The following is a 104,040-nucleotide window of genomic DNA, read 5'->3' as shown; positions in this document are numbered from 1 at the left end:
CAAACACATGTTGTTCTTAGTCGGCCTGGGTTGCTGTAACAAAATACCATAGACTGGATGGCTTCTAAGCAACAGGAATTTATTTTCTCCCAGTCCCGGACACTGGGAAGTCTGAGACCAAGGCACCAGCAGATTCAGTGTCTGCTGAGGACCCGCTTCCTAGTTCAGAGACAAGCATTTATTTTTTATTTTTTATTTTTTTTGCTATATCCTCACATGGACGAAGGGGTGAGGAATCTCTCTGGGGCCTCTTCTTAGACGGGCACGCATCCCATCAGGAGGGCTCTGCCCTTGAGATCTGATCACCTCTAAAATGCCCCATCTCCACACACCATCACACTGGAGGTTGGGATTTCAACGCATAAATTTGGTGGGGGTGGAGGGGAGACATAAATATTTAGTCCATTGCAATGTCCATTGTAAAAAATCAAAACAATATATATTTTAAAGTGGGCAGGGTGCCTGGGTGTTTCAGTTGGTTAAGCATCTGCCTTTGGCTCAGCTCATGATCCCAGGGTCCTGAGATCGAGTCCTGCATCAGGCTCCCTGCTCAGAGGGGAGCCTGCCTCTCCCTCTCCCTCTACTGATCCCCACCACTCGCGCTCTCTCTCACTATCTCTCCCTCTCTCAAATAAATGAATAAAATCTTTAAAAAAATAAAGTAGGCAAATGATAATCTCCAATTTTTTGCTCTGATAAATAATGCTGGAATAAATGTCCTTATATATCCATCCATCTATACATACATACATAATAGAAAAGAGGGTGGATGATTCTTTAAGTTTTTTGCTTTTTTTTTAGAGAGAGAGATGGTGCACAGTTGCATGGGGAAGGGCAGAGGGAGAGGGAGAGAGAGAAACCTAAGCAGGCTCCATGCTCAGCAGGGCCCAATGAAGGGGTGGATCCTATGACCCTGAGATCATGACCCGAGCTGAAACCTAGAGTCAGATGCTTAACAGACTGAGCCACCCAACAGACTGAGGCATCCCAAGATTTGATTTGATTTATTTTTTTTTAAGATTTTATTTATTTATTTGACAGAGAGAGACACAGCGAGAGGGGGAACACAAGCAGGGGGAGTGGGAGAGGGAGAAGCAGGCTTCCCGCGGAGCAGGGAGCCCGATGTGGGGCTCGATCCCAGGACCCTGGGATCATGACCTGAGCCGAAGGCAGGCGCCTAACGACTGAGCCACTCACGCACCCCTGATTTGATTTATTTTTAAAAGATTTTTTATTTATTCATTTGATAGAGGAGAGAGAGAGAACACAAGCAGGGGGAGAGGCAGAGGGAGAGGGAGAAGCCGACTCCCTGCTGAGCCAGGAGCCCAACGTGGGGCTTGATCTCAAGACCCTGGGGTCATGACCCTAGCCAAAGGCAGATGATTAACTGCTGAGCCACCCAGGTGCCCCCAGATTTTTTTTTAAGCAATCTCTACACCCAACATGGGCCTCAAACCCACAGCTCCAAGATCAAGAGTTGTATGCTCCAACGACTAAGCCAGCCAGGTGCCCCCTGGATGATTATTCTTTTAAAAAACACTTACTTTTGGGTGCCTGGGTGGCTCAGTTGGTTGAGCGACTGCCTTAGGCTCAGGTCGTGATCCTGGAGTCCCGGGATTGAGTCCCGCATCGGGCTCCCTGCTCAGTGGGGAGTCTGCTTCTCCCTCTGACCCTCTTCCCTCTCGTGCTCTCTATCTCTCATTCTCTCTCTCGCAAATAAAGAAAGAAAGAAAGAAAAGGAAAAAAAACACTTTTTTTTATTATTACTAAAGAAATTCATGCTCATATAAAAGAAAAAAGAATGAAACAATGGAAAATGAAAATCAGCCACACCTAAGCCCCAGTCCCAAACCCTGAGATAATTAATATGTGGCCTTACAGATTTTTCTCTAATTGCATTCGAACATCTTCTAAATGAAAATGGAGTTGTTCCACGCCTACCATTCTGCAATTTGCTTTTTTACTTGCTATCTCAAAATGTTTCAGTTCATTCACACAACCAATATTTACTGAGCTCCTACCGTGTGCCCAGAAGTTAGGGACCCAGCAACGTCCTTGCCCTCAACGAATTTACATTCTAGTGGAGGAACAGACATAGAGAAGAAACAAATACATGACAAGGAGGAATGAAACCCAAGAAAGAAACGGCAGGTGAGAAAAGCTAACAGGACGGTAGTTTGTATGGTTTTATGTCACCTTTTAGCAACTCTACAGTGTGCAGTGGCAAGTTTCCTACCTTTCTATTATAAACAATGCTGCAAAGGACATCTTTGTGACATACATTTGCATGTCTAGAGGAGCAGATCTTTTTCTCTCTCGGGCTGGCCACTGTCACTTAGCCATGGCTGAAAAGGGGGCTCCGATTTGAGACAGAGGGAAGAGGGGAGCTACGGTGCAGGGGAACCAGCACTGGGTTTGGAGTCAGACTGGAGAACAAAGCACAACTTGGCCATCTGCCTGCCCTCTCTCTACCTCCCCATGTGCAAAATGGGGACAGGCTTCTAATCTCACAGGTTTATCACAAGGATTACATGACATCGGTTTTCCCCACATTCTTCCTGGAATAGGCATAAGCATTTTGTTCTTACATCCATTGACTCATCAAACAGCTATCAGAGATCCATCAAAACACATTCAATGGCGGGGCGGGTGCCTGGGTGGCTCAGTCGGTTAAACTTCTGACTTGGGCTCAGGTTATGATCTCAGGGTCCTGGGATCAATTGCCCCTGGTGCTCAGCGGGGAGTCTGCTTGTCCCTCTCCCTCTCCCTCTGCCCCACCCCCTGCTTCTGCTCTCTCTCTCAAATTAAAAAAAAAAAAAAAAATACATTCAATAGGGACTGAGTTCCCTAATGAGCAAATGGTAAAATTTATGAAGTTCCATTTCCTTCTCATGCATAGGAGGGGTAGAGCCTTGGTGTTTAAATTGTGATTCTGGGACCAGCTGCGCTGACTTCACCCGGGAGATTATTAGGACAGACTTGAGGTCGCACTTTGGACCCACTGGTTCAACATTTGCATCTTAACAAGATCCCCCGGATTTTGTAGGCACATTTTAGTTTGAGAAGCACTGGTTTAAAGTGGAAGATTAAGGGGCGCCTGGGTGGCTCAGTCGTTAAGCGTCTGCCTTCGGCTCAGGTCATGATCCCGGGGTCCTGGGATCGAGCCCCGCATCAGGCTCCCTGCTCATAGGGGAGCCTGCTTCTCCCTCTCCTCCTCACTCGATCGTGATCTCTGTCGCTATCTCTGTCTCTCTCTCTCTCTCTCTCTCTCAAATAAATAAAATCTTTAAAAAAAAATAAAAATAAAGTGGAAGATTAAGTGGCAGATGGAGTTAACTATCTGTTCACCTCTCAATTAGAGATTGGAGAGGGAGTGACCTAAAACATTCCTCTGGGTTGAATCTGGTCTTGTCTAGAGTACCAATTTTAGGGTACTCATCCTTTCACGGAGAGAACTCGCAAGACCAGATCATTTCCTTGATGTGTTTCTCAAACCAGGTGTGGGAACCTAGGTTGCCTTAAGATCTTGAGCTGTTCGGGCTGGGAAGGGCTGGAGAGGTCTTCATTCCAGTTCAGCTGCTGCCCTGCCCACCCCTGCCCCACCCCCACGTCCCCAGGGAGGCCCCGAGAAGGGTGATAATTTGCTCAGTTACGTGCCCACCTACTGGTGGCCCCAGAGCCAGTCCTTCTCTGTCTCAAGGTTTGGTCTACCATTTTTTCTCTAGGGATTCAGCTCTTCTTTTTAGAAAAAATGATTTTTTAAATATTGGTTTATTATAAAAGAAGTATGTGCTTATTGGAAAGAATTCAAATGACATAAAAATTGCCCCAACAACATTGCTCTTAGGTAACCACCCAAGAGAAAGGAAAACATAGGTCCCACCTGTACATGAATGTCCACGGCAGCACTATTTGGAATAGCCAAAAATGGAAATAACCCAAGTGTCTGCCGCTGATGAATGGAGAAACAAAATGGTGTATTCATACAATGGAATATTTGACGATACAAAAAAGGACAAAGTACTGATACACGCTACAGCATGGGTATGCCTTGGAAACATGCTGAGGGCGAGAAGCCAGCCGTAAAAGACCATGTATGATTCCATTTATAGAAATGTCCAGATTAGGCAAATCCAACGAAACAGAAAGTAGATTAGTGGTTGCCAGGGGCTGTAGGTGGGGGAAATGGGAAGTGACTGCTCCGGAGTGTAGGGTTTCCTTTTGGGGGGGTGTTGGGTTTCCTTTTGGGATGATTAAGATGTTCTGAAAGTAGTGGTCATGGCTGTACAATTCTGTGAATTCACCAAAAACTACTTGTGAAAAAAACCCTTTAAAAGGGTGAATGTTATGGTATGTGAATTATATCTCAATAAAGCTGTTCTTAAAAAAAAAAGCGGGGAGAAGGAAGAAAGTAAACCTTTAAGTCACTCTGCCCCAAGTGGCTAACTCATTCGCACCATCAATACTCGCTGACGACCTATTCTGAGCAGCCTGTGGGCTGAGGACTCGACATGAAGCCAACCTCATCCTAAGAGCAATGGCCACCCCAATATCCAGAGCCCCAAGACCAGTCCCTACAAGGCTGCATAGTTTCCACCACTGACCTCAGACCTTCACCTCCTCCCTTGTCCTCTGGGACCCCAGCTCCCGCCATCCAGGGAGCCCAGCCCTGCTCCCTGCCCCCACCCCCTGCGCCCTCCTCCTCCCTGCCCTCCCTCCCCCATCGCCAGCCACCTCCACAAACCTCCCCATCCTCACGCCAGCTTCACCTGACAAAACCCCAGCACGGGTCAAACCAACTCTCTGCCTACTCTGGACCTCCACCCGGCAGCTGCATGTGGCCTGAGAAAGCGGTCTGGCTTTAGATTCATGACATGAGTCCCCAGTGGGCCCTTCGTGCCGCCAGACACCAGGTCATTCACTCCCCATGACTGTTGCACAGCCTCTCTGTAAAATGGGGACGGTGATGGGTCTGCCTCCCAGGGCCGTTGGCTGCATGAACACCTGGCAGGTGGCAAGGCACTCAGTCGGGGACGGCCCCTGGGCTTACTGTCTCTGGCCTGCAGTCCAGGGGTCCCTGGTGACCCGGTCTCTGAGGTAGGCAGCCATGGGTCCTTTGCCATGTCCCATCATCCTTCTGGAGAGAGGAGGGGGGCAGGGAAAAGCATGGCCAAGCTCAGGAGGAGAGAGAAGGTCACAACTTCCTGCCAGCAGCAACGTCCCACGTGATGTGTCAAGTCTGAGTCACACCACGGGGCCGAGATGGAAACTTACCAGGGCCTCGGAAAGGGTGTGTGGAGGAGTTGGGGGTGCAGACAGCCGGCACCCCGGTCTGGAGAAAGGAGGATGGCTGCCCCAGGAATCCGGGCTGCGCCTCCCTCCAGGGAGCTGGATCGAAGCCCAGAGGGAGGAGGAAGTGTGAACATGGCTCCCCAGTGACTCACTTCACCCATCTGGGGCAAGTCGAGTCTCACCCTTGCCGGAAGCCTGCTTGCCTCCCACCCAGGGGAGCTTTACCCTGGGCCTGGGTCAGCCCATTCGAAATGCTAACCCCGGTCTGCCTGCACTCTTCGTCCTCTACCTAGGTGGAGGAGGTGTTGAGATGTCTGCAGGTGCCTGCCCGGGGCTGAAAGGAGGTCTTTGCAGATAACAGAGGCAGGGGGAGCCGTGGTGGGAAAAGCCTGCTCTAGAAGTCGGGACACCTGGGGTTCTGCCGCTAACCAGCTGTGTGGGCCTGGCAGGTCTCACAGCCTCTGGGGCTCCAGTCTCCACTTCTTTGAGAATGGGAAGCTCGACTCCATGTCTTACCCGTCCCTTGGCTCTGGAATTCTCTGGAATTCTGCCAAGACTCGGGCTTCCTCCGTCCTCAGGGAAAAATCCCACCATTTCCACCAGCCCAACAGGCCCTTGCTGATTAGGTCCCGCCACTGGGGACCTCCTCCTCCCTCTTCCCATACCCCCAGCAACATTCAGCTGCGCCTAGCGAAGAGAGCAAGCCCTAGAAGGCTCTCAGCCCTGCACCTGGGCTGGCTGACGCCTACTCAGCCTTTGGGATTTTGTGAATGAATGAATGAACTAATGAATGAAGTGGAGGCTCCAGACGGGTGGAGCCATGGTTTGCCTCCTCTGCCTGGGGCCTGTGTGAGGCCGCCCCGGGGCGCGGCCCTGCCGAGAAGGGGGTGCCGGTCAGAGGGGGTGCAGATTTTCAAGGGAGGTTCCAGCTGGGTTCTGGCCTTGGTACAGCCCCAGGCGGTCTGGCCCATGACTCACAGGCCCCAGTGTTTTCTCAACCCTCCCCGGCCTTCTTTCTGATCAGGCCTTTCGGGCTAGTACCCCTCGGCTTCTCTCCCGCATGGACCCGTGACACCCACTTGCTTTAAAGGACCAGCTCAAGAGTCCTTGGTTGTTTTGTGTTTTCCTGAGGAACCATTGCTTTGTTCACAGAAAGGACAACATTTGCACCCACGCTGGCTAAAGGTCACCCTGATTTTCTGGGACCCCCTCACGCCCCACCCTCTCTTTGACATCTGTCTCCTAGTTGTTGGGGCGGAGGGGAGCCCCAGCACTTTCCCCACCCTACCCTTAGCACTCAGGCTCCGGAGGGCACCCGGCTTAGAGAATGCCAGCTCCAACACACTTGTTTACACTGCCTGCCCGGCCCTAGCCAACTGGGGCCACCTGTGGCGGAGGGCAGGGTATGCTCCAGTCTTGAGAACAACTGGGAATCCACATAAACTGGGTTGCGCCCCCCACCTCCCCTTCTCTGCCCTGTCCTCCATCAGTGAACGCCCTCCCCCAGCTTAGCACAAGCCCGACCGCAGACTATCTGATGGCCTTTCCTGTCCATTTTATTCATGACAGGCAGTGTCCCCCTGCCTCCCCTGGAACTCACAGGCTTTCCCGCCCTTTGTTTGCTTACTTTTTCTCAGAAGAAACTTTTAATCTGGGAACACTGTCAGATATACAGAAATGCTGCTAAGATCATACAGAATTTCCTTATACCCTTCACCAGGTTCCCTTTTGTTAACATCTTACAAACACCACGGCACGTTTGCTAAAGGCACTGGGAAGATGCTATTCACCGAACTCCAGACTCCATTCCATTTCACCAGTGTTTCCACTGATGGCCTGTTTCCGTCCCGGCATCCCATCCCAGGAACCCCACTGTATGTAGTCACGTGCTATTTAATTCCCTTAAATGTGATGATGAAGGTAGAGTTATCTCCATCCAACAGAGGAAGGATGAGATGGAGGCACCCCTGGGTGGCTCAGTCGGTTAATCGTCCAGCTCTTGATTTGGCTCAGGTCATGATCTCAGCGTGGTGGGATCAAGCCCAGCATGGGGCTCTGTGCTCAGCATGGAGTCTGCTTGTCTTCCTCCCTCTGCTCCTCCCCACCTCCCATGCTCTTTCTCTCAAATAAATAAATAAAATCTTAAAACAAAACAAGCAAAAAAACCAAATCTACAGCACAGTATTATTTAAAAAAAAAAAATAGAAGAGAGAAGAGACTGGGGGAGGTGAGTGGCAGGCAGGGATTTAGAGCCAGAAGCCGCCCGCCGTGTGGCCAACCGTGGGCCCCTTGTCTGGAGGATGGGTAGTTACTTGGAGGCAGGAGTGAAGAAGGAATGAGATCACGTCTGCAGGCGTCTTCCTGCCCACAAGATGGGAGCTGTTGTTATTATGACTGTCAGCACCATCATTATGAAGGGGCCCAGATCTCCCCAAGACTCCAGGTTCTTTGTTAAGGATTATGTTTAGCCGAGCTCCTGCCACTCACCCTCTGGATGCCTTTACTGCAGAAAAAGTCAGGCCTTCCAGACCTTGCTTTGACTCCGCCCTCAAGATGGACAGAAATCCTAGGACGCAGTCCCCCTGTGGCCACTGGCTGTGTGTCCTTGGCAAGGTCATGGTACTCCCCTGGGTCTCCGTTTCCTCGCCTGTAAGATGGGGACTGCAGAGGTGTTGGGAGGACGCCATGGGACCGTGCCCAGGCAGCTGGTCGTTCTCGAAGACCTCTGGCCCCGGAGGATGAGGGGCAGGCAGGTCACAGCCTGGGGCTCCCAGCCAGGCAAGCCTGGTTCTGGTTCAAGTCCACCTCTGTCTAGGTGTGGCCCCCAAGGCAGGCTACATGACCCTGCAGAACCCCAGCTTCCTGTCAGGGATAATCAATTATCCCAACCTCCCCAGCCTCAGCCCAAGCAAGCACTCAGGAAATAAGTCAGCTTCGACACTGTCCTTCCTTAACCTCTGGTCTAAAGAGGTTGGGTCTCAAGGTCAAGTCGCTGGTTAGAGGCTTAGCCAGAGAGAGAGAGTGCAGGTCTTGCTAAGACCTTGTCTCATCCACCAGAGCAGAGGCCCCCTCCCGGACTCACTGGGACACCAGAGACCGCTCCTGGGTGGAGGGCCAACTGCCTGCTGCGTCTGAAGACGCTGAATAGAGGTGCCCCGCCAGCGACTCCCCCAGCCAAACATGCCATCTGGAAACACCCGACAAAGGAAGTGTTACAGATAATTTTCTAAAAACGGTAAAATCGTGACTCCTATGCCGATACAAAATGAAGAGGGGTCAGATGTAGTAACTGGCTCAAAGAGGCAACAGAACAGTCACATTTATAGGCCAGGAATATAGAAATAAATGTGCCCATGGAGGCGAAACCGGTTTTCCACAAGGGGGTGAAGGGGCCTCTCTACCAGACAAGACAGAATTGGTCAGTTGCCTACAATTTACAGTTGTAAAAGAATAATGAAAGGCTAGGGGCGCCTGGCTGGCTCCACTGGGAAAGCATGCCACTCTCGGGGTTGCGAGTTCCAGCCCCACATTAAACGTGGGGCCTCCTTCAAATTAAAAAAAAAAAAGAAAGAAAGGCTAGAATCTGATACCCCAGAAGGGTGTGCTGGGTGCAGACATAGTTTTCCACTGAAGTGCATGTTTTTTTTCTGCAGGAGGAAGGCTGTGAACAGAGTACACTCCGTGGTCTCTAATCTGATGATCATTCATGAGATGAGTATGATTCACACACTATGAATGCAAGGTCCTTTCTGAATGAGTTGGGGACATTACTTCTCACTGGCGAGCGAGAGGCGTGCAGCCTAAGAGATGAGGGGCCCAAGACGTTTATGGGGTTTTTTTTTTCAGCTTTTTTTTTTTTTTAAGTATAGTTGACATACAATTTTTCAGCTGGATTTTGGCATCTGTATTACATAATGGATTCTGGAACATTCTAGACAGTGGGTGTTTGTGAGGTGGGTCTGTAGCATTGGCCTGTAGTTTACGCTGGACCTGGTTTGGTACTGACCCTGCTGTGCAGCCCTGGGCAATCACACCATCTCTCTGATATGCCACTTCCTTGTCTTTGAACTGAGATATTCTTAATAGTGCCTACTTCATAGATTTTTTTTTTCAATGAGTAGCCATTCACCTTATGAGAACTATCTTTTAAATTATTATTATTATTATTAATATTTTAAGTAGGCTCCACACCCAAAATGGGGCTTGAACTCAAGACCTTGAGATCAAGAGTTGCATGCTCAGGGGCCTCTGGGTGGCTCAGTCGGTAAAGCATGTGCCTCCGGCTCAGGTCATGATCCCAGGGTCCTGGGATGGAGTCCTGCATCGGGCTCCTTGCTCACCGGGGAGTCTGCTTCTCCCTCTCCCTCTGCCTGCTGCCCCCCACCCCCGGCTTGCGCTCTCTCTCTGGCAAATACATAAAATCTTAAAAAAAAAAAAAAAAAAAAAGAGTTGCATATTCTACTGACTGAGCCAGCCAGGTACCCCTGAGAACTGTATTTTATTCTATTTTTTATTTTTTATTTTTTAAAAAGATTTTATTTATTTATTTGAGAGAGAGAGAATGAGAGATAGAGAGAACGAGAGGGAAGAGGGTCAGAGGGAGAAGCAGACTCCCCGTCGAGCAGGGAGCCCGATGCGGGACTCGATCCCGGGACTCCAGGATCATGACCTGAGCCAAAGGCAGTTGCCCAACCAACTGAGCCACCCAGGTGCCCTTTATTCTATTTTTTAAAAGATGTATTTATCTATTTGAGGGAGAGAGAGAGAGCAAATGCCCGCACACACTTGAGTGCTGGGAGGCGCAGAGGGAGAGAATCTTCAAGCAGACTCCTAGCTGAGCACAGAGCCCAGTGAGGGGCTTGAGTCTAAGACCTACGAGATCACGACCTGAGCTGAAACCGAGCGGGACAGGCAGGGATTATTCCCATCATGTGTCTGGAGAGGCTGAGGACCCCGTTAGGGGCCTGAGAACCTTGGTGACCCAGTTCGCTAGCCCATGCTGCCCTCTAGTGTCTGGGCACAGCACCTGCTTTCAGGAAGTCCCCGCGGCTGAGTTGCATCCTGCTGGGTTTGCAGAAAGCTATGGCCAGCCTTCCTGGGCGCCCCCATCGGGAGGATCTCTCAGGATTCCTATATCCTTTTGTCACTTTATCAGCCCCTCCCCCTCTCTCTGAGCATTAAATATACTTACATATATATTTAATGGTAAAATATATGTAACATTAAACAAATCCTAAACATTTGAACGTGTGTCCAGTTCAGTGGCTTCTTTTTAAAGCACCATCACACTGTTGTTCAACCACCTCCTCCAATCATTTCCAGGACATATTGCCTTGCAAACTGACAGTCTGTACTCATCAAACAACTCCCCATCGCCCCTCCCTCCAGCCCCTAACCAACCACCCTTCTACTTTCTGCCTCTGTGAATTGGGCTATGCCAAGTACCTCACAGAAGTGCAATCCTACAGTATTTGTCTTTTTGTGACTGGCTCATTTCACGTTGCAGAAGGCTCCCCAGAAGTGTCCCCTTATGGAGTGATTTCGAAACATGCAGCCTGGAAGACAAAAGCATCTCCAGAATTTCATCCAGATACCATCCCTCCAAACACAACCAACCAGAAATAGGCTGGAACATGAGGAATCCCAGCGCAAGGTTATGTATCCATGATAGGAAAAACCAAACCAAACCGAATGTGGTGACTAAGAGAGCAAAGTGGCCCCTGGCAGCCGGGAGCCGGCCGGGCTGAGTGGCTCTTGGGCCAATGGCAAAAATGGCCAGCATCCTCTGCCGTGAGCCACTGTCGCCTGACTACCAATCCCTGCTGTCACGCCACCTCCTGGATAGAAATGCATCGTGCCCCTCGGTCTGTCATCCCTGCTTCCTGACAGCACACAGGGGGCAAACCCTCACCTCCCTAAATACTTCCCCAAATCCCTCAATACCAGCTGGAATCCTAGAGTCCTGGGAGTCTCTCCTAACGCCTGTGTACTGAGATGCCCCATGGTTCCCTGCACCGTGCGGCCTCTTGTGCGGCAGCAGGCATGGGAAACCCAGCTGTCACCGCGGGCATGTCCCCAGCGGTCTCCGACGGGCATCACAGGACCAGTGAGGAACACTAAGAGCTGCCAGCCAGCCCTGGGAGAGAACCCTCACCAGCCAGGTATTTCTTTCTTTCGGCCACAGCAACCCTCTGTGATAGAGGTCAGCATTGTTCCCATTTTACAAATTAGGAAAATCAAGGCTCAGGAGTGATCACTTGTCCACACTGCTAAGAGTGGACAAGAGCCAGGTCTGGAGCACCCCCAAGGCCAGTGCTCCTTCCTCCACGCACGCTTCTCTCCTGGCTGTCTGCGTGAGCATGGAGGGTGACTTTCTGTTCATGTGCAGACAGCACACCCCGAGGGCCTCCCACAGCAGAGGCTCCGCTCTGGGCACCCTGCAGCCACCCTTGCGGCTGGTGGCCTATGTCCAGGAACGGTGCGCCGGCAAGCCTGGGGGTCGGCTGCTGCAGGCAAGTCTTTGTCACTGGACACGAGTTCCTGCATCTGCTGAGCTGAGCCCCAGTTTGGGGGAAGGAGGTATAGGCGCCGCCTGGACACTTGTACCACAGTGAACAGACACTCAACCAACATTTTTCCAGCTGCTGCCAAAGGCCAATGTTTCCCTAGGTGAGATCTTAGTTGGAATACAGACGGACTCCTAATAGGTATGCATTTATTTTCATGTGTAATAGGAAAAAACATAACTAGCACATAAGATGTGACTGTAGGATATATTGTTTAGCATAAGACTAAAGTTCGAAAGAAGTAAAATAAAAAAGTATGTTGAGTCAAAGAAAATATTCAGGAAGAAGAGAACAGGAGGTCCTCGTTTACGACAAGAATTGTGGAGGTGGTACGTGAATGCCCGGAGTTTGGGACTCACTCTCCAAGCTTTGAGCCGGAAGCTGGGCTCTGCTCTGAGGCCCCTAAGGGGCTCTACAGGGAGACCCTCCCGGTACTCGGAGCCCAGGGCATCCCCACAGGAGTGCGTGGTGCATCCAGACCACCCCAGGGAGGAAAGTACATTTTGTTTAATTTGTTTATGCCCTACAAGATGTCTTAGGAGTTACAAAGCAACAAAAGTGATTTTCCTTAAAAGGGAAGAATCCTCTAGGTACGGCCTTGAGGAAGCAGTGGTCACAGGGTAGCCTGGGTTGGAGGGTTTGAGTGGGACACGGGGGGGATAAACAGGGAGGCTGAAGGGTCACCCCAGCACTGTCCTGGAAGTGTGGGGTTTGTGGGCACAGCCCCAGTCAAGGCTGTAGGAGAAACACTCAGAGCTCCTGGGCCCTGTTCCCCAACATTCAATGGCACTTAGTCAATGCTGAATCACTGTCGCACCGGAAGGCAGGGCAGACGGGTGGCTGAGTGCCTGGTGTATCGGCATATACCACCCTCTCCTCCTGCCCCTGCCGTTCAGGTTCATACCTGGGTCTGGTCCCCATGTCAACACAACATATCCTCCAGGTGAGAAGTCCAAGGTTGCCACCACTAGGCCACAGTCTTGTACGGTTATGAGACATTTCCTATCAAGATCCCCACCTCGCCCCAAATCCAAAGAATGTTTCTCACCATTTAAATCTCAAATTTTTAGAAAAGGGCTTTTTAAGGGACCCTGGAGGTTTCCCCAAACACCTCAGTCCTGCAAGCCAGGGCTGGTCTTAGTAATCCCCTATGGGACAGCTAAAGGGTCATTGCCAGGGACATGGGGTGTCATCTAGAGAACCCACTCCAACTCACCCATGGAAATGGGGGTCAAGGCCAGCACTCGAGAGGGGCTAGAGCCTTGGAGGTGGGAACCTTTGGCACGAGGCTCCTGGTCTGCAAGGCTTCCAGAGCCCACAGGCTAGAAGGAGGCGTGGAAAGTCTGAGGAGCACGGTCTGCCAGCTGCCCACCTCTGAGCCGGGAGGGGACTGGGGTGGCTCAGCCCCTGTGTCCCGGACATGGTGGGCAGAGCTGCTGCAGGCTGGTCCCTGTCCCGGCTCAGAAGGAAAGTGTGCAAGAGTGGGTCAGAAAGGCAAACTGAGTCAGGAAAGGTCCCCCCCCAACCCCAGTGGGCGCCCTCAGCAGCACCCTGCGGCACTCCGCTTCACGTGGCACGGCTTACAGAAGAGGCGGTTGTTCAGTGGGTAGCAGCCTTGGTCCGTGGGCTCCACAGACAGGAGGATCCTGCAGTCCTGCGGGAAACAAGGCACGAGTGGATGGACCCCAGGCCCGAGCACGCCAGCACAGAGCCCACACGGGGTGGGGACGCCCCCAGCATTTGCTGATGAAATTAACGGAAAGAATGCGCTCCCGAAGGGTCAGGAGCGTGGCCTCTCATTTCCATTCTCCCAACACACCTGGGCCAGGTCTTGGTCAGGGAAGAGGAGGCACATGGGGGCTTTCATCCACTCGAAGGTGTGAGTGATGAGGGAGGAGTCAGCTGAGGGGAGAACTGAAGACACTCGGAGAGTCATGGACACTGAGGGATCATGGAAAGAGCTAGAAGGGCCTTAGCAACCACCCAGCAGCAGCCCTTTGAGAACGTAAGCTCTGCGAGGCAGTAACCCCATTTCCTGCTAGGTCCCACCTAGACCAGAGACTGGTACACCACAAGCCTGCGATAACCATCTGCTGGGTGAATAACAGAATCTAGTCCAGTCCCCTCATTTCACAGCTGGGGAAACTGAGGTTTGGAGAAAGACAGGCTTGCCCCAGGCTGTACAGCTGGTCCTGGACTGGGACAGGACAGGTCTCCAGCCTGAATTCAGGCGTCTTTTTCTTGCTCCTCTGTACAGCTTCAACACTGGCACAAACCTCCAATTTTTCAAATCACCAAAGGATGTCGGACTAAGGAGGACGGGGATTGGGGGCGAACTTTGGCCACTTTACCATTCCGCCACAGCCCACACCTCATCGGGGCCTCACCTGGGCACACGCTGGAGCGTGACAATGGGAACAATTAATGTCCAGAAACCTGGCTCAGGGTTCAGCTGGCACCCTCTGGAAGTTGCATGGCTCAGACCAGAGGGGCTGGTCCCCACAGAGACAACTTTGGGGTCCCGGCTGCCATCCTGACCCAGCACAGCCAGGGGAGAAGGGCGCCCTCGTGTGTCTATTCCCTGCAACTGCACCTCAAGTCGCGCAAGGTGACGGGATGAGCACTATTCCTAAAGGCCACTTGTTTGGCATTCTGAGAATAACAAGTGCCAAACCTCAGGTCCCAAAGGGGCCCATGTGACCTCTCCTAAATTAGGATCAAGGGAGAAAACACCTCAACTACGACCGAGTCACAGTCTGTGAGGGAGCGGGGGGGTGGCCCTAAGCTGGCTAGACCGGGTCAGACGGATCAGGGTTGGAGTCACTTTTCTCAGGCTCAGTTTTTTCATTGTTCCTCATCTGAGATGGCACTTTGGAGCCCACTTCCCTGCTTGGGGGAAAGAGCACCCCGAATCAGTTCTGGGCCACGGTGGTTCAAGCCTTCCCCTCTGAAATGTAACTGCTAGAGCCCAAGCCCTGACTTACAGCAGCAACCTGGGTGACTCTCACGGTCGCCTTCGCCAAGCCGACCAGGGGCAGGCAGGGAGGGTTTGTTTGCTCACCAGCCAGGCTCAGGGAAAAGCTAATCGCCACTGGGCTTAATGAGGGCTAGGGTGGTGATAACAGCACTTGAATGACATCATTGTTCTTGTAAGATGTGTTATCAGCTGGACCCTGAACCATAGCCAACGCACAACATAATATGGAGCAATATATCAACTTCTCTACCAAGCCCCCTTGGCACTTGAGTGCAAACAGTCTCTTGGCTCCATACATCTGTTTAAATAAGTGCAAAGTAAAATAAATGTTTGGAATTACTCACTGGCTGGCTAAGAGATTTCCTCTGGGACACCCCACTTAGGTGGCACCCATAAAAGTTGCTACCTTTGTCACCATCGCCAGAGAAGACACATCAGCAACATGGGAGTGACGGAGGAAGAGGCAGGGGAGGACTCGGAGCCTCGGAGACGGAGGCAGGACTGACTACATAATAGCAGAGCCCAGGGCAAAGTGCAAAGTAGAGCCCGTTGCTCGAAGAGGAAGAATTTCAGGACGGTGACAGCAGAGCTTTGAAGCAAGCATGGGACGCTGCTGAGCGGGGGACCCTGTGCTGGGCATTTCCTGCAGGGGCTACTGCACCAGCTTTTCAGCAGCGTCCCCGTCAGCCTCCCTCCACCCTGCAGCATCCCTTTCTTCTTTCCTAGGCTCGTAGCAACCCCTCTTGGTCTCATAGGGTCCTGCTTCATTGGCCCCGGGGGTTGTCAATCATAGCCCCCCCCCGGCCAGTGATTGGCTCAGAATGACTGGGTCATGTGACCCAAGCTGGGCCAATCAGAGGCCCTCTTGAGACGGTATCGGTTCCCTGGATGGGGTTTCTAAATTGGAAGGATGACCATGCCTGTATCCCTCTCCTCACAGAGGATGCTAGCCCCCCAGGAAGAGAAAATGAAGCAAACACACAACATAGGCAGAACCGAGAGACGGAGAGAGAGCCCTGATGATCTCATCAATGACCTCAACGACAGCCTTCGCATGAGATTCCCTTTCTTGAGGAAAGCAGGATGGGCTTGGTTTTTATCATTAACTCGGAGCTCTGATTAATAGACTCTATTTGTAATGATCTCCATTCTTACCTGTCTCTGCTCCTGGGCCGTGAGCCCTTGGGAGCTGAGTCCCCACCCTGACTCGTCCCCGAGTCTCCGCGCCCAGCGCAGGCCTGGCACCCCCCCCTCCCCGGGCGCCCCCCCCCCTCCTGCCCCCAGCAGCGCGATCCTAACTCTTCACCAGCCCCACTCACCTCACACCTGTAGCAGTTTTCATGGAAGTTCCTTCCCATGCACTCAATTTTGAAGGCATCCTTCCCGTCTCGAGGGATGATGGGGTTCTCACAGATGCTGCACACCGGGGCGAATTTCCTAGAGGGAAGGGAACCCACGCTCGAGGCGCTCCGGCCAGGACCGCAGAAATTAGCTGTGGGAGCCGGGGCGGCGCTCGCTCGCCTCCCCGAGCTATGTCAGACGCGTTGCCGTGTGATTCCACGGCCACAAACGCCTTTCTTCCTGGCAGGAGCGGAGGGAGAGACCGGTGTGATTAGACCCGGCTTCCCAGGGTATAATTAGCTCGAGGCAAGGAAGTGACTGGGGAACATTTGAATTTGAGAAAGCCAAGAAATCTCCTGTGTGTTCCTGTGTGTTCAGTGGGGCTGACCCCATTTCGTTTATCTGGTATTGTAGGTCACTGCTGCTGCTGCTGCTTCTTCCCTGTCTTTTGAACAGACACATCTGTCTCTCCCCTTGGGCCGTGAGCAACCCCAGGGGCATGAGCCTGACGCCCAGCTTGGGACTACTGCTTCATAAGGCTCTAGTTCCAAGGGGAGCTCCTGGGGTCTGGGGGTTTGAATCGTAACTTCCCTATGTACCAGCTGGGAGGCTTGTCTGCTGCCTGCCTCAGTTTCCACATTTGGTAAAAGAGAGTGCTTAATAGTACCTGCCTGACAGGCCAGGCTTGGGGATTAAAGGGCCTAACCCACGGGGAGTGCCTGGCACAGCGCAGGCACCCGGAGTGTCTGCTAGAAGCAGGTGTGTGGTCAAATATAAGGTGTGTGGAAGAGGCAGATGGGTTTCTGTGAGCCCAGAGCCTGCAGGAATGCTCTGCTCCAGCCCCTAGAGCTCAGGCCAGGTGCCTCTGTTCTGGCCGAGCCCCACCCAGTGCGCAGATCCCTCTCGTACCTATAGAAGTCGTCCAGGCAGTACACTTCATCCTGGCTGTCCAGGGCAAAGCTCTCATCCCCGATGCACCGGGCACAGGTGACGCACGTGAAGCAGGCGGGGTGGAAGGCCCGGCCCAGGGCCCTGATGATGTGCTCCCGGACCACCTCGCCACACTTGCCACACTTCTCCAGGGTGTCCTGGGACAGAGGGACATTGCCTCAGAGCCATCCAATGGCTGTACCCACTCCCAGCCGAAAGGGGTTTCTGGCTGGTGACCCACAGGGGCCCAGAAGCACAGGGCTATAGGAGAAGGGCTCCCATTCATGCAACCAGCCTGTAACCACTGCCCCAAAACCTCTACCGTTGCTTAAAGTGAATCGAACCTAGCATTGTATCTTGGGCTTACAGCGAGGAATCCTGTCAAGAAGCTATTACTGCATTTTTTTGTTACTTGGACATGCTTAAGGCCAGTGTCCACTAGAGCCCATAGGGGAAATCTCTCTTAAACCTCAGAGTCAGGAAAAGGAATTCCTGGAAGAACTGGTGTGCTTTTGATCTTATAGACAATAAACCTCAGAACTCTTTCCCTTTTCCATTTGGCCACTGGGAAGCTCAGAGTCAAATTCCATGTCCCACTTTTAGGAATGACTGTAGGGGTCTTTTATTCATATATTTTGGGGTACTAACTTTCCCTCTGGTCTCATCTCCCTTTCTACTTTGATTTTCCTCTCTTCTGCTTTCTTTAAATAATCTCTGAAATTTCACTGTGGTAAGAACACTTAACATGAGATCTACACTCTTAGCAAATTTTTAAGTGTACAACATTGTTTCCTATAGGTATTTGTGCATTCTTATAAGCTGCCTCAAATCCCTTCTGGAATGAGGAGGATGAAGGGGGTGGGGAAGGGGAAGAGGGAGGGATGGGGGAAGGGAGGAGGAAGCGGGGGAGGGAGAGAGGGAGATTACTGAGGCAGAGCAAAGACCTTCCAGCCCGTCCACCTTCTCTTCTAGACAGGTCTCTTCCCTTCCTGGCTATGCTCCTGTTCATTTAACCTGATTTCATCCAGACAGACAGGTATGTTTGTCTCTGCTCCCATTCGGTGAGGACAACATTTTCCCCTCTCTCCCTGTCCTGGGGGCAGCCCTTCCCTCCCTGGAACACTGCCTAGAGTCTTCCTCCTGCTGCCTCCAGCTGTCAGTCCACCCTCACCCCTGCTTCCCCTCAGTGCCTCACTCCTGCCTGGCTGTAAGCTGAGGGAAGAGGCTAAGGCTATCCCCCGCTGTCATCTGACGGGGTCAGAGGGATGCGGTGGGGATGGCCTGGCCCCTCTGCTGCCCCCATGGTGCCTCATTGGATTCGGTGATGGGTTGAGACTGTCATCAGATTGTTTGGATTTTACTAGACAGTCCTCCAAATATTCTAACCCTTCCAATCAGTGGCTTTCCAACAGCAGTGTGTGTATCAGAATCACTGAGAGACTTGCTAAAAGTGCAGATTGCCAGGTGCTACCAACTCATGAGACAGCCAGGGGACGCGTCTGGGAGTGGGTTGCACACCCCACGCCATCGGAGTGCTAGCAACTCTAACATCGAGGCATCCAAACTAGCTCTCCCAGACTGCATCTGGTACTCAGGGGTGACACAGATTTCTGTGAGATCGTGCATCAGAACCTGTGGCTTTAGGTGACAGAGGCAAGACCACAGGCAGGCTCCAGAGCCAGACGGGGCTGGGGGAGAATCCCAGCTCCACCACCTTCTGGAGTGTGACGTGTGTGACAGGCCGGGCCTGATCCCTGGAACCTGTGACTACCTTTAATGGCAAATATGACTGAGTTCAGTGTCTTGACCTGGGGATACGATCCTGGGTGAGCCCTAAGTGCCGTTCCAGGTGTCCCCGTAAGAGGAAGGCAGAGGGAGACTTGACACAGAAGGAGGAAGTAGGACACAGGACGCCACCCTGCTGATTTTGAAGGTGGACGAAGGAACCAAGGGATGCAAGGGACACAGCTTCAGAAGCTGGAAAAGGTAAGGACACAGATTGTCCCCTAGAGCCTCTGGAGGGAGTGCAGACTTGCCTAGGGACTTCCGGCCTCCAGAACTGTAAGAGAATAAATGTGTGCTGTTTGAAGCCATTAAAGTTTGTGGTGATTTGTTGTTTTTTTTTTTTTTTTAAAGATTTTATTTATTTGACAGAGAGAGAGACAGCGAGAGAGGGAACACAAGCAGGGGGAGTGGGAGAGGGAGGAGCAGACTGATGCGGGGCTCGATCCTAGGACCCTGGGATCATGACCTGAGCCGAAGGCAGACGCTTAACGACTGAGCCGCCCAGGCGCCCTGTGGTGATTTGTTACAGCGGCCACAGAAAACTAATACACCTTGGCTGAGCTCCTTCCCCTCGCTGAGCCTCAACTTCCTCATCTGTGAAATGGGTCACTGGGCCTGCCTCCCAGGATAACTGTGGAGCATGAAATAACGGGACACCTTCCAAGTGCCCAGCACGGTGCCTGGTGCCTGGAGGTCAGCCGCAGGGGGTTACCTGGTAGCAGGACTCACAGAAGGGCCGCCCGTCCTTCTGGTAGTAGCTCTGCCCAGCTAGCTGGCAGCGGCAGGTGCGGCACGTGAAGCACTGGGCGTGGTACTGCCTCTTCATGGCCTCCACGGCCAGCTCTCGGGGTGACACGGTCTTGTGGCAGAAGGCACAGACGTCTGGGGTGAAGGAGACACAGGATGTCAGCCACCCGGCCTGGGAGAACCGCACCCAGGCCCCGCACGGGACAAGCCTAGAGCGCCAGGTCTCTGCCTCGAGCCCCCGGGGTTGTGAGTGTGGCCTCATTTTAGGAGGAGCAGTAAAAAGGATCGTGAGCAGCCTCTGAAAGCCTAAATCAGGGACGGACGCCTGGCTGGCTCAGTCGGTGGACTGTGTGACTCTTGATCTCAGGGTTGTGTCTGAGCCCTACATTCGGTGTAGAGATTACTTAAAAATAAAATCTTTAATAAAAAAAAAAAAAGCCTAAATCAAAGGACACAGCATCAGGACGAGTGGGTTGCCATCTGTAAAAATTTAAAGGAGGCTCCATGGTGACACCTTTATACCCAGATAATTCCAAATGTATCAAAGATCTAAGTGTGAAAAATGAAACCATAAGACTAGAAGAAGCCAGAGAATTATATTATAACCTTGGAGTAGAGAAGGCTTTTGGTGCCTGGTAAGCACTTAGTAGCTGCTAAGTCAATGGCTAACACGCGGGCCTGGGGAGGCTGGGGGAGGTCATGCCTTCAGACACTGCTGGGTGGGGGGGGAGGGGATGCAGATCGAGAGGACCCCAAAGGCCAATGTGGCAAAAAGATCAAAGTTATAGGGGCGTCTGGGGGGCTCGGTCGTTAAGTGGCTGCCTTTGGCTCGGGTCATGATCCCGGGGTCCTGGGATCGAGCCCCACATCAGGCTCTCTGCTCCGCGGGGAGCCTGCTTCTCCCTCTCCCGCTCTCCCTCTCTCGCTGTCTCTCTCTGTCAAATACATAAAATCTTAAAAAAAAAAAAAAAAAGATCAAAGTTATAAATGCACCTACCCTTTGACGGTATTTCCTCTCCTAGAAATTTCTCTCACAAATTTGCACGCAGGCAAAATGACCTACGTGCAAGATGATTCGTCTCAGCCTCATTTGTCACAGCAAGAAACCACCTAAGTGCCCGTCCACAGGCGACTGGCTAAATGCATACGGCAGGGCCCTGATAAGGAATACTATACAGCTGTGAAAAAGAAGGAGCCACTTTACGTTCAGATGTGGAGCGAGCTCTGAGATGTTTGAAGGAAAGGAAGCAAGGTGCAGAACTGCACATAATTTGCTACCGTTTGTGGGAAAATGGGCCAGGGTCGGGAGGGCAGACCCATATCTGTATTCGCTTGCATATGCATCAAATAAGTCTGGAAGGATATGTGAGACATTAACAACAGAGGCTGCCCATCTGGCAGGAAAGAGGGGCACACACGGGTGGTGCAAAGGGGAGACTTTTCACTGTATGCCTGTCCGTGCTTTTTATCTTGTCTACGCAAGAACATTATGTGTTCAAAAAATTAAATAGTGAAAAAGTTCAAGGCATTTTGCTATCATAGCACATTTTGCTGATCAATATTTAAATGGACTTCAGCTCAGCGTGCCTGGTTGGGGGGCGCGGTCAGTGGAGCATCCGACTCCTGATTTAGGCTCAGGTCACGATCTCAGGGTCATGAGATTGAGCTCTGCGTCGGGTTCCATGCTCAGGGAGGAGTCTGCTTAAGACTCTCTCTCCCTCTGCCCCTCCTGCACCCCCCCCTCAAATAAATACAATCTAAAAAAAAAAAAAAACCTAGCATAAAAAATGGATTTCAGTTATAAAGGAAAAAGATTTAGGCAATAAACATAAAATTGATGTACAGTTATAAGGCTCATCGCTGAACCGTGAGCGGGAACAGGTGCTGGTGGTCCCCCCCTCTCCTGGTTCCCACCTGGAAGCTCATGCTTGTCCAGTGAGGCCCCTGGAGACCACCTGGAAGCCTTCCGGCCCTGAGTCCATACCTGTGGATGCCGCTTTCTCGTGGAGGCCAACAGGTTCTTCTGGGGGAGGCAGAAGCTCCTCCCCTGCGGGCCCAGCAAAACCAGGCTGGGGCTGGAGTGGAGGCCCCTCCACCAGGGACTGTGGGGAGATAGGGGGAGGGCAGGAGAGGTGTCATCAGGTGGGGACCCCACACAGCCCTCTCAGCTCTGCTCCTCCTCTGATGGCACCAAGCACAATTAGCCCCGCTTTATAGAGGAGGAAACCGAGGCACAGAGAAGCAAGTGACCTAATGTCACTCAGCAGGAAGGTTGACAGCAGTGGCGGGGGCCCAAAGTTACTTCTGTCTACTTCTGAAGAATCTCCTAGAATCGTTCTTCCCTGGCCTGGAATCCTGCCCATTAATACAATGGCCTCTATTAAGGGCAGAGGATTAAAAATATCTTCTCAGAGCTGAAGCGGGGTTACCCCAGGGGGAAAAGGGCATGGCACCCCTCCTCTGGGGGCCTAGAAAAACAGGACCAACTTTTACCAGCTTGAAAGTTTCGAAGAGGGACAGCCCTCAAGCAGGAGCAACCTGCAGGCTTAAATCCCTGAAAGGCTGGGACTCCCCCCATGCACCCCCCTCCCCGGCCTTCCCAGGGCCCCTGGGGCTCCACTGGGGGTGGGGGAGACCAAGGGGTTGGCAGTACCTGGGGTGGGGGTGGGGGCGGAGGCAGGTGCTCTAAGTCTGAAATGAGTGATGCTCCCATCGAGGCAGGAGGCTCCTCATCAGGGGAGGGCGGTGGAGGTGGGAGGAGGTCCAGGTCGGGGAGTGTGTCCTCGCCATCCAAAGTAGGAGGAGGGGGAGAACATCCTGCAAACAAAAGGGGAGAGAGGGTTGGTCTGAGTCTCTGCAGGCGGGCAGAAAGGGTGTCCACTTACCCAGAAGGCCGTACAGCGTGGGGGCCAAGAGTTCAGGGCCAGGGTCCCCCAGACCTGGGTTCTAGCTCTGGCTCTGCCGCTGACTTGCTGTGTGTCGTTAGGCAAGAGACTTAACCTCTCTGGGTCTGTCTGCTCAGTTGAAACATGGGTATCAATCTTTCCAGGCTGTTGTGAGGATGGGAAGGGCTTAGCACAGGAGAGGACACGTGGCATGGGCTCAGAAAACAGAAGCTGTCAGAACCCTCCATAACAGCCCTCCCCTACCTGGACACTCAAGGGCCCCAAATCCTTGCTAGAAGGTCCTTGTTGAAATACAAGCAAACTCAACCCCTAAGGCCGTGGTTCTCAAAGCGTGGTTCCTGGCTCAGCAGCAGTGCCTAGAAGTATGTCCAGAAATGCACCTTCTGGGTCTGCCCCCGATCTGGAGAATCAGAACCTGGGGTGGGGGTGGGGGGTGTCCGGCCACAGAAAGCATAAGAAACCCTCCCAGTGACAATATGCCACCGAAGTGTGGGAACCACCACCCTGGTTAAATAACCCATCCAGGTCCACACCGAGATGTGCTGGAAGACTCGGGGCTGAAAAAAAGAATCTAAAATATCTCATTGATAATTTTCGTAATTACTGCTGAAATGACCATTTTACTGTAGCGGATGGCATAATATATATCATTAAAATTAATATTACTTGGGGGACCTGGGTGGCTCAGTCGGTTAAGCGTCTGCCTTCCGCTCAGGTCATGATCCCAGTCCCTGCTCAGTGGAGAGTCTGCTTCTCCTTTTCTCTCTCTCTCTGCAACTCCCCCTCCTCATGCTTGTGTGCTCTCTCTCTCTCAAATAAATAAATAAAATCTTTTAAAAAATTAATAAATGATAATTTTAAAAAGAACCACCTGGGGCGCCTGGGTGGCTCAGTCGGTTAAGCATCTGACTCTTGATTTTGGCTCGGGTCATGATTTCAGGCTCCTGGGATGGAGCCCCACATCAGGCTGCACACTGAGCCTGAGAGGGGAGCCTGCTTAAGATTCTCTCCCTCTGGGGGCACCTGGGGGGCTCAGTCAGTTAAGCGACTGCCTTCGGCTCAGGTCATGATCCTGGAGTCTCTGGATTGAGTCCCGCATCAGGTTCCCTCCTCGGCGGGGAGCCTGCTTCTCCCTCTGACCCTCCGCCCTCTCATGTACTCTCTCTCTCTCTCTCTCTCATTCTCGTTCTCTCAAATAAATAAATAAATCTTAAAAAAAAAAAAGATTCTCTCCCTCTGCCCCTTCCCCTCCCCCACTCGTGCACAAGCTCGCACTCTCTCTAAAAAATAAAAAATAATAAAATTTAAAAAAGAGCCACCCAACAGCAAACACATGTACATACATAAGAAAAACACCCTGGCATGACATCATTTTCATGGTTAGTGCAGGAGAGCTTAAGTCTATTTTTTTTAAGGATTCGAGAGAGAGAGAGAGAGAGAGAGAGAGAGAGAGAGAGAGAGAGAGAGCAGGAGCAGGGGGAGTGGCAGGCAGAGGAAGAGGGAGAAGCAGACTCCCCGCTGCGCAGAGAGCCCAGGACCCCGGGATCATGACCTGAGCCAAAATCAAGAGTCAGATGCTTAACCTGCCTGAGCCACCTGAGACTCAGGCGGCTCCAGGCGCCCCAGGAGAGCTTAACTCTTGCTGGGACAGCCGAGGTCTTACAGAGGTTCACAGAAGGGGAGGGGCCCAGAGGGCGGGAGGAGGGCTGAGGATCTGCGGAGCTCCTGCCTCTGTGCAGGAACAGCTCCCTACACTGTGCGGCAACTGCCACCCCTCCTGGCAGTCCCAACAAGGCGCTGCCCAGCTCCCCTGGAGGAGGTGCCTGGGGGTCAGGAGGGAAGCACGCCCCGAAAATCCTGTCGGCTGCCACGTGCAGGGAGAGTGCTATTAATAGTGCTCCAGGGAGAAAGGGCAGGGAATCTGGTCTGAGTCTGCCCTCTGCTCCCCTCCTATCTCTGGGGCACAAGGTAGGCCAGGCCTCACAAGGTCAGACTGCCTTAGACACCCATGGAAAGCAGACGGACGGTGCCCCAGGCCCTGCCCACCCGCTGCTCCCCCCCGCCCAAGACCCAGGGTCTGGTCCCATTCCCTGCTGATTCACTGGGGCACGTCTCTGGGCTTAGAGGTTTCTTATCCATTTGGCAAAGAAAATGAGCCCCCTCCCCTTTCCCCCAAGGACTGAGGGGGTACAGATGGGAGGATTATTCTAGACCTGTGAGTAAGCCACAGAATCCTTTGGGGGCTTGCTCAGATGCAGATGGTGGGCCCCACCCCCAGAGCTTCTGACTCAGCAGGCTTGGGGGAAGAGCCTGAGAATTTACATTTTTGAAAAGTTCCCAGGTGAAGCTGCAGCTGCTGGTTGAAAGCCCACACTTGGAAAACTAGGCTTCTACTCCCCAAGCTTCACTTGCTTAATGCCTTTGGGCTAGAACAATAGTTCCCCCAGACCAGAGCATGGGCATTACGTGGAAATGTGTAAGAAATGCAAATTCTCCGGCCCCACCGCAGACCTGCTGAATCAGAAACACCCAGGGTGGGGCCTGGCCGGCTGGCTGTGTTTGAACAAGCCCCCTCCTGAGCTGAGGCGGCTCCAGTGTGAGAACCTTGCTCCAGATGAGCTGAAGTGAGTCAGGAACCGGATCACGGAGAGATAGCAGGAGTGCTCAGGCCTCGCCCGGGACTCGGGACTCTGCCTTCGGTCCTGGCCAGGACAGGAATTCAAGGCAGACAGGGGCTAGAGGCCTGCAGGCAGGTGTGCAGAGGGCCCCAGTTGAACCAGGGTCACGTGGCCAGGAGCAGGAAGAGCAGACTTTTAAAAAGAAGCCCAGAGAAAAACTGACTTCTGAATGCGAGTTGGTGAGGCTGCCTCAGTGCCCGTGAGCATCTAGAGGGGAGTGGGGATGGAGTGAGGGAAAGGTGGGGACCTCTGTCAGGATGAAAGGGCCAAAAAAAAAATGTGTGTGGATTCCCCAGGGGACAAGCTCTAGCTGGGGTGTCAGATGACAGCCTGCAACTGAGATGGGTCTAAGCAACTGGCAGGGCCCCAGGGCCTGCTCTGCGCTCTGTGGTCAGACCAGACTCAGGCCCAAGCTGCTCGCCTAGAACTTGTCTCACTCAAGCGAAGCTGAACCCCAAGATTCCCTGAGCTCTGCCCACGGGCCAAATCGGAAAACAAAATGGCGGACCAGCTGACCAGCCACTGCTGGGCGCCCCCTCCCAGGGAAGGTCCGCTTGTGTTATCACACTCCCGGGATCTTCTGATATTCCAATAACCCAGGAAAATGTCCTGGAAATGTTGGCATTAGGGGCATCTACACTATACATCCTGGACTCCCTCTCCTGCCCAGAAGGGACGTCATTCTTTCCCCCTGGATCACACATCCTGCTGGGTGAATTCTGGTCCTCATGGTCCCGGTTCTATATGGAAGCACCTGGAGGAGGTTGTGTTCTTGGGATGCATGGTTAGGAAGGAAAGATCAGTTTGCAAGGTCGTGTCACGTGAAGAGGCATGTTACATGAATGTCCGTGTATTCCCACGTGTGTACACACGTGGCCCCTTCTTCTGCCCTTTTCTGGCCTCCTGGAATTGGCAGTTCCTATTGGTCTTCAGGTGGTTTCTGCGGTGATGGATGCACAGGGCTACCCTAACCTTGCTCAAGGACAGCAGGACACCCGACTCGGCACGCGGGGGATATCGGGGGCTCATCCTTGATGTCTCTGGGCTGCCTTATTCCACCTGGTGCCCTGTAAGGCAAGCCATCCCCCTGCCCCAGGGTTGTCCTCCTTCCTCGTTTCTACCCAACCAACAGCTAAGACTCCATGGAGTGGAGTCTCCAAGGCTCTCCGACACCATGGCAGCAGAGCCAAGCTCAAGGTAAAGGAAGAGCCATGTATGAAGTGTACCCGTCCTGCGATGGGTGCATCACATCCATGACCAAATTTCCACTTTCCAGAGGAGGAAACCAAGCAAAGACCCAGCTCGCCTAAGACCACACAGCAAGTGAATGGCAGAGCTTGAGAGAGAATAAACCACCTTTGAGGTCCTTCAACGCGCCCAATCCATTCCTGCCTCAGGGCCTCTGCACTTGCTTTGCCCACTGGCCAGAGAGGGTACGTGGCTTGCCAACATCACACAGCCAAGTGGAAGAGCCAGGATTCAAACCCGGGCAGGCGGGCTTGAGTCTGCCTGGCACACAGTAGGTGCTCGATGAATGAACGGACACCTGAATGAGCTCAGAGCCTGCCCCTTCCTCCCCACCTCCGTGCTGCCTCTGACCCAGCCTCCTGCCCAGTCCCCTCACCTTCTTACCTCCGTTGGAGAGCTGAGGTGGTACGGCTGGCACGGTGGCTGCCGCCCTGGCAGGGGGTGTCCAAGGGCTGGGCCTCCCTGCCGAGCCAGCCCCGGGGGCCTTCACGGCAGCAGGGGGCCCCCAGGGGCGGCCAGGCCAGGCCTCACAAGACGCCCACTTCACTTCCTCAGCCACTGCCATGTTTCGCCGCGGGGGGGCCAGCGTGATAAAGACAGACGAGGCGACCCTCTTCCCCGGCTTCGAGGCCATTGTCTCGATTCCTGCTGGGGCTGGGGACAGAGTGGGGCTCAGGCTGGGGCAGGGCTTCGGGCCCAGGACTGCACTCCTCCTAGCCAGACAGGCATCCCCGGGGCACGGAGCCTCCCTGCTCCTAACATGACAGAGACAGAGGAGGGGCTGGGGATGTCCTGCGGGGGGAGGGCAGGTGTCCACCAGGTGGCTTGGCCACAGGGAGGGGACCCAGCAGTCCTTGACCACCCCTGCCCCCAACCTGCGCACCCCGGGGGAAGCAAAGGGCAGCCCTGCCCTGCTCACCTCACAAATGATTAATCTTCCTCATCTGAGAAGCGTGAAGAAGGAGCAGCTCCTCCAGCTGCCCACCCCCAGGGCAGCCACCTGCTGGGTCCCAGCCCAGGGCCCTGCCTGCCGCGGGGCCACACACCAGTTACCTCCCTCACCTGGGACCCAATCCTCCTGGGAGGGTCAAAGTCCCGCGGGGTGTGGGGGGGGGGGGTCCAGGCCAGCTCTGCTGTGGGAGGGAATGAGCGTGACCAGTCAGAGCATCAGGGTTGGGTTCCTGGAGGCAGAGGGGACAGAAGATCAATCTGAGCCACCATGGATCCAGGCCTACTCTGCACCCACCATCCGAAGCCCTTTCTGCCCACTCACTCCTAAGTCGGCCCGGCCGCTGGGGGACAGGCGCTATGGTTATCCTGGCCGAGGGAGAAGCCAAGGCTCGGAGAGGCGTTCAGGGTCATGCAGCAGCAGAGCCAGGATCTGAATCCAGGGTCCATGCTCTTGACCACGTGGCTCCGTCACCCTCTCCCAGCCCAGCCCACTGCCGGCAACCTCTTCTCAGTATCAGCCTCCATACCCAACCAAGTCTTGATTCTACCGTCAGAACCTCTCACTCTGTCCCATCTCCAGAGCCAGGCTCTGGCTCCGGCTCTGGGGTGAGGTAGGGATGGGAGACCCAGTGGCTTCCAGTCCCGCCTCCTGCCCTGTCCCTGGAGTGATCTTTCCCAGAGCATAAATCCCTCTCTCCTGTACTCAAAAACCTTCCATAGCTCCCTACTACCTTCAGAATGAAGTCCAAATTCCTCTGGCTTCAACTTTTTTTAAAAGATTTTATTTTTAGGGGCGCTTGGGTGGCTCAGTCAGTGAAGGCTCTGACTCTTGATTTCGGCTCAGGTCAGGATCTCAGGTCGTGAGATCAAGCCATGCCTAGCCTGGAACCTGCCTACTATTCCCTCTCTCTCCCTCTCCCCCTCCCCCACCTTCTCTCCCTCACTCTCTAAAAAAGTTTTTTAAAAAAGATTTTATTTTGAAGCAATCTCTACAGCCAACATGAGGCTTGAACCCACAGCTCTGAGATCAAGAGCTGCACGCTCTTCCAACTGAGCCAGCCAGGTGCCCCTCAATTTCCTTTTTGACCACCCTGGACCGCTCACCCTTTCTCAACTTTTTCTCTTACCGGCCTCGGAGGGTTTCCACCCCTTGTTTTTCCTCCCCTGCCCCGCAAAGGGCGAATGTCAGTTTTTTCTTAGAGGCCCAGCTTTTCCAGGAAGCCTCCCCTGATTCCTGACCCCCTCCTGGGAGCAGCCGTCTGCTTCCGCAGGGTGATGACAGCCCATCACAGGACATGTGGGCTCCCTGTCACCACGTCTGCCCCTACCTCCCCAAGTGACTGCATGTGACTTCAGCTGTACCCGTAATCTTTGTGACCCAAGTCCAGCGTGGACATCAGAACACGGATCTGGGAGCAGGGAAGCATTCCTGATGTCAAGGAGCTCATTTTCCATGCCCCAGGTGGTGACTGCAAACAGTAGCCTCCAAGGCCAAGGCTGAGGTGGGGCCACTCGGGTGGGGGGAGGGCAAGTTGACCACATTCAGCCAGGGGTCCTCACTGGGCTCCCAGGACTTCTGCCCAGTTTGAGCTTTCTAACTCACTCTCCAGCTGAGCCACCTGGATATGGCTCCAAAGTCCAGCCCACAGGTGTGCAGGGAGAAGAATAAACAGGGACCTAGTGAGTGAATCTCAAGAAGTGGGGCTGGGTGGGTAGGGGCTGAGGGCCCTGAGGGACCCCAGTGGCAGACTTGGAGCCCAAGTGACCACTCGTAGGGCCCCCCTCTGTATCTCAAAGTCCACTGGCCACCTTGGACTCTCTTGGTGACTGATGGAACAATAGTAACAAACACAACAAATGTGCCTCTATTCCTCTTAAACTGGTTTATATGTTTGGTTAAAACATATAGCTCAGTCTGATTAATAAAATACCTGTTCTGAATAAGAAACCAACATATGAAGAAAGCTTTAACAGTGCTTTCAAAGGACTTTCCTTTTGCATCTTGTTCTGTAAGTGATGTCTGGAAGTATATATGCTTGCTGATATTGGCCGCCATGGTCAGAGGTCAAAACCATATAGTTTGACACTTTGGCCTTACACTCGGTTATAAGCTTAAGAGTCTATTTTTGTAAGCAGCTTTCAGAGATTCACATCCAAGAAACGACAGCAATGGCACCTACTGACCAAGCACTTGCTATGTGCCGGGCACTGCAGCTCGTGCTTTCCGAGCCTCAAAATGCACCTCATTTGCAACACAGCCCCTCATGCCCCTACCTTACGGGTAGTTCCATGTGAGGCCCCGAGAGAGAGGTTAAGTGACTTTTCCAGGTCATCTTAGCAGTCTTGGCAGACTCAGAATTCTAACTGAGCCCCCTTTGACCTGAGTCCCGGGGGTGTCCTTGGCCCTGAGACGACACACTTTTCCTTCCCTGGATGGTACGGGGCCTCCAAATCCTCAGGCCTGTTCTCACCCCAGAATGGCCCAACCCGGATAGATTTTCTTGTGGTCAGTGCCTTCTGGGCTCATCCCCAGAGACCGCTGTGAATGCTCCCTCTGCCTCCCTCCGACCCTGCTCTGACCCCCACTCCACCCCAGCCCACCCCTCCGGGAAGTCAGATCTGTGGGTTTCTCGGAAAACATCCAAGGCAAGTGTCCTCGCTCTAAGGCCAGATGTTCACAGCTGGGCAGCTCCGCCCCCACCCCATCCCTCCCTGCAGTTCCTGCAGGCACTTCAGGCCCCAGGGGAAGGGGCCCCCACTGGGGATTTTCAAAGCCTGTCAGTCCAGCCCGGGCTGTTAGGAGAGGGAGCCTCAGCCTCCCTCAGGTCCCACGGCCCCCAGGTCACCCTGGAGTGGGGTAGGAGTGAGAAAGCTCCCCGTGGAGCTCCTGGCCAGCCGCACCCACAGGACCCTCCGCCCCCATCCTTCCTCCCGCAGAGGGGGAATCTGAGATCTAGTTGGGTAAGCAGAGAAAGTGGGAACAAAGGGAAAGAAAGTCATTTCCTGTCAAGAGGAAGGAAGAAGGCTGAGATCCAGCCAGCCAGCCACCCAGCCCGGCTTTCGGCTGTAGCCCAGGGCAGGGACAGGCTGGCTGAGCTGGCCGGCGTCCTAGGGGTGGCCCCTCTCTTTCCCTTCCTTCGTACTCCTTCCTAACCCCCTCCAAAAACTTCTGGAACCACCTGTAAGCTTTGTTCTTTAATACTTGGACAAAGCAACCTACGCTTGGTTCAGAATGACACTTTGCTGGAGGTGGGAATGAGGCTGCGCCCACCCCCTGCAGAGGGCCCTGCAGCCTTGGGTAGGGTTCCCGTTCTCTCTCCCCCACCTCAGGGAAGCCAAGGAAGCACAGAGAGCTGGAGTCATGCCCGGCCCCACCTCTTTCCTGCTGGGTCACCCGGAGCAGGTTACTGACCCTCTCTGGGCCTCAGTTTTTTCCTAAAGTGAGAATAAAAAAGTCTGTCCTGAAAGGTGGTTGGCTGAGAGAATACAAGGAGAGAGCGCTCCAGATCTTGGTATTTGGTAGGTGCAAAGAGAAGCCCAGCTGGTTATCCAGCCCCTGATGGGGAGGAGCCCCCAGGGGCCCAGCGGGCTTGGGGGACTTGGGAGTACCCGACTTGGCTTCCGTCATCAAGAGCAGGAATCTGGGCGCTGCCCGGGCTCTTCCCGGGGTCCCCGGAGCAGGGCTGGGGGAGGATCTCGGCCAAGATGCCCCAAAGCACACCCCTTCCCAGGCCCCGACGGGGATTTGAGGCCCAGAGAGGGGCGGCCCTGGGGCCCCTCCTTCCCCCCCCCCGCCTGACCCGGCCTGGGTGAAGGGGGCCGGAGCTCCGGAAACCCGGCGCCCTCCCGCAAGCAGCCCAGCCGGGCGGCTGGCCGGGTCACTGTGGGGCGCCGCCAGGGACTTTAATTCGATCCATGTGCGGGACGCTGTCCTCTTTGTGCGGGAGCTTCCGCCCTGCCCACCTCTTCCCCACCCCGCCGCCCCGCTCCGGGGCAGGGACACCAGCCCTCCCCCCGCTCCGGGGACAGAGGCCGGGAGCCGGGACCCAAGGCTGCAACCCCGCCCCCCGCGGGCCCCCACCCGGAGCGCCGGGATTGGGGTCCCGGCCGGGGGGGGGGGCGGGGGGCCAGGTGGGGCTCCGGCCCGGGACTGCCCGCGCTGTCACCTGTGTGCGGCCGGGGCAGGGTCGGAAGGACGGCTGCCCCCCCCCCGCGCCCCGCGTCCCGCTTACCTGCGTCGCCTGCGCCCCAGCGGCTCCGGTCCGACGCCCGAGCGAGCAGAGCCGGGAGCGGCGCGGCGCCTCCCGCCCCCTCCGCCCTCCCCGCCCCCTCGGCTCCCTCCGCCCCGCCGCCCCGGCCGCCTTACCATAAAAGGTGAAGCTTAGGGGGAGGGGGCCCGGGATTCCCGCCGGCGGAAGCGGCCCCTACCTGCCCCCCCACCTGCCCGGCCGCGCCCCGCGCCGCCCCCCGCCGCCCGCCCTTTGTTCCCTCGACCACTCCTCCCGTCCCCTGGGCCCGGGCCCGGGGTGGGAGGCCTCCCCTTCTGCCCACCCCCGGGGCCTTTGTGGCCCAGCGAGGCCCTTCCGCTCCTCCTTCCCTAGGTCACCTGGGTTGGTGGCCCCACCTGCCCTGTGGGTGTGAGTGTGTGGCGGGGGTTGGGGGGGTGGGGGGGTGGTACTTACATTTGAGTTTGGCCTGAGAACTCCCAGGGTCCTAGGAGTCAGGTGGACCTGGGTTCCACGGCCAATCACTAACCCAGTGACCCTGGGCAGTCACCCCGCCTCCTGGAGTCTCAGTTTCTTATCTGTACAATGGGGGTAAAGGCTGCTTCCAGCTCGGGGTCAGCCTGAGGATAAACGATGGTATTGACAGTGAGAAGTGGGTGGCAGTCAGTGGTCAATATATGCTGGGCTTGGGGCTTTTTTAGGGGGTGACCCTGGGTGGAGGTCTCAGATGCTCAGGGGAGCAGGTCATTCTAGTTTGCTGTCCTGAGCAGCCATCACTGCCTGAGTGGAGCCTTAAGCCGTCTGCAGTCAGGACCCAGTGTCCCCGGGGCCGGGGGTGTGGGGTGGGGTGGGGGTGGGGGTGGGGGTGGGGGGTGGGGGGGGAGGGGAACAGGCCCCTCCAGGCAGCCTGGCAGGCAGGGCCCAGCAGGCAGTTGGGTCGCCTGGCTTGCCAACCCTGGTTCCAGTCTCTGCTCCCTCCCACCTCCTGCACTCCCCGGACCCAAGCCGGAGTAGAGGGGGGAGGAGGAAGCAGAGCCTGGGCCCTGGGCCCTGGGGCCCTGGGACAGGAGACGGGCCGGAGCCAGGATGGGCCGCCTGGGTCCCTGGAGGCCTTGGGAACATTGGTGGGAAAAGGAATCCGGGTCTGATTCTGAGGCAAACAGATTGTTCTTTTGATTAAAGCCACAGCAGCTGAGGCCAGAGGAGGGCTGGACCCAGCACCGTCTGGGGGGAGGCCAGGCGGAGTTGAGCTCTCCCCCGGGGCCAAAGCTACAGTCACCCTGGCCAGAATGGCTCTGGGGCTGCTGCTGAGGGGCTCCCGCTCGCGGGGGTCGTGAGGGGGGCACCTGGGTACGCTGTCTCATTCCCCCACCCCTCCTTCTCCTCCTCCCAGCCCCTCTCAATCCCTCACCCACTTGTGAGCCTCTCAACCACTCCACAATAACGATACGAGGCAGAGGCTTCCCGGGTGCAGGCACCTGACCTACAGGCCTCTCCATCAAATCGCCTGGACAGCCCTGTGGGTCAGGACTGGTCATTCCTGCTTCACAGTTGAGGAAACTGAGGCCCAGAGAGGCATCAGGCCACATGAGGGGCAAGTGGCAGAGCTGGGTTCAAACCCAGACCAGCCGGCGGCCCCGGGTGCACACGCTGCTCTGCGGCCCCCGAGGCCCCTGCACCTGCTGCCCACAGGGATGTGGGAGTTGAGGCTTGCAGAGCACGGTGTGGCCCAGGGGACTCAGACTCCAGGCTGCCCGAGCCCTTGATCAGGCCCATTCCCCAGCCTGCAGGAACTTCCCCAGGAGGAAGGAGGGGGCTGCTGACAGCCAGAGATGGGAAGGACCTTAAGGAGGAAGGTGTGATCCAGGGGTTTGCCCTAGAACCCCCTTTTCAAGTGCTTTGTGACCCAGAAGCTTATTTAAAACAGATAAAAATGGAGCTGCCCTCCCTCACCTTCATGATATCTCTTGAGCCACCTCACTGCACCCGCAGATGGAACAATGAGGCCCCAAAGGGTTGATCTGGGGCCTCGTCCAAAGTCACATGGACTCCATCTAGGGCCGAGGCTCCACACATCTGCTTGGGGCTGGGACTGGCTGGAAGGGGGAAGGTCGAAGGGATATGGGGGGGGGGCCAGCTGCCGCCACTTACCTGCTGTCCAGCACGCCTGGCCGCCTGTTCTACCTCTGTCCCTGCTCCTCGGTGGAGAGGAGCTTTTCTGGGGAAGGCGGTCCCACACCAGCCCAGGGGCGGGGTGTGTGTGTGTGTGTGTGTGTGTGTGTGTGTGTGTGTGTGTGTGTGTGTGTGTGTGTGTGTGTGTGTGTGTGTGTGTGTGTGTGTGTGTGTGTGTGTGTGTGTGTGTGTGTGTGTGTGTGTGTGTGTGTGTGTGTGTGTGTGTGTGTGTGTGTGTGTCAGTGTCACCTTGGCAGGTGCCAAGCTTCCTGTAAGGGAAACCCAGGAAGTGTCCTGGATGGGAACATACGCCCTTTGTCTGCCAGCTCGGAGAGCCCCTGCTCCCTCCTCCTATCCTGCTAGCCTTGTACCCAGCTCTCTTCCAAGCAGTTGAGCAAGGCGGCTCAATCTTTTATTAGGGCTGTGGCAGCTGAGACGCCGGGTGGCAGGGAAGGGGTGGGAGAGAAGTTTGGGGGACAGAACCAGGGCAGTGCGGACGTTTGCTGCCGCCCAGTCTGAGGGGAGCATGCACCTACTGCCCCTAGAAGAGGGCTTTGATCCAGGAAACATTGGTTGGGCATCTACTATGTGCTAAAACGAGTCGAGGAGCCCGAGGGAATCAAGTCAGACACAATCCATCCATGTCCCCACGGAACTTACGGAGAGGTGGGGGAGATCAACATGTAACACAACTACTATAATAATTACCATGATATCACGGTGACCATAACACAATGGTGATGTGTGCCATGAAGGAATGAATAAGGGGCTGACAGACACAGAGTAAGGGGGGCAGGTGAGAGTAGGGAAGCCCTCTCCGGGGGGCGGGTGTCACTTAAGCTGAGATGAGGAGGAGCCAGCCATGAGAAGAACAGGGGAGGACATTCCAGGGCCAGGGAGGCAGTAAGGAATACACGGGCTTTGAGGTCAGATTTCGGCTTAACTCCCAGCATTCTGGTGCTGGCTATGACCTTGGACAAGCTCTTTCCCTCTCTGAGGCTCTGTTTCCTCGCCTATAACATAAGGGAGGGGTGCCTGGCTGGCTCAGTGGGTGGAGCATGCAGCTCTTGATCTCAGGGTCATGGGTTCGAGCCCCACATTGGGTGTAGAGATTACTTAAAAATAAATTCTTTCAAGAAACAAACAAACAAAAAAATAGGGGAGATGGATCAGATACCCTCCCCTGGGGACATGAATGCTTCCCTCTGCAGAACTGTTAGGGACAGAGGTGCTGAAAGGGGCCCCCAGGGCCTGGCTCATGGTCAGTGCCCACCAATGGTAGTGCTGGCTATTGTCACGTCACCCTCGCCCGGTCCCCCGAGCACTGTGTTCACACAGTCCATAGGTTGTGCAACTAGACCCCGGAACAGGGACAAGTTTCCCGGAGCCACACAGCCCCCACTGGCAGAGACCTTGAGGAAGGGAAGCATCTGCCTGCTCAGTGGCCCTTCCCCTTGACGGGCTCCGTGTGGGCCAGACCAGAGCAGAACCGCCAGCCCCAGCCTTTGGGGGGTGGGGTGCCCAGACTTAACAGCTGCATGAAGTTGTACATCCGGGGCAGGGGGAGGTGCAGGGGATCCACTTCTTGGCAAAGAGCCTCAGAAGCCTCCCTGGGCCTCCTCGTCCTGACTCTGCCCCCGCTCCTTCTTCCATATCCTCTGCTCTGCCTGCTGGGAGTCAGATCAGCTCAACTCTTATTCCCTGAGCACCTACTGTGTGTCTGGCCGGGCAGGAGGGGGAGCAGTTCCGAGAAGCGGGAGCCCCCCCCCCACTGCAGCAGGGCAGGTGGCGGGCCAAGCACAGATAGGAGTCAAATCAGGATCTGTGAGTGAGTCCAGCTCTGCCACTGGTCAGTCGCTTGCCTTGGGCAAGTCAGTTTCCTCTTGTCACCTGGGCTTCGCCGTGAGGATTTGATGGATGCATGTGGATAAATATGCCTGGTACTTCGCAGGTGTTCACAGATGAGTTCCTTTCCTCTCTCCCTGGCAGGGAGAGGACAGAGGTCTTGGGGAGATCACCGCGAGATGAACGAAGTGCTGGAGATAAGGCAGAGACTTGGTTCCACTGGAGAATCCGAGGGACGTCGTGGCTCCTGTCAGCCGGCATCACTTCCCTGGATTCTAGTCACAGCCTCCAATTTCTGTTTGAGGAACCCCACCCCCACTGTCAGTGCCTGGCTGGAACTATTTAAAAAGAGGCAGCATTTTTCCAGTCTTAACAAAATGCAAGCTTGGCACCATTTTTTTTATGAGCACTTAGACCAACACAGAGGGCAGGGGAACAAAGATGATAAAGAAGGAGAGAGAGCTGATCTCATCACTTAGGCTGCTGGATTCAGCCATGCCTGAAGTCTCCCCTCTGGACCTCTGGAGCCAATGCATTCTCTTTTTTCTTGCCCTGTCTTCAACAGGTTAAAATCATGTTTCCGTTGCTGAAAGCAGAGTCATGGTAAAGACTGGTGAGACCCCAATGGGTCTGGATCACCTCCTCCTCCTGGCAAATTCCGCATCCCTGCCACCACTTTTGAGAAGCATGTCCTGATTCCTCCAGGCAGGCTTAGGAGTCATGTCCATCCCCTGGATACATCCCAAGGCTGCTGGGTTGCACCACCATGCTTTCCCCATGAGACTGGGAGCAGGGCTCTGTCTCATTACTTTCTGGGTCTCCAGCACCCAGCATGATGCTTGGTGCATAGTAGGGACTCAGTAATTCCTACAAAATGCGCAAGTTGGAGATGGAGGTCTTAAGTAGTTGCGTAGGCAAATCACGTAGAAGTAGTGATGGGTAGTGAGCTGTAAAGGGATTGGGCTTTGGAGTCAGACCTCCTTGAATTTGGATCTTGGCTCTCCCACTAATTAGCTCTGTGAGCTTGAGCAAGTCATGGGATCTCTCTGTACCTTGGGTTTTCTCCTGAGGAGACAAAGAAACAGTCAACTCCTCCCAGGTTGCTCTGAAGGCTGCGGGCAGGTAATGCAAATTATGGTCCCTTGGCGGGCTGGTGGGGACTGGAGCCCACAGTCAGCCGCTGGGCTACGTGCCCTACCATCTGTTCAGTGCACTCAACAAGTGGGGAAACTGAGCACAGACAATAACTTGCTCAAGGTCACAATGTTAGTAAATGAGCTTCATTCAAACAGGTGGCCTGGCTCCAGGCAACTCTACTGAACGGGCCAAGTGTGTAGGGAAATGTTTAAAAACCCAGGGGGAGCAGACTGGGCCACATTATAGCCACATAAATTCCCCTCCTCTCAGGCCCCAAGCCTGTGTCCACTTGGGCCACACAGGGCCCAGCCTCCCAGACCTGGCTATGACAACATCGTCTGGGTCTTAATCCCCTCCTGCTCCGGGGGCCTGAACTGACACTGTCTAAGCTGGTTGGTTCCCATGGTTTGCCAAATCAGCAAGGGCTCCAGAGTGAGGGGTGGGCCATGGAGGGGGCTCGAGGCTCCTTGAACCCAGCCTTGGAGGTCAGAGCTCCTTCTCGGACAGAGAGGGGGAAATCCTGGCGTCAGTCAGGTCCCTGAGGGCCCTGAGACTTCCCCAAGCCCTCGGCTGCTGGCCCAGGCTGAGCCCCTGTTCAAACACCTCACTGATCCCGTCCCCCAGCTTGAGCCCCCATCCCCACCAGGAGCCCCCACCCTTGGCTTCATCTACTCAGCAACCCCAGTCCCTGAGACCCCTCCTTTACCCCCAGCTGGCCTCGCTACTTCTCTCTTAGCCAAGGTGGGTTTACGGTGACTGTGTAGGCCTCTTACTTGTAGGGGCCCTTGTGAGGGTTGCTGGGAGTTACAGAGTGTTCTGGGAGGGGAGGCAGCCAGATTGCACTCAGGAAGCATTTTCCATTAAGTGCTCCTGGCATGCTGCCCAGGGAGATGTCAGAAGAAGGAACCCAAGTCTCTAGGCCTCCAGCAATTTGTTATGCTTTTCTTTATCGTTCTATCACTATTCATTTAATACAGATTTTGTATTCTTTTTCCTAAGGGGGGCCCTTAAAATTGGACTGGCCCTGCTCTTACTCCTTCACAACACATCTCCACTGATGGCCGGACCATCTTGCTAGAGCTGCGTGTGATGTTCAAGGGCTCCTACACAGCCCCTCAGGGGCTCCTGTTGCTTTCCGCGGCGGGGGGGAAGAATGCCAAGCCCTCCTGTGACCCTGGGTGATCTGGCCACAGCCAGCCTCCGTGACAATGTCTCCCACTGCTGGGACTCTCACCCCCTCTGCTCAGCCACGCAGACCTTTCTTTAGCCCCTCGGGCGGCGCAGCGCCTGGGCTTCCCCACCACTCCCTTGGTCTGGGAACTCCCCCCGAATGTTCAGGATTCCAGGTCAACAGCTCTTTGTCAGTGAGGCCTCCCTGAGCCCCACACCTCATCAAACCTCATAACACCTGGCCTTCCCGCCAATGCTGACCGCACCTGCGAGGCGGTCCTGCTCTGCCCCAGATGCCTCCCACCTCATTCACCAGGTTTTCAGGCCAAAAAGCTAAGAGCCCTGGGTTCTTCTCATTCTCTCATACCCACATCTAATTGATCAGGAAGCCCTATGAACTCATCACAATACATCCATGTCCATCCAGCCATGTCCACCCATCCAATCCAATCCATCCACTTCTGGCTACCTCCATGGCTACCATCTTGGTCCAAGCCCTGGGTTATTCTGGCTACCTCCATGGCTACCATCTTGGTCCAAGCCCTGGGTTATTCTGGCTACCTCCATGGCTACCATCTTGGCCCAAGCCCTGGGTTATTCCCAGGGTTATTATCATCTCATGTGAGTAATTCCAAATGCTCCTAAACTGGTTTTCTGTCTCTGCACTATTCTATAAACAGCAAGGAGAGGAATCCTTTAAAAATGTAAGTCACATTATGTCACTCCCTTGTACAAACTCTCTGCTACCCGTCACGACCCTCACTGTGGCCCTGAGTGAGCTGGTCCCTGCCCACCTCTGCGACCTCATTCCTGCCACTCCATCCTCTCTGATACTCCAGCCACACTAAATTTCTGGCTGTTTCTACAATACTCTCAGCTTGTTGCCACCTCAGGGCCTTGGCCCGGGCTCTTCTCTCAGCCAGGGATGTTCTTCCCTCAGAATCTGCTTGGCTTGCTCCCTCAGTCCATTCAAAGAAGCCCTCGGTGGAAGGCAGCTTCAAAGATGGCCCCCAAGGTTCCACACCTTCTGCCCTGCCCTTGTGTAATCCCTCCTCTCAAGGGTGGGCAAGACTCAGGGATTTGCTTCTAATCCATGGAATACAGCAAAAACAATGGGTGTTGCTTTTTCACATCGGGCTACAAAAGGATTGTGACCTCTGTCCTGCTGTCTTCTTTCTCTGTCCCTCCCTGGCTTGCTCTAAGGGAAGCCAGCTTCCATGTTGTGAGCTGTCTATGGAGAGGCCTATGTGTCAGGGAACTAAGGACACCCCCAGCCAACAGCCAGAGAGGAACCGAGACTCTCGGTCCAGTAGCCCACAAGAAACTGAACCCTGCCAACAACCATGTGAGTGAGCTTGGAAGTGGATCCTACCCCAGTCAAGCCTTAAGATGACACCAGAGCCTTGGCCAACAACTTGACTTGGTCTGTGAGGAGAACCTGAGCCAGAGGACCCTTCCAGGCTGGGGGACCCAAAGCACAGAAAGACAGTAGGGGCGCCTGGGTGGCTCTGTCGGTTAAGCGTCTGACTCTTGATTTCAGCTCAGGTCATGATCTCAGGGTCGTGAGATGGAGCACCATGTTGGGCTGGGTATGGAGCCTGCTTGAGATTCTCTCTCTCCCTCTCCACACTCCCCCCCCACCCCCCCCACCCCCGCTCAAGCACATGCACTCTCTCTCAAAAAAAAAAAAAAAAAAAAAAGAGGGAGACAATAAGTATCTGTTGTTTAAAGCTGCTAAGTTTTGGGGCCACTTGTTACGTGGCTGTGACTAACAAATACCCTCTCCTTAGCCTGCTGGACCCAACCTCCTGCCACTCTATCCCCTTACCCAGCTTTATGTTTCTTTATAGCACAGTTGTTACTTCTGCATCTTTTCTGGCCCAGAGCCTGCTGGCCCCTGCGGATGTTCAGTAATTACTTGTGAATGAGCAAACAGGGGAAGGCATGCAAGATGCCCAAAGGGACAATGCCAAAGCTCAGAAGAGCCAGAAGTAGGGGGCTCAGGAGGGAGGAGGCTGGCTCACCGCAATCCCAGCTGCCCTGGAGGTTAGTTACCATCCTCTCTTAGCAGAGACTGGGAGTCCTGGTCTCCCACCTCTTCAGAAGGATGCTGGTCCAGGCCCAGGATTCGGGCCTCTTATAGTCTCTGTAGGAGAATGAGTCCCAGCTGCATACCCCATTCCAGACTGTACCTTCTGGATTTCCTCTGCTCTCTGGACTTCAGGCCTGTTTTTCTTTGTTTGGTATGGAGATTTGCTAAATGCCTCACTTAGAGTGATCTAATTTTTATACCCTTGTCAGACTTTTCACAAAAATAATTTAATAGATAAGAAAAGAATTCTATTCCAACCCATGCGGCCCAATTTTTGTTTGGAAATGGTCCCCACGTCCATAAAAAGGAAAGGACCGCCAAATCCAATCCCCTCCCAGCCCTATCCCCACTGGATCCCAGGCTGTTGGGGGCCAGGAGGCCAGGGAACCTTCCAGCAAAAACATCGGGCCCGAGTCGGACCCTGGTGCCTGGGTCTGGCAAGGGCTGGCCGTGTGCCCAGCTAACTGAGCCATTTCCTCCCAGACTGGGGCAAGTTTCCTGCCCAGAGGGAACTGAACACACTCCCAGGCGGAGCAGGGGCTGGGTCCTGGATTGGGAGAAGGGGCAACCACAGGCATTTCCCCCACCTCAGCTACTTTGGAGCTGAGAGGCCCTCCTGGGGGTAGAGCGTGGAGAACAAGGGATCAGAGATTGGGCTTGAGCTGTCACTGGGCGGCCATTTCTGAAGGAGCTGAAACCACCCTGTCCAGCCTTGGGGCCAGCCTGCCGCCGTGTCCCAGGTGTGCCCTGGGGTGGGGAACAGAGAATCCTACACCAGACTCTGTCTGCTTCCAGAAGAAGTAGCCTCCGGGTGAGCACGGTGGCCTTTGCTGAGAAGCAGGGCTTGCCAGAGCCTGGAATCCTCCAAGAAACTTCTCGCCTCACCTCCTTCCTGGTGTGTCCTCGGTCACTCCCAGACAACCTGACCCTCGTAGCCCCCTGGACACCCCCTAGCTAGCAGTCTTCTTTGCCCTGTGGGGCCCCTCCTCGGAAAGGGCCCTCATTCCCTGTGGGCCCGGTGCCCAGGCCAGGAAAACATGGCTGTGATGGAACCTCAGGCTACTCTGCTCGCAAGGTGGCTGGAACCACATTCCAGAAACTTCCAGGAATGGACCTGCCGTATTTTTTTATATGCACCTCTGTTGGTTTCCGTGGCCCCAGCTCTTCAACAAGAAGAAGGTAGCAGGAAGCATGCAAAGCACTTGAGCTTTGGGGGTCAGGCCACCCGGGCTCCAATCTTGGCTTTGCCCCTAACTAGCTCCGTGACCTTGAGCAAATTACATAACCTCTCTGGGCTTGTTTCTGAATCTGTTAAAAAGGGATAACAGTACCTGTCTCTGGGGCTGATGTCAGAACAAAAAGAGATCATAAAAGTGTTTGGCAGGTGGTAAGCATCCTATACATGGCCATTTTTCTTCTGACTGGCTCAGAGAGTGGCAGCGACTCACCCAATGGCACACAGCAAAGTAAGGAGAGGAGCTGGTACCCAACCTTTTCCCAGAAACTCAGTGGCCTCCCTGGGCTGGGCCCTGCAGGGGAGACAGGGCTGAACGAGGCTGAGCTAGCAAGGACCCTCATGGTCTTAGACAGCCTAGGATGGGGTGGAGCACGGACACCGTCCACCCACAACTGCAAGTGGGTGCTAGACCACGAGTCCATGCCACTGAATCCTCAGCCACCTCAATATTGAACTCCTAAACCCCAGGGGACCCAGCCCGCATGTATCCCCGGAACCTGCCCCAGCCAGAAGGGCTGTGTGGCCCCAGGAAAGCCTCTTTCCCTCTCTGTGTGTTCATGATTCTAAGCACAGGTTGAGAAAAATCATCTTTATTGTTGTTCATGGAGGAGGAGAGGGAGGCCAGTAAAGGGGGGCCATTCTGAGGATGCAATTCTCCCCTATTCCCCAACTCCCCTGGGAAAGGGGGGTCTGAGGGGGCTGTATCCATTGTCCATCCTGAGAAAAACAGGGCTTCACCCACTGGCCTCCAGGTGCCCCCCTTCTGAGGTCCCTAGCCCCAAGCCTTCGCCTCCCTGCAGGAGCCCCCAGCGCCCACCTTTCACTCCAGGTGGGGCTGGCCCCTCTGCTGCGGGGCAGTGTCCTGGCAGTGTCAAGGCCTCCAGATGAGCCTGGGTGGGCCTAAGACGGACTTCAAGTCCTTGCTCAGGCAGGTCAGGAGGGGGCTGTGTCCTGGGGCTGGGCAGCTGCTGAGGGCTGGGGCTGGGTCTGCCTTGGGGCTGACCCCGAAGGCCTCCGGGATGGAAAATCCTGAGGGAAGGTGGGGAGGCAAAGACGGAGGACACCACTCAGTTCCCCCATCCTCTGGTGGGGGACTTCAGGCCTCCGATTACCCAGGCCTTTCCTCCCACTCGGGACCTCTGAGGGGTCAAAGGTTAACACTAGGAGGAAGAGGGGATTTCAGCTCCTTCTGCCCCCACCCCAAGAGAGGTCACCCCAGCTCTTTGTAAACTTGGGGCGTGCTGAGGCTCCTCGCGCTGTCTGGGGCAGGGCTCAGTGTCCGGGGGACGCTCGGGGTGGAGTGCCCACCTGTATCCGGCACAGGTCCAGCAGAGTGCGGCTGCCTGCCAGGCACCAGAGCTCGCCCAGCAGGGACAGGAGGACCCCCAGGAGGTCCAGCCAGCAGCCCACGGTCAGCAGCAGCACGAAGAGGCCACCCATGCGCACCAGCAACGTCTGGACCTGGCTCTGCAGGCCGGGGTGTTGCCGCTGTTCCTCTGGGGGGAGGGGGTGCTTGTCACCGCCTGCCGCCACGCCTGGGGCCCCAGGTCACTCTCCCCTGCTGACAACCTGCAGTGGCTTCTCAGCTGCCGGCCAGCCTGGCTGATGAGGGCTCCCCATCAGGCCCCCATGAAACTGGCCAGCCTCATCCCCTCCCCATTCCCTCCGGGTGACAGCCACACTCAACTTTTTCCAGTTTGACAACGTGGTGCCTTCTCTCACCTCTGGGCTTTGGCATGTGTGGTTTCCCCTGCCGGGACCTCCTTGCCCCCACCCCCCACCTCTCCCAGGGGCTCCTACTTATCCTTCAAAACCCAATTCAAGCTCCATCTCCTCAGGGCTCCCGCCGCACGCCACACCCTTCCCTGAGCTGTTCCCTATGGCTTCTGTCACTAGACTGGGTGCCCTGGGATGGCGGGGAGGGGGGCGGTGTCTAAACAGGGCTGACCTCCCCAGGGCCTAGCGTGATGATGCTGTGCCCAGGTCCCCAGCTGTGGCCCTCACCCTGCATGTAGATGACCAGCAGGGTGTAGCAGATGATGAGCGGCATCCAGAAGCGCACGGCGTCCGAGGTGGTCGGGAAGTCCCGGTTGACGAGGGCCACGGCTGCCAGGTCGCCCACAGCGAAGGCCACGGCCAGGGCGCGGGCCAGCAGCCGGGGGAGGCCGTGAGCGCCAGCCAGCAGGCCCAGGCAGAGCCCGCAGCAGCGCAGGCCGCTGTGCAGCTCGTCGTAGAGCTGGCAGACGTGGCGGCAGAGGCGCCGGGCACCCGCGCTGAGCAGGGTGGCCAGCCAGAGGCCCAGCAGCAGGTTCAGGGTGCGGTGAGGGGCGCCCTCTTGCAGGAAGCTCAGGCCGCAGGTCAGCCCACAGCCCAGTGAGTACTGGCTCAGCAGGTACAGCTGCAGCCTCTCCCTCTCGGAGCCCTGTGCAGGGGGGAGGTGGGGGGAGGGAAGGAAGCGGAAGAGGGGCCCGCGGTGGTGGGGGGGGGGAGGGGGGCTGCCTCTCTCACAGGGGCGGGGGATGGGCCCAGGCGGCTGTGAAGGCACACAGACCACTCTGTAGGAGGCTGGAGCCAGAAGGAACCTTGGGAATCGTCCCCAGAGAAGGAATACTGCCTTCGGGTCAAGCCCTTCCTGGGACCATTTCTTTCTGCCTGATCTCCTCACGATTGTTTCTTTCTGAAGGTTGGTGGTTCGGAGCCTTGAAGACCTGGGTTCAAATCCTCACTCTACTTCTTGCTGGTTGACCTGGGACAAGCCGCTTACCCTCTCTGAGCCTTAGTGCCCCCATCACAGCAGAGCTTTACCCCCTATGATTGTGAGGATGCGCAAGATGACGCCCCCAAAGTATCTGGCACGGTGCCTGGCGCGTGGGGAGCTCCACAGCCCGGAGCTGCCACCGCCGTCTTCTTGGCCTGGGGCTTTGGGCCACTGTGGGCCGGCGGGGACTGGGCTCCCAACCCCCGGAGGCAATCTGCACTCTCCAGTCTCAGCCTTACAGGAAGGGGGTGGTGAGGAGACAGAGTGCTCCAGCTGGGCCCAGGTTCCTGTGTTCTAGGGGGAAAACTAGGGCCCAGGGCTGGGTCGTGACTCACCTCCTCTGGAAGCCTTACCTTACCCAGGGAGAGCAGTGAGGAGACAGCCCGGAGGGAGAACTCAAGCACCACCAGGGCAGCCACCCGGGCCCCCAGGATGGTCAGGATTAGGGCCAGCCCCGCCAGGTGCACCATCTCCAGCAAGGCCCACTGGGCCTGCAGCCGCTGCTTCTCCTGCCGCCGCTCGGAGTTGCTGTCGGGCAGAGCGGGCGTGGGCGGGGTCAGAACCACCAGCCTGGGCCCAGGCAGCGGACCCCGTGCCCCCAGAAACGCACCCTGGGGACGGGGTTCTCTTCCTTCCAGCCCTCCCCCACGGAGGCCGGAGTCAGCTCAGGGCCCAGGGCCCAGGGAGGGGCCGGGAGTGGGCTGGGTTGGCAGTCACTCACTTGGCACAGTTCACAAAGAAGTAGACCTTCAGGAGGCTGTTCAGGACCGAGACTCCACTGGCCCCGATGAGGCCTGAGGGGCAGGAGGGAGGGCAAGCGAGTTTGGCAGGGTGAGAGGTGGTGCGAGACCCACGTGGGGGGTCCACCCTGCGGGGGGCCCAGAGCTGCGCGGGATGAGGAGGCGGCGCTCACCCTGAAGGACAGAGTCGAGGAGGCCGGAGCCCCACCGGAGGGAGGGGAAGCTGGGGAGCCAGGAGGGGAGGGATGGCAGGGAGAACATGGCTGCCGGGATCAGCCCCGGCCTCAGGCCAGGTCTGCACCAGAGAGACCGACGTCATGGGGCAAAGGTGTCAGTGGAGGGAGGGGAGGGGCGGGGAGGGGTCAGAAGTCCGGGAGGGGAGGGGTCAGAAGGGGGGAGCGGAGGGGAGGACAGGGGAGGGCCCGGGAGGGGAGGCAGGGGTCTCACATCTTCAGGGCTGCAGGGTTATGGGCCCAGGGAGCCAACCTGCTGCTCAGGGGCTCCACATCTGGGCAGCATGACACGGGGCGGGCATCTCCAGCACTGGTCTCTGGCCTCTGTCCGCGCTCAAGTTGGGGGCCCACTTTTTCAGGCTCGGCTAGGGCTTGCCCCACAGGGCCTTCGTGAAGCCCCAGGTGTCGCTGTTGCCCCAGCCCCCAGCCTGGCAACTGGGCTCTGCCCCCTCAGCCCCAGTTCTGGAAGGCGGGGCTCTGTGTCCCCACAGCCTGAGGCTCAGCATCCTCAGCCTGAGGTCTGGAGGGAGGGCATCTATCCCCCAACAGCCTGAGGTTGAGATCCGGGTCTGGGTCCTCTCCCTCAGCCGCGGGGCAGCCTTCCTTGACGGCCCTCCCCGTGTCCACTAGGTGGCAGGCCTCCGACGGGTTGGATGCGGTGGGGTGCCACTGGCCTGCCCCAAAACACGTGGATCCTCCTTTCCCAACTGAGGAGAGCGAGCCAAGGGTGGGGGTTCACGGGTGGGGGAGACTGAGGCTGCCAGCAGAAGGGAGTCGTGGAAATAAACAAAATAGAAAACTTTATTGGTTTGGAGTGTGCGTTGGGGAGCCGTGCCCTTGGAACGGCAGACGTGGGGTGTGGCGGCTCAGGCTGCTGGACCTGGGCCAGTCCTGCCCCTTCCAGGTACTCGGTGTCCATCTCTGAAGCACAAAGGTCAGCGCGAGCCTTAGGAACATACTCAGTGGGGGTGTGTGGCTGCAGCTTGGGGAAAGGGCCCGGGGTGAGGACACCTTAAGCAAGTCACTTCCCTGCCCCGGGCCTCAGCCTCCTCATCTGAAGAATGGGCATCACAAGAGCTCCCTTTCAGAATGGTCATGAGGATTTGTGCAAACGCCACCAGTGCTGGGCATCTAGGAGGCCCTCAGTAAAAGCTCTCAGCTGATGTTACAGGCTGAATTAGGCCCCCCCTCCCCCACATTCATATACTGAAGTTCTAACCCCCAGTCTGTGACTGTCCTTGAAGACGAGGTCTCTACAGAGGTAATTAAGTTAAAATGAGGACATTAGGGTGGGTGCTAATCCAACACGACTAGTCTCCCTATTAGAAGAGATTCGGACACAGGCACAGAAGGAAGACCGTGTGAGGACCCAGGGCCACCAAGGACAGAGGCCTCAGAGAAACCAACCCTGCTGACACCTTGATCTTGGACTTCCAGCCTCCAGACTGTGAGACAAGATCTGTTGTTTGAACCCCTGGTCTGAGGCGCTTTTTATGGCAGCCTGAGCTCATGACGCAGGTGTGACATGACAGCCTCCTGGTGCATCCTGGAGCCTCCCCATGAGTAGTGACACTCGGGGCCTTCCAGCCCCCAGGGTCCTGGCTCCTGCCAGGGGCACCAGTCTGCACTGGGCAGAGCTAAGAGCCAGCCCTGGTTCCATCCTTTCAAAGCTGTGTGGCTTTGGTCAAAGCACTTTACCTTGCTGAGCCTCAGCTTCCTCTTGGTACGAGAGGATTTCACTGTCTCGTACTGTTCGAGGACTAAGCAAGCGGATGCATGTGAGCGACCCGGCTCGTGGTGACGGTCATGCCCCGGAGCGGTTATTGTAATCATGGGTAAGGTCCTGGGATGAGGTAACCCAGGCAGGGAGGGAAGAGAACTTGCAGGAGAACAGAGTGGCTGGTGATCCAGAGCAGAGGCTCAGGCCCTGAATGGGCCAGGGGTCGCGGTTGGCCAGAGCTGTCCACACTCTCCTCGGACGTGTGGCAGGGTCTGGGCCTGTGGCCTGCTCTGAGACGGCCATTCCCAGCCGGAGCGGGCCGTCGCTTCCTGCCAGGTCCCGGGCTGTGTCAGGATACGGCGATGAGGGATGCCGCCTAGGTGCCCTGGCGCTGGCCCCGCGCGGCCAGTTTCCGGAGCTCATCCCAGAAGAGCATGCTGAGGATGGTGTGGGGGCCCAGGCGCAGGTAGGCCGGGCCCAGACCCTTGTAGAGTGCCAGGGGGCCCTCCTGCCGCCAGATCTTCACCAGGCAGTCGGCAAGTCCACCATACAGCCGGCCCTGGGGACAGACACAGGGCGGAGGTCACTGCGGGGTCATGGAGCCCTGGGGACCACAAGCGGGTGTGTCTGTGTGTAGGGGCCTCTGTGGCACATCAGTAGACAGACTCTCCCCAAGCTGGCAACTTACAGAAAGGTGGCCCTTTAGGCTGTGACATTTATGAAGAGAACTCTTCCTCCAGGCAGCCACAGCCCATGCCCCAGGGCCGAGCTTTGGCTAGTGGCACACGAGTGGATTTCGTCCCGAGCTCAGCCTTTGGAGGGCACCTTTGTGTTGAGCACAACCCGCGCCAGGGTACGGGGTGGCCCGTGTGTGTCTGCCGGGCCGTGAGTCCAGCCTGGATTCCTGGCCAGGTTCCTGCACTCAGCAGCTGGGTGACCTCAGGCACGGCACTAGATCTCCCTGACCTTCCGTTTCCTCATCAGGAAAATGAAGGTGGTTGTGAGGCTAGAACAAAATGCAGGTGTGAACATGCTTAGCCCGTGCCCGGGACATGGGTGCTCGGCAAACAAGCCGAATCAACGTGTTGGTGTGTGTGTCACACGTCTGCATGTCTCTGGCTCCGTGTGTGTGTATGTGTGTGTGTGCGCGCGCTCGCGCGCTGGGGCGTGCTCTCCAGCTCCCCACATTCTCCCACACCCTCCCCTGCTCACTCTGCCGGCTCCATCCACGGGCTGATTGTACAGCCGTGTGCTGACCACGTCGAAGGGAGTCATGACGGCAGCCACGGCGACACTGCTGATCATGCCTCCAGCCAAGGCTACCAGCCAGCTGTCTTCCGGGAGCCACTGTGGGGACGGGACAGACTCTGACCCCTGCAGGTGCCCACCTTCCCCTCCCAGCACTTGGGGGCCGGAAGAGCTGGGGGTAAGGGGGCAGACCAGGCCCCTCCAGCCATTGCCCCGGCCCAGCTCCTTCACAGTTCAGGGCTCACTGCCGGGCCGGCCCCCACCCCTGCTGGGCACAGGGGCAGAGCCGGGGTCCTCAGCTTTCTTCGGGTCCCTGTCCGTCCCCTCCCCCTGGGCTTCCCTAGGTGGGGGTCCAGCTGGAGATGTCGGGGTGTGATGAGGGCCCGCACAGGGAGGAAGGAGGCAGATGGCTCTGACTTTGTTGTGTCTGTGGGCAGACTCAGGTGTCCCTGACTCACCTGCTGCTCCTGCACCCAGGCCTTGGCAGAGGCAAAGGTGGCCAGCTGGGCCGCTGAGCCAACCATGACTCTGGGCACGGCCCCACCCACGCCCCGCCACAGCCCTGCCAGGCCCTGCTGCCGCCAGACGGTCTCCAAGGCACCCAGAACGCTCTGTCGGGGAGAAGAGGGGCACCGGGTCACTGGGCAGCCCCTCCAGCCCACCCGGCCTGGGGGGCTCTGGGCAGTGACAGTTCCTACCTGGTGATGGTGCTGGTGCCCCACGGCCATCGCGGCCACCGTCTGGGCCTGCAGCTGCGTTTTGACCTGTGAGAGCGGATGTGACGGAGGACTGGACGAGCTGTACCCCGACGTCCAGGCCTCCAGGAGCCCACACCCCCAGCTTAGGGGGCGTGGGGAATAGGGTTGGGGGGGGGGATCTGAGGTCAGCCTGGGTCTGCATTTGACCTTCTCCGGGCCTCTCTGCTCCGCTGGACAAGCTGTTCTGACTATGGGATCATGACTATTCCTCCTCCAGCCTAGGACGCGGGGGCCTCGCTTATTCTTAACTTGCTCAGCCACACAGGAAGACAGGCCACCACGCTGGGTTTGAGCCAGCACCGGTCCTGCCACCCTCTGCCCTCCCCCGCAACCCCGGCCCAGGTCCAGTGGAGCAGGGACCCCAGGAGAAGGAGCATGGGGGCAAGACCCCTGTGGCTTGGGCCCAGGGGCGGATTCCAATCCCCGGGCAGGGGATGTGCCTGGAGCGGCCCCACCCGGCCTGGCCCACCCGACCTGGTACCAGAGTCAGCCTGGAAGGCTCCAGAGCCCCCGAGGGAGCTGGGTCATGGGTCATGGGGTGGTGGAGGATGGGGACAAGGCACTCACCAAGTAAGCAGGGCTCCCCACAAAGGCTCCCAGTGCCCCAGCCACGGCGCCCGCGACCACGGTGCCACCAGGCTGCTGGGTGAGGCCAGCCTGGCCTGCCAGGCTGTAGCAGTAGAAGCGGACGCCATTCATCAGGCCCTGGTAAAGAAGGCCGGCGGCCAGCCCCTTCTGCAGGCCACACAGCCCGTCCGCACGGACCACAGCTGCTACGGAGCCCAAAAAGCCCCTGTAGGGCCGTGGGTAGGTGCCGCGGGCCTGCAGCTCCCCCTGCAGCTGCAGCCTCGTCTTCACCACCTCTAGGGGATTGGTGAAGACGCAGGCCAGGCAACAGGCCGAGGCCCCCAGCACCAGGTCCACAGCTGGGGCAACTGTCTCCATGGCCTCTGCTCCTGAGGCCGGCCGTGCCTGGGTCAGGGACATGGGCACAGGCCCTGGGGTGGTGGCGCTTAGGCTGCCCGCACCCCTGCACGGCCACAGGGCTGGGGACCAAGGGGGCCTGGGGCCATGTCTGGAGGGCAGAGGTCCCAGTCGGGTAGGCCGGTGGCTCCTGGTCTATCTTGGGAGTCCACCTGCTCTGCTCAGCCACCAGGGCTGGCGGAGCCTGGGACACGTCCCCCCTGGCTCTGACCAATCCCAGCCGTCGCTGTTGTCCGCACCTCCCGGCAGGGGTGTGCCTAGACCCTGGGATCTGGGGAAAAGGTCACCTGGGGCAGGAGGGAGATTGGGGGGCGGGGAGAAGCTGCCAATCAGCTGAGACACCTCCTCCTGCTTTTCTGGTCTTCCGGTCCTCCCTCTGGCCCCAGGGCAAAGGGCTGGTGGCCCTGGCCCCACCTCTGGTCTAGCCAGTCCTGCGGCAGCTCAGAGCCCTAGGCCCAGGGGCGACCGCCGGGGGAGGCTCCTGAAACCGCGTGCCCAGGCAATGCAGCAGCTGTCCGCAGCCACCCTGCACCGTCCTTGTGGCTCCCCTTTCCCGGCCTCAGTCTTCCAGTCTGGCTCCCACGGTCTATGGTCCCACTGTCAGGGAGAGCAGAGGGGGCGAAGGGCTCCTCGAGCCCTGTGAAACTGATTTTGAATCCCAGGCTCTGCCATCTATCATGTGTGACCCTGGGCAATCACTTCCTCTCTCGTAGCTTCAGTCTGTTTGTAAAATGGGCATATCAATACCTACCCCAGAGGATTTCTGGAGGACTAGAGGTGTGTGAAGAACATGCCTGGCACAGGGCTTCACCGGTAAAAGATGGTTCACATTCCCCACCCCCACCCGCCCCCACTTCTGGCTCCTTTCACCCCGTCCCTACCTCCCAGGACTTCAGGACCCTTGAGCCATGTGTCTCAAGGAGTGGCCCGTGGCTTCGGTCACTCACCCCATGGGGACTTGCCCCCCCCCCCCCCCGTCCTGCCCCAGTCATGGAGGGAGCCCCTTCTGGGCTGTAGGTTTCCAGAGGAGAGGCCCTGGCATGGAAATGGCCCTTTGTCAGAAGGGACCTCACACCCCTGGGAGCCAGCACCACCCTGCCCTCCTTGGCCTCTGTCCCCAGGGCAGCTCCCTCCTGCCACGGACAGCCCGCATCACCCAAGTCCTAGTCAGAACCAGAGGCAGAGCCACCCTGTCTGGAACCCACCTCGATAGCCTCCATGCCCACCCTTCCCAGCACCCACCCCTTTCCTCCCAGGTGTGAGGGCCTGGAGGTGGCAGTGCAGGGTGCTTGAGCGCCTCAGGGCACCTTCCCCTTCACCACCTGCGCCTGGTAAGCCTGGCAGTACCCTCTGGCCAGGCCCCAGGGCAGCAGCTCAACAAGAAGTCTGGGGACAGCTTGGACTCTCCTGAGTTTATCCCAAATGGCTGGCCCTCGTCCCCAGAGCTGGGGAGGCTGGCTGTGGACTGCCTTGCCCTGGCCGTGCAGACAGGGGACTAGCGGGGTGGCTTCCCCTCCCCTGGGCACTGCAGGAAATAGGGAGAGAAAAGGTCAGGCCAAGAAACCCTCAGGGCCTGAGCTCCAGAGAGCAGCATGGGGGCAGCGGGTGATCGGGCGCCCAGTGTCAGCACTGCACAGCTGACGGAAGAAAATCAGGGAATGAATGGCCGAGGGGCTTTAGAGGGGGGCTGGAGATCCCCCACCTCCCGCCTGGTCACAAAGGGCCCGTGACAAGTCTTGGCAATATAACATGTCTATTTTATTTAAAAAAAAAAAAACAACCCCAAACCCAGACCATCTGACCTCTTCCCCCAGAGGGCCCGACTCCAGCCAAGCAGGGGATGGTCAGGAGGCCCACCCTGGGACGCCAGGCTGGGGGCTTTGCTCCTCTCCAGGCCCTCCTCCCTCCCCTTTGCTCCCGGCAGAAGGACATGGCCTGCCTCCCGGGTCCTCCTGGATCCGCTGGGCACTGCGGGTTGGGAAGAGGCAGGGGCCGAGGACATGCAGGGCCTCTGAGCAGCCAGGGAGGGGCCGCCCAGCCTACCCCCCCTGCCCCCCCCCCCCCCGGCCCGGTCCCCAGCGGGGGGGTGGGGGGGGCCTCGCAAGGCAGACAGCAGTGTGCCTGGGGATGGAGTTGGTGAGGAGGGAGCATGCACGGAGGCCCGAGCGTCCAGGTTCCCTGCACAGCCAGCTAAGTGGTCAAAAGTGAACGAGGACGGCGGGGCGCCGGTCCGGAGCCCCAACCCAGGGGAGGAAGGGGGGACTCCTGCTCTCTCAGTCCTTCGCTCCTCCTCAGAGTTGCCATGACCCTCGTCGCTACCCGGAAGAGAGGCATATGCATCTGCATGTGCCGTGCGTACGCAGAGCCCATAGGGCTCAGACCCTCTGCCCCAGCGCCCTCCGGTCACCACTGGCCGGGCGGGATGCCCGAGAGCGTGGAGCACCCGCTCTGGATCCCTGGGAGGGGAGAGACCCTGTCTCGAGCCCCGGCCGATGCTTCTGCCCCCCAGGGCGGGAGTGGGCTATGAACACGGTTGGAAGCCTGGGCCGGAGCGAGGACAGCAGGTGCTGCTCGGCAGGCCTCTCTCGGCCCCCCGGGGTGCCGGCTGGCTCTGCCTCAGCACCAGGGGTCCCGGGAGGCTCTGCCCCGGCAGAGGCTGTCGCTCCGCTGCCAGGCACTGTGGATGAGGCTCAGGGCATCCTCGAACTTCTTGTGGGAGGCTTCCTGGATGGCCTTGTGGGGGAGGTCCACCTGTGTGGGGGTACGGAGGGAATCTGTGAGGGCTGCGGCCGGGACCCCGCTCTTCCGGGGAGCCGTGGGAACCCCAGAGTCACCCCCACACCATGGGACCAAGGTCAGGAGCGGCGTTTCCTGGGTTCGACTATCAGCTGTAGCCTCAGGTGCACGGAGCTGCTGGTACAGTGCTGTCCCCAGGCCCCTGACTCCAGCCTCTGTACCGTGCAGGGCACCCTTCCCCAGGGAGTGGCTCCATTCAGTCCTCGGGGCCCTGGGCGGCCAGGTACCTGGTAGATGGTTTTCCACCCCGAGCTCAGTGCAGACAGGAATCGGTCCAGTTCAGATGTGCAGCTCAAGTAGATGACCCAGGGGGGGAGGGGCTGCTGGCTGTCGGGGGAAAACTCCTGGGGAGAGCAGGTCCCCAGGTGAGCAGATGCAGCGCCCCTCCTGCAGGGCCTGCTCCCCCCTCCGGCCCAGCTCACCAAGACACAGTACTCCTTGCCCGGTTCAGTGGCCACGGCACTGATGTCAGCCAGCTTGGCCGTGCCCAGGGAGCGGAAGAAGCTGGTCTGGCAGTCCTCGTGGCACGTGAAGAGGCGGTCCTCGGTAATCACTAGGCAGCAGGGGATGCAGGGGCTGGGAGTTACCCCCTGGGGGATGACCTGAAGGGCATTGGCAGAGGGGAGGGGAGAGGCAAGCTGGCGCTCTCCCGGGCTGGCCAGCACCAGCATCCCCCCGCTCCGGCCCGGCCAGCCATCAGACGGGCTCCACCCACCTCAGAAGCGGAGGCGGGGACAGGGGTGACGGTGGTGGCCCTGAGCACTCGGGTCCGCCCCTGGACCCCCCTGCCCTGGTCCTCACGGGCTGCTCCCCGAGCGTGTGGGTTTGGGGAAGGGGCCCCCGGGGATCCTGAGCGGGGCCAGGCGGCCGGATGGACGGCGCAGGCCGGAGGCGCTCACCCCTTTGGACACAGCCTGGCAGAGGTGCTGCATCCAGTCGGCCATGGCGGCCTCGCTATCGGCGCTCAGCTCCAGGCACGGCCGGCCGGCAAGGATGACCTGGAAGGCGTGGGGCCGATCCGTGGTGCTGGCTCTCCGACAGCCACCGCACTGCTCCCCCCTGGGCCAGAGGAGGAGGGTGAGAGAGGGGCAAGGAGGGGGCGGGGGCGGCCGAGGCAGGCGGACGTGGCGGGCCTGCACCCGCGGTCCCGGAGGTGGGGGGGGCACCAGAAGGCGGTGTGGACCCCTTGGGCTCTCGGGAGAGGCTTACAGCGGCTGGCCAGGCCCACCCCTTTCTGTGGAACAACTTCTGTCTCCAGAATTGCCAAGACCCTTCCAGCTGCGTTAGCCTGGCCGGGCGAGGGGTGAGAACGGGCCCCTAGCTCTGGCCCTCTCAGGATCAGGGCACATTCACTCACACTCCCTCTCTGGGCCCGAGGCTGTCCCCAGGCACGTGTGTGTCCGTCTTCTGTCAGGTCGGGAGCTTCCCAGGGGAGGGACCCCCTCCCCGGCCTGACCAGATCCTCTCCTGGCAAGGAGTTCCTCTTGCTTCCCTGAGCAGGAAGCCGTCCCTCCTCCCCTTGCTCGGGGTGCTTTAGCCCTCAGAGCCCAGCAGACCCCCGGGTACCAGTCAGGCTGCCGGACCAGGGGGGGCTGAGTGCGGTGGGCTGAACTGACGCACAAGAGGGGGTGTCAGCTCAAGCCAGGGAGGACAGGAGCCCTGCGCCGCAGGCTCAGCCAGAGTCCCCACCTTCGGGCGGCGATGCCAGGCCCCACACCTGCCCAGCCCCCCATCGCCAGGACACTCACCCCATGTTCACCGAGATCAGGGGGGTGACATCAGTGCGGTCGGGATACTGATAGAGGATCCCGTTGCTGCAGGGGCACAACATAGCAGGGGTGAGGCCTGTCTCAGGAACTGGGGGCCAGGTGGAACCCAGATCCCAGGGACGCCCCGCAAGCTGGGGCCTCATGCCCCAGAGGCCAAGGGGCCATCTTCTGTGAAATGGAGGGTGAAGAAGGAACCAGAGGCATAGGAGGGCACGCTAGCCCCTCAGCAGACCCGGGACAGTGAGAACCTTGGCCACAGCCCAGCCCAGACCTACATCTGATGCCCCAGATTTCCTTAGGCCCCGAAGATGGCTGGCTTTACACAGAAGCTCTAATATCCCCAGGCAGGTTGACTCTAAAACCCTTGTGGGGGTGGGAGGAGGCCCCCTCGGGCTTCTCTCCTCAATGGCTGGCCCAACAAGCTCCAGGCTGAGCCTGAGGCCGACGCTGCGGGGGTGCCCACCTGAGTACCACGAAGCAAGTCTTCCAGTGCTCTTTGCCCAAGTAGGAGGTGCCCGCCTTGTAATGCAGCATGCCTTCTTTGGTGATGGTGCCCTCAGGGGGTGAGCAGTGGCAGGGGATGGGACCCAGGGATTCATCCATGGGGTCCTCCCAGTGGACAAGCCCATAGAAGTGCACGGTGACAGCAGTGGCCTGGGAGGGGCAACAGACAGAGCGGTGAGGTCTGGGCCCGGCTCACTGATGGCCCAGCACCAGGATCGGCCACTGAGGAAGCAAGGACATGCCCTAGTGGGGCGGGGGACAGGACCCAGGGGTAGGAGAGTCCCGCCCGGGTGGGGGTAGGACAAGCGCTAAAGACCTCTATTTGCCCTGCCTGACCTCACCTTGACACCACAGCTGGCCTCTCGGGGACGATCCCTCCTCTCCACTCCTGGCACTTACCTCACACTTAGACTCCTGGGCCACAAATTTGGCCAGTGCTAGCTTCTCCATGGTGGCATCAGTCAGGACGCTGGGGTAAGGTGGTTCCCGGCAGCCTCTGATCATGGCAGACTTCAAAGAAGCCAAGAAGAACCTGCACAGGGAGTGGGGTTTGCTGTCAGAGGCCCGGTGGGGGGCCACCCCTCAACTGGACGGGATCCTGGCCTGGAGAGGGTCACAGAAACTTCGGGGAGGGAGCTCAGGGCAGCAGGTGGGGCAGTGACATGCAGCAGGCTGAGGGAGCCATTCCCAGTGGCCCTGGGGGCCTGGGGTTGCCGGTGAGGGCAGACCAGATACGCTGGTGCGGATGGGACCCGAGTCAGGATAATGACACCATCTTATTACAGGTCATTTCTGTATGCACTCTGTGGCCCCCGTTTCTCTTTTCTTGTTCTAAAGATTTTACTTATTTATTTGACAGAGACACAGCGAGAGAGGGAACACAAGCAGGGGGAGTGGGAGAGGGAGAAGCGATGCGGGGCTCGATCCCAGGACCCTGGGATCATGACCTGAGCCAAAGCCAGACGCTTAACGACTGAGCCACCCAGGCACTCCTGTGGCCCCCCGTTTCTTTCCTTTAGTAACTCATGCCAGCCCCCTTCCTCTCTGGCGGCCACCTAGGGTCTCGGGTCCCCTGAGCTGAGGACAAGAGTCCATCAGTGTGCGTGTACACCCCCCGCAGGTTCCAGGGGGAACACATTTGTTCGCCACTTCTTTGTATCCTACTGCCCACCCCCACCCCACCCCCCCACCCCCCCGCCCGCCCCGGCCCAGGGCTGGGGAGTCCAAGCCGCTCTCCAGTCCCATGCAAATGGGAAGGGGGCGGGGGGCGTGTCACTCACTCGGCCAGGGCCCCGTCGGCCGTGTCCAGCAGGAACTGCTTCCTGCGGTTGGTGCACACCAGCTTCACGGTCTGCTGCCCAAGGCCCACCTGCCAGAAGCAGTACCTTCACATGTGCACGGGCCTTGGCTGCTCCCTCGAGGAGGCAGCCGTGGCCGCAATGAGGGCTGGCTGGGGAGGGAGGAAGCACACCCCGGAGTCGCCCAAGGCAAAGCCCCAGAGGCCCGGGACCCTGGCATGAGTTAGGTAGGGACGGTCAGAAATATGGTGGACGGAGAGGCGTCCTCAGACTCGGTTCTTCTCCCCAGCATCAGTGTGGACGCTGCTCTGAGAGAGAAGCTGATGCCTGAGCCCGGGGGCGGTGGGGCCCAGGCGGGGACATGCCGGCGGGAGGCCGAGGAGCCCTGGCCTAGGGTATATGCCAACTGCCGAGCCTGCACTCACCGACACATAGTCAAGTTCATTGTAAGAAACGGCCTCTTCCACCAGGTATGGCTTCTCCGTAGCCCCTGAGACAGGAGACCCCAATGCCTATGACTCACAGTGGCCTCTTTTCCCTCCCCCTGCCCCGTTTTCTAAGACCCGGCCTCCACACCGCGGAGGAGAATGACACGGGGTGCTGTGGCTCCTGGGATGGCGAGCGGCCGAGAGCCGGGGGTGGGGGGGCGGTGCAGGGAAAGGGAGGGCGGCGGGCCTCATGCTCACGCTGCCCCCAGCAGTGGCCCTGGCCGGGCCCGGGGTTGGGGGGGGGGCGGCGGGCACCTTTCCGGAGCAGGTAGACATAGCAGTCCGTGAGCAGCACGTACAGCAGCTGCAGGTTGCCCTCCATGTGCCCAGTACTCATCCGGATCATCTGAGGGGCCGCGACAGAGGAGGGTCAGGCCCCCCCGGCCCCTGCCCGCCCCACCCCGGGCTGCACGCTTTCCCGCTTGCCCTGGAGTTCCTGGGACTGACCTTGAAGAGCTGCTCTTCATTTTCTCGAAACACATGGATCATCAGCAGGAGTAAGTGATTGTTGTCTACTCTGTGAGAGGGACAAGTGCGGGGGGTGTCAGGCGAGGGCAAGGGTAGTAGGTGACACAGACCCACACGGCCACACAGGCACCCAGACGGAGCACAGCTGTTGTGCCTCTGCCCCTGACCGGGGGCCAAAGTGTGTGTGTGGGGGGGGGGGGCCGGGGGGGGGGGGGCGGGGGGGGAGACTTACACCCCATCCCACCTCCCAGCCCAGGCTGGTCCTTCCGGGAGTTACGCTTCGTTTATTTGGAGGACAGACGCCCACTGTCACCGGTTTTTGAGGTGAGCCCTGCTCACCTGAACTCTGCCGAGTGGGTCATCTCGGATGGGCTCCCCTGCCCCTCATCAACCCCAGAGTCCTCCGCGCTGCTCAGACACGGGCTGGGCTGGTCTCGCTTGAGCTGGCAAAGAGTCTCGTGCGTCCCAGGCTCTGGCTCTGGCACAGGCCCCTCCCCGACCAGGGGCAACGCAGCGTCCACCTCCCGGGTCTCCGGCTCCCGGGGCTCCCTGGGGGCGTCCTCTAGGGGCCCAGGCGTCTGTCCCTCTCTTCCTCCTCCTCTCTCTTCTTGGCCAGCAGTCGCAGGGCTACCAGGAACATGCAGCGGTTGGCCAGGCCCTGCAGGGTCATGGTGGCTGCCACCTGATGTAAGAGTGCTTGGACTCTCGACGGTAAAGCGGTAGAAGTCCATTGGGGCTGGAAGCCCCTCACTAAAGTCGCAAAATGGCGGCTTCTCCGGGGCTTCCCCGGGAGAGCCGGTCCGAAAGGACTGGTCTGGGGACTGGACATGGGAGCACCAGGTGCTGGGGTCCAGCTGCCCGTTGAGCTGGTCAATCACCTTACTCAGGGGCCGCCCCAAGCGCTCCATGGAGGTGTCCTTCATTTCGGGGATAAGCAAGCCTATCTGGCCAGGCTCTGAGAGCTCGCTGCTCTCCGCTGTGCTGCTGGGCCCCTCTCCCTCCTCCTGGGGGGAAGTAAAGTTCGCGTCTGGGGAGGCCCGCCCCAGGCCTGGGCTGCTGACCAGGCTGTCACCATCCCCCCGCCGGGTACAGGTGTCCTGGGTCGAGGAGGAGTGAAGTGGACCAGCTTCCTCATCCGACCTCGTCTTCTTCTTCTTGCCAGTTTTCTTCTTCTTGGTGACCCTGGGACAGTGGTGATGGGGAGACATTTACCACGTGAGTGCCGCAGTACCGGAGAATTAGGCGGGCTGGGTCCAAAGGGGTGATCCTGGGTGTGTGACCTCTGAGGGCACAGCGGGAGCTTCGGCGGTCCTGGGTGATGGGTGGGAGGCCCTAGGCCGGGGGGCGGGGGCGGCAAGAGCAGCTCAGGCCCTGAGGTACCCCCGCTGCTGGCAGAGGTGGGGACCCGAGGAACCCCTGAGCAGGTCCTGTGACTTCTAGCTGACGACAACTGTGCTAGCTGCGTACTGGGGACAAGCACGGGCCATGGTCGGTCACGGCGCCTCTACTTAGCCGTCCCCTTGGGTATGCTGTGAGCTGACCTCACTTCCCATCAGGTATCACTGTGGATAATTCAACCAGAAGTGCACTCAAAGTCTTCTGGGCTCAAACTTCCTTGGTGGCAAGTTGGCTGGGATGGGCCTGGCAAGGTGACCCCAGGTCTGAGCCATTTAAGCGGCTCAGGCCTTGAACCAGTCTGCAGGGTGGGACCCCTGACCCCTGCCTCGGGCCAGTAAGCCTCGGAGGGTACAACATGCACATCTTCTTCTTCGGCGCTTATAGTCTGAGGGGCAGGAGTCAGAGCAAGTCAGGGAGCCCAGGAGGCTCTGGGCCAAGAGCTCAATCTGTCTTGCGCCACCTCCTTCCCTTTTTTTTTTTTTTTTTTAAGATTTTATTTATTTGTTTGTCAGAGAGAGAGAGAGGCAGGCAGAGGGAGATGCAGGCTCCCTGCAGAGCAGGGAGCCCCGTGTGGGGCTCGATCCCAGGACCCTGGGGTCATGACCTGAGCTGAAGGCAGACGCTTAACTGACTGAGCCACCCAGGGGCCCCTCCTCCTTCCCTTCTAGGTAGGTCCCTGTCCACATGATGGAGACACTTTTCTTTCAAGGAGCCATGCTCAACTAGGATCAGTATACATCTCAGGAACTGTTCGGTGACATCCAAGAACTGGAAGAATTCCAGTCCGAAGGGGCTTTCTGGCCCTGGATGAACCTGACAAATGCCCCAGCAGCCCACGTGTGGCCCCAGCCGCCAGCCGCGGCTGTCTGTGTCACACCGCCTTCTGGGCTCAGGCCCTCTGTTTCTTCTAGCTCAAAGAACCACTGGAGAACCCCTTAGTCTCCAGGAAGATCCCGGTCCCTCCCCGGGGTGTGGGGTCCCAGTGTGCGAGGACTAAAACGTGATGCTGGGAGCAGACAGGATAGACACCCGGATGCTCCCCAACCCCCAGTGACCTGATGACTTCGAGCTCCGTGCAGGGGTCTGGCAGGTCGACAGCGTGGGATTCGCCCTTCTCCTGAGAGGTGGTGTGCACCGGGGTGGTGTCGGAGGAGGACACGGTCTCTGCCTGGTCCTCACTGAAGGGGTTGTGGCGCTGGGTGGGGCTCTTGGTGGAAGCTTTGCTGCTGGTCGGGTCCGAGGCGGTGGAGCGGGGGCCACTGACAGTGTCTGTGAGGTCTCCATCTGGGAGAGCAGGAAACAGGAGACGGCCTGTCAGACACCATCTGGGGACCCCAGGCCCCCAAAGCATGCCTTAACTCATGAGGGAGGCAGGTGAGCTCCTCCCGGGGCAATCTGATCAGGGTGGCCCTGTTTTAAGAACAGAAACCCCACACCAACAGGACACGGGATTTGTGCTTTAAGAGTGACTTGGAGGGACACCATCACCACTCCACTGGGAACCCGCAAGAGCTCATAGCAATTTGGCTAAGTTCGAGGTAAGAGCCCCAAGGTTAAGCAGCCTCCAGGCTGAAGCCCCTCAGGGATGGTGACTTGGTGCCTCGAGAAGAGATGGGCCACAGACGTCTCAGGTTAACCCTAGAGCCTTCCGTCAGAGGGAGCGAGGGGGGTGCTCGGCAGCCCCTGTAGCGCCGCACACCACCGGCAGTGCTCTGAGGGGCCCCCCTCTGCCCCGCGCCAGAGGCAGATAAAAAGCAACAAAGGAAGAGAGAATAGAGGGAGACGATGGGGATCAGAGAAACAGGGGTGCAGAGTGGGGGCAGGGGCTGAGAGACAGGACAGGGAGTCCAGAGGGTGAGGAGCACGGGGGAAAGGCACAACAAGGGCCCAGAGCACAGTGGGCAGAATGACAGACCAGGGCCACAAGGAGATGCAAAAGGGAGAAGAAAGGTGTGCCAAGTGGCCGCTCCCCAACAGCTGCCTCGCGGGCCCTTCGGCGGCTGCTTCTCTCCCCGACATCGGCACACTCCCGGAGCGGGGGGCAGGACCAGGCACCCCTTTAAGGCAAGAGCCTCCACCTGCCTACCGGTCCTCTCTGGGTCTCCCTCACCCTTGGCTCCACCCTGGGGAGAAGGCGGGGGGGGGGGGCACTGCCTCTCCAGAGAGGGGCTGGCCAAACTGCTGCCCCTGCCCCCAACCATCCAGCCCAGGTTACTGGAACAGGAGCATGAAAAGCACACAGGGCATTTATCTGGTGGCAGATGGGAGCCACCCCAGCAGCGAACTGAGGCCCAGCTGTCAGAAGAGGTCGGGTGAGAGGTAATGGCACGGGACATGGGATGTTCACGCCCCATTTGCCAGCTTACACACATCTTGTGGGCCATTATCTGCCCAGAGGAGACATGGCAAACATGCTTCCCATCCTCAGCCTCATCTGGAAGGGCCCAACCTGCTGTCCGCTTCCTAGTGGGTCTTGGAAACACTGGGCAGCTGTCTGCTGATGCAGCACATCATCCATTTTTTTTAAAAAAGTACAGTGTCTTTTAATATAAGGGCAAAGGTAGGGGCCAAAGGCGATCGCCAGCCCTGCCAAAAACAAAACACCAGCAACATACGACACTTCCTTCAGATGTCCTGGGCCCCCAGAGCCTTAGTTCTCAGAGGTAGAAAACCTTGTCCTTCGGTCTCAAAGAAGGGTCCTGCGAGGCCATACACTCTTGTTCCAGCCCCTGGAGATCTGCCGTTGCTCGTGGGAGGAGTGCTGAGCAGTGAGTGAACAGGCCACGGGACGTGGTGGCTGTCAAGGCTGGTTACCCACCAGCTCTGTAATGAGCCAAGGACCATGGAAGGTCTCCAACCCCCCCCCACCCCCGCAGGGCCCTGAGTTTGGAGCTGCCCCCAAATCCTGCTTTCCTCCAGGTGGAAGAAGACCAAGCCTCCCCAGCGGAGCTGCTAGAGTAGGCTTGGGAACTCAGGAAGCAGGAGTTCCCAGGGGGACAAAGCTCACCCTGCCTGGGAGCCCAGCCCAGCCTGAGCCAGCAGCACGAGCCGGGTTGTTAGTTCTCAGGCCACCGGGAGCTCTGAAGGGCTGCGGAGGAAGGTCAGGCCCTGCTTGTCAAGTGACTGCAAAGAGCAGCGAGGAGCTGGGTCAGGAGGGGGTTAGTGGTTAGAATCAGAGGGGGAAAAAAAAATCAATGCCCAGCATGTGCACTGCAAGAAGAGAGGTTGAGAGGATAAATGAAGTTACGATGGAATTCTGGATTTCGAGCTCATCTTAACTAACCTGTGGCACTCTTGAGGGCTACTCTCTTGGCCAGATGACTTCATTAATTTTCCCCAAAGCCCTGTCTTATTTCCCTCAAACTAAGCTATTCATATGTTACTTGGAAAAAGATCATCTGTCATCCATTACTCAGAGATCCTGGCGCTAATAACAAAGGGACCAGCTCTGGAGCAGTGGAAAGGGCACCTAAGCCTCCTGCCCGGGTGAGCAGTCAGCACCTCCTCCCTCGGGGGCTGGCCCCCAGCCCCACCCGGCCCAGCCCCGGGCAGAAGAGGACCCCAGGGCAGGAGGCTCTTTAATTAGGGGTTTGGGGCGGGAGGGGGGGGGGGGGGGGGGGGGGGGTATGGCCCCAGATCTAAGGAGGAAGCATTAACCCTCTCAGAAACAATGCCATGTGCTTTAAGTACCACAGGAATGAGGGTGAGAACCCCATGGGTTTCCAGAAGCCTAGAAGTGGAGTCCTGGGCAGGAGAATGCCCAAGCACGGCTGCCGCCTAGTGGACAGGTGGGAGGGTGGACAGATTATATTTTAATCTGCCTTAAAACCTCAAAGAGAATCTCCCTGTAGGAAGCGTTTCAGGTGTACCTGGGGCCGCTTTGACCATCGGGCCCTCAGGCTCTTTCCCACGATACCAGAGAGGAAGCCACCGAGACTGGACTGGAGGAATTGAGCCCTCTGCCTTTACTCCCTGACGCTTCTGACACAAGAGCACATCTGACCTAAAGGAGCTTATGATCCACAGGTTCAACCCACGCTTTCCAGAACAAGCCTCTGCTCGCTGGATCAGGCCACTAGCGCCCCACGAGCTGGCGGTTCCCTACGCACAATCTGGTGCTTCCACTGGCATCGGAATCGGGGAGGGTGACCCACGGGTCCCTGAAACGTGGTCACTTGGTGACTCCACGAGGCCACTGCATAAAGGCAGAAGTCCTGCACTAGGAGAAGGGGGTTTGCCTAGAGCTAGAGGTCAAGTTCTCCTACCGCAGAATTCCATCTATTAGAACACCAAACTTGGCTTTATTATGATCACTGACATTATTATAAATAATGAGCTGATTTCAAATCATGCAGCAAGCTTGGCATGGAGACACAGCAAAACAGGAAAAGAGGGTAGCAGCGGACTCTGTCCCACCTTCCCAGTCTGTGCTGGGTACAGACGGCACTGCTGGAAACACATCTCCAAAATCATAATCTATAAAAACGAGGGACAAAACTGAAGATTAGAAACAGGTCGTGGAAGGACAGGGAGGGTGGGGTCGGCAGGGTGGGAGACATGGGGAGAAAACAAGAGAGGAAAAAGTTAACTTTCTGCATTTTCTCTAATAGCCTCAGGGAACTTACTATGCTTCTCAGCTCCTGTGCTGGCCCAGGAGCCTCTGACCAGCTGGAAAGATCCTTGAGGACAATCCTTTCCAACCCCAGGACCTGGTTCTGGCTGAGAAGAACGTACCTAACCTTCACCATCCCTTGCCTTCCTTCCCTCTGAACCCAGCATCGGAGGTAAAGGGAGCTCAAGGGGACACCTCCGCCCCCGGGCGGCCTGGCTTGCCCCTTCAGGGCCCTGCCCCTGACTTCTTGGAGGCAGCCCAGGAGCCCAATCCAAGGAGACTGAGCTGCCACCTTCCACTTGTACAAGGAGCAATGCCAAGTGTTGCTCACAAGGCTAGAGCGGACACGAATAAAGAGGAAGGCCAGGACCTCAATGCTAATGCACTTCCAGGGGGCCCCGGGGACTGAACTTGTGCTTGGGGTGCCCGCTTCCTGGAGGTGAGGCGGGGTACAGTAAATGAAGAGCTCTCCTTTCCCACATGGGATGAACGAAGGTGGAGAAACAGCCAGCTTTACAGATGAACACAGAAGCTTAAGGTTTGAAAGAAACCAGGCTGTTCCCATCAGTTGTTGGATCCAGACGACAGAATGACCTACAGACGTGATGACAGCCTTTTTCAGTCTTGGATGCAGTGGGTGCAATCAGCGCTAACACACTAGCAAGTGCAGGAGGGACTCCGAAACCCGATGGGCTCAAGAGAAATGGGGACAAGTTTCCCCTCATCTTTGGACCCATCTGGCTCTCTCTTGTCCTTCCAGGGGCTGCTCAGCCTCTTTCTGCCTGGAATCAGAGTAGGACGACCTCCCCAAGCAGGCCGCACTCACCCCTGTAGTGGCAGGAAGAGCTTCCTCCTCACCTAGAAAACCACCCCGCCCACCCCCGCCCTGGGCATTAGGGCTCTAGCCTTCGGGAAAAGGGTCTAACATTCGTATGATCTCATTTTGGCTTTTTGTCCCCAGAATCTGTGTTTTACCCACCACAGAGATGCTGAGGAAATGAGTGAGGATCTGGGAAATGGTCGGCCCTGTTGAACTTCCAGTCTCCCCCATCAGACGGCAAGGAGCCCAGAGGGTTGTCACCACGAGTGCCACGGCGGAGGCGGGGCTCCCTGCCGCCCGGGGCGCTTACCCTCACTGGATGGGGCAATGGCGCTGTCATCCCACTCCAGGTTGGTGGAGGTGACGGAGTTGAAGGAGTTGAGGGACAGGCTGTCCGAGCCTTGCACGGAGCTGGGGAGGCGGTCTTCGAAGTCCAGCAGGTACTGAGGTTTGTAGTAGTCGGGCATGTAGGGGGCCAAGTCTAAGTATGGAGCGTCCTGAGATGAGAGCACAAAGAGCCGGCTCGGCTGCGGGAGCCTCGGGGGCCCGGCGCAGACCTGTCTCCGACCGGCCTCCCCTGCTAGCTCTCCTTTGGGGAATCGGTGGGCTAACGGCACGAAATTCAGAAATAAGCTGCTAAAAGGAGTCAAGGGAATGGCTGTGGCTCTTAAAGCTCTGGACTCGAGGCAGACAGAGATGGCAGATCCCAGCTCTGCCTGCAGCCCCTCCTTGACCTCCTCAACCACAAGGGCGGCTCATTTTCTCCAGTTTTGACCGCTTTTCCGTAGACGGTCCGTGCTGCTGGCGCAGGGACCTGGGAAGGTGCCAGGACTGGACGGGGCAGCGGCGTGCCGAGGCACCCGAGTCCGAGGGACGCTCTGGACCCTCCTCAGCCCTTCCTGGGCCCGCGTCCTGTTTCTCTAGTGCATGACAGTGAGGGAGACCGGGGAGCAAGGAGCTGAGGACACTTCTAGGGTCCCAAGAGGCACAGGGATGAATGTGCCTTGTCTTTCTCAAACATTCACGCCCTAAACACAGAGGAGAGTACATTAGCACTAAATACTCCAGGCAATGTGGCTTTTCTCCCAGTTTGGACAGAGGGGCAGGGAGGAGTCACCTGCACTAGGCATTTGGCTTAGATAAGCCAAGAGAGGATCACCCCCTTCCATCCAGTTCCACTGTTCTGACCCTGAACAAACAAGGTGTTGCTCAGGCTCAGTCACACCCAACAGGCTCCCTGAGAGGGACCAGAAGAGGGAAACCGCACGTCCAGCCCGCCCACCCTGCCACCCCCAGCAGCGGCGAGAGCCAGGGGGTCTCACTAGATCCAGGTCGAATCGAATGAACTCCAGCCCAGACACCAAGGTCAGGAAGAGAGTCAGGTGATCGTGGCTGCAGACCAGGGCATTCCTGCGAGGCACGAGGAGGGACGACGGTTAGTGGCTTGGCCCCTTGCTCACTGGCAAGCTGGCTGTGTCGAAGTGCTTGGAGGGTGCCCAGCTTGGGGCCGCCCTCCCCCACCCTTTGCAGAATTTTCCTCCGGCTGTGGAGCCTCGCAGCTCTTCCCAGCCACTGTCTTCAGTCATGGGGCCTGCAGCATAAGGCTCATCTAGCTCTTGGCACCACAGATACTTTGTTCCTGCGGCAGCCCAGCCGAGGCTGAGCGTTCTAGAAAGGTCTGACCCCTGCGTGGAGGATCGGGCAGAGGCAGAGCCGTGGGAACGCCCGTACTCCTGGCAGGGCCATCAGAGGCAAGGTGCTGAGGGCCCTTTGGCCACCACTGACGTGTCCTCGGCATGCCATGCCAGGCTAGGCCTCTGACATGGCACACCACGGTGTCTGCATGTGGCAAGAGTCTTTGGGACGAGGTTCAAGGGGAGCTCCGGGGCTGCATGAGACAGACTGTTCTGGACACTCACTTGACGTAGTATTTATGCAGCAGACCCAGGTTCTCCTGGAACAGCCGCAGGTAGCTCTCCAGGGAGTTCTCGTTGAGTGCCAGGTATAGCCAGGCCCTACCTGCAAACAGAGCGGGGGAGTAACTGGAAGGAAGGTCTGTCAGGAGGCTGGCTCTTTGGGCCAAGTGAGGGCAGGAAGGACAGCAAGAGTAGCTAAGGGGGCCAAGCGCTCTGATAGCCTCCTCTCTTTGGGAGGGCTGGAACCCCTGAAACCTGTGGTTTTCTAGTCAGGCCCTAGCTGATGGCAGCCCAGGGAACTCAGACCAAACTCCAGGTGGGTTGAGGAGCCGAAGGACTGGGCCCCGATCCTGCCGGCTAACACCGGTCCTGGCTCAGGGAGAGAAGCCAGGCTCCCCATTCTGGGCTCGGGCTGGGATCTGATAGGAGTCAGTTTCTCCTCAGCACCTCACTCTCCTTCCCCCCACCCTCGATGCTCCAACGAACTGTCAGGCGCAGGGCGGCGGCACCTGAATGCCCCTCTGCCGCGGGACAGCACAAGGGGATCAGCCTCCCAGGGCTGACCCTGAGGCCACACCTGAGCCCTGGGCCCCCCGCAGCATCGTCCTGGTGCTACTCACTGCGCCCCAGGTTGGTGGCCACGTGCTGCAGCACCTCGATCTGTTTGATGGCCTCTCTCCGGGTGAAATGCACCACGAGCACCCAGTAGCCAGATGAGAGGTCTTGCAGTCTGAGAAAACAGGACAGGAGATGCCATGACCTAAACGGGGCCACCCTGGGAAGCTGCAGTCAGCCGGCCCAGCAGCCTTCGTGTCGCTAATGAGCTCCAGGCTGAAGGCGATGGGCTCCCCGCAAGGCCCACAGGCAACCACTGCACCTTCACCCAGCGGCTCATCTGCCGCTATTTCTTCCCACAGCCGTTCATGCCTGCTCAGAGGCCATTTATGGGCCAGCTACAGACAGCCTGCAGTCTACCTGAGTGAGGCAAATCTCTTTCTGCCAAGAGAAAGCAGAAATAAAAGGCAGGCACGGCGGGGGACTTCTCTCTGGAGGCTCCTCGCGGGCTGGGCCGGGCCAGGCAGCGCCCTGGGGTCTTCTCCAGAGACCACCTCCACCTTACCCGTACAGCAGGGCGTGGTCCAGGTGCTCACACAGACGCTGCAGGACCTTGTCATGGTTCCGGATGGCAGGGGTCTCATCCTCACATGCAGCAAAGTAGCTCTGCAACTGAAAGGAAAAGGGACGCACCCGAAATGAGAAACAGATAAAGAGGAAGGCTATAGGAGATAGCTAAGACACCAGTCAAGGGGCGCCCGGCTGGCCCCCTCGGTGGAGCGCACGACGCTTGATCTCGGGGTTGTAGGTTCGAGCCCCACGCTGGATGTAGAGGTGACTTAAAAATAAAATCTTAACAAAAAATAAAAGAAAGCAAACCAGTCAAATGATAAATCCGTGGTGACCACCCGCTGCTTACCCCGCAGGCTCCAGAGGGCAAAGCTGCATCCTCAGAGCCCAGGCCCCGAGAGGCACCCAGTGCATGCTCTGCACAGTGACAGCTTGATGCTGGGAGGGACCCACCGTCCGTGTGTAGGTCTCAGGTGGTCCTGGGCTTCGAGTCAGGGCAGTGGAGCCACACCCCCCAGGGGCACTACATGAGGTATTATCTGTATAAATGTCCCCTGCTCCGGAGTTGTACAACATCCCCTGCTTGGAGCAGCTCCCCTGCACAAACTAAGGGCTGATGGACTGGGGCCCTGGCTCCAGAGGCTGACGTGGGGCCCTGGATTTGCCCGAGGACACGGACAAGGTTGGGCATGGGTTGGGGTCCAGGCCAGGCTCATGTCCAGCCCTACACCAAGAAGGACGCTTGTTTCCAGGCTGGGCAGATCAAAGGAAGGGGGCAGCAGGCGAGAGGAACTGCAGGGCTGAGCATGGGCTGAGCACGGGCTGAAGAAGGTGAGGGCAGCTTTCTCTGGTTAGTTAAAGCTTAGAAAGCAGGGCCCTTTTCAAGTAAAGCCCTAGGAGACAAGTCTTTCAAACCTCGTTTAGCCATATTCCAGCCCGCTGTTGCCCTTCTAATGGCCAGACGGGGGACAGACAGACAAGAAGAACACTCATCTCAGGTTTAAGCTTGGCACGGGACAAATGTGTTCTCAAGTGTTTTCTGGAGGCAGTGGTTGAGACGGCAGCAGCAAGCTACATCAACCACACCAACAAGCACGCGCTCCTGGCGAGCGGCCAACCATTCAGCACCCACAACAAAAATAGCCTCTCTTCCCTGTGGCCCAGGGTAAGCCCCGCAGCCCTGCTGGCCAGGGACAGACCCCAGTCCTGCGGGGTTGCCCTCCCTCCTGAGAGGCGCGCAAAACAGGCCCGGGAGGAAGGTTCCCAGAACCGAAAGAAAGCAACGAGCCTATGCCAGCCACCCAACTCCCACCCAGTGATGGCTGGAAGCTTGTCTTGCTCCCTTCAGTACTGAGAACCACCACACGGGTGTCCGGCCTTTTCTTCTTCTTCTGAGATCGGAGAGTCTTAGATGACAGAGCTGGCAGGATCTTTTGAGATCTGGCAAACTCCCTCATTAAGAAAGCAAAATGGACGTTCACCCATTTTCTTGATTATAAAAGTAGCCACACCCACCACAACACTGGAGAGACACGGAAAAGCTTTAAGATTTTGTTTATTTTATTTAAACAGAGAAGGGGGCTAAAACCAGTAGAAGTGAAGTTCTTCACGGTGAGTGTCAGCTTAAGTGAAGGGGAGCCAGAGCTGGGACTCAGACTCCTTTCTCGGGTCAAGAGACCTTTACAACCGTTAATCCAAAAACAACATTTGCTCACCATAAAAACTCAAGTAAGACAGAAGTGTGTATAAAGGATAAAGGCCTCCTGGCCCCCTGTTCCCCACTGTCAACAGCTCAGGTGTGTGTGTGTGTCCTCCCAATACGCTTCCTGCATACGCAGACTTAAAAAATTTTTTTAAAATGTGAAACCGGGTCATGCTATACTCATTGTTCCCAAACGTGCTTTTTCTTAACAATGTACAAAGCGTCTATTTCTGTACCATCACATACCGAGCGACTGCATTTTCTCAGTCCACACTGCACGCTGAAATAGGACATTGTCAGCTAATGGCCACTGTCTCTACTTCTTTGATGCCACACGATACCACAGTGAACATCCGTGGATCCCTGTGTGGGTATTTCTGAACGGTGAGTGCTTACAACGGACCCGCAGACCTTGATTTGCACTCCCACGGTGCCGGCTAACCCTGGACATAATTAGCCTAATTCTTGGCAGTCCAACTGGGGAAAAACAGTACCTAATTGTTTGGGGGTTTTTTTGTTTTTTTTTTTGTTTTTTTTAAGATTTTATTTTAAGTACTCTCTACGCCTAACGTGGGGCTGGGAACTTACAACCCCGAGATCAAGAGTCGCATGCTCCTCCAACTGCACCAGCCAGGTTCCCCCGGTACCTGATCATTCTAAATTGGATTTCTCTCAACACTAGTGCAGCTGAGCATTCTTTTTTTTTTTTTTTTAAAGATTTTATTTATTTATGAGAGAGAGAAAGAGAGAGAGAGCAGGGGGAGGGGAGGGGGGAGAAGCAGACTCCCCGCTGAGCAGGGAGCCCAATGCAGGGACCCGATCCCAGGACCCCAGGATCATGACCTGAGCTGAAGGCAGATGCTCAACCGACTGAGCCACCCAGGCGCCCCCAGCTGAACTTTTTTTTTTAAAGATTTTATTTATTTGACAGAGAGAGACACAGCGAGGGAGGGAACACAAACAGGGGGGAGTGGGAGAGGGAAAAGCAGACTCCCCGCCGAGGAGGGAGCCCGATGCGGGGCTCGATCCCAGGACCCCGGGATCATGACCTGAGCCGAAGGCAGACACTTAAGGATTGAGCCCCCCAGGTGCCCCCCGGCTGAACATTCTTATTAGCCATTCCTACCATTTCTATTTCTTTTCCTGTGAACGACCTGTTCAATCTGCTCGATCTTCTGTCTGCTCGCCTTTTTCCTGATAGTCTGTCATATCTCTTTGTTGGTGGAGGATTTAATCCTGTGTGTTGCTTTGAATTATTATTTTTGCCCCATGTCAACTGACCTTTAAGTTTTCCTTATGGTGTTTTTTATCCTATTGAGAAACTTCTACGTTTTAGGTAGTCAAATCTGTCAACCTTGCCCTTCACCGTTTCCTGTTTTCCCCAGTCTAATACTACAAAAGTACTTCTATCCCTCTATAGCTTTCGGACTTTTTTGGTTTCCTTTTTTGCGTTTAGACCTTTACTTTATATGTGGCATGAGGTAAGGATTGAGCCTTATTACTTTCTGGATGGAGAACTCATTCCCACATTTATTAACGGTCCCATACTGATTTGTGATTTCATATGCCACCTGTCCAGATTATTTTAATCAGCCCATTGCCTATTCCTGGGCCAGTCTCTGATTTTTATTATTTTTAAAAAGATTTTATTTATTTATTTGTCAGAGAGAGAGAGAGAGAGCATGAGCAGGGGAGCGGCAGGCAGAGGGAGAAGCAGGCTCCCCACTGAGCAAGGAGCCTGATGCAGGGCTTGACCCCAGGACCCCGGGATCTGACCTGAGCTGAGGGCAGACACTTAGCCGACTGAGCCACCCAGGCATTCCCAGTCTCTGATTTTTAATTATTTTCTTATTCATCATTTTCATATGGGCAGAACAAGTCCACCCCACCCTCCAACTATTCTTTTTCAAAACTGTTTTGACTATTCTGGCATAATCTTTTAGAATCAAATTTGGAGTAGAATTATACTGAGTCTAGGGATGATTTGGTGGGGAGAAACCGTATCTTTGTAAGTCTTCCCATCCAGGGACGTGGAATTTTCCCCCATTTATGCAGGTCTTCTTTTCTATCATTGGGCAAGTTTCACAGCCTTCTTTACGTAGGTCTCGCACATTGACTGCAAGGTGGGCTGCATACACACCCTTATACTATGATTTCGGGAACAGTCTGACAACCACAAAACCACTCCTGCAGAAAGTACAACAGAAAAGGCGTGTAACACGGTGGCAAAGAGTGGGGGCTGGGGGCAGGAAGCGGGGGTCCAAAGCTCGGCTGTGCTACGATGGAGCCGAGTACCTTTGGCAAACTGCTCAACCGTCTAAACTCTCATTTTTGCTCATCTGTAAAATGGGAGAGAGCTGAGCTGTCCAGTATAGCAGCCAGTAGCTAGCTTCACGGGACTAGTTACATTTAAATTAATTAAAATTAGACACAATTAACAATTCAGTTCTTCGGTGGCACTAGCTACATTTCAGAAGTTCCACAGCCCCATGTGGTGCGTGGCTACTGAACTGGACAGTGCAGATATAGAACATTTCCCTCCTTGTGGAAATTCTATTGGATGGTGCTAGTTTGGGGGATGGAATGATATAAAGCATGCAAAAGGCTTACCATACATCCTGGTAAGCAGCCAGCACTCAATAAATATTAGCCAAGCCTATAAAGAATAATGAACCATATTTTTTATTTTTTTAAAGCTTTCTTTATTTAGGGGCACCTGTGTAGCTCAATTGGTTAAGCGTCTGCCTTCAGCTCAGGTCATGATCCCAGGGTCCTGAGATCGAGCCCCGCTGAGCAGGGAGCCTGTTTCTCCCTCTCCCTCTGCCCCCTGCCTGGACCCTGCTTGCTCTCAAATAAATAAATAAAAATCTTTTAAAAAAAAGATTTATTTATTTGAGAGAGAGAGAGAGAGAGACTGTGAATGGGGGGAGGGGCAGAGGGAGAGAGAATCACAAGCAGACAACCCACTGAGCGCAGAGCCTGACACGGGACTCGATCCCATGACCCCAAGATCATGACCTGAGCCAAAATCAAGAGTCCAATGCCCAACCGGCTGAGCCACCCAGGCGCCCCAAACCCATATTCTTAGTCAAACCAATAACATAGCACTTGGCTAAACCTAACAGCACGTGCAAATAAGATATAAGGAAGTGCCCTGCTCTCGAGAACTACCATTCTGTTCACTGGTTCGCTAGCGGGGGCTCCAAAGCCTACTCTTTAAACACCTTCTTACAGCAGGTTGATAAAGATTTGCCATGATCTCAGGGGACTAGGTGTTCTCGAATCAGTGCTGCAGCCCAGCATGGTTCCTCAGAGGAGGAGGAGGAAGAACCAGTGCTGGAAGAACTTTAGGAGTTGTGTCCACAGCTTGAGCTCATACTTGGGGGGTTGGGTCAGCCAAGCGCGGACATAAAGGTAAACAGCAGGGGTATATTCTTCCCTTCACCGTGGAGAGGCCACAGCTGGTAGCCACTCACCGCACCAGTAAGATCAGCAGGCTCTGAAAGAACTGGGGAGTGGAAGGGAAGCAAACATCGCACAAACAAGGGCTCTGGGGCAACAGAATGTAGGGAATGAGGATAATGAACACAAGCCAGCCTGGAAGCACAGTTACCAGCCTAGGACTCTTCAGTTACGTGTGACACCTGTTGCTGGAACTCACACCAGGGTTTGACACCATCATTAAGTGACTGCTTATTCCAGGCACCAGGAAGCACAGAGTGGAGTAGAGTATGGATTCCGGCGTCAGACAACTTGGATTTGAACGTGGGCTCTGCTGCTGACTCACCGTGTGACACCGGGCAAGTGATTTCACCTCTCTAAACTCAGCATCCCCATCTGTGAAATGGGCTTAGTGATGGTATCCTCCCTATAGGCTGCTGTGAGGGCTCAGATACTATTTACACTGGTTTTATCAAAAGGACGATGACACACTTTACCAACACTGGGTAATCACCACAGCAATTGCATAAACTAGGTCACAGAGCTAGTAAGTGGCAGGGCCAGACTCTCAATCCAGGTCTTTCCACCTGGGCTCAAGATCCCCGAATGAATAATGTGTATATAATGTCATGCTCTGATCTAATTGCTGCAGGAGAACCCAAGAAAGAGAAGTGAGGTGTCTTTTTCAAGCCACAGAACTAACCTTTTTCACCACGGGGTAGAAATGAGCTCAGCGTCTTGCGCAGCAGCTCTTCTTCTTGGAAGATGGGCCAAGGAGAAATGCCAGGGCAACTTCTGTTTGAGAAGAAAGCTTGCCTCTGACCCTCGCCATCCCTCTGCCCCACACTGGCAACTTCCCAGTGGTGAGGAAGTATATTGTCTGGTTAACACAAGCCGCAGTTGCTCCAGGAGGAGACTTTTCCCACTTCTGGGGAGAAATTCATCCTGCTGATCAGATTCCCAAATAGTTTTGAGTATTTCCTTTCTGTCTGTGTAGGTTTGGGGGAAAGGTGGAAAATGTCAGAGCAGGGGCCAGCAAACTATGGCCAGTGGGTCTGCCTATTTTTGTAAATAAAGTTTTATTGGAACACAGGCATGTCATGTATTTCTGTATTATCTACAGCCGCCCTTTTTTTTTTTTTTTTAAGTAATCTCTACACCCAACGTAGGGCTTGAACTCATATCCCCAAGAGATCAAGAGTCACATACTCTTCCAACTGAGCCAACCTGGAGCACTTACTTACAGCTGCTTTTGCACTATGATGGCAGCACTGAGTAAGACACAAGAGAGACTATACGGCCCATGGAACCTAAAATGTTATCTGGCCCTTTACCAAAAAAGCTTGCTGAGCTTTGGTCTAGAGCCTTGAGTAGAGGTGGAAAGGAGTGCACACCTTGGCAGGTTGGGTTGAGAGGTGTCTCTTGCCCAAAGCTCAGTTCAGCAGTGGCCAGAGGGGAGGCTCAAGCCTTGAAGATTCATATATTTCAACAAATATCTACTGCGCAACTACTATATGTATATCAGATATTAATCTTTTTTTTAAGATTTTATTTATTTATTTGACAGAGAGAGACACAGCGAGAGCGCGAACACAAGCAGGGGGAGGGGAAGAGGGAGAAGCAGGCTTCCTGCTGAGCAGGGAGCCCAATGCGGGGCTCGATCCCAGGATCCTGGGATCATGACCTGAGCCGAAGGCAGACGCTTAACGACTGAACTACCCAGGCGCCCCTACCAGATACTAATCTTTTTTAAAATAATTTTTTATTGTTATGTTCATCACCATACATTACATCATTAGTTTTTGATGCAGTGTTCCATGATTCATTGTTTGTGCATAACACCCAGTGCTCCGCGCAGAACGTGCCCTCTTTAATACCCATCACCAGGCTAACCCATCCCCCCACCCCCCTCCCCTCTAGAACCCTCAGTTTGTTTCTCAGAGTCCATCGTCTCTCATGGTTCGTCTCCCCCTCCGACTTACTCCCCTTCATTCTTCCCCAGATACTAATCTTATACAGAAGTTCTTACCCTTGTAAAACTTACATCCTGGTGGCAGATGGAGATAACTATGTGCATATACATAATATCACGTTCAGGAGTAAAAATGTTATTTAAAAAACACAGGGTACAGGTAATCTGTTATAAATATGGGGTCTGAGAAGATCTCGCTGAGGAAATGACTGTTGAGGTATCTGGGGGAAGAGTTACTCTCATTAGAGGGACAGTAGGTACAAAGGTCCTGAGGCAGGGGCAACAGTAAGGAGACAGGTGTGACTGGAGCTCAGGAAGCGATGATGTGAGTGGTATGAGATGAGGTCGGAGGGCAGCCAAGGGCCACATCATGTGCATCGTGCAGGCCATAATAAGGACTTCATATTTCATTTCCAGTTTGATGGGAAATTATGGGGAGGTTGAGAACAGGGAATTATCATAGTTCAATATACATGCTATGAGGCTGCTCTAGCTTCTGTGTCATGTATACACAGACTGTGGGAAGCCACGGTAGGGGCAGGGAGACTGGCTGGGAGGCTATCACCAGTGCGGATGGACAGTGAGGCTTGGAGCTGGCTGTAGTGGTAGAAGTGGGAAAGGGTCAGGTTCAAGATCTCACGTGAAGGTGGTGCCCCAGGGATTTATTTATGGATGAGATGTGGGGTATGCAAGCAAGGAGGGTGCCAGGATGATTCTAAGCTTTTCCATCTGAGCAACTGCGGCGGGGCGGGGGGGGGGTTGTGCCATTTGCAGGTCAGGTGGAATTCTGCTCTGGACACAGTTAAGTTCAAAACACCCGTCAGACACCTAGATGGAGATGTCAAGGAGACAGCCCTATAAATGGGTCTGGAGCTCAGGGAGAGGTATTTAAAGCTGTGGAATCGGACGAGGTCAACCCTGGGAGTACAGGAAGCACAGCACCTGAGCACTGAGCCCGGGCACACCAATGTGAGACCGGGGGTCCTCACCCAGTCTGCATAGCAGAACCACTTGGGATAGAAGGAAAATAATCATGCCCAGGTGCCTTCTGAGATCAATTAAAGCAGAAACTCTGGAAGTGGAGCCCAGGGACCAGCATTTTTAAAAAACACTCTCCAGATAATTCTAATGCCCAGCCTGGGCTGAGAATCACTGCTTTAGACTGAGAAGGTACAGCTGAAGAGGCGGGTAGAAAATCCAGACAGTGTGTGCTCCGGAAGCCAAGTGAAGAAAGTGTCCAAAGGGAAGGAATGATCCCTTCTTCTTTTTTTAATTCTTAACTGATCTCCACACCCAACGTGGGGCTCAAACTCACGAACCTGAGATCAAGAGCACATGCTCCTCCAACTGATCCAGCCAGGTGCCCCAGGAATGATCCCTTCATCGGGGTCATATTCCCACAAAAAGGAAGGTGCTGGGAATCCCGATCAAGGCAACGTGAGTGGGGTGCTTGAGTGGCTCAGCAGGATGAGCATGACTCTTGGTTTCAGCTAGGGTCATGATCTCTGGGTCATGACCTCGAGCCCCATGCTCAGGGCAGATTCCGCTTGGGGCTCTTTCCCCCTCCCTCCCCCTCTGCTCCTTCCACTGCTTGCACGTGCATGCTCTCTCTCTCTCTCTCTCAAATCAATAAATTAAAAAACTTTTTTAAGGTGTAATAGTGGTATTAGGTTATGTGAGAAAAGAATCCTCACCTTTGAGCAATGTTTACTGAAAAATGTATGGATGTCTGGGATCTGCTTCAAAAATAAGAGGGCTACGGTTGACACAGACAGTCCCTGATATAAGAGCTGTGCATGGGACTTCAGTTCACCTTACCACCTACGATTAGTTGGAGGAGGGGGAAAGGGACGAGGGGGAGGGAGGGGGGGAGGGGAGGGGGAGGAGGGGGGGGGGGGGGAGGGAGGGGGGGGGGGGGGGGAGGGGGGAGGGGGGGGGGGGGGGGAGGGGGGAGGGGGGGGGAGGGGGGAGGGGAGGGAGGAGGGAGGGAGGGGAGGGGGGAGGGAGGAGGGGAGGGGGGGGGGGGGGAGGGGGGAGGGGAGGGGGGGAGGGGGGGAGGAGGGGGAGGGGGGAGGGAGGGGGGGGGAGGGGGGAGGGAGGGGGAGGAGGGGGGAGGGAGGGGAGGAGGGAGGGAGGGAGGGGGGGAGGGGGGGGGGGGGGAGGGAGGGGGGAGGGAGGGAGGGAGAGGAGGGAGGGAGGGGAGGGGGGGAGGGAGGGAGGGGAGGGGAGGAGGAGGGAGGGAGGGGGGAGGAGGGAGGGAGGGGGGGGAGGGAGGGAGGGGAGGAGGGAGGGAGGGAGGGGGGGGGGGGGGAGGGGGGGGAGGGGGGGGGAGGGGGAGGAGGGGGGGGAGGGAGGGAGGGGGGGGGAGGGGGGGGGGGAGGGAGGGAGGGGGGGGAGGGGAGGGAGGAGGGGGGGGGGGAGGGGGGGAGGGGAGGAGGGAGGGAGGGAGGGGGGAGGGGGAGGGGGAGGAGGGAGGAGGGGGAGGGAGGGGGAGAGGGAGGAGGGGGGAGGAGGGAGGGAGGGAGGGGAGGAGGGAGGGAGGAGGGGGGGGAGGGAGGAGGGAGGGGGGAGGGGGGGGGAGGGGGGAGGGGAGGAGGGAGGGAGGGGGGGAGGGAGGGGGAGGGAGGGGGGAGAGGGGAGGGAGGAGGGAGGGAGGGAGGGGGGAGGGAGGGAGGGGGAGGGGAGAGGGGGAGGGGAGGGGAGGGGAGGAGGGAGGGAGGGAGGGGAGGGGAGGGAGGGAGGGAGCAGAGACATTAATACAGAAAACTCCTTTGTCCAGTTCTGTCAAGAGTGGCAAGAAAATGGGAGTGGAGTGAAGGAGTCGAGTCCTTGAACAGGGACAGGATGGCACCCACTGCCCCAGGGGAGGGTGGCAGGGATGGGCGCCCAGATGCAGGTGGGCAGGTGTGCTCAAAGGCGGTAGGATGAACTATTCTCATCAGAAGGAAATTTTAAAATAAGCAAGGTCCTTAAAAATAGAGAACAAACTGAGGGTTGCTGGAGGGAGGTGGGTGGGGGAGGAGCTAGATGGCTGAAGGGCATTAAGGAGGGCACTTGTGATGAGCACTGCGGGGTGTATGTAAGTGATGGATCGCTGAATTCTACTCCTGAAACCAGTATCGCGCTGTATGTTAACTAACTAAAATTTAAATTAAAAAAAATAATAAAGGGGCGCCTGGGTGGCTCAGTCGGTTAGGCTTCTGCCTTCGGCTTGGGTCATGGTCTCGGAGTCCTGGGATCGAGCCCCACGTCAGGCTCCCTGCTCAGCGAGGAGCCTGCTTCTCCCTCTCTCTCTGCCTACTTGTGCTCTCTCTCGATCTCTCTGTCAAATGAGTAAGTAAATGAAATCTTTAAAAAAAAGATATTAAAAAAATAACAAATAAATAAAAACAAGCAAGGTCAGCTGAGAATGAAGAGAGGGATTAAGATTTAAAGTAATTTTTTTAAAGCCACGGTCTCCCTAAAGTCCTTTAAGGCAGGCATGTTCCCAGACCACACCCTGGGTCGGCTAAGCTACTCGCCTTTCCCCACTCCTGATTCTTGGGGTGTACTCAGGCACCAGTGCTGGGGAGTGCTGGGCTCAGCCCACTCACCCCCTCAAAGCCAGGAGGACGGCAGGCAGGCCCAGCACGCTGGGAAGACTGGCCACCACGAAGCCACGCCAGACCCCGTGGCTGCTGGGAAACGTGGGTGGCACACTCCAGCAAGCCAAGAAAGGCCTGACTCAGGACATTTTAATTAGGGTTAGTCCCACTCTCCACTCCGAGCTGCAGCCAGCCCTCTTTTGTCTTCTCTCTCCCTTACAGACCCATAACCAAGAGACAATTTCTAGTTCTGTGGTTGGTACCGAGAAATCCTTCCAGAACTGGTCCCTAATAGGTTAACTCAAAGGTGGCTATGAAAGATTATAAATGGCCAGAGGAAAATAAAGACCGTCACTGGGGCCCTTCCTTCTTTCTCCCTGGTCAGTCAACCTCAAGGGTGCTGTGATGCTGCCCAGCAAACAGACGGGAGGCCTGGACTCTTAACTGCTACCTGTTCACGGGCTGTACTGGGCAGGGCAGCGGGAGGGTCCCCACCCTTATATTTACAGAGCGGGATAAAAATACCTGCCCCAACAACGGTAAGGGGGTCCGCAGGGCGGGCCAGCCACAGGGTGGCAAACTGCCTGACCACTGGGGGCTCCCTCCCTGCTTGGCACACAGAGCACGCAGACCTAGCAAGTGGGAGCGACCGGCTCCCTGCAGACCAGGTATATTTAGACCACAGAATGTTTAGAACAGCCTCGCACTCCAGGTCCAGGAGGTGGAAATCCAAAGGCAGGGAAACCCCATGGAATGAAGGGTGGACTGCCACCTGCCCTCAAATCACCTCTTTTAGAGATGAAATCCACAATGGCCCTGGATGCAAGAGCTCAACTCAAACTCAGAGTCATCCTGAGTGGCATGGCCCCCGCAGGGCCACCGGTTCCCTAAGCTGCCTCTCCCCACTGCCCCTGCTGCTGCAGGTGCGCTCTGGGTGAGGGACGAGCCTTGTGTGCCTGCCTGGCCTTTGGAATTCTACTCATAGTGTGAGTCCTGTGGGGTCGAACTGGCCCTGTGGGCCTCATGGACGTTCGCTCTTCGTTCCAAGGCAGAAACTCGGAGGAGAGGCAGAGGTCAAGCCATGTGCTACCATTTATCACCTACCTTTGGGGTTGGGATGTCCCTAAACCTTGATGCCTGAACTCCCCGGGGAGGGGGACCCCACGATGGCTCATCCATAGCAGAGACCGCTGGAGAAGAGTCGGTGTGGTTAGAACTACCCAGATCCCCTCAGGGAGCCCACCAAAACAGGCCCCCACCCGGATCTTGCACTAGCATTGTGCATTGGCTTCTGGCACAGACTCGTGGATTTGAGGCCAGTGCTCATCATCCATCCCCTGCAAAATAAACAAGTAAGCAAACACACAAACAAGGCAGGCCAACCGGGGACTTTTAAGTCTTAGCAAAACTTCTTAAGAATAATAATGTCTGACCCAAGGACTAGAAGGCCTGGGCCAACAGCATCTCTGCAGAGAAGCTCCACTGGAATTGAAGATAAGCCTGGGGGGCGCCTGGGGGGCTCAGTCGTTAAGCGTCTGCCTTCGGCTCAGGTCATGATCCTGGAGTCCCGGGATCGAGCCCCACATCGGGCTCCCTGCTCGGCGGGAAGCCTGCTTCTCCCTCTCCCGCTCCCCCTGCTTGTGTTCCCTCTCTCGCTGTGTCTCTGTCAGATAAATAAATAAAATCTTAAAAAGAAAGAAGAAGAAGAAGATAAGCCTGGGACTGGCCAGCTGGAAGACTTTCAGAATCTAAGAGCAGAAGGGGCCCTAGAAATCGCCTAGTTACAAAGCGGAGTTTTCTGGGGTCTCCCCCATTGTTGGGGGGAGTCAGAGCGAGGCTATCAGTGAATGCAAGTTTGACTAAAAAAAAGGAAAAGGGGACGTCTGGGTGGCTCAGTCAGTTTAGTATCTGCCTTTGGATCACGTCATGATCCCAGGGCCCTGGGATGGAGTCCCGGGTCAGGCCTCTGCTCCGCGGGGAGCCTGCTTCTCCCTCGGCCTGCCGCTCCCCCTGCTTGTGCTCTCTGCCAAATAAATAAATAAAATCTTTTTAAAAAAATTAGAATGAAAATGAAAATAAGAAAAAAAAGAAAGAAAGTCTGACTACTGAATGTGCTGAAGATCAGAAAAATGATCTGATCCTTAGTTTGCTGGCAGGGAGACTGGGGCCCGGGGAGGTGAAGACACTCCCTGCCCCTCCTGTCTTTGTGCGGCTGTCCTTGCGCCTGACAGCACTGTTTTGGCCCCGGTGTGCTCAGACACCATGGAAGTGGCTGTTCCTGGAGGCCCTTCTGCTTCCATCCCCGGCTGGGGTACCTGCTGTAACCATCTGGGAAGTGCTCCTCCCCACGTCTTACTGAGGAGGGCCTTGGGCCATTTCCAGGGCTCTGCAGAAGGGGACCTGGGGTGTGGGGACAATGTGAGGGGCGTCCTAGTTACCTCCTTCCTAGACAACATTAGCGTGTTGACAGAGGCTTTGGCCCGCTGCGCGCCTGCCGCTCCAGCAACCCCAGGCACCTCAAGTGTTTCTGACTTACTCTCCTAATTTTATTTTATTTTCTTCTTATTTTTTAAGTAGGCTCCACACCCAGTGTGGAGCCCAACGTGGGGCTTGAACTCACGACCCTGAGATCAAGACCTGAGCTGAGATCAAGAGTCGTGGATGCTTAACCAACGGAGCCACCCAGGCGCCCCATGACTTAACTCTCCTAATTTTAAAATCCCTAACCCGAGATCCCACCCCACCTTAGCCTGAAAAGTATGGCATTCCTGAGGACAATCAGTTACTGTAGATTACAGAACCAGAGATCACTGCTACATAAGAACCAGAGATCCTGCAGCTCAGAAATGATCAGCCTGGTTTCTTGGTAGGCACGAAAAACACTGTCCATCTGTCAATTCCCCTGCCCGGGAAAGGCTCGTGCCCAGGCTGGGTGGCATCCTAGGGCTGACCGGCCCCATATGCAGAGTCACCATGCAGGGTGTGCTGTTTGTTTACCACGAGTCTGCATTGCTTCTTAAGCAACGTGAGTGAAATCAATGCTTCTTAACCATTTATTTGCTACTAAATACACCCAATTATAACGGCTTTCTTTCCCACCGCCCAAATCGTTACTCATTAGCCCCTTTGCTGGAGAGTTGGCACGCTCTCTGCTGTTTTGGCAGCCCTGCGGAAAGATGTGGGGGGGTGGGGAGGGAGAAAAAGCTAAAAAAAGCAGGTACTTGAATTATCCATGGATTTCATTTTTTTGTGTGTGTGCTTTCTTTGGGGTGTTGGAACAGTGATAGAAGGGGACAGGCCTAGTTGGGCACAGATCTTTTGGGCAATTTGATGGAATATGGTTTCCAAGAGCAGTTAAGTGCCTCTCCTTCCCGAAGAAGGAGTGTCCCAGCCCCAAGGTCCTGCGATTGTCCTGCCTCTGAACACGGCACAGGGCTTGACCTCTCATGGGGGGACAGAGGACTCCTTTCAAAGTGGGGATGAAAACGGCAGGAGTCTCTGCTAGGAGGTGGCTGGGCAAACACCAGAGCCCTAGAAGCCAACCAATGGCCTGAAAGAACAGGCAGCACCCACGACTCTAGGCCACACTTTTACCCCTGGGATGGAGGTGAGGCAGGCCCCGCTTTCTCAGTGCTCCGTGTTCAGCGGTGTGTGTGGCACTGGCAGGAAGAAGGGAGGTTTTCAAAGCCTCTTTCAGTCAGTCTTTCAGAGCCCGGGGAGCCTCACTGGTTCTGCATTCAGCTTTCACTTCCCCTCTCCTCAGCTGTATCTGCAACATGATCTCACGAATGCACCCCTCACCCGACAGCCATTTTGTTGCCATGGGAAATGTCATCAGGTCACTGTCTAAATCAAAATATTAGGTTTTGAGGACACTGGGGGGACCCCTGCTTCCACCCCCATGGTCCGTGCAATACAGCCAGACAGAGGCTAACAAGGTAAATACAGGGTCAGGAAGCATGACAACAACTCCATGGATGACACACTCATACGGGCCATCAGCAGACACGGGGGACAGCTGGGTGGACATCTATCCCGTTGTGATGTGTTGACTGTCTTCTCTCCCAGAGTACCAGCCGCAGGGGGTAGGGACTCGGGGGGTTCTGTTCACTGCTGGTTCCTAGTGACTGGAAGAGCGTCCAGCACATCACCATCACTCAGCAGATATTTGTCCAATGAACACGTGGTTTTAAGGAGGCCTGGCTGACGAGACTGACCCGAGAGGATGAATTATCTGTTACAGTTTCCAGACAAACATCATGGGGATGGAAAAGACCCAGAGAAATGAAAAGAGCAACAGCCAGCGACGTGGTTCAAATCCAGCTCTGTTCCTAATGAGCATCAGAATCCGGGGCAAGTTCCTTCTCCAAACCTCATTTCACTCAGGTATTAGATCGGGTTCATGGCCTATCCTGCAAGTGTGTTGTGAGCCTGACTCAGGAAATGTGTGTAACCAGCAGGTGCTGAAGAAACTCAATGTAGGGACTCCTCTGGTATTAGTACCCTGCTACGTCTCGTGCACTTGGCCTTTTCATGCCTCGGTAGTCTGTAACACCCAAAATAAAGAACCTAGGGCGAAAGTGTGAACAGAGGTTGGCTACTTACTAAAATTAACTTCGGAGATTTTTGTGGATTTCAAGGTTACACTAGTCCCTTCCTTGTTCTCATATATTACCGGGTTTCTTAGAATCTGTTAATTCCAACCCTTAAGCACAGTTACCCAGGGAGGAGAGGCGATTCTAGGACACCAGCACTCCCTCCCTCCCTCCCTCCCTTCTTTATCTGAGTAATCTCTATACCCAACATGGGGCTCAAGCTCATGACCCCAAGATCAAGAGTTGCATCTCCTATGACTGAGTCAGCCAGGTGCCCCTCATACTTCCTTATGTTTTTTTGAGAGAGAGAGCGTGCATGCATGAGTGTCAGGGAGGGGCAGAAGGAGAGAATCTCAAGCTGACTCCACACCTAGTGCACAGCCTGGTGCCAGGCTCGATTTCACGACCCTGAGATCATGCCTGGAGCTGAAATCAAGAGTTGGACGCTTAACCAACTGAGCCAGCCAGGTGCCCCTTTCCTTATGTTTCTATAATGCTTCTAAAGCACTCAAGAAAAGGGGGAAACGATAAATTACAAATACATAAACCAGGGGGAGAATGGTTGTGTGGCAGGACCAGCTGCTTTGTGAGCAAGATGGAGGAAGCGCTCTCGGGACCCTGGATGGTCACAATAACCAACAGACCAAGGACCTGAACTTTCAGCTCCAGCCAAAGGGACTCTCCCAGAAACTCTCCTTATTCTCCTGCCTCAAAGGGAAGTTCTAGGATGTTCCCGCCTTAAGCGAGCAGCCATAAGGACAGGGCTGGAAAGGAAAGTTCACACGCACCAACCAGCCCTGACGCCTCGTTCAGACTCCCCTGGAGGAGAGCCATGCGCCCAGATGTGGTTGCCCCCCCTGCACTGCAGGTCCCAAGCTCAGACCCCTGTTTCATGGTTTCTCAGCCAGGCCACCGGGAGAAGAGCCCCACGGTGCTCCTTGGACCTAAGGGCACCGCCAGCTTCAGCGGCATCATACTCTTGCCAGGGTAGTGCATCCCGATGCCCGAGGTGAGCACCAGAGACTCAAGCGGGGAGATCGGCCCACCCGAGAGCCCCATGGTACCTCCAAGTGCCAACCTTCTTCCCACAACATTAACGCTCCAAACACCACTCCTTTCTTTCCACGTTCCAACCTGCCTTTTTTTAATTTTTTATTTGTTTTATTTATTTATTTGACAGAGAGAGGCACAGCGAGAGAGGAGACACAAGCAGGGGGAGTGGGAGAGGGAGAAGCAGGCTTCCCGCTGAGTTGGGAGCCCGATGTGGGGCTCGATCCCAGGACCCTGGGACCATGACCTGAGCCAAAGGCAGACGCTTAACGACTGAGCCACCCAGGCGTCCCCCACGTTCCAACCTGCCTTGACCACTCTACGTTAGCTTTCAGACCAAGCATGTTTTTCAGCTAGCAGCAGATTTTCAGTTTTGCTGGCGACTTCTTGTCACAGTGGGCTCCAGCTGGATGAGCTCTGAGGGGGACCCGCAGGAATCACCAGTGCTCCGACTGAACTCGAGAGTTAACTGTACCGCAGAGCGCCTAGAGACACAGCGACAGCCCACCCCACGGTGTGTGTTGGGGGGGGGGGGGCTTGCTGCCGCCAGAGCGCCACCTGCTTCTGTCCAAGCCCAGGTGCAGGTGAGTTTGTGCCCGGCCCCCAGTCGTCAAACAGGACTTTCAGTCTGGACGGGCCTCATGCTAGAGCCAAGCCACAGAGAAAGAGAGGGGCCAGGGCCAGATGGGGACAGACGGATGGACCCACAGTGTCACAAGGCTTCAAACAGAAACCTAACGTTGTAAAAGGAAAACCATGTCCTAAAATTGAATGGGCAGGCCTCTGAAAAGACAGTTACGGCTTCTCTCCTAGTATCTCATGCTGGACCTGGGTGGGATCACCCATAGGATAGGGTCAGGTGCACGCTCCTGTGCTTCCTGGTTGGGGCCTTCGGGTCCCTGGTGTCCCCCAGTGGAAAGCCTCTATTCTGTGAGAGAGGAAAGGAGCTCAGACTAGTTACTGCCAACATTAGGCACAAGGCTGGGGGAGAGGAAGCGAAGGAGAAGCAATCCTGACCCATAGCACTTCAGTTTATAAATGTGTGCATAGGTATTGTTTTCTTTAGCGTGCTGCCCCAGTGACTCAGGTCACTGGGGGTTTTCAGAACTCTTAAGGCTTTTATTTATTTATTTATTTATTTATTTATTTATTTATTTATTTATTAAGTTTTTATTTATTTTTGACAGAGAGAGAGCTAGCACAGGCAAGGGGAGTGGCAGGCAGAGGGAGAGGGAGAAGCAGGCTCCCCATGGAGCAGGGAGCCGATGCGGGGCTCGATCCAGGACCCCGGGATCATGACCTGAGCTAAAGGCAGACACTTAACCACTGAGCCACCCAGGCGCCCCACTCTTAAGACTTTTTTTTTTTTTAAAGATTTGTTTATTATTTATTTTGAGAGAGTGAGAATGAGAGAGAGAGAGCACATGAGAGGGGGGAGGGTCAGAGGGAGAAGCAGACTCCCCGCTGAGCAGGGAGCCCGATGGCGGGACTCGATCCCGGGACTTGATCCCGGGACTCCAGGATCATGACCTGAGCCGAAGGCAGTCGCTTAACCAACGAGCCACCCAGGCGCCCCCCACTCTTAAGACTTTTAAACTCAAGGGTTTTTCCATGAAGTCAGAGAGCACAAAAACTATTGAAACCCAATGGTTAATATACTTCCTACATATATATAAATACAAGGACCTCTCTAGAAATCAGCTGCCCTAGCGAATTTTTAATGAGCTGGCCGACCTAACCGATCTCAGGGATGGGAAAAGCGGGGGCGGGGTGCCCACCACCCTTGCCAGTCTCTTCAGCCACACCCACAGGCTAGGCTGAACAACACAGCTACAAGCCCCTTCGTCAGTGTGAGCAGACCCCGACCAGGAGACCCCTGCTCGGGGTCCCTGGCTGGAAACAGAACCTCACTCAGGGCCTAAGCTGATGGGGCAGCACGTCTGTGCTGGGCAGGAGACCCAGGTGAGGGGAAGTTGTTGTCCTGACCCAGGAACATTCATTCCCTGGATGGTTACTTTATCAAAATCCAGGGGCACCTGAGAGGCTCAGTCTATTAAGTGTCTGCCTTTGGCTCAGGTCATGATCCCAGGGTCCTGGGATGGAGCCCTGCGTTGTCGGGCTCCCCACTCAGCGGGGAGTCTGCTTGCCCCTCCCCCGGCTCATGATCTCTCCCTCTCTCAAACAAAATCTTAAAAAATAAATAAAATAAAATCCACTTATTTACCTTGTTTAAGGACAGCCAAATTGGAGCTGAGGAGACAGAGAACAGAGGCCCCTTACTTTTTATTTTACACATTTCTGAGCTCTCTGTGTGCTTTTTAAAAACAACTACTCATTTTTTTTTAAGATTATTTATTTGACAGGGAGAGAGAGAGCACAAGCAGGGGGAGCAACAGACAGCGGGAGAGGGAGAAGCAGACTCACTGCTGAGCGCGGAGCCCGATGCGGGGCTCGATCCCAGGACACCAAGATCATGACCCGAGCCTAAGGCAGACACTTAACCGACTGAGCCACCCAGGCGCCCCACAACTCCTCATTTTCTTAGAATACCGCTTCATTCTCCTACCCTAGTCAGTGTCCTTTGTTGGATGCAACATCACCTCCTTAGTCTTCTCTGGTCACCTCCTCTACATAGCAATCTCCCCTGCCAATTCTCTATTACAGTATCCTGCCATTAGAATGCCTTCGTATCACTAATCATGATCTGAAATCACCTTTGTACTGGTTTATCATCCCTTGTCTCTCTCACTGAAATATCCACTCCATGAGGGCAGGGATCTGATCTGCCTTGTCACGACTACCCCTACCCTCCTAGGGCCTAGGACAGCAGGGACATATGCGTGGGGGGGGGGGGGCGCTCCATGAATATTTTTGAAAAATGAAACACATGGACATGTGATGGGATTTACCAATGTCCAAATTCATTCCACAAGCCTGATATAATACACAAAACCACAGTTGCCATAGAGATTTGATTACCTGTAGGACCAGTCACACCAGTTTCTCTGAAGGTGACCTGCAGCCTGCCCTGATGACTGTAGCCTACCCACACCCCCCCTTTTTTTTAAGATTTTATTTATTTATTTGACAGAGGGAGATAGCAAGAAGGGAACACAAGTAGGGGGAGTGGGAGAGGGAGAAGCAGGCTCCCCCAGGAGCAGGGAGCCCGATCTGGGGCTCCATCCCAGGACCCCGGGATCATGACCTGAACCGAAAGCAGCTGGTTAACCAACTGAGCCACCCAGGCGCCCAGATGAGGACTTCTTATGCACGCAGGCAGGCACATATCCAAAGTACGGCCTGCTAAATGCAGCCTGCCTTTGTAAGTAAAGGTTTATGGGAGCACAGCCGCTCTCCTATTTGGATGGATTGGAGCTACAAGGGTAGCAGTGAGTAGCTGCAACAGAGACCATATGGGCTGAAAACTACCCGGCATTTTATGAAAAGGTCTGACAAACCCTGAGCCTGAAGAAACCGAGAGGAGGCGTCTGAGGCTTTGACTGCAGAGTTCACATAGGCACCGGCCTGGCGGTAACCATAGCTGGTGTTTCATCCGGGCCTGGTCTTGAGCTATATACTGTGCTAAGTGCTTGGAGTGTGTTATGTCCTGTGATTTCATTCTCATGACATCATTATCAGTAAGTTCTGACGGCAGAGGCTGCTGGAGGCCCAGTTCTTTGCCAGGGTCAGAAAGGTCAGTGACACAGGCAGAATTCAAAGCCAGACTCAGGTCTGTGCCCCCCGGAAACCTGCACCTGCACCCACTATGTTCTACAGCCTCCATGCAACGCGTTTTCCAGCTACATCCAGCAGAACCCTGAGCACGCTAAAGACTGGTCTGTCTCCTCAGAAGACCGCCGGGGTGTCCCCACGTTCTCGGGGGTGTTTCAGCCGTTCCTTCTATCTGCAATGGCTACTTTTTCTCTTTCTTGGTAGAAACCAATTTGTCAAGCCTCAGTTAAGCCCTCCTTCCCTGGGGGCTTCTCCTTGCTCTAGTGATTTTTTTTTTTTTTAAGATTTCATTTATTTATTTGAGAGAGAAAGAGAGAGAGAGCACAGAGGAGAGGGAGAGGGAGAAGCAGGGAGCCCCAAGTGGTGATTTTAGAGCCCCACTCTAGTGATTTTTTTAAATTCTCCCTCCAACCATCATACAAACTGTTGGGGGACAGAGGCTGCTTCTTACTCATACTGCACATGTATGCATCAAACACGCTCCTCAAAAACAAAATAGAACTCTCATGAAAACCACTGCCTTGGGGCGCCTGAGTGGCTCAGTTGGTTAAGCGTCTGCCTTTGGCTCAGGTCATGATCCCGGGGTCCTGGGATCGAGCCCTGTATCGGGCTCCCTGCTCAGTGGGGAGCCTGCTTCTCCCTCTCCCTCTGCCCCTCCCCCTGCTTGTGCACGCTCTCTCTCTCTCTCTCTCTGTCAAATAAATAAATAAATAAAATCTTAAAAAAAAAAAAAGAAAGAAAAGAAAACCATTGCCTTCCCTCCCCTGGAGAACATACTATATAGTAGAACCACATGCCAATTCAAAATGCCAACACTGTCTTTGACTTGGACAGCTCTTTAACTATTAACAAATCAGCAACCGCAGGCTTTATTATCTGCCCCTGGGATGTTTCTGCCTCCTCTCCCTTTCTAGAACCTATGGAACTTGCTTTTCATGTAACAGTGCTATTAAACTCTCCAATTCTCTCGAACCCCCTGAACCCCGCCTTCATATCAAAAACACAGGTTCCCCTGGATCCAGGTGGGCTAACAGCCCTGTCACCTCTCCGGGGTCACAGTGCATGCTCCTCATCACAAAACCTGTGAAAATGGCTGAACTCAACAAGACTCCTTGGGAGAGTGGTTATGCTTGGGCGTGTAGTTTCTGGGAGGGGGACAAGGGGGGCTTTTGGATGATGGTTATGTTCTGTTTCTCAATCTAGGTGCTGGATGTGTGCATATGTTCACTTTGTGAGAACTCATACACTTAGGAGTGTAAGTATATTCTATTTTCTGTAAGTATGTTCTATTTCAATAAAAAGTTCTAAAATACCCTTTGCCAGGGCACCTGGGTGGCTCCAGTTGGTTAAGTGTCCGACTCTTGGTTTTGCCTTAGGTCATGCTCTCAGGGTCGTGGGATCAAGCCCCACATGGGGCTCTTCACTGGGCGTGGGGCCTGCTTGAGATTCTCTCTCTCCTCTCCTTCTGCCCCTCCCCCTGCATGCTCTCGCTCTTTCTCTAAAAGTAAATACATCTTTAAAATACCCTTTGCAAACACAGTAATACACAATGGATCTTTTTTTTTTTTGCAGAAATACACATCTAATTTTCTTCAGGGAACAACCTTCTAAAAGGATCGGCAAGACCATTTTACTAGCAGAAGGATGAATGAAAGAAGAAAAGGCAAAGCAACTCTCAAGGCGCTAAATAACAAATTTAGGTGAGACTGGTGTTCAAGGACAAATGTGACCCCAAGCCTGCTAGCCCTCAACACCTATGGCTGTAGCCCATCCAATTCCTATTAGGAGCAGATACTCTGATTCAGAAAACCAAATGCACTTCATGATGCAAGAATATAAAACAGTTCCCTGAAACACAGTATACAAAGAAAGTGGGTAACAAGTCCAAATGATGTTGTATTAACAACCCTTAGGTAGTGAGGCACTTAGCCATCTTCAGAACCCTGTAGAAGTGAGGAACTGGTTCTCCCACACACAGAAAAAGCTACCACTTGTGCTATGGACTGAATGTGTCCCTCCCCTCAAATTCGTAGGCTGAAATCCTACCCCAGGGTGTTGGTATTAGGAGATGGGGCCTTTGGGAGGTGCTGAGGTCACGAGGGTGGAGCCCTCACGCTAGGGATTAATGCCCTAATAAAAGAGCTCCAGGAGAGGTCCCCTCTGTTTCCCCGATGTGAGGACTCAGGGGAAGTAAGCAGTCTGCAACAGGAAGAGGGCCCTCATCAGAACCCAACCAGGCTGGTCCCCTATTTTCAGGCTTCCAGCATTCGGAACTGTGACAAATAAATACCTGCTGTTTATAAGCCACCCAGTCCATGGAAGCTCGTTAGAGCAGCCCGAACAGACTCGGACAACTTAACTAAGACTGGGTGGAGCGCCCTGCTCAACATTCTTTATGTGCTCTCGTTAAATTTTCACAACCCTAATTTTATCCCTGCTTTTATAGATGAGAAAAATGAGGCGTAGAAAGGTTAAGGAAACTACCTAAGGTTAGAAGGTTACTAATTTCCAGGGCATGCAGCCACGCTCCAGAATCCATGTTCTTAACCATGATGCTAGAGTCATGCCTTTGGTTGTGAGGCACCCAGCGACGGGTTTCCAGTTGCTAGTGTGGGACTTCTATCTTCCGGCATGCATTACAGCTCAATAAAACTGTGCTTGTCCGACACGTACGATTACAAGAATCTTGACAAGCACACCCAACTCTTTCATAAATGGCATCCTGATTTACAGAGTGAATCTCTGTCTTGAAAAGATTCATGCTTACACAAATGACAGTGTCCATGTCTACCCACTATCTACCAGAACTTTCCCCATTTACATGTTGGAAATCCAGAGACAAAGTGCTTGGCCTACCTGAAGCCATTATCAGCCCAGATTAGATTAGAAGCGTCAGCAGTCTCCCTTTCTCTTCCATTATGAAAGATCTATCGCTTTTTAACAAAGCATTTGCTTATCCTGAACTCCTTGAGTAAGCAAAACCCATACCCCAATTGCATCAGCAAAGCTCAGGAAAAGTAAATAAACAAAACTTTTGTCCCATGTCTGCAAAGTTACTTTTAGTTGGGCTTTTAGAAGAACATTTCAGTAAGATCATTTTGGATCTACTTTTAAGCCACATCGATCTCAGTGAAAGGTAAAACTGCTCAGCCTGTGTTACTTCTGAGAAATTTAAGCGTGTGTGTGGGGGGGGGCAACTGTTTTAAATATAATAGTTGATTTAATGAATTCTCTTCATCTTGGTTTGTTGAATTAAAATAATCTGATGACCCTTTCCTCCCCCACTAAATCATTACCAGTTTCTAAAACTGTATCAGGGGAGCCAGGAATTCAAATGGGGGGATATGTATATATATTCACCGCACATATATATATATATATGTATATGTGTGTGTGTGTGTGTGTGTGTATATATATATATATATATTATTCACCGCATTCCTCAAATGACTGTCAATCCTGGTTTGGTTTTAAGAAAATAGGACCCTTTTCCAGAGAAGCTGACTTCCTCACACATACAGTGACATACCCTTAATAGGCAGTATTTTTTCTACCTGGAACTGGGACAATGATGTCTACTGCAGGGAGCCCCAGACAGCAGGGTGTCTGTGTGCCACCAAGTTCCATGTGTCACCACCCAACTGCAGTCCCCGGGCACTTGGGGTTCTCAAAGCCCTGAAAAGAGCCGCTCCTCCCACTGCCATCCTTGAGCAAGACCATGCAGGGAACTTCCCGGGGTCAGAGGCGGCGTCCCCTAGAACCCGGAGAAGCGGAGGCTGCTTATGCCCGGCCTCCGCGCCCCGAAGGGGCTCCGGGTCGCGGCCCCACGGAGTGACGCAGGGCCCCCCCGCCGGCCCCGGGGAGCTCCGGGGATGCTGACCTCAACTTTGTTCTTTACAAACAGCTCGGAGGCCGCGGCGCTCACGTGAGCCGCCCCGCTTCCCCCGCAGCGGCCCCTGGCCCCCGGGGTCGCGGAGGGGAAGGGCGGTGTTCCCGAGCTCCGGGGGCGGGAGGGACTCCCTGGCCCCGGCGAGCGACCCGCGGCGGGGGAAGGAGAGAGGAGGGGGCGCCGGATGGGCCGGGGGGCTGGGTGGGGGCGGTCCGGCCGCGGGGAGAGCAGGCCACGCTCACCTTCTTCACCGACAGCGAGATGTTCTCCAGGATCCGGTCCTTCACCTCCCGCGGCTCCATGGCGGCGCCGCCGCCGCCGCCGCCGCCGCCGCCGCCCCGCCGCCGCCGCTTCCCGCGCCGGGGGCCCGGGGCCGCCGCCAACCGCTGCCGCCGGCCGTGCGGGGGCTCCGTCGTGCCGGCCGCGGGGCCCGGCGCCCGCCGCCCGGCCCTCGCCTCGCCCGGCCCCTCGCTCCGCCGCGGCGCGGCGGCTCCGGAGCGCGACCGGCGGGGAAGAGGCCGCGGGCTGTGCGCGGCGGTGGCGGCGGCGGCGGCGGCGGCGGCGGCGGCAGCGGCGGCAGGAACTGATGTCAGGCGGGGCGGCGCCAAGGCCGGCGGTCGGGCTGGGCCGCCGGCGCCCGGACCCCCGCCGGACCTCCGGCTCCCGTCCCCGGGCCCCCCGGCGCCCGTCGGCCCCCAGCCCCTGCGGCCGGGGACCCCGGACACCCCCGCAGACCCGGGGCCGCCGAGCCCCAGCCCTTGTCGGCTCACAGCCCCTCGGGCCGCGGGCCGCGGAAACCCCCTCGGCCCGCAGACCTCACGGACCCCCAGATCCCCGCGGACCTCGGGCCCTTTCCGCTGCCCGTGCCAGCCCACAGACCCAGGTCTCCCGAGCCTCCTCAGCGACCCCGAGCCCCTCCACCCACTCCGGCCGGGGACCTCGGAGGCCCCCACAGATCTCAGGGATCCGGAGAGGCCGCCGCCCCCGCCGGGCAGAGACATCCCCTCAGCCCACAGAGCCCACCTGTACCTTCCCTTTCCTTGGCCCAGAGGCCCTTGCCATGCCCGGGATCCTGAGAGCCGCCCCCCCCCCCCCCCACTCAGTGCACAGACACCGGCTCCCCTCACCCCAGAGACCCAGGGCCCGGGGCTTTTGGCAGCCTAGAGACCCAGGCACCCCCACCCCGACCGACCCAGAGACCCCAGCCCTCTGGCCCTCACTGGTGGCCCTGGCCCTCACCAGCCCAGAGAAGCCAGCCCCTCTCCTCAGTTCCTTAGCCTCCCGGCCCAATCTGAAACTTTCAGGCCATTTCAGGTCCCCGGTGCTCCTCCCCACCTCCAAAACACACCCTCTGCACTTCCCCCTTCAATCGCAACACCCACTCTGACTCTTACCCATATCCAGTTCTTCAGGGGGTCCGCTTGCGCTGGGGACCCCAACTCCCTCAGCCCTGAAACCCACCATAACAATTCCCCTTATCCCCACACACCCCCCTCTCCAAATTCCCCTAAAGCCACCTACACTTAAAAGAGTTTTCAGTCTCCTACCTGGCTCACTTAGCTCATTTGGTCCCCAAATAAATGTATCCTGATACATCCATCAGTCCCTCTTTTTTATTCTTAAAAAAAAGTCAATATGTATTCATTTTTCTTCACTTTATGAAATTGAGATAGATAACATTAGTTTCAGGTGCACAGCATAATGATTCGATATTTGTATATATTATGAAATGATATAAATAATATAAGATTAAAAATGATAACTTTTTAATCTTAAGACACCCCAATTCTCAACTTTAGCTCCCTATTTTCCCTCTTCTCTACTCAGGCTATCCCTCCCTCAGCCTCCCAGACCTGGTCACCTCAGCACCATTAAGAAACACTGATTCTACAGCGTATCCTAGATGGACCTCACCCCATACAGAACCAAAAGATCCCTCTCCATCCCTCAGTTTCCCCAGGAGAGACCCAAGATGGTGGTAGTTATTTGTTTGTTTAAGATTTTATTATTTTCAAGTAATTCTACACCCAGCGTGGGGTTCGAACTTACAACCCCAAGATCAAGAGTCGCACGCTCCACCCACTGAGCCAGCCCGGCGCCCATTGTTTTGTTTTTAAGTGACTGGATAGGGGGACAAGATGATGTGTCAAGAAAAGGAAAGAAAACAACTTGAGAAAATGCAATATTGCCACTTCAGGATCTGGGTCAAGAGTTTTCGATACTGATGATGATGATGGTGGTCAGTATTGAGTACTGACTATGTGCCATGAGCTAAACTAAGTGCTTTATATACATTCGTCTCATGCATTCTCACACAACGATTCCTGTACAGATGATGGAAGCCATTTGCATCCTGAGATCCCTTTACATTTCTTCATACTATTCTAGCCGGTGACCCTGTAGGGGCTTGGGCTAACCCTGGAGGAAAAGAAGCAAAGTCTCTAAACTGAGGGCATTTCTTATTAGTACTGAGTTCAGGAAAATAAGAAATAACAGCCTCCGTGGCGTCGGGCTACGACAGAATGACAGGTGGGGAAGAGGCTTCAGTCGCTGGGCAGGTGGAGAAAAGGCTGAGAACAGAGGACTCATTACTTTGAATGAGGGAAGAAATAGTAACGTGTCCAAAGGTGTTTGTGGCAAGGAGGAGGAAAGCTGCTTGGATGAGCAGTCTAAAAGCTCTGCTGCACTCCCTTCCCACGGGCTAGGGTGCCCACCTGTCGGAGGCAACTCTGGTTCATGAGAATCCATTGAGCCCAAAGTGGAACCAACTAGCATTGGGATACTTCCTTGCTGTTAAACAGTAAGACATCTTCTGGGCAGCAGCTTCTGCTGGGTGCCACCTTCCTATAAATGGCTACTCATGGCTTGGGCACATGACAGCTTCAATGGACGTTTGGATTACTGGCTACATACCTGTGGTGTAAGGTGGTGGCATTTTGCCATACTGTTTTCTTCTTCACACACTGGGGGATGGGCACATTCAACTTTTTACAACATTCAGGAGGAACATAGAGGCTTACTGCCTACCAAATTCCTAAGGTGGGCGCCTGGGTGGCTCAGTTGGTTAAGCATCTACCTTTGGCTCAAGTCATGATCCCAGGGTCCTGGGATTGAGTCCCATATCAGGCTCCCTGCTCGGCGGGGAGCCTGCTTCTCCCTCTCCCTCTGCCCCTGCCCCCCTACTCATGCTCTCTCTCTCATGCTCTCTTTCAAATCAACCAATTAAAAAAAAAAAATTCTGAAGGTTTGCATGGGTAAATGGGTAGGAGAAAAGAGGCATATTTTAGTCTCACAAGACTTCTTACAGGGAACAAGAGGGGGCCAAGGGTGTGTTCACGTGCAGATAATTGCCCCATGCCCAGAGCTCAAATACGGGATTCACTGTTGCCCACCAAAGACAAGGTAACTCAGGGGGCACCTTGTGGGCTCCGTTGATAGAGCAGGTGACTCCTGATCTTGAGGTTGTGGGTTTGAGCCTCGGGTTGGGTGTAGAGATTACTTAAGAAAAAAAAAAGGGGGGCGCCTGGGTGGCTCAGTTGGTTAAGCGACTGCCTTTGGCTCAGATCATGATCCTGGAGTCCCGGGATCGAGTCCCGCATTGGGCTCCCCGCTCAGCGGGGAGTCTGCTTCTCCCTCTGACCCTCTTCTGTATCTCTCATTCTCTCTCTCAAATAAATAAATAAAATCTTTAAAAAAGAAAAAAAAAGGCAACCCAGAAAAGAACAAAACTAAAAAGCCCCAGGATGCCTATCAATTCTGTTATAGGGAGTCACTGAAGCTCATCCATTTATTGCACAAGACTTCTGATCATGTGGCAAGTGCATGAGACTCTGAGGCATCAGGAGTCAAAAGCCTCAGTTGACTCATGCTAAGGCCTCGGGCAAATCACTGTCTTAGTTTCCAAATCAGTGGCACAGGAAAAATGACTTTGTTCTTCTTCTTCTAAATATTATCCCGACCTGTCTCCCACTGCTCAGCTCCATCAGGCCAGGGATGAAGTAGGGTAAGAAGGCACATTATAAAGAGTCCACAGACCTGGCCACCCACCAGGTCTTCTTCACTCTTCTTTCCAAATATGTGTGCTCCCTCAGAGAGGAAGGAGATAGCAAAAAATTCTGGCAGCTTTATCCTGCCACATCCTTAAAAGGTCACTGGACAGGATCATTTTTTTTTTTTTTTAAAGATTTTCTTTATTTATTCATGAGAGACAGAGGGAGAGAGAGAGAGAGAGAAGCAGGCTCCCAAGGAGCAGGAAGCCCGATGCGGGACTCGATCCCAGGACCCTGGGATCATGACCTGAGCCGAAGGCAGATGCTTAACCATCTGAGCCACCCAGGCGCCCTGGACAGGATCATTTTTTAAAAAGGGGGAACAGGGGAATGGGTTAAATGGGTGATGGGTTAGGGAGGGCACTTGGGGTGAGCACTGGGTGTTGTACGTAAGTGCTGACTCACTCTATTGTACACCTGAAACTAATATTACACTGTATGTTAACTAACTGGAATTTAAATTAAAATGGGGGGGAAAGGGGGAGGATAGTTTAAGAGACTCGTTCCTCCCTTGCCCCTTAACTCAAGGCAAATGTATTTGTGTTTCTGGAGGAGGGAGTGAATATTTCCTTGACCGTCAGGCTTGTGAAGCTGAACCCCATCTGAGAAGGGGAGATAGCAGGGGCTGGTTGTACATCACAGCAATGCTTGGTTTCCCTTAGTTTAACTCCAGCACCCACAAGCGCAGACGATCTACAGCTCTAAGACTGCATAAATCAAAACAAGGCAGCTTTACTACTGGGTATTTACCCCAAAGATACAGATGCAGTGATCCAAAGGGGCATCTGCGCCCCAATGTTTATAGCAGCAATGTCCACAATAGCCAAACTATGGGAAGAGCCCAAATGTCCATCGACAGATGAATGGATAAAGATGATGTAGGGTGTGTTTGTGTGTGTGTATGTGTGTGTTTATAAATAATGGAATATTAGTCACCAAAAAAAATGAAATCTTGCCATTTGCAACGACGTGGATAGAACTAAAGGGTATTATGCTAAGCGAAATAAGTCGATCAGTGAAAGCCAATTATCATATGATTTCACTCATATGTGAAATTTAAGAAACAAAACAGAGGATCATAGGGGAAGAGAGGAAAGAATAAAACAAGACGAAACCAGAGAGGGAGACAAACCCTAAGAGACTCTTAATCGTAGGGAACAAACTGAGGGTTGCTGGAGGGGAGGGAGATGGAGGGGGAATGGGGTGGCTGGATGATGGGCATTAAGGAAGGTACTCACGTGATATAATGAGCACTGGGTGTTATATAAGACTGATGAATCACTGACCTCTACCTCTGAAACCAATGATACGTTATATGGTAATTAACTGAATTTAAATTTTTTTAAAAAGGCAGCTTTAGTCGAGGTGATTTTATTTTATTATTATTTTTAAAAGATTTTTATGAATTTTTTTAAAGATTTTATTTATTTATTTGACAGAGAGAGAGCACAAGCAGGGAGAGGGGCAGGCAGAGGGAGAGGGAGAAGCAGACTCCCCACTGAGCAGGGAGCCCGATGTGGGGCTCGATCCCAGGACCCTGAGATCATGACCTGAGCCAAAAGCCGACGCTTAACTGACTGAGCCACCCAGGTGCCCCTATTTTTAAGATTTTTAAGTAATCTCCATACCCAATGTAGGGCTCAAACTCACAACTCCAAGATCAAGAGTCGCACCCTCCACTGACTAAGCCAGCCAGGTGGGACTAGGTGATTTTATTTTTAAAATGTTGAACATTCAGGGGCACCTGGCTGGCTCAGTCAGAAGAACACATGACTCTTGATTTTGGAGTTGTGAGCTTGAGCCCCACACTGGGTGTAGAGATGACTTAAAAAATAATAATAAACTTTTTTTTTAATGTTGAACATCCAGTTCCTTCCTCATGACTGTCCAGTCCCAGCAAGATGGGTTGGTGAAAATTGGGAAGTTGTTCAACCTCCTAGTTTAAAAGCCTCCAACATCTTCTCGTGGCGGCATCTGGAATGACATCCAGACACTTCTCTGGCCTCCAAGGCCATAGCTGACCTGATCCAGCCTCTCTCCCTGACTCATCTCCTAATCCTGGTGTGTGTAGGCATGGCTATATTATCAAGTGCTCTCTAATGGAGCGTGAATAGAAATAAAGTGATCCACTTCTAGGCTGGGCTTCGAAGGAGATGGGTACTCCTCCTTGCTGTTTCTTCTGCAAGGTAGGATGAAGCAAAGGGGATGTCTGATTGACAGGATGTGAAGAGGGTGGCTCCCTACATCACTGCAGGGAGCAGAGCTGCCCATCAACCGGGAACACTTGTCTTGGACTATAACATAATCAAAATGAAAAACTTCTTTTGTAACAAATTATTGGAATTTTTGGCCTCTTTGTTCCCTCAGTCTAGCCTAACATTATATATTCCGAGTCTTCACCTGGGAGGACCCTTCTTGGCCTGTTAGGTCTCAATTTATTTTTCTTTATTTTTAAAATATCTTATTTATTTATTTGACAGAGAAAGACACAGCGAGAGAGGGAACACAACAGGGGGAGTGGGAGAGGGAGAAGCAGTCTTCCCGTGGAGCAGGGAGCCCGATGCGGGGCTCGATCCCAGGACCCTGGGATCATGACCTGAGCTGAAGGCTGACGCCCAACAACTGAGCCACCCAGGCACCCCTAGGTCTCAATTTAAATGTTAGCTTCACCGAAGAACTTTCTCCTTGGTTGTTCAACATTAAGTAGCCCCTAGTCCTTTCCAGCATGCAAAACTACTAAATTTTTTTAAAAGATTTTATTTGTTTATCTGAGAGAGAGAGAGAGAGAGAGAGAGAGAGAGAGAGAAACAGCAGGGGGAGGGGCAGAGGGAGAGGGAGAAGCAGGCTCCCCGCGGAGCAGGGAGCCCAATTCGGGCCTCGATCCCAGGACTCCAGGATCATGACCTGAGCCGAAGGCAGACGCTTAACCAACTGAACCACCTGGGTGCCCCGAAAGCTGCCTCTCTTTACACCTGATCTGGGCCTTTCCGTTCCAGAAGGTAAAGGATGAGGAAATATAGTCAAAGCCCATATGACCACTGGCTGAGGGGTGCTGTTTGCCAACATCCCAAATTAGTTGTGTATGTGGGTATAATAAAAAGTACTACTTCACATGGAAGCCTGGAAACTTACTAACCCCAGAATGTCATCTGTCTTTTAAAATCTACATTAAACTCAGGGAGCCTGGGTGGCTCAGTCAGTTAAGCGTCTGCCTTCAGCTCAGGTCATGATCCCAGGGTTCTGGGATCGAGTCCGGCTTTGGGCTCCTTGCTCACTGGGGAGCCTGCTTCTCCCTCTGCCTCTGCCTCCCGCTTCCCCTGCTTGTGCTCTTTCTCTCTGTGTCGAATAAATAAATAAAATATTTAGGTACCGGGGGCACAGCAGTGAGAAGGACAGGCATAAATCCCTACCCTCCTGGGGCTTACATTCTAACAGGAGAGAAAGACAGTCAACAGAAGTGAAATGCTGGTATGTTGGGTAGTGCTTAGCGCTATGGAGAAAAATGAAGGGAAATGACGGAGAAGGGGGTGGGTGGCTTGAATTTTAGATGGAGTAGCCAGGGAAGGCCTTTACGGAGATGATATTTGCATAAAGACCCAAAGGGATGTGAAAGAAAAAGCCATGAAGGTGTCTGAGGATGGGGCCTTCCTGAGTAAGGAAATAACCAGTACAGAGGCCCTGACGTGGGAAAAATCATGGTGAGCTCATGGAATACGGAGGGCGGGGTGGCCTCCGTATGGAGGCCATGGATGAGTGAGGGGAAAGGAGGAGGAGGGGAAGGCAGGGAGGTGCATAGGGGCCTTGGAGGCGTTAGGAGGACTTCTGCTTTTACCCCGAGTGGGATGGGGACCCGTTGACAGACAGGTGTGATTTGGTTTAACAGAATCGTGCTGGCTGTATTTACCACAAAGATACAAATGTAGGGATCCGAAGGGGTACGTGCACCCCAATGTTTATAGCAGCAATGTCCACAATAGCCAAACTGTGGAAAGAGCCAAGATGTCCATCGACAGATGAGTGGATAAAGAAGATGTGGTGTATGTACACAATGGAATATTACGCAGCCATCAAAAGGAATGAGATCTTGCCATTTGTAAGGACGTGGATGGAACTGGAGGATGTTATGCTGAGTGAAATAAGTCAATCAGAGAAAGACATGTATCATATGACCTCACTGATATGAAGAATTCTTAATCTCAGGAAACAAACTGAGGGTTGCTGGAGTGGTGGGGGGTGGGAGGGAGGGGGTGGCTGGGTGATAGACATTGGGGAGGGTATGTGCTATGGTGAGCGCTGTGAATTGTGCAAGACTGATGAATCACGGATCTGTACCTCTGAAACAAATAATGCAATATATGTTAAGAAAAAAAAAGAAGAAGATAGCAGGAGGGGAAGAATGAAGGGGAGTAAGTAGGAGGGGGAGACAAACCATGAGAGACGATGGACTCCGAAAAACAAACTGAGGGTTCTAGGTGGGGGGATGGGTTAGCCTGGTGATGGGTATTAAAGAGGGCACGTTCTGCGTGGAGCACTGGGTGTTATGCACAAACAATGAATCATGGAACACTACATCAAAAACTAATGATGTAATGTATGGTGATTAACGTAACAATAAAAAATTTAAAGTAAAAAAAAAAAAAGAATCATGCTGGCTGTTGTGCTAAGGAAGAATAGAATGTAGGTAGAGGTGCCTGGGTGGCTCAGTCGGTTAAGTGGCCTGACTCTTGATTTTGGCTCAGGTGGTGATCTCAGGGTCCTGGGATCCAGCCCCACCACAGGCTCGTGCTCAGCAGGGAGTCTGCTTGAGGACTCTCTTTCTACCCCTCCCCCCTCTCTCAAATAAATAAATGAATCTTAAAAAAAACCCAAAAAACTGTAGGTAGGCAGGGGCAGGAGCAGAGAGACCCAGGGGAGAGATGATGGGCCCTGGGACCAGGGCTCTAGAAATGATTGAATTTTTAAAAATTGAATTTTATTCATTTATTTGAGGGAGAGAGAGAGAGCACGAGCAGGGGGAGGAGCAGAGGGAGAGAGACAAGCAGACTCCGCACAAAGCGCGGAGCCCAACACAGGGCTTGATCCTGCAACCCCAAGATCCCAGCAGTAATCAAGAGTTGGAGGCTTAACGGACTGAGGTTATAGTGGGATTTTGAATCTATTTTGAAGTGCAGCCAATAGGCTTTAGGATGAATGGGATGTAGGTTGTGAAGGATGAGCCAAGGTCGTAGAGCGAGCAGCTGGAAGGATGCTGCTGCCCGTTGCTCTTGATTTCTCAGGGAGGACAGAGAGGAGCAGGTTTGGGGGTGGGGGGTGCAAGGGGGATAGTTCTGGTTCAGGCCCTGCAATTTCAGATACCTGGAGTCGAACAGGCGAATTTTCTAGGAGGAACCAAACCACTCTAGCTCTAATCTTTTTTTTTTTTTTTTAGGACAAAATCCATACATAAAGATTGGTATGGCTGGTTAATCCCATTAGTACACTAATAGGTCTGAACAAGGAAGCAGTATCCGGTGACAATTTAGCCCAATAAGCCGGGGCGCCTGCGTGGCTCAGTTGGTTAAGTGACTGACTTCGGCTCAGGTCATGATCCCAGGGTCCTGGGATCGAGCCCCGCATTGGGCTCCCTGCTCGGCGGGAAGCCTGCTTCTCCCTCTCCCACTCCCCCTGCTTGTGTTCCCTTTCTCGCTGCCTCTCTCTCTCTCTCTCTGTTAGATAAATAAATAAAATCTTTCATTAAAAAAAAGATGGCAATAAGCTCTGCTTACCACATATTTTGAAATTTAGAACTATGTTCTTTTTTGAACTTTTTTTCTATTTCTTTGTATTTCTACTTTTAAACGAATATCCTACCCTTTTCTTACATTTTCCTCCTCCAAGCTATAGATAGATTCATGTCATAAACCCCCAATGCATTTACTTCCCTGATACTTTTATTTATTTAATAATCTCTACACCCAACATGGGGCTTGAACCCTCAACCCCAAGACTGAGAATCACAGGCTCTTCCAACTGAACCAGCCAGGCACCCCACTTCCCTGATACTTTCAAAGTTTTGTTTTTAATAAAGATGCAGTAAATTCCCCTTTCTTTGTGCCAAGGACCCATAATTCTTTCCACTAATAACTAATGTCTCACAATTTCTATCACTCTATCAAGTACTAGAAATTTCATTTCAAATGAAATGATTATCAAAGGATTGAGATCTGAAAAATGGCAATATAATTCTTACTTCCAACTAGAAGTAGCCTTTGCTCTCATTATTCTTTTTTTTTTGAATATTTTATTTATTTATTTATTTAGAGAGAGAGAGAAAGAGAGGGCTCGATGAGAGGGAGGGGCAGAGGGAGAGGGAGAGAAGCGACTCCATGCTGAGCATGGAGCCCAATGCAGGGCTTGATCCCATGACCTGGAGATCATGACCTGAGCTGAAACCAAGAGTCTTAACTGACTGAGCCACCCAGGCACCTCTGCTCTCATCATTCTTCTTAGATAGGCAAAGAACCCTAACAGAACAAGGGGGGATATGTCTAAGCTCCTCCCCATATATACCAGCTTTTCCAGGTACATTGAAATCTTCTCAAGTAAAGGCCCCACAATACAAACCATACACAAAGCAATGACTCCACATTGGTCAACACCCTAAGGTGTTTCTAAGTTACTCATTAATCTCAAAATGGTTCATTTTAAGTCTTAAGATTAAGATTTATTTTAGAGAGACAGAGACAGAGACAGAGAGAGTGAGCATGCACAGAGGGGCAGAGGAAGAGGGAGAGAAGCCGACTCCCTGCTGAGCATTGAGCCCAACATGGGGCTCGATCCCATGACCCATGAGATCATGACTTGAGCCGAAATCAAGAGTCGGACACTTAACAGACTGAGCCATCCAGGCGCTCTAAGTCACTTAAATTAAAAAAAAAAAAAAAAAAAAAGTTAACACACAGCATTTCCAAGCTTTAGGACAGAAAAGAGATTGTCCTGATACCCTCAACAAGAAATTGACTCTCAGTAGTTCAGAATGAGGGGTCTCAATTTGTGAATATATAACTGGGAGTCAAGACAAGGCTCTGTCCCCACCAGACATTAGAAAATGGATATTCCTTTGAGATGAAAACTGGGTTAGTTGATCTCTTCTTACTGGGCACAGAGCTAGCCTACATTTCTCTGCCTCTCCTTCAGCTAGGTGTGGCCAGTTCCTGGGGTTTTCACTGATTTTGTGTGCGAAATGATAGGTACCGTTTCCAGGTCTGGCCTATAAAACCCACTTGAGCTCGATTCTCTCTTCCATTATTTTCCAGTGTGATGTTGAAGCCAGGGCAAGCTTGGAAGCCAGGTGAAATGGCAGAGCTGCTCCAAGCCTGTTTCCCAAATGACAGTGTGAAGAGTCCTCCTATCGCCACTGACTTGGGCCCACACAGTGGGCTGTTAGTGAAGGAGAGATAAGGTTCTCTTATGTTAAGCTACTGATAGTTGGGTTGGGTATCTTACAGCAGTTAGCTTATCTTAATACAGAAATTGGTACTAATTTTATTTTATTTTTTATTTATTTTAAAGATTTTATTTATTTATTTGAGAGAGAGAGAATGAGAGACAGAGAGCAACTAGAGGGAAGAGGGTCAGAGGGAGAAGCAGACTCCCTGCTCAGCAGGGAGCCCGATGCGGGACTCGATCCCGGGACTCCAGGATCATGACCTGAGCCGAAGGCAGTTGCTTAACCAACTGAGCCACCCAGGTGCCCCACTAATTTTATTCACCATAAAAACCTAAAAGAGACCTTGTCTTGGTGGTCAAGAAGAAAACTGGTGTACGGAGGCTGGAAAAATGGAGGTGCTTCTTATCCAGGGGGTGAAACATCTGGTAGAACTCCCTGTGGCACCTCGGATGGTCCGCTACATTAACTACATAGCCTGAAGCTCAGGTCCACAAGGAAAGGTTGAAAAGTCAGGTTAGTGTGTTGACTTTGACATTATGAGAAAGACACAAGTTTAGGAAAGAATTGGCTTGTTGCAAGCAGAATTGAAAAGGAATGGGGCCGAGAAACTTGGAGCCTTGAATTCGGGGTTGTTCGAGTGAATTTCCTTGTTCTGGACTTCAGATAGTAAGAGCTAAGTTTGAAATAGCCTTTGAATACCAAGGCCTAGTAAGACTCAGCCCTGTAGTAAAAATCATATTAAGTTTTTCCCATTCAAACCTATTTCAGATAAACTCTAGATGCCCGAGGGCAGACTGGAAGTGAGAAAGCAAAGAAATGAATCATGCTTGAGGATTTTGTACATGAAAGAACCCTTGAGTGTGGTTACTGGCAATGCAGGATTGACTGGAGCAAATAATCAGAAGCCCCTTAAGTGTTACTGAGTAAATTGTTTTGCCAAAAATCTCCAAATCCAGAGTTCAAAAGCCATGGACTCTTTTCCTTTTTTTTTTTTAAAAGATTTTATTTATTTATTTGAGAGAGAGAGAGAATGAGAGATAGAAAGCACGAGAGGGAAGAGCGTCGGAGGGAGAAGCAGACTCCCTGCTGAGCAGGGAGCCCGATGCGGGACTCGATCCCGGGACTCCAGGATCATGGCCTGAGCCGAAGGCAGTCGCTTAATCAACTGAGCCACCCAGGCGCCCGCCATGGACTCTTTTCCAAGCCTTTACACAACCCCTAGTCCCCAGACCTGTGCCAGCGTAAGCTAACAGAGGCGCCTAACTCCCAAGGAAGGCAGACGGAACACCTGCTTCAGGTGGGGCCATGGACAATGGACAAGGGAGTTCCCTCCACAAGAGGTAATTAGATTTTTAAGTAGAGGAACTTCCCCAACCACCTCACGATGGCTGCATTTCTTATTCTCTTTTCTGAATGGGATTTGCCATCGCGGTTATTCTGTCCCTGGGTCAACACGGGGGGTGCGGTGGGAGCACAGAACTTGACCTTGAGTTCGATTTGCTAGACCATAAAGAGGCACAATCAAGACCTGAAGGACAGGGCATCACAGGAGATTCTGGACTGAGGTTGGCTGAGTGCCTGAATGGGATATGGAGCCATCTTGTGTGTGTGTGGGGGGGGCGTTGAAGCACTGCTGATACCTCACTGTACCGCTCACCCTGG

General features: G+C 54.8%; 4 protein-coding genes across 9 annotated transcripts; all 4 read right to left on the bottom strand.

Annotated features, from left to right (window-relative positions):
* Positions 1-11,969: 11,969 nt before the first annotated feature.
* Positions 11,970-33,875, bottom strand: FBLIM1 (filamin binding LIM protein 1). Of its 5 annotated transcripts, none has more exons than XM_027574922.2 (9): positions 33,799-33,875; positions 32,104-32,267; positions 26,855-27,124; positions 22,292-22,455; positions 21,623-21,740; positions 19,604-19,773; positions 17,086-17,264; positions 16,155-16,272; positions 11,970-13,512 (listed from the first exon to the last, which is right to left on the bottom strand). In XM_027574922.2, exons 3-9 carry the CDS (start codon positions 27,102-27,104, stop codon positions 13,399-13,401), a joined length of 1,113 nt encoding a protein of 370 aa, XP_027430723.1. In that variant the 5' UTR covers positions 27,105-27,124; positions 32,104-32,267; positions 33,799-33,875; the 3' UTR covers positions 11,970-13,398. The 5 variants fall into 5 exon arrangements, with proteins under 5 accessions (XP_027430723.1, XP_027430746.1, XP_027430731.1 ...); XM_027574945.2 differs by lacking the exons at positions 32,104-32,267; positions 33,799-33,875 and adding exons at positions 27,533-27,651; positions 27,744-27,884; XM_027574930.2 differs by lacking the exon at positions 33,799-33,875 and having other exon boundaries at positions 32,104-32,328.
* Positions 33,876-41,878: 8,003 nt separating this feature from the next.
* On the bottom strand, positions 41,879-45,107 carry TMEM82 (transmembrane protein 82). The gene is made up of 6 exons (XM_027580894.2): positions 44,972-45,107; positions 44,780-44,852; positions 44,412-44,586; positions 43,305-43,722; positions 42,609-42,796; positions 41,879-42,329 (listed from the first exon to the last, which is right to left on the bottom strand). Exons 1-6 carry the CDS (start codon positions 45,057-45,059, stop codon positions 42,234-42,236), a joined length of 1,038 nt encoding a protein of 345 aa, XP_027436695.2. The 5' UTR covers positions 45,060-45,107; the 3' UTR covers positions 41,879-42,233.
* A 689-nt stretch (positions 45,108-45,796) lies between these two features.
* Positions 45,797-50,475, bottom strand: SLC25A34 (solute carrier family 25 member 34). Of its 2 annotated transcripts, XM_027580908.2 has the most exons (5): positions 49,325-50,475; positions 48,698-48,763; positions 48,458-48,610; positions 47,964-48,098; positions 45,797-47,310 (listed from the first exon to the last, which is right to left on the bottom strand). In XM_027580908.2, the coding sequence occupies exons 1-5, from the start codon at positions 49,742-49,744 to the stop codon at positions 47,128-47,130; spliced, it is 957 nt and encodes a 318-aa protein (XP_027436709.1). In that variant the 5' UTR covers positions 49,745-50,475; the 3' UTR covers positions 45,797-47,127. The 2 variants fall into 2 exon arrangements, with proteins under 2 accessions (XP_027436709.1, XP_027436717.1); XM_027580916.2 differs by lacking the exon at positions 47,964-48,098.
* A 1,002-nt stretch (positions 50,476-51,477) lies between these two features.
* PLEKHM2 (pleckstrin homology and RUN domain containing M2) lies at positions 51,478-91,265 on the bottom strand. The gene is made up of 20 exons (XM_027612096.2): positions 91,143-91,265; positions 66,931-67,037; positions 66,431-66,540; positions 65,814-65,913; positions 65,217-65,304; positions 64,205-64,391; positions 62,879-62,938; positions 59,518-59,746; positions 57,404-58,246; positions 57,044-57,113; positions 56,852-56,942; positions 56,534-56,598; positions 56,091-56,179; positions 55,210-55,342; positions 54,770-54,960; positions 54,286-54,351; positions 53,437-53,596; positions 52,960-53,139; positions 52,765-52,881; positions 51,478-52,492 (listed from the first exon to the last, which is right to left on the bottom strand). The coding sequence occupies exons 1-20, from the start codon at positions 91,200-91,202 to the stop codon at positions 52,358-52,360; spliced, it is 3,081 nt and encodes a 1,026-aa protein (XP_027467897.1). The 5' UTR covers positions 91,203-91,265; the 3' UTR covers positions 51,478-52,357.
* Between the last annotated feature and the right edge of the window lie 12,775 nt (positions 91,266-104,040).

This window comes from Zalophus californianus, chromosome 4 (assembly GCF_009762305.2).
Source record: "Zalophus californianus isolate mZalCal1 chromosome 4, mZalCal1.pri.v2, whole genome shotgun sequence".
NCBI classification, from domain to species: domain Eukaryota; kingdom Metazoa; phylum Chordata; class Mammalia; order Carnivora; family Otariidae; genus Zalophus; species Zalophus californianus.
Note: the sequence above shows the minus strand (reverse complement) of the source record. Positions and strands in the feature narration are given on the sequence as shown.

Excerpts from the sequence above, each read along its gene's own strand:
- SLC25A34 (XM_027580908.2), bottom strand. The coding sequence starts at position 49,744 with ATGTCCCTGACCCAGGCACGGCCGGCCTCAGGAGCAGAGGCCATGGAG. Across the intron at positions 48,764-49,324 it reads TGGGGAGCCCTGCTTACTTG|GTCAAAACGCAGCTGCAGGC; the intron begins GTGAGTGCCTTG and ends CCGCTCTCACAG. Across the intron at positions 48,611-48,697 it reads GGCACCAGCACCATCACCAG|AGCGTTCTGGGTGCCTTGGA; the intron begins GTAGGAACTGTC and ends TCTCCCCGACAG.
- TMEM82 (XM_027580894.2), bottom strand. The coding sequence starts at position 45,059 with ATGTTCTCCCTGCCATCCCTCCCCTCCTGGCTCCCCAGCTTCCCCTCC. Across the intron at positions 44,587-44,779 it reads TTCTTTGTGAACTGTGCCAA|CAACTCCGAGCGGCGGCAGG; the intron begins GTGAGTGACTGC and ends TCTGCCCGACAG. Across the intron at positions 43,723-44,411 it reads CACTGCTCTCCCTGGGTAAG|GGCTCCGAGAGGGAGAGGCT; the intron begins GTAAGGCTTCCA and ends CCCCCTGCACAG.
- FBLIM1 (XM_027574922.2), bottom strand. The coding sequence starts at position 27,104 with ATGGCCTCGAAGCCGGGGAAGAGGGTCGCCTCGTCTGTCTTTATCACG. Across the intron at positions 16,273-17,085 it reads TGCCTGGACGACTTCTATAG|GAAATTCGCCCCGGTGTGCA; the intron begins GTACGAGAGGGA and ends CCTTCCCTCTAG. Across the intron at positions 13,513-16,154 it reads AAAACTGCTACAGGTGTGAG|GACTGCAGGATCCTCCTGTC; the intron begins GTGAGTGGGGCT and ends TGTTTCCCGCAG.
- PLEKHM2 (XM_027612096.2), bottom strand. The coding sequence starts at position 91,202 with ATGGAGCCGCGGGAGGTGAAGGACCGGATCCTGGAGAACATCTCGCTG. Across the intron at positions 67,038-91,142 it reads TCTCGCTGTCGGTGAAGAAG|TTGCAGAGCTACTTTGCTGC; the intron begins GTGAGCGTGGCC and ends TTTTCCTTTCAG. Across the intron at positions 57,114-57,403 it reads ACCCACTCGGCAGAGTTCAG|AGTAGACAACAATCACTTAC; the intron begins GTGAGCAGGGCT and ends TCCCTCTCACAG.